The sequence below is a fragment of the Hevea brasiliensis genome, chromosome 11, assembly GCF_030052815.1.
Source record: "Hevea brasiliensis isolate MT/VB/25A 57/8 chromosome 11, ASM3005281v1, whole genome shotgun sequence".
NCBI lineage: Eukaryota > Viridiplantae > Streptophyta > Magnoliopsida > Malpighiales > Euphorbiaceae > Hevea > Hevea brasiliensis.
Genome location: NC_079503.1, coordinates 2,563,962 through 2,708,140, shown reverse-complemented (window position 1 = coordinate 2,708,140; position 144,179 = coordinate 2,563,962). Strand labels below are relative to the sequence as shown.

Genomic DNA, 144,179 nt, shown 5'->3' with positions numbered 1-144,179 from the left:
TTTGGAGTAGGCAATCTCACTCAGGTGAGTTACTTTCTCTATATGAGAGAGCTTATGTATGCTCACCGAGTCTCTAACCACGATGGATGGGCGAGCATTATAGTTGCAAAGATCCAAGCAGACCTCCATGCCTGAATTCCCACATCCAACCACCAAAACTCTCTTCCCACGAAACAACTCCCCGCTCTTGTATGAGCTCGTGTGAAGAATAGGGCCCTCAAATTGATTCATTCCTTCAATATCCGGCACGACCTCCTCAGCATTTTCGCCGGTGGCAACGATTAGCCATTGGCATACATACTCCGACTCCTCCTGTTTCAGCCCCAAGGTCTTGACACGCCAAAACCCACATCGAGGATCGAATTCCGCACTCACCACTGTGTTATTGAAGACTGGTGCTAGACCAAAATGCTTTGCGTAAGCCTCCAAGTAGGCCACAAACTGTTGTTTTGTTGGGTATGTTGGGAAGTCAGTTGGGAATGGCTTGAGAGGGAGCTCGCAGAACTGCTTTGGAAGATGGAGGCGGAGACGATCGTAGGTTTTGAGCTGCCACAAGGAAGCTATGCAATTAGCCCTCTCAAGAATCAAACTAGGAACACCTCTTTCTTTAAGGCAAGCAGCTGTGGCGAGACCTGAAGGGCCAGCACCAACTATGACAGGTCCATGCACCCCTGTACACCTGCTTGGTGACATAGCCATCTTATTGGTGAAATGGTCATGAACAATTTTGCCTTCCACTTCTTTCAAGTAGTCCATGAGCATCACAGGAGCTAAAATAACCATTTCGGAAGAGCTAAAGGGCAGGGAAGTTCATGCAAAAGAGGAAATTAAAGAAAACCCATGAGTAAGAGAATCCCTTTTCAACACAAAATACGACTCGCGAGTCATGAACTCTCTCTCTATGAAGATTATGATGAAATTTGAGACAGAGTTTTATCTTATCTAAAAGAGATATTTGAGAGAGAGATATAGAATTGAGGATTCCTGGATTTGTGGAAATAAGGATTTTGAGAAGGTCTTACCCCCTTTGCGAAACACGGCGAGAGCTAAGGAGCCAATAACAAACACTTCATGGTTGTGATTCACACCATGGAATTGAGTTCAAATAGGGCTCCGTCTCTCTCTAAATATACACACGCACTATAATTCTTTTTCTTTTTTCCTTTTTCTTTTTAATTTTCTTTTAGCATGACGAGACTTCTCTAGCTCTCTATTAGTATATGACCAACTACCATTAACCAACCTCCTCCCTTGGAGAAGAAAAAGAACAGAAGAGAAAACAAACAAAACCAGACATTCTACTCGCAAGGACAACTAACTACACTCTGGTCCTATTGATGACATTACTTAATCTTTATAATAATTAGAATATGATGTGTAAAAAAGTTGAAGTTTGATATTATTCGATAGTAATAAAAGATATATCAAACCATGAGATGATGCATATATTAACCAATTCATGTGTAAAATTTTCAAAGATAGCTTTAACCAACACATTGGTTATTATGTATCCCGTCCAGAACACCGAATCAAATAGGTCAGTCAAAAGGTTAAATAATTCGTTTAACTTAGTTAAAAAGTTAAGCAGCTTAGTCAAATGATCAAAACAAGAAATGACTCGACTAATTTAATGAAGCGGCTTACTCTACTCAATTTGCTACAACAATCTTACATTTATAATTCTCTTTCTCCCTCTCTCATTGCCAATCCTAGAACTCAATAACTTAATATTAGATATCTAAGCATCTTACAACAAGGCAATAAGAGGGAGGTGATGAGAGGGGGAGAAAGAGAGTTATGTGGGAAATTTTTTCTGGACCCGATATAAAAAAAATTTTAAATATAAATATTTGAGATTTATATATTTAATAAGTAAATTTTATTATATATCTTATATTTTGAATTATAATAAACTGAATTTAAAAAAAAAAGTGATTATACTCATGAAGAGGAGCTAAGGTGTAACACCCCTCATCCTTTTACAGTGTAACCGAGCAAGGTGTGCTACATTCGGTGTCGGAGCACCCTATTTTATCTTACTTTATTCCTTTAAAAATTTTATTCTCGTTATATTTTAATATCAATTATTTTTTCCTTAATTTTTCTTACACTTATTTAAATTATTTATGACTCTTCACTCTAGTCTAATTATAATTTTAAACATTCTGGCTCTCCGGACAGCCATTGGTTACCGGAACAGTAGAATATACGGAACTACCTAAAGTGAGGGCGTTACAATTCTTCCTCTCTAATAAAAATTTCGTCCTTGAAATTTACCCCGTGTAAATAGTCGATAAGCTGCTACCTCCTTATTTCTTCACCTTACTAGAGAAAATAAATCTGTATTAATGTCACCTCGACTCATATGAATGTAATGCATGTTATGCACATGATCTTATTCTATCTATCGATGCCTAGAAACGCCTAAACCGTGCTCTGATACCAATAAATGTAACACCCCTCACCCGTTTATGGTGTAGCCAAGCAAGGTGTGCTACATTCGGTGCTGGAGCACCCTATTTTATCTTACTTTATTCATTTAAAAATTTTGTTCTCGTTATATTTTAATATCAATTATTTTATTTTAATATCAATTATTTTTTTCTTAATTTTTCTTACACTTATTTGAATTATTTATGACTCCTCACTCTAGTCTAATTATCGTTCCAGACATTCTGACTCTCTGGATAACAATTGATAACTGGAACAGTAAAATGTACGGAACTACTTAAAATGAGGGCGTTACATAGGGAATTAGGGAGCTCTTACCCTATTGATAACCCAATTGCGGTTTCTCATCATCAGATTTGAATTGGCTTCCATAGATTAGTCATCGAGTTTCTTTTGACTGTTTGGGATGGATTGATCGGTTCATGGAAGTGGCACAGTAACAAGGCATTCCAAAAAAGCAAAGAGTTACTAATCAACTTTTATTTTATAGTGTTAAAAGTTATTTTTAAGATTATGACATCTTGCTTTGAGTCTCCAGCAAAATAAAATTTAAAAAAAATATATATAATAAATATAAATCATATACAAATATAAGTTACACAAGGCCCATGTAAAAAAAAAAAGAAAAATCTTTAAATCGTCGAGTACAAGTTAGCGTTAAAAGTTTTGTTTTAGAAGCTTTAAAAGAAATTAAAATTAGGAAAAATTATAATTTATTACCTTGTGATTTAGTGTATATATCAGATAGTGTCTTAAAATTTTGTGACAAAAATATACTTGAACTTTAACTCCGATAATAAAGAGAGAGAATTTCTTAGATTTCATTAAAAAATTAGAGTAAATTATAATTTAGTCCTTGAATTTTAGTAAAAATTGTATATTAGTCTTTGTATTTTTAAAATCCATCTATTTAACTCTTGATATTTAAATAAACATACAGATTTATCCCTCTGTTCAATTTATCATTACTTATACCAAAAATAACAAAATATTATTATAAATTTAAAATATAAAATTTATTATAAAATAGTCCCATATATTATAATATTTATTATTTTGATTATAATTTTATCATTTTATTTTATCAATATTCTATGTACATTATATATTTGAACTAAAGGAATTTAATTGGAAATTTTATCCTTATATCATATTATTTTATAATTAACAAAAAAATGAAAAAATAATCTAGAAACTTTTGCATCTATATACATTCAAGCAGAGACAAATATGAATGTTTATTAAAATATCAACAACTAAATAGGTAGATTTTAAAAGTACATGAATTAATATATAGATTTTACTAAACTTTTGGGATTAAATTAATTACCTTAACCGCATTTAGGCAATTTAAGCTCAAGGTATCTTTTTATCAAAAAGTTAATATTAAAACCTTATTTTAAAAATACACAAAATTATAACGTAATATTTTTTTTTATAATTTTTCTTAAAATTAAAGTGATTGAAAATTTTATTGGAAACGTGAGCTATATAAGTATTTTCTATTATTTATTTGTAATTAGACTTTTATACGATAATTTAATATAAATAGAAAAATCAAAACAATCAAGTATACTTTTAATTAATTAATATATATCTTATAGAATTTAATTTGATTTTTTTTAATGAAATTAATCACATAAATGCAAGGTTTTTGTCGAAATGGTAGTTTGTTCTTCTAATCAATTGAGGGCGCCAACTTCTTTATAAAAAAATAAAAAATAAAAAAATAAAAAAAAAAACACTAAGCTTAGTATATAAATGTGGAGAGGGGAGCATTAGCTTTGCAAATAATTTCTTTATTTTTAAAATTAATTATAATTATATTTTTATTATTTAAATTAATTAAATATTTATATAAAATTAAAATTCTTAATTTTAAAGTTTATATAAATTTAAAATTTTTAATTCTACTTATACTTGAATTCAATTAAATATAAAATTTTATAAGAAGTAATTAATTAAAATAATAAATTAATAAGTAAAAAATAAATTATAGATAATAAATCTAAATTTTTATTTCAAAATTCAATTTAAAATTTTTAATGAATTTTAGTTTAATAATTTTTAAAATTATAAAGCCTCAAATTTAAATTCTCATAAAAGCTAAACAAGCCTAAAAAAATCACCGAAGTATAAAAAATTTCATTAGTGCTTTAAAATAACATCTCTATATAGATGATAAAAAAAATTATATATATATATATATATATATATATATATATATATATATATATATATATATATATAAATAAAAAGTTGATGTACCATAGCCCTTTGTATATTTGTGGCCCGTAGGAATTTGGAGTACTAATTGTTGATATCTCCGATCCTAATACATTGACATATCATGAGTTTGGAGATTCAAAACATACAATATTTCTTCAACTCCCAAATCAATTTTTAAGTGTTCTCCAAAATACATCTTTGGCATTACATATAGTGGGAAGGCAAATGAGAATCAAGCACACTTTTTCAATCAAACCCATCAATCAGCACGTTGCTGCTAGGCTTGGTCTGTCGTGATGGTCATGTTTTCTGCTGTTGGCTATATATTTTCTGTCCATTTTTTTCACTTAGCATACTGTTTGAGAGTTGATTAATTTATAATTTTTTACTAAATTTTTTCCGAATTTATAAAATCATCTGCTGGCCACTATTAAACATCGATTTTTGGACAATTTCTTTACAATCCATTGTTTTGTATGTTGTGTATAAATATACATAAGATCAAAAGAATATTATAAATCCAGCTCAATATCGATCATATATATGTTGTTATTTCCAAAGATTCTTTTACTTAGGAGTGGCATGGTTCAAGAACTATCGGTTTAGATTCAATAAAATCATGAACTTGAATCAAATTGTGATGGGATGATTTGAAAGACGGTTCTTGAACCGCTAGTTTCGGTTCAAGCCCCAGTTTAAAACAGGTTGAAAGACGATTCGAAAAATGATGGTTCAAGATAGTTTGGAAGATGGTTTGAGGGCGGTTTAAGGGCAACTTAGATGAAAAATTTAAAGAAAAACTTTATTGATTTAGAATTTGAGTTATATTTATAAAAATATTTTAATTTTTTCTTAAAAATCTTTCAATCAAAATAAAATAAGAAAATAGAAAATGAAAATAATTTATTTTTAAAAAAATTAATAAACAAAGACTTAAACGTTAGAGATGAATTTTTTTTTTTAAAGAAATTAGAAAAATGTGTATGAACTTAATTTACCCTTGTATCCCTTTAAGATTTAGAGAAATTAAAATTTTTAGTTCTATTACTTGCCCATTTTTTAAAAAAATTATATGATAATTGATAATTAAAAAAGTATAAAAGAGAAAAAAAAATCAAAATAGAGGGTGTTGAAAATTTTATTGAGGATATAAAATAATAACAGAATAATTGAGATAGTATTGAAAATTTAATAAGCATATAAAATAATAAAGTAGGAAAAATGAGAGAGTACTGAAAATTAAAAAGAGTAAAAAATAATTGTTTAGAGAATTTGAGAGAAATTGAAAGAGTATTAAAAATTAAAGAGAGTGTAGAGAATAATTGTATAGAGAATTAATGATATATATAAATGAATTAGGAGTGGGATGAGATATTTATTGAATCCTTTTATATTTAAATCACCGGTTTGGTCCGGTTCAAAACTGTCGATTCCATCTAGTTCGGAATTGCTGGTTCACGGTTTCTGAAAAATATGAACCTGAACAAAATTACAGAAAGGCAATTTTGGTTCGGTTCGAAGCCGAATCCAATTTTAAACTAACCAATTTTGATTCAATTCTGGTTCGAAATTGGACCGTGGCCACCCCTACTTTTACTTCTGCATTGTGCTTTGACGCGTGCACTCTAACAACTTCCCTTTCGGTTTTCTATTCCATTAACATTTCCCATGCAAACATATGCCTTGTTATTCCTCTTCGCCTCCATTCAAGCACTCCTACTACTCCATTAATTCTTCTACGCATACCCAAAAGTTCCTTCTTTGTTTTATTAAAGTTATCTGTGTCAGAATAAGATTTTTCTTTTCTTTTTCTTCTTTTGTTGATCTCTAGTTTGCAGGATTTCGATTAGTTGGCACGGTCTGTTTTTTTATTATTTAATTTACACAATATATATATATATATATATATCAGAAGATTCAGTAACAGATACTTGTACTACCCTAGACAAAAATATATATAATTTGAAATTTAAGTGTATAAAAACCTCACACATTTTCACAATTTTATATGAATTTTATTATAATCAATCATCAAAGTACGTATTAAACGGATTCTGCAGCATTAAATTTCATGACTCACGTATAATAATGATTTTAATGGAAATGAGACAAAGTAAAACCCACACTCGAAATAAACAAGCCTTCCTCGGAAAACCAATTAATAATGCATGTTTTGGTCATACTATTAATAACTGTTATTTTTTGTGGCTTGAATTTTTGGATATGTTTTCTTGGATCCGAATTGTGACCCAACCCAAAATTTCGCGCTACGACCCGATTGGAATAAAAAGTGAGATCTGCGTTGGTAGTGCAGAGCACGGGCCGATAAATATTGTAATATTCTACCCTTTGTGGTAGAGTTGTGAGATATTCGGAAAGCACACTGGAGTTAGGGTTTGAGAGTTCTGATTGATTGTATCTTGCTTTTTTCATCATAGTGAAACTTTTTTTTCTTGTCTTGCCCATGGACGTAGACCTTACGGTTGAACCACGTTAAATTCTGTATTATTCTTCTTCTATTTTCAATACTGTGTGATTGTGAGATTTGTGTATGTGCCTTAGATTTGCATGCTTGTTATAACAAACTGGTATCAGAGCTTTGTGCGCAAAACCTATGGTTTACAGATGGCATCGTCTTCAATGAAGTAAGAGATAGAGAAGTTTGATATTGGATCGAGTTTTAGTCTGTGGAAGATTAAAATGAAATCTTCCTTGATCCTACAAAGTCTATGGAAGGTAATCGATGATAACTTTCCATAATGTATGAAAGAGGAGGAGAAGGTTGATCTAAATGAGAGAGCCTTGAGTGCGATTTTCATGAGCGTAACTGATAATATCTTACGCGAGATTGCTGGTGAAAGCTTAGCATCTGCAGCATGGAAGAAATTAGAGGAGTTGTACTTTGCCAAATCGTTGAACAACCGCCTGTATCTGAAGAAAAGGCTTCACAATCTGAGAATGAGAGAATGTACGCCCATTAAAGAACATCAGAATGAATTCAATTCAATCATTATGGATCTGAAGAATATTAATATTGAGATTAACAGTGAGAATCATGCCCTTATTGTGTTATGTTCTTTGCCACCCTCCTATGAAACTTTTGTTGATACTCTGTTGTATGGGAAAGACAGTATTTCACTAGACAATGTTAGTAATTCTCTAAAATCGAAGGAGTTGAAAAAGAAATTTCTAGATAATAGAGAAAGATTTGAGGGGGAAGGCTTGGTAAGCAGGGGAAGAACACATTCAAGGGAGCATTCTTCCAGCACGAAGAAATCTAAGGCCAGATCTAAGTCAAGAATGAAAAAGGCCAACTGTTTTGAGTGCGGGGAGCAAGATCACTATAGGAAAGACTGTCCCAAGTTGAAAAATAAAAAAGGAAAGCAACCAAAAAGTTATGCGAATGTGGTTAATAGTTTTATTGATTCTGATAGTGGTGACAGTGCTAGAGAAATTTTATCTATGAGTTCATATCATGGACAAAATTCCTGGATTTACTTATAATATGTGTCCACATAGAAACTGGTTTGTCACTTATAAACAGATGAGTGGTAAGGTGTTTCTAGGCAATAATCGTGCATTATCTATTGAAGGAATTGGTAACATCAGATTGAGGATGTTTGATGGCGTTGTCAGAACTATAGAGTGTTGGTATGTTCCAGGACTAAAGAGGAACCTGATTTCTCTTAAGACACTTGACTCTCATGGATTCAGATACCATGCAGAGAATAGAGTTCTCAAAGTGTGCAAGGGCTCTATGGTACTCATGAAGAGTAGTTTGATTCAAGATTATATTTTCTTCAGGGCAATACAGTTTTAGGGGAAGCTGTAGTAGCATCCGAAAGCAATAATCAGAATTAGACTCAATTATGGCATATGCGTTTTGGTCATATGAGTGAAAGAGGATTATCTGTGTTAAGTAAGCGGAATTTTTTGGACGGGCAGAAAATAGAATCTATGGACTTTTGTGAACACTGTGTATTTAGCAAACAGACCAGGGTGAAGTTCGACAAAATGGTAGTGCGCAATACCAGAGGAACGGTGGATTATATCCACTCTGATCTATGGGGTCCTAACAGAATCCCTTCTAAGAGCGGTGTCAGGTACTTCATGACTTTAATTGATGATTACTCCCGGATGGTGTGGGTGTATTTTCTGAAAATAAAAGATGAGGCATTTTCAACCTTTGTAAAGTGGAAGACGATGATTGAGAAGCAGACAAAAAAGACAGTCAAGCGTCTTAGAACTGATAACGGGTTAGAATTTTGCAATCATGAGTTTGATGCATTCTGCAGCAATGAAGGTATAGTGAGACATCACACTTGTACAAGGACACCACAATAGAATGGTATTGCAGAAAGCATGAACAGAACGCTTTGTGACAAAGCACGAAGCATGCTCTCACATTCAGGATTGGGAAAGGATTTCTGGGCTGAAGCAATTAATACAGCCTGTTTCTTAGTTAATAGATCTCCATCTACAGCTATTGAGTGCAAAACTCCTTTTGAGATCTAGTCCGATTCACCTGCTAATTACTCTCAGCTGAGAGTATTTGGTTGCCCTGCTTATGCTCATGTGAGAGATGGTAAGCTTGAGCAGAGGGCAAGAAAATGCATATTTCTAGGGTATGCATCTGGAGTGAAAGGCTACAGGTTGTAGTGCAATGATCTAAAGTCTCCAGGATTAATTATCAGTAGAGATGTGACATTTAATGAGTCTGCTTCATTGGATAGTCAGAGGGAGAAGTCAATAGCAGAATCATATCACAGTGTCAGAGAACAGGTGGAGCTTGATATTAATACTTCAGCAGTTCAGTCCAGTGATTAAGAGGATGAGGTGCAAGATCCTGATCAACAAAAGGATACACCTAAGTAACAGTAATAGGAACCATATAGCATTGTAACTGGTAGATAGAGAAGACAGATTAGCTCACCGCAGAGATATGCATATGTAGATCTAATTGTGTTTGCCTTGTCAGTTGCTAAAACAGTTGATGTGCATGAACCCAGCAATTATAGAGAAGCTATTTCTTATTCAGATGCAGATCAGTGGGTCGATGCTATGAGTGAAGAAATTGAATCTCTTCACAAGAATCAAACTTGGGAGCTTGTAACATTGTCTAAGGGACAAAAAGTGATAGGTTGCAAATGGGTGTTCAAGAAGAAGGAAGGCACTCCAGGGGTTGAAGCACCTCGATATAAGGCATGGTTGGTAGCAAAAGGCTTTACTCAGAAGGAGAGGATTGACTTTAATGAAGTGTTTTCTCTAGTTGTAAAGCACAGTTCTGTCATAGTCTTACTTGTTATGGTTGCTCTTCATGATCTAGGGCTTGAGCAACTAGATGTGAAGACAGCATTTTTGCATGGTAAGTTGGAGGAGCAAATTTATACAAGTCAGCCTGAGGAATTTATCATTCCAGGCATGGAAAATCATGTTTGCTTGCTTAAGAAATCTTTATATGGTCCGAAATAGTCTCCTAGGCAGTGGTACAAAAGATTTAATACATTTATAGTTCTTAATGGCTTTAATTATAGTTCATATGACAGTTGTGTATATTATAAGAAGCTTTCAGATGATTCCTTTGTTTATTTGCTATTGTATATGAATGACATGCTTATTGCTGCTAAAAGCATGTCACAAATTAACATTCTGAAAAAGCAATTGAGTGATGAGTTTGAGATGAAGGATTTGGGTGCTGCAAAGAAGATATTGGGAATGGAAATTACTAGGGATAGAAGTGTTGGAAAGCTTTTCTTGTCTCAACAGGCTTATGTTGAGAAAGTGCTTAAGCGTTTCAACATGAATAATGCTAAGCCTATGACTGTTCCATTTGCAGCCCATTTCAAGTTATCTACAGACATGTCACCAAAAACAGATAAGGAGATGGAGCACATGTCTAGTGTTCCCTATTCGAGTGCTGTTAGTAGCATCATGTATGCTATAGTATGCACCCGACCTGACATTTCATATGCAATTAGTGTTGTAAGAAGATACATGGTGTGTCCTGGGAAAAAGCATTGGCAGGCAGTGAAATGGATTTTAAGGTATTTGAAGGGTACTACAGATGTTGGTCTAACATTTGACAGGGCCAAGATGAGTGATTTAGTTATTGGTTATGTGGATTCAGATTTTGTAGGGGACTTAGACAAGAGGAGATCTTTGACAGTTTATTTATTTACTTTTTTTGAAAGTGCTATCAATTGGAAGGCAACATTGCAAGCTACAGTTGCTTTGTCTATCACAAAGGCTGAATAAATGGCCTTAACAGAGGCAGTAAAGGAAGTTTTATGGTTACAAGATTTGGTGGGTGATCTTGGATTGATACAAAATAAGGCAACAGTGTTTTGTAACAGCCAGAGTGTAATACATATCACAAAAAATTAGATGTACCATGAGCGAACTAAGCACATTGATGTCAGATATTACTTCATTAGGGACATTGTATCTCAGGGGAATGTAGTTGTACAGAAAGTCTTTACACATAATAATCTAGCAGATATGATGACCAAGGGAGTCCCAATTAGTAAGTTTAGTCATTACCTAGACTTGGTTGGTATTTGTAGTGTTCAGTAGTGCCCTCGCGAGGGCATATGGCAACACAGAGTATTTTGTGGTTATTTTATTGCTGATTAAGAGAATTCAAACCAAGGGGAATAATTGTTATTTTTTTGTGGCTTGAATTTTTGGATATGTTTTCATGGGCTCGAATTGTGATCCGACCTAAAGTTTCGCGCTGCGACCCGATTGGGATAAAAAGTGAGATCTGTGATGGTAGCGCAGGGCACGGGCCGATAAATATTGTAATATTCTACCCGTTGCGGTAGAGTTGTGTGATATTCAAGAAACACACTGGGGTTAGGATTTGAGAGTTATGATTAATTGTATCTTGCTCTTTTCATCATAGTGAAACTTTCTTACTTATCTTGCCCGTGAACGTAGATCTTATGGTTGAACTACGTTAAATACTGTGTTATTCTTCTTCTATTTTCAATACTGTGTGATTGTGCGATTTGTGTGTGTGCCTTAGATTTGCGTGCTTGTTATAACAATAACAATTAATACTACGTTTCACTGTGGAAAGCACATAAGCACCCAATAAGTTTTAATCAATTAGTGCCTATTAATTTAATTGTGATGATTATTAACTTGGAGTTTTAGTTAGTGATATGATTACTTGCTCACACTATTAAAATGCGATTAAAAGACTAATAAATTAATATAACACATCATTTAGATTTCCTACTGTTGAATTTTTTTTCCTTTTATATATATATATATATATATATATATATATATATATAAAGTGACTAAATGCTAAAATGAAAGCTTAATCAGCTGATTACAAAAAGAAGCAGCTAATGAAGGTTAACTTAGGCAACTCCAAAAGACTTCTATCTTGAACTGAATTTGAATATATATATAAGTAAAGAGAAAGCCATATATATATATATATATATATATATATATATATATATATATATATATATATATATATGGCTTTCTCTTTACTTATATGCACCTAGAAAGATATGTAAAACAAGCAGTTACATGTGGATTCCAACATATTAATAGCATGTATATATGGCATTGAGATGCCAAAGATATATATATGATAATCATGCACAAACACAGGTTTAAGCTGCCACAGAATTATATTATTTATGATATTTAATTAATCATATTAGCATCTCCGTAGCCTTTTACATGGTTATTACTTCTTCTAGGGCTATGTAGCTAGCTAGGTCACTTTTTAATCACATTTTTTTAATAAGATTGTACATGCAGATTTTTTATGCTTCGTTAGTTGGTTTGACATATGCATATTGGCGGGTCTAAACACTACCTTATTAGCTTACTTTTTTCATTCCCTTTTTCTTATTTTTATTCCTATAGCATTTATTACAAAAGTAGCACAAAGTAACCCATTTTTATATACATTAAATAATTTAATTATGCATCTTTTTGACATTTTTATTAGAACTACTGTAAAAAAAATAATATTTCAAAAATATTAATAAAATAGTATTAAAAAAATTAAATTTAGATTTAGTAAGTTTTAGTAATAAGAAATATGATAATTCTTGTTTAGACCTGATCCACCATAGACCTAAGATATAAATATGTAAGATTTATATATTTAATAAATAAGTCATACCATATACTTGTATCTTAAATTCATGACATTAAAATAATATAATAACTTTTTTCAAATTATTTTTTTTAATAGCATCTAAATGATGCTTTTTTTATTATAAAATGGAGTTTTTTTTTTCTTTCTGAAAAACAGTTTTAGCTCTCTAACTACAATGCTAAACAGGTGCTATATATATATATATGAACTCTCATGAAGGGTTTTTCTGTCATATCTAGTGATTTGTGTGCTTAATTTGGTCCGACTTAGCTTGATGTTCTTTCACCAGTTAATTCATTCACTTTGCCAAGTTGTAGTTGCAAGTTGGATTAGTATAAAGTTTCAATAGTTAAGACACTCATTAAGTTAGTTTAATATATAGTAGAATGTTTGTTTTGAAATGTAAAAGAATAGATTTTTAAATATTGATACCACAACTGCAGTTGTAGTAGACCTAATAAAGCAATTAACAGAAAATTTTGATTTGTGAAGATGAAGTAATTATTCTTGGGAGGATCGTATACCATTCTATTTTTGTTTCTTTATTATTTTTCTACTAGCTTGTTCAAGTGCTAGCTAGAATAAAAGTTTAAAAGTATACAGTTATATATCTAAAAGATATATGCCTTAGAGCTACTTGAGAGTATTCTCAGCCGTCAAAATTTTTCTTCATTAACTTATTCTAGCAAGAAGGAAACACACAGAAAGCTAACTCGGGACAATTATTGGGAATCTTGCCATAAAAAAAAAACCATTTATCATTAAAATTTACAAAACAATTTTTACCACTTCTAAAACAAATATTAAGGGTTTGAGATCCGTATACGAGTGAGGAAGGTGTTAGGAACTCCACATTATCCCTCAATGAGGGCAAGTGAATTTAAGGATGTACTCTTTATAAGTTAATAGTGATAATTTATTGGATTTTAAATTATGATGTTGATCCCTGTATTTGTCATAGGATCACTCAATGTTTCACTATTTAGAATTAACTTGAGAACAAAAGTAAATGAGATGACCCTAAAGTGAATTTGACTTCGAATATTTTAGTAAATTCCTCCCTCCATACAATTAGGACTGTAATTTCAAAGAGGCATTATTTGGTTCCTAGAGATTTATAACAAATAAGGAGGATTCTCAACTTACTCATTATTGATCTCATCATTGGTACTCAAACAATGGAGGGTGAAGTGTGTCAAGTGAACATGAAATTGAATCAACATGGGATTAGATCTTCATTCCTTTTAATTGGAACTCTAATTCAAAAGGAACGTGTTAATTAAAAACTAGAGAGTTTTATTCGTTAACAAGAACTCTCAGTTAATGAATCTAAGTCCCATTATTGATGTAATCATCTATCACCCTTTCCCCATACTGATTCAATTTAAATTATTAATGCATTTATAATTCAATGATTTATAGAAGTTTGTTCCTAAAATCTTGTTTAATCATGAGATGAATTGTAGTAACCCTAGATTAACAAAATTTAAGAAAGGACTCTCCCTTAATTAGAGTGTGAAAATAGAATATTAAGGACAAATCAAGGAAGGATTCTCCCTCGTGCATATTAAAAATGTAATGGCCCGGCGCATTAGTGATATTGTCCGCTCTGGGCCGAAGCCCTCACGGTTTTAAAACGCGTCACTAGGAGTTACGAACCACCAACTTATAAACCCAGCATCTCTCCCGTGTTTTGCCGATGTGGGATTTGCCTAGGGTGTTACAATCCACCCTGGTACGGTGTGTCCGCAAGTGCACGGGTCACAGTAGTATAGTTTTAAAAATTGATATCGATCCCACAGGGAATTGTGCTTAAATTGGAAATAAAAGTATAAGCTAATTAAAATGACAAAAATTAAAAGATATTAAAAATAAAATCTAAAAATTAAAATTAAGACAAAAATTAAAGATGTAAAATGAAATTTGGAATTAAAATTAGTATTTGAGGAATTAAAACTAGATCAATCAATTAACTAAAATTAATTAAACTAGATTACCAAAAATTAATTTGAAATTTCTATTTATGAAATTAAGAAGAATTAAATCTAAAAAAAAAAATAAAGTAATTCTAGATATTGGATTTAAATTGGAATTAAATTTAAATTACTATTTATGAGATTTGGAGGATTTAAATCTAAATTCAATGAAAATTAAATTGATTCTAGAGATTGAATTTTTTCAATATTGTTTGCATGTGATTTTTCCCTAATTTAGCCAAACACATGAGAATTACAATTTTGAGGGAAATCAATTCTTAAATTTTTGAAACCTTTTTCAAGCATCTCAAAATTGGTTTTCATTAAATCAAACCCTGTTTTCACGGTATTTCAAATCTAACAAAAACCCAATTAATGCATAAAATTGATTTTTGGAAAATTCCCCTTAATCTTCTTAGCTTATTTCTAACACCAAGAAAATAAAGTTTATTGCAAGATTATCCATCCCCAATATTCACTTTTCAGTCCATCTATTAAGGATTAAAACTTAACTTAATGAGGGCCCATTCATCAAGCAAGGAAATAAGCACACAAGCAATAAATCAAAATATAACAATATTCATTTAAATGGCTAAATCAGTTCAAAACCACAAAACAAATCAATATTTACAAACCCATCTCTAGAATCTCAATCAACTACTCACAAATCATTGTTTAAAGACAAACCCAAATGAAGAAATGAAGAAATAATGGAAATGTAAGCTAAAGGGGTAGAAAAACCCAGAAATTGCGAAGGATCTCTGCAGAAAAGTGCGTAAACGTGATCCTCAAGCTCGGAAGAAGATGCAGAAGATGCTCCTCCCTTTCCCTCTTTCTAACTTTACCGAAAATGACTCCCTTGCTCTCTATATGGAAAGAAAGTGATAAAGGGCACTTTATATAGGCGAGGGGACTGTTCTAGAATGGGTAAAAGGGGGAAGGATCCAGAGAAAGTGAGGTAAAAGGTCGAGTAACGGAAATGCCACGTCAACAATTTTCCAAGAAAAACGACATAAGCCGAGCCGGTTGTGTCGCGGTTGTGTCGCCTCGGCGTGAATATCCGACGATCGACACAACTGCGACATAAGCTAATCTTTGTCTTCTGGTTGTGTCGCTCTCGGCCATTTTTTTACTCAACTTCAAAATTTTTGCAATTCGATTTTAATCTCCTCCAAATGGTTACTCTGATCAAAATACATCAAATTTCTCCAAATTTATCCTACAAAACAAATGAATTCCAAAAATTAAACTAAGAAAAGTGAAAATTGCAAAATTGACTAAATATACACTAATATCTATAATAATGGCTATGAACAAGGGTAAATAATGTGCAAAAATTACACCTAAATGATGATCTAAAATGCATGCATCAAATTCCCCCATACTCAAACTCTTGCTTGTCCTCAAGCAAAATTTCATTAAAACTCATTTGGAAGGGAATAGAATCAGTCTTTGAAAACACAAAAATCACAAATCCAAACCACCAACTTACCTCTAGCCACCAACATTCCAAGTTCCCACCAGCAAAAGCACAAAGAATGAAGCAAGCACTCTCAACAATTACAGAATAGCTAAGAATTAACCAATTAACCCAAGCAACAAATACCAACTAGCTACAAGAGTCAATTGTGCCAAAACAAACCTAAATGAAATAGATAGCCAATGTGTCTCAAATAGATGGTGAGTAATGTATGGAAGATTATATTGCCAAACCCATATGCAAGCATAAAAGATCTAACTCTACTAATGTAACAAGCATTTTTCAAAGAATCATTAGGTCTTTTTAAGGGTTGTAATGGGGTCAAATAGGGTAAGATTGTGGTTATCAAAGAAAGGAAATAAGGTAAACAAAATATGAGAATAATATTAACCATGAAACTCAAAGTGCATCCTCTTTTTTTTTTTTTTATAGTAATTTTTTTATCAAGAGGAAAGAAATTCACAATGAATCTTAAGTGCTAACACAATAAAGGGACTACTTTTATAATATATTTTTTTTATTTTGTATGTGTCCCTATTTCACGTCACACCCAAAATTACCTTTGGGATATTTTTGTGACTTTTTTTTTTATCAACTTTTCACAATTACTCTAGCACTTTTCAAGATGTTTCAATCCTCCAAGTTTTTTTTTTTTTATATTATCATTTTTTTATGCACTTAATTGCTAAAATACTATTCTCATAGATAGGTGGTAGTGTTTAGGTTTAATGGCTAGGTAAATGATTTGGGTTCCAAAGAAATTAGGGAATTAAGGTTCAAGGGGGTTTGCAAGGGTTGAAATGAAATTAAGGTAGGTTAAGGCTAAATGTGAGGTTTAAAATATGAAGGAATGCCTAAATCATATTCTTATCAAATGCAAGTTAAAAATTTCGCTTTGAAAGATCTAAGATGCTTGTTCTAGGAATGGTGAGACGACAATGACCATTTTCTTTCTTAAAGGCTTATCCAGACACTCAAAACTCAAAATAACTAATCAGAATCTGCATACCTAGATGAATGTATTAATTTTCAGCTATTAAGTAAGAGAAAGAATAATGCTTAAGACTTTGTACCCAGCTGGAACTTTCATTCCACTAACCATCTAAAGGCAAGTTGGATTGCTTGAATAAGTGGCTTATGGAATCCAAAAACTGGTTTAAAAATCCAAAAATTTTAAATGAAATGCATGAGTGTAAATGTCAAGTCAACCTATATGCAACTAAATATGCGTAACTAAGTGTATGAAGCTATATGCAAGTGTATGTATGTGAATATGTACAAGTATGAGTGTGTCGCTAAATGAAAAAGGAAAAAGTAATTTTTGCAAAAAATTTACCCTCTCCCCCATACTTAGAATGAACATTGTCCTCAATGTTAAAATAGTGCAAGGAATGGGATAATTATGTGCATAAAGAAATGGGTAGCTCATATGTGCATAAAGAATTATTACCCTGTTGCATAAGCGATAGCACAACTTGTGTTGAAAGTGACACAAGCTGAGATGAGAATTGTTACCTCATTGAAGTGCAGCCAATTTAATTAAGTAAAATTTGGACAGCTGCTGCACTCATTGCAAAAGAAACAGTGCAATGGAAGCCATTAAATCAATTAAACTCAAAAAGTTGAAATAGGGAGTTAAGCTCAAAAATGTAACCATCAAGTGTAAATCCGAAGTAGCACATAAAAGCAAGTGAGCAATGTACTAGAGATATAAAAGCAAAATGTATTTTATGAGGAACTAAAAAAAAAAAACAACACAAGCAAAATATTAACTAAACAAGTTAAAAACACTAATGAATTAAGCAACTAAATTTTTTTTTTTTTTTATGGGTAGTGGGCTTTTTTTTTTTTTTATGCTCATTTGCTTGCAATGCATTGTATCCCATCTGCACAAGGAAATTAGAACAATGTTAGATTCTGAGTAAGGAGTATAGAAAAGCTTAAAACAAATATATAAAAGAAATAAAGAATTAATGGAAAATTATGAGTTATGTACAAAAATGCTAAGTTTAGGTCTTTAGCTTGACCATACTCACTCAAAATTTCATGGAGAATGAGAAAGATAGCAAGTTGCTATTTTCTCAATTGGCTCACCAGCTGAATAATGCCTCAACCTTTGCCCATTTACCTTGAAATTACCCGATTTTTCACCAAAAATTTCAACAGCACCATGGGGGAAAACTTTCACAATTTTAAATGGACCGGACCACCTCGATTTTAATTTTCCTGGAAAAAATTTTAACCTTAAATTGAATAAGAGAACCAAATCTCCTTCTTTAAAGTCCTTTTTCTTAATATGCTTATCATGCCATTTTTTTGTTCTTTCTTTATAGATCCTAGCATTTTCATAAGCATCAAGTCTCAATTCTTCTAACTCATCAAGTTGCAAAAGTCTTTTGTGTCCAGCAGCTTGTAAATCAAAATTGATTGCTCTTATGGCCCAATAAGCTTTATGTTCTAACTCTACGGGCAAATGGCATGATTTCCCAAAAACTAACCTATAAGGTGTAGTTCCTATGGGGGTTTTAAATGCTGTTCTATATGCCCAAAGAGTGTCATCTAATTTAAGGGACCAATCTTTTGGACTTATTGTGATTTCTCCAAGATTTGCTTGATTTCTCTATTTGTGATTTCTACTTGGCCATTTGTTTGAGGGTGATATGGTGTGGCAATCCTATGCTTTACCCCATATTTTCTCATCAATTTTTCAAATTGGTGGTTGCAAAAATGGCTACCACCATCACTGATTATGGCACGTGGGGCACCAAACCTGGTTAAAACAAATTTTTGAAATTTCACCACAACTTTTGCATCATTGGTAGGTGTAGCAATAGCTTCTACCCATTTAGATACATAGTCTACCCCTACCAAGATATATTTATTCCCATAAGAAGATAGAAATGGCCCCATGAAATCAATTCCCCACACATCAAATAATTCAACTTCTAATATGGATTGTTGGGGCATCTCATCTCTTTTGGAAATGTTGCCTACCCTTTGGCACCTATCACACTTGCTTACAAAATTTCTCACATGTTTAAACATATTAGGCCAATAGAAACCTGATGTCAAGACTTTTTCAACAGTTTTTGAGACACTAAAATGACCACCATATTCAGAGGAATGACAATGGTAAATAACATCATGAATTTCTTCCTCTGGTATACATCTCCTAATTATTCCATCATTACATCTTCTAAACAAAAGAGGTTCTTCCCAAGAATAAAATTTAACATCATGCAAGAATCTTTTCTTTTGCTGCCAAGATAAATCAGGTGGCAAGACACCACAAGACAATAAATTAACAAAATCGCCAAACCATGGAAGTGCGAATTCAACACATACAATTGCTCATTCATGAAAAATTCATCAATTGGCACAATTTCATCATCTTTATTTTCGCTTTTATCCTAGAAAGGTGATCAGCCACCACATTCTCAACACCCTTTTTATCTCTTATTTCCAAATCAAATTCTTGAAGTAATAAAATCCATCTAATCAACCTAGATTTAGCTTCTTTCTTGCTCATTAAATACTTTATTGCTGCATGATCAGTGAAAACAATTACCTTTGAGTTGACCAAATAAGAACGGAATTTATTGAGTGCAAATACTACCGCAAGGAACTCCTTTTCAGTTGTAGCGTAATTGACTTGGGCTTCATCAAGGGTTCGGCTTGCATAGTAAATGGCATAAGGTTTTCTATCTTTTCGCTGGCCAAGGACAGCTCCAACAGCAAACTCGCTTGCATCACACATAATTTCGAATGGCAAAGTCCAATCCGGGGGTTGCATGATAGGAGCTGTTGTTAATGCCGTCTTTAACCTGCAAAAAGCAACCATACAATCTTGATTAAAATCAAATTTAACATCATGATTCAAAAGATTTGTTAAGGGTTTAGCAAGTTTAGAAAAATCCTGAATAAATCGCCGGTAAAACCCGGCATGTCCAAGGAAACTTCGCACTCCTTTGACAGTGGTTGGAGGGGGCATTTTTTCAATAATTTCTATTTTGGCTCTATCCACTTCAATTCCCCTTTTTGAGATCAAATGCCCTAAAACGATTCCCTCTTGGACCATAAAGTGGCATTTCTCCCAATTCAACACCAAATCATTATCAGCACATCTCTGCAAGATTTTAGACAAATTAGTCAAGCATGAATCAAAATTAGTACCATAAACTGAAAAGTCATCCATGAAGACCTCCATAATTTCTTCAATAAAATCAGAAAAAATGGCCATCATGCACCTTTGAAATGTGCCAGGCGCATTACACAATCCGAATGGCATCCTTCGATAGGCAAAGGTGCCATAGGGACATGTAAAGGTAGTTTTTTCTTGGTCATCAGGATGTATTGGAATTTGAAAGAAACCAGAATACCCATCTAAGTAACAAAAGAATGAATGCTTGGCTAATCTCTCTAACATTTGATCCATAAAAGGAAGGGGAAAATGGTCTTTTCTTGTGGCATTGTTCAACTTCCTATAGTCTATGCACATTCTCCAACCTGTAACAGTTCTAGTGGGTATCAATTCATTATTCTCATTTTTAACAACTGTCACCCCACCTTTTTTTGGTACAACATGCACAGGACTAACCCACTCACTGTCAGAAATTGGGTAAATAATTCCAGCAGCTAGTAATTTTAGGATTTCCTTTTTCACAACATCCTTCATTGTAGGATTCAATCTTCTTTGGTGTTCAATGGAAGGTTTACTATTTGGCTCTAGGAAAATCCTATGCATACAGACTGTTGGACTAATTCCCTTTATATCATCAATTGCATAACCCAAAACTTTCCTATATTCTCTCAAAACTCTCAACAATTTTTCATTCTCAATATCAGTCAATGATGCATTAATTATAACAGGATATGTTTCATTTGGTCCAAGAAAAGCATACCTGAGGTTGGAAGGAAGAGGTTTAAGATCTACCTTTGGGGCATCCTCTACCTTTAATGATGGTGGTTTGATCTCCAAATTTTGCACTCCTTCAAGTTGAAAAATTGTGGCTTCAGGATGTGGTGGAGAGCTCTCCAAGTGTTGTGCAAAAATAGCCATGTTGTGATTATCATCATTAATGCTCCCACCATGGACTAAGCAATTTTCAAGTGGGTTTTGTGGATAGCTTTGTCTGAAATGCTCTTGAACAATCTCATCAATAATGTCTACCCGCAAACAAGACTCAACTTCTTCATGTTTCCTTTTCATGGCTGGATTGATGTTGAATATCATTTTATCATCTCCCACTCTAAGTGTCAATTGCTCACCCTTTACATCAATTAATGCACCAGCTGTTGCCAAAAAGGGTCTTCCCAATAAGATAGGAACTTTTGTGTCTTCTTCCATATCCAAAATGACAAAGTCCACCGGAATGTAAAATTTCCCAACCTTGATAGGCACATTTTCAAGAATGCCTTCCGGATACTTAATTGAACGGTCAGCTAATGAAAGATACATGTTTGTGGGCTTCAATTCTCCCATATTCAACTTCTCATATATTGAAAGTGGCATTAGGCTGACGCTAGCTCCAAGGTCACATAAGGCATTTGCCACACAATTATCACCAATATGACAAGGAATGGAAAACACACCCGGATCTTTGAGTTTGGGAGGTAACTTTTTCTGAATTATAGCACTGCATTGCTCTCCCAAGTTGATGGTGTCATAATCTTCTAGCCTTCTCTTGTTGGAAAGAATCTCCTTCAAAAATTTGGCATAACTCGACATTTGGGATAGTGCCTTAGTGAATGGCACATTGATATACAACTTCTTTAGCACTTCAAGGAATTTGCCAAATTGTTTGTCTAGTTTATGCTTGATGAATCTTTGAGGGTAGGGAAGGGTGGGCTTGTAAGGTTCAGGTGGGATGTATGGTTTCTCTCCCTCATCTTGCTCACTTTTGCTTTCTTCTTCTTTTTCATTTTTCTTGCTCTCAACTGAATTTTCTTCTTTTGTGCTCTCTTTTTCTTCTCTCTTGTTTTCACTCTCTTGACCAACTTTCTTACCACTTCTCAAGGTCACCAACTTACATTGTTCATGAGGGTTTTGTGGTTGGCTAGGTAGTTTCCCATAGGAATTGCTTCCTGATGAGCTTGCTTGTTGCGCCAATTGAGTCTCCAACATGCGGTTGTGGACTTGTAATTGATCCATGGTTTGTCTCATGTGTTGCATTTCTTCCTCCAATTTGTTATTCATCTTGCTTTGTTCAGCAAAAAATTTCTCCATCATGCTCTCCAAAGTTGGCTTCGGTTCATGAGGTGGAAGGGATTGTTGTGCTCTTGCTTGATATCCAGGTGGTGATTGTCTTGTGGGCTGAAATTGAGGCTGAAATTGAGGCTTGTTCTGCTGCATAAACTGCTGGTTATGAGCATGATTTGAGCTTTGGCCTTGTTGAGCAAAAGTTGCTTGTGGTCTCCATGTTGAGTTGTTCACATTAGAATAAGCATTTCCCATAGGTTTCTGTTGATAACTTCCTGCATAAGCAGCTTGTTCTTGCAAATAATCATCACCATAAGAAGAGTAATCAACTCCACAACTTTGAGTTCCATCTGTGAAGGCAACTTGTTGCATAGTTGTAGGAGTTGAGGTTGTTGCCTTTGTGCAAAAATCACTAAGAAGCTGAGTTAACTGGTCAAATCTTGCATTCATGTAGCTAACTGAGTCTAGTTCATAGATCCCAGCTTTCTTTGGCTCAAGTGCTCTAGGATTTCCCCATAAATGGGTATTATGAGCAATCTTCTCTAATAGATCATAGCATTCTTCACTTGTCATTCTCATGAAATCTCCTCCGCTTGTGAATCAATTGTGTTTCTTATGGTGGAGTAACTCGTGTAGAAATTCTGAACAATCATCCATTTGGGTATTTCATGATGAGGACATTGCCTTTCAAGCTCCTTAAATCTCATCCAGGATTCATACAAAGTTTCATCATCTCTTGGTTTAAAAGCTACCATCAAATTCCTCAAATGAGTAGTTTTCCCAGGTGGGAAAAATTGAGATAGAAAAGCTTGAGATAGCTGCTCCCAAGTAGCTATAATAGCTTGTGGAAGTGAATCATACCACTCCAATGCTGAATCCCGAAGAGAGAATGGAAATAAGGTGAGTCGAATAACTTCATCAGAAACTCCAGGTTGTCTTTGTGTACCACATATCATCAAAAATTTCTTCAAATGAGAATGAGGATTTTCAAGTGGGCTACCTCCAAATTGTGAATTCTGAACCATTTGAATAAGACCGATTTTAATTCAAATTGATTAGCTCCAATAATAGGTCTGTTATCTCTCACATCAGTACATCTAGGAAAAGCATAATCTAACATGGATCTTCTTTGAGGATCATTTTGATTAACAACAGCATTTTGCCCGTTTTGCTCGTTTCCTCCATTATCTCCTCCAATAGCTCTATTTTGATTCTCCATATTTTCTATTGTCTCCTCTTGCTCAAATATTTGTTGTTCTTCTTTTTCTGCTTCTTTTCTTCTTTTGTATTCCTTTTTGTTGGCTCGACAGAATTTTTCAATTTCAGGATTGAACAACAATTCAGTGTCACTTGTGCTTTTCGATCGTCTCATAAACAAGATAAGTACATGAAAAACACAAGGAACAATAGTGAAAATAAAAGAAAATAAAAATTCTAATTAGCTTAAAACAATTAAAATCCAATTTAAAAACAAACAATTCCCCGGCAACGGCGCCAAAAACTTGGTACGGTGTGTCCGCAAGTGCACGGGTCACAGTAGTATAGTTTTAAAAATTGATATCGATCCCACAGGGAATTGTGCTTAAATTGGAAATAAAGTATAAGCTAATTAAAATGACAAAAATTAAAAGATATTAAAAATAAAATCTAAAAATTAAAATTAAGACAAAAATTAAAGATGTAAAATGAAATTTGGAATTAAAATTGGTATTTGAGGAATTAAAACTAGATCAATCAATTAACTAAAATTAATTAAACTAGATTACCAAAAATTAATTTGAAATTTCTATTTATGAAATTAAGAAGAATTAAATCTAAAAAAAAAATAAAGTAATTCTAGATATTGGATTTAAATTGGAATTAAATTTAAATTGCTATTTATGAGATTTGGAGGATTTAAATCTAAATTCAATGAAAATTAAATTGATTCTAGAGATTGGATTTTTTCAATATTGTTTGCATGTGATTTTTCCCTAATTTAGCCAAACACATGAGAATTGCAATTTTGAGGGAAATCAATTCTTAAATTTTTGAAACCTTTTTCAAGCATCTCAAAATTGGTTTTCATTAAATCAAACCCTGTTTTCACGGTATTTCAAATCTAACAAAAACCCAATTAATGCATAAAATTGATTTTTGGAAAATTCCCCTTAATCTTCTTAGCTTATTTCTAACACCAAGAAAATAAAGTTTATTGCAAGATTATCCATCCCCAATATTCACTTTTCAGTCCATCTATTAAGGATTAAAACTTAACTTAATGAGGGCCCATTCATCAAGCAAGGAAATAAGCACACAAGCAATAAATCAAAATATAACAATATTCATTTAAATGGCTAAATCAGTTCAAAACCACAAAACAAATCAATATTTACAAACCCATCTCTAGAATCTCAATCAACTACTCACAAATCATTGTTTAAAGACAAACCCAAATGAAGAAATGAAGAAATAATGGAAATGTAAGCTAAAAGGGGTAGAAAAACCCAGCAAATTGCAGAAGGATCTCTGCAGAAAAGTGCAGAAACGTGATCCTTGCTGCTGCTGGAAGAAGATGCAGAAGATGCTCCTCCCTTTCCCTCTTTCTAACTTTACCGAAAATGACTCCCTTGCTCTCTATATGGAAAGAAAGTGATAAAGGGCACTTTATATAGGCAAGGGGACTGTTCTAGAATGGGTAAAAGGGGGAAGGATCCAGAGAAAGTGAGGTAAAAAGGCTGGAGTAACGGAAATGCCACGTCAACAATTTTCCAGTAAAAACGACATAAGCCGAGTCAGTTGTGTTGCGGGTTGTGTCGCTCTCAGCGTGAATATCTGACGATCGACACAACCTGCGACATAAGCTAATTCGGTTGTGCTGCTGGTTGTGTCGCTCTCGGCCATTTTTTTACTCAACTTCAAAATTTTTGCAATTCGATTTTAATCTCCTCCAAATGGCTACTCTGATCAAAATACATCAAATTTCTCCAAATTTATCCTACAAAACAAATGAATTCCAAAAATTAAACTAAGAAAAGTGAAAATTGCAAAATTGACTAAATATACACTAATATCTATAATAATGGCTATGAACAAGGGTAAATAATGTGCAAAAATTACACCTAAATGATGATCTAAAATGCATGCATCACACCCCCCTTATGGGACTCAGTGTCCTCGCTGAGGTTTGCCCCACCATCGTTCAAGGTTGCACAAGGAGTGACTCTGATACCACAAATGTAATGGCCCAGCCCACTAATGATATTGTCCGCTCTGGGCCGAAGCCCTCACGATTTTAAAACGTGTCACTAGGAGTTACGAACCACCAACTACCCAGCATCTCTCCCGTGTTTTGCCGATGTGGGATTTACCTAGGATGTTACAAAAAAGTTTAAGGATCTTAGAGATTCTAGGGAGGACTCTCCTTCGAATCCTACTGCATAAAAATTTTATGTAAAATTTTGGGGTCCATAGAAGGACTCTCCCCTGAATCCAAAGTTTGGAATAAATTGGAAGTAATATAGGTCAGAAGAAAAACTTTCCCTCGACTTATAAACATATTAAGATTATACTATTTAGAAAGACATTATTAAAAATTTTCTAGGAAGAATTCTCCCTTTGATGTAAGAAATTGCTTGTTTCATGAACAGGCATAAAGGGAGAGGGGTCCAAGGAAAGGAATCTCTCCCGAACTCCATGTTCTAACAGAAAGATTGTGTTTTAAAATATAGTTGTAAAGGTTATTAAGACTGCTTAAAATAGATTTGCCGACCTTCAAGGATGACTATCATTTAGGGGCCAAAATAAAAACTCTTAAAAAAAGTGTCAAACTAACCATTTCAAAAGGAAGCATTATTAAACTCCTATTATTATATCTGAACTCCCTTTATTCTAGACAAATGCAAATGCCATGAGGACCATTTTCAAACTCCTTTTAGACTTGCTAACAAAAATGCCACACGGTATTTCTGAATTCACCTCATCATACCAAAACTCTTTCTACCATTTTCAAACTCTTACTATTATATCTGAACTCTTTCCATACTCCTATTAATATATCCGAACTCTTTCCATACTCCTATTACTATATCTGAACTCTTTTCATACTCCTATTACTATATTCGAACTCTTTCATACTCCTATTATTATATTCGAACTCTTTCTATATTCTTATTATTATATCCGAACTCTTTCCATACTCTTATTATTATATCCGAACTCTAACCATTATTTCTGAACTACTTAAAGAAGAAAAACATAATACTTCCAACATGAAATAAAAACAATTAACAAAAGAAAATATAACATTAATGTAATATTCGTGGAACAAGAATTGGTCGGTTTTAATCTTATTTTCATAGGAGTTCGGTAGGTTATTACTATCAAAATGTATCATGATGGGCAAAAATGAAAGACAGAGAGTTCAAATTCAAGTTTATATATTGTGCCTTCATATGACCTAGCCATGTCCATTCTAGAAGAAACATGATGTAAACATTAAATTTTACCTGTAATAAGCTTTGGTAGTGACAAGAAAAATAGGTTTAGTGCCCATAAATGAAGCCACTGAACTATCGAATCACCCTTTTTGAAGTAACAGGCTAGAATACTTTCAGAGGAATGAGAAATGTGAGCTTTCTGACGATTTGAGAATGAAGATTCTTTAGAAAATTGACGTTTCTAAAGCCTCTTTCTTCCTTTTTGCTCTCTCCGTTCCTTTTCAAAAAAAAAAAGGACCACCCCCCCTCAACAATAAAGACTATAGGTATTTATAGGGAACTAGGGTCCTAAAATGGAGGGTTAGGATTAAAGATGGAGAAAGGAAAGGGTGGGATTTAAAAGGGTAAAATCTAAAGGCTAGAAATTAAAGAGATCGAAAATCAAAGGCAGAGATTAATTAAGGACTCCTTTATCTTTTTCCTTTTTTGATCCAAATGTTGGAAATTATGCCTTACAAACCAGATCAAGGGTTGGGATTAAAAGGTATCAATTTTATCTTTATTACTTTAATCCAAGAGTTCGAGATTTGTCCTTACAAATAGGATCAAGGGCAAAAATTGAAGCACACCAAAGTGCTTTAACTACCTCAAATCCAATGGTTTGGATCTATCCTTGCAAATAAGATCAATGGTGAAAATTTGAAGTGTACCTGAATGCTTTAATTAACTCAAATATGATGGTGAAAATTTGACCTTGCAAACCAAGGGCTATGATTCAAGGGTTAAGTGATGTCACTAAAATTCTGGCTAGCCCAATCCTTTTACTCGATCTTATTTTATTCTTTTCTGAACTTATGATTTCTTTTATCCGATCTCTTTATCAGATCCCTTCATTTGATCTTTTTTGATTTGATGTCTCCTCATTCTAAGCCTCTTTGCCCAATCTCTCATTTGATCTCTCTATACTTGTTGTCTAATCTCCTTTACCCGATTCTTTCTTGTCTCGTATGAAACCTTTTCATTCGATCTCCCATCTGATCCATGGTTTCTACACTTCATCCAACCTCTTTTATTTAGTTTATCATTATATGGTCTCTTCTGTTATTGATTCCCTCTCCAAAAAATCTATACAGCACGTTCGAGGGTACGCCTTGGATATCGAAAAAGCATTAAATGATCTTTTTGTCTGAGGCATTGTCTTGAGCCTCGCAAGCATTAAATGTGTGAGGCTTTATATATGAGGGAGGGGCTGTCATTTCATATTTCTGCACTCTCTCAAATTTCTTCGATGGGTTTCCTCTCAAGTTTCCTTTCTTCGGCGACGATATTTGGATTAAAGGTATAGTTTTTTATCTTTTTCCATTTATTATTTCCTTTTTTCACCTGAAAATGAGTGGTATCAATGGTCAGAGAGCAGTGAGCCCACCATCAGTCAATGTTTCGTGGACCTTTGATGAAGGTGAGGAGGCTGAGCCAAATGGGTGAACTGAGGTTGAAATAACGGGTGAGCCGATCTCCAACCAGCCCACCGGGCCGAGCCAAGAACAAGCTTTGAACCCTAAGAAGGAATCTCTCCCAGTGGATGAGGTGACATCGATTTTTAAGCATTCTGAACTAATGCAAATCAGTCAGGAGTTCAACCTCTCGACCGATATGTATGAGCTCATTAAATGCCACGGGCATTTTCTAGCAGATCACTTTTTTGAAGAGAGAGATCAAATTATCGTATATGAGAAACAGCTAAAAGCCGAGCTGTAGTTCCCTTGAAGCAGTTTTGCAGGGATGTATTGAAATATCACCGCGTTTGCATCGCCCAATTACATCCAAACTCATGGCAAACTCTTGTGGCCTTTCGAGGCTTGTGCCGAGCTAAAGGCCTAGAGCTCATGGTAAAGGTTTTTGCCGAATTATATTGGCTTACCCAACAGAAGAATGGATTCTGCCTAGAAATTCTGGAAAAATTACAATCCAGCCAGTTATGGTATTTAAGCCATAACTTGAGCTACAAAACTCCAAATGGAGTGATTCAAAAAAATAAATGTAACTAGACACAATAAGGAACAATTTTAGTGTAGAACATTTGGTCAAATTCTCACTGTAGAATGGTCTAATGGAACAGTGAACTCTAACACTCAAAACTAAAATTTCTGAATTATTCTCCATTGGTTTTAAGTATTGTTTAGCAATTAATGCCAACACTTTTGTAAACCAAAATGTAGTATCTTGGTGAACTTAGGTTCAACAAGTCTATTATAAATTAAAAAGTCAACCTTTGAGTGAAATTAGTCAAGTGAATAGTGACCTCTACATTATAAAAATAAATAATTGAATCATTAAATGTGTAAAATGCCCTAGTATGCCTAGAATGATTGGTTTGGATAGGTTGGCATGCCAATAGGGTTCAGTTAGTACTGCACATGGCATTATGTCATTCTGTGATTTTATGGCTTTTAGCCATTCTGATATCAGTGTGATATTTAGCCTTGTGCCCAATGTTTATTACAGCTTATTAGCTATTCTGTTGTACACCGGGAGACACAATGTGACCAAAGGTGTGATGGCCCGAGGTACTTGGTACCCAGTGTCAGTTTACCCCTTTATCTAGTCTAGTAGACTAGTATAGGTTACTCGGGCAATCAAAATAAATCTTACTAAATTTTAATCACATAATACTACAATAATTGCCAGGAACTTAGTCTACATAAAATATCAGCATACATTCTGCACATCCATTTTATATTAGCAATTTTATTTTATATTGGCACCACTAAGCAGAATTGCTTAGCGCGTCACTTTTGCCTTGCGCAGGTACTGGAGACATAGCTGGGGAGTCCAGCAGACCTCAGACCGGGTGATTAGTCAGACTGCACAGAGTTCAGAGTCATCTTATATCTGCAGTACACTTGGTAGGATATTAGGATTTTGAGTTGTATTTTGTACTTTGTATTTTGTACTAGTTCTTGATTGTAATTACAAAGTCATAAAATCATATGATAATGTAAATATATGAAATTTTATGTTACTGAAATTATCTGTATAGTGTGTTGAAAAATAAAATGTTGGGGAGTTATTCCTGAAATTGATTCAAATTGTGATGTGAACAAATATTTTGAAAAATTGTGCTGAGATTTGGAGATTGAGTTGATATGTATGTATATTGGAGTTCTGGATCTGAAAATCATATTGGAAGTGTTTTTAATAGGTTCAGAAGAATTTTTTTTTTTAATTTACAGCAAGCATTCTGCCGGATTTTCTATAAAAATTCACGGAAAATTTAGATTAATTAAATTTGTAAATAATGATATAATTTGTAAAATTTTGCACTTAGTGAATAAATAAATAAATAAATTAGGAAAGGTAAATTGTTATATGGTGCTCCAGCATACTGTGTGGCATATCTTGCTCGACTATACTGTAGACGGATAAGAGGTGTCACAATCAATTTTTTTAACTTTTTCACTTTTCAACAAACCTTAGGATCTATTGAGATCGGAAATCAACATACAGAAATTGAAATTGAACGAGTACGTAAAATTAAGCTTTGTGGAGATCGGATAATCAGCATACGAAAATTAAACTTGACCAAGAAATCAAAATTCAATTAAAACATAAACAAAATTGAAACATAAAATTGAGCTTTATTGAGATCAGAAATTAAACTTGACCGGGAAATCAAACTTCAATTAAAACATGAACAAAACTAAAAGTTATATAAAATTGAGCTTTATTGAGATCGAAAGTTAAACTTGAATAAAATTAAAACTTGAAATTAATTGTGATTTACTAAATCAACATGGAAAATTAAAAATTCTTCATTATTTAAATTATCATATATAAAAAAACCGATTACATGCTAATTAAGCTTCAATTGTTGTTTTGGCCGAATGAAGAATTTATTGACTGGCCAAAATATGGTGTCTACAACATTAGACCCTCTAAGGTTCCTGCTGCACAAGAGTTTGCATCATGATAATCATGTCGAACTGAAGCTTTCAATTTGTAGACAACAGGGGAAGAGTGTGCATCAGAAAAGAACAAATATAAATCTCAGTGAACTTTACAAGAATCCAGATTGCAAACAAAAACCTGTACCTAATGACCTTTGAAATCACGCAAAATGACAACTGAAACGGCTCAAAACTCAGTCTAAATAACACTAAAATCAGTATTCTCCTTGATCCAACCTGCAGAAGGAGGAGACCACCCACGATAAATTCATACCGAGGAGGAGGACCAAATAAAATAGAAAAAGTTGTATTTTTTTTCATTTCATGAATCTCCTAACCTTTACTATATGGATGGATCATAGTTTTTTTTTTTTTTTTTTAACAATTGATTTTGATTAGAATTCGAACTCAAAATCCCACCTTAACAGAGATACTTAAAAATAAATTCTTTTCATTAGTTTGTAATTAAAGTTCCCCTCTGGCAACTCTCGAATATCAAATAAGACAACAGAATCTATGCGGGTGCCAGAATTCTCTCTTTTCTTTAATTTATTTATTTTCTGGTAGGGGCTTGGAGCGGTGTGGGGTGCAAAACGACTTTGAAAATTCGAAACTTTGATTAGAAGATGGTGGGAATATCACTTTGCAAATTATGTTATTTAAAGCATATTAATCTAATATTTGATACTCTTGAAGATTAATTGTGTGATTTAGAAAGGTAAACTAAAAAGCATGGCATCGTTCGTCACCATTGACGTTTTTTTATAGAATGTTCTATTTGAATCAACAATTAGTATTAATCAATTATTTGATATAATTCTCGAAAGAGAATGTGGGTTGGTGATTAACCTAATTAATCTCATCATCTTCAAAATCCCACTTAGATTATGCCAAAATGCATTTAAAACTTGATTAGGAAAATAAAAAGCATTTGGCTAGATGCTGCATGCGAACATTAACTAGTTTGGACTTACCTACTTAATTAAACATTACAAGGAAAGAAAGTACTAGTATACCATGAAAAAGAAGAAAGAAACTGGTTATCTAGCTTATTTGTTGATTTTTTCTATTCATTAATGAAACTAAAAACAGTCGTTATGTGGTGGGAGACAATGTTAACCCCACAGAAGATTAGATTGTTGCTAATAAGGAAGATTAGAGGGTCCTAATAAAGATTAAAGGCATAGATGCACTTGAATGAAAATGAAATTTTGAAAGATGAATCATATAGAGTGGGGATTTGTTGAAATGATAGATAATTGTAAGGTGTAGGACTAAAGAAAAATGAAATAAAATTAATCTAACTCTTACCCAGAAGAAAATGAAGCTTACCAACCTTCCCATTGTAGGAAATGGACACCTTTTATTTATGATTCCAAGCAATGCGACAACATCCTTTTCCACACATTTTCTGCTCATTTCTTAAATCTAAGATTGGTATAAATTGAAAATATTATTGTAAAAATATATTTTACGCTTAATTTTTTTTAAAATATATATATATGTAAAAGGGTGTTTTTAAAAATAATAATAATAATAATAATTTCAATCTCAATTCTACAAAGGCTAGAAGGAATAGAGAGGAATAAGGTTTTGATGAAAGCATAATATGGTAAGCCTAACCATAGCTAACTTAGTTAGGCAAAGTGGAATTAGGAATAAGTAGAAGATCCTTTGCCAGCATTTTGAGTTTGGTCTCATATCAAAGAATTTAGGTCTTCTCAATCTCACCTCCAACATATTAGTTCTGTAAAGCATATCCTCCCAACATTTATCATTTCTTCAAAATATGAAAACTTCACTGAATCTCCACAACGTGCCATGGGCTTCATCTAAAGGTCAAAGAACAACCAGTCCATTCGGCTCAGTCATTTGGGGTTATGGACTGTATCTATCTAGGCCCATATCCCAGAGCATTACCCTTGGCCCAATTTTTCCTCATTTGGATGGCCATTTTCGTCCAACTAACAGTCAATGATACACAAGTCAAATGTACAAACTTTTCAAGCAGCGTGTTTGATTATTCCTTTTCCATGGGATGATATCAGAATTGTTGTGAATTCAGAGCCTCTTAATTTTCCTTTTTCTTTCTTTAATAAAAGATAAAACAAACTCGTTGCTGTCTCAATTTCAGCTTATTGTCACCCATGGCCTCAGCAGAGTATGTGACTCACCTTTTAAAATTAAAAACATATATTTAAAAAAAAAAAAAAAAAGGGTCAGGTACCTGCCCATACGTGGACAATGGATAACCACAGTTTAAACCACATAAAAACTTCCAGTAAAACGACAATCAACCTAAACACATGGTCCTGCTTTCTCCATCTAACTCATGATAACCTTCCTCGTATCGCCGATTGCCAGGTGTCACTCTGCCTATTTCCAACTTAATTTTATTCTTCCACTTCAAAAAATTTTAAATAATAAAAGAATTTTGGCCCTTTGAAATATCTCAGGGGTCGTCGACACGTGGTGGGACCTACTCCAGTGATGGCCTCAACGTCCATCTCCACCATGATTGTGTGTGCCAGAGGCGCACCACGTTATGGCCTGGGCAGCTGAACTCGATGCTGGGCCAGCCTCCTCGTCTCCATCTCCATGTGAACGCTCAAAAGCGATAGCATTGGATTGCTAACACGTGCCACTCCTACCTCTTACACTCCCCACGTGGACGCACTAGACGAGGACTGGCCCCCACCTAAATTTTTTATAAGCCAAGATGCCTTTATGTGGGCCCTTCCTCACTCTACATTATTGTCGGTAAAGTTGGACCCACATTCTCCTGTGGTTACACTCTCTTTTCTCGACACGAGTCCGTAACAAAACTATAACTTCCAAAAACGGGATTTTAGTCGCTTTTTTGGGTCCCACGTGATCAACTCCTCCCGTTGATCTCTCATCAATCGTCACCCTCAGGAATATGGACTCAATTAGACTACCGGTACGGGCACGGCTCTTGATTTGTCACTGTGAGATTGGTAATCTCATTTGACTTTGCTGCTTAATTGAGTAAAAATAAAACGTTGTGGCTTTTTTTTTTTTTTTTTTAACTTGGCGGCTTCACGTGATGTCTGTGACAACCCATACAGTCATGCAAGTGGCACGTGAGGTTACTGTAAGAGGAGAGTGGGAGGGACAATGAGTACTGGAAGTGCCATCTCTATGGTGGGCCTACCATAATAAAAGGGAGAGTATCTTTCTGAACCGTGCAAGACATTTTTGATGATCATCTCGACCCTATGAGATCCAAAAGTCAAGATCACATGCGTGCGTTATCTCTGAAAATTTTGACTTTCACCGCCAGTGGCTTAACTTTTGCCGATGGCGGCAGGGCTTTGTACAGTACCTTTTTAATCAGAGATGACAGTGAAAGACCACGTGGCGTGCGGTTATTGGTTTTGACGAAGCACAAAGCGAACTGTTTGCGGTGGTGTGTGCCATCTCAGTGGATTTTACCGCCGTCTATGTAACTGCCTGACTTTCTGAAATTGAGAAACTCCCAAATAAAAGGCTCAAAAGCTTTTTTTTTTTTTTCTCCCTTTCCCTTTCGTGAGTTTCAAAGGGGCAAATTATAAATACAATACAGCTAAAAAAAATAATTTCTTTTAAATTATAAATTAAAATTTATATTTTAATAAGATTATATATATATATATATATATATTTATTTGTTTAATGTGGTTGAAATTTTGAGTTTAGCATACAATAATTGAATATTAGGGATTTAATAATCTCAAAAAATCAAGTGATTGAAAATTTGTAATTGCCTAATAATTTATTTAACAACATAAACTGTATATTAACCGCATTATTAAATCACTTGTTTTTACAAGAATTATTAGGAAAAAAGAGGGATAAAAGCAATAATATATCAAAAAGTAAAAATAATATAGAAGATAGAATCCAAGATAAATCTTGTGTATAGAAGCAGCTAAAAGCCACCACCTAAAAGTGAAAATGGATAAGGCGGTGGTGGTCTAGCCTCCACATCTGCCGCCAGTTCTCCAAAATAGCTTATTTGGCCAACCCTATCATCACCACAACCTATCAAGTTATTCTCTGGTGGAGGCCTTGCAACAGTGACAGTGTTCCTAATCCCTCCACCCATCGAAATTGATGTGAATGTATTAGGCGCTGAGTCAGGAACATAGTTCCCTTCTCCTAACCACCTTATGATATTTTTCTCCGGCGATGGCGAAGATTGGCAAAACCCAGTTTCTGGCGACGATATTACCCCAACGCTTCCCGTTTCTTCCTCTTCAGACTTCACCAAACTAGAAACTGCCGCCCCACCAGAGGATGATGAAGAAGAAGAAATCATTAACCGGCACTTCTTGTCATTTAATTGTTTGGTTCGTTCTTTCTGGAGTATCATGCGAGGGAGAAGATCAGGGTCCTGCACAACTTTGTAAAGAAAAGACATCATTTGTTGAGGGCGTCTCTCTGTGGCCTCCAAGCGTTTGTTCATATCCTCAAGCTCTTTCTCCATGACTCTCTGTTCTTGCTTTAACCTTGCTATCTCCATAACTAGCTCTTCATTGTCAAAATCCTCTATTTTAGCTTGCATACATGAGCCCTTGCTATGCTTTCTACGAACTATATTCTTCAACAATTGCTTTTGGCTCCGAAGAAACCACTCGTTTGCGAATTCCCATCTATCGGGATCCACTTTTCTAAAACCCTGATGATTGAAACAACGGTTTTAAGGACAATAAAAACAAATGAAACTCCTTGCATATATAGAGAGAGAGAGGAAAAAGAATAAAGACTGGATTTTATCACAGGCATTAGAATGATGACTCACATAGGTGTTTAGTTGGCGAACGAAGCTAGAGAAGTTGTTGTGTTTGAAATAAGCAGGCAAGATCCTCTCGGAAAAATCTAAAGGATCGATGACGATGAAGCTGTTGTTGGCTTTGCCCCAGGTGATCAGCGTATCCGTGGCTGGATCGTTCACAATCTGATATGTCTTCATGACGAAAGGAGCAACGATGGTATTAGCCTCCATCCCACAAACACTCTTTACCCAGCTAGCTAGCTGGCTCTATTTCTTGCCTGATGTAACATCTATATAAACCATAATCCAAAAGTTCTTCCTAATTAATAATAATTTAATAATAAGATCAACCGTACTTTACTTTTCCTATTAAAAATTTAATAAAAATTTGACAGTATACCCTTTTAAAATTAAATTAAACTTCCGGCCACAAAAACAAATACACAATTTAAAATTTATATAAATCTATTACAAATCTATTCAAATTCTTAATTTATATCTCCATATAAATATTATTTACAACATTTTATAATTAAATCTTAATTAAAATATTCCACAATATTTCTATAACACCAAAAATTCAAAAAAATATATATATAATTATTTTTTAAAAATATTTTACAACCACATAATAATTTAATAACTTTATATTATATCTCAAAATAATTTTAGTTCTAATAAAATAACTTATTCAACTTAACACAATCCTTAATACTTAATTTAGCATTTTATATATTTATATTTATATTAAATATTCTAACCTTTCATCATTAGTCAAAATTTTAGTGTCAAATCACCCCTACCATCACGAGATATCAAAACAGTTATCCAATCCTTCAAATTTTAAATTTTTTCAGAAATAATTTTTACTCAAACAACTTATTAAAAATAATTTATATCTCACAAATCACAAGTCAAAAATTTGTCAAATTTTAACACAAAAGTCTCAACATCACAAAGATCATATCTACCAAATTTCACAATTTTTTGCGCATTATAACTATTTATTTTCCTAAATTTTCAGCAGCTAAGTTCAGAATTTCAAAATCCAGACAGTATAGGTTCAAAAATTAATTTCTCTAAATTCAATCATTCAAAAATTATCAAATTTTAACCATAACTTTTAAACATATAGATCTTAAATATATCCACAAATCAATGGTTAAATCTACCAAACTAACCTGAAAGGATGAAAAATTTTCTCCCTTGCTGAAATCCTGTTTGCTCCTAATCTCCTCCTTTCTCCATTTCTCTCTAATTGCTTATATTTCAGGTCATACTCTCTCTTTTTCCCTTGCCAGTTCTATCTTGCTAGAGAAACCCCCAAAATTCTGATCATCTTCCCCTTCTTCCTCCCTTCTTCTTCTTCTTCTTCCTCTTCTCCTTCTTTCTTTCTTCCTTTTCTTCCTTTCCTTTCCTTTCTTCTCTTTCCCTTCTTCCCAATTCTTCCTCACTTTTTGCTATTTTCTTTTTTTTTCTTTTCTTATTTATAATTCCTGCTGGAGAAACCAGCTCACGTGACCCATTTCAAGACAAAAATGGCTGCTAGGTGTCCATTAAATCAAAATATCCTTTTTAATCCTTGAATTCTCCTTTTTTTACCCTAAAACTTGTAAAGCTTTTATTTTAAGTTCAATTTTAAATTAAATTTTTCTCTTTAAAATTTTATAAATTTTATTTCTATTTCTAATAATAACCATATTTATATTTCTTCAAAAATTAAGGTGTTACACCAAAGTTGTATACCATCTTTTCTCCCTGCTTGTGTTTACAGGAAGAAGCAAGGCTTCTTCTCTCTTGATGAGAATTTTGAGAGGAAGAGGCCGTCGTGATGCCTCAGGCCTATCACTATTTTGATGAGAAACTATCCACTTGAGTTCAACCCATAAATCCTTATACGCAATAAGAATAGGGTGCTCAGAAGCTTTCCTGTAGTCCATAAAAAATGCAACCACATCGATGTCAGTGACCAATTTTATTAGGTAAGGGTGTTACTTGCGAGTGAATGGTTGATGAAATGCACAAGGAACCGCCACAGAAGTGGAACTGGAGAGAAAGAAACTATTTATAGAGAGGGGAAGGGGAAAAGAGACAGAGAAAGTGATTAGGGATAATTCTACCCTATTAAAAAGTAAAGTGTATTTTGATATTTTCATATCATCATATTGAAAACTAAAATAAATAGAGGGATGAATTAATTGATGTAATTAAATGTGAGGGATTAGATATAATAATTTTCGATAATATGATTATATGAGAAGTAAATTATTAATTTTTTTTCCTAATAAATGCATCATTAATATAGTAAGAGTATTTTCTTAAAAAAAAAAAAAAAGATCATTTGACTTCGAGTAGTTAGAAATAGTGGCCATACAAGTTTACTTTAATTAATTAGAAAAAATATTTATTTTAAAAATTAAAAAAAAAAGCAAAAAAGAGGACAGGCTAAAAAAAATAATAACAGTGTCCATATATTATAATAAGAATGTGTGTGTATATACATATATATATATATATATATATATATATATATATTAATATATTTATTTATTTGAATTTGAGTTTTTCCAGGCATGTTCGGATATCACACAATAATTGGTTATTAAGGATTTAATAATCTCAAAAAATCAAGTGATTCTAAATTTGTAATTGCCTAATAATTTATGTAACGATTTAAATCACTTGTTTATACAAGAATTATAAGGAAAAGAGGGATAAAAGCAATAATATGCTAAAAAACAAAAATAATATACAAGATAGAATCCATGATAAATTTTGTGAATAGAAGCAGCTAAAAGCCACCACCTAAAAGCGAGAATGGATAAGGTGGTGGTGGTCTAGCCTCCACCCTTGCCGCCAGTTCTCCGAAATAGCTTATTTGGCCAACCCTGTTACCACCACAACCTGTCAAGCTATTCTCTGGTGGAGACACTGCCATAGTGATAGTGTTCCCAATCCCTCCACCCATCGTAATCGATGTGAATGGATTAGGCGCTGAGTCGCAACCATAGTTCTCTTCTCCCAACCACCTTATGATATTTTTCTCCGGTAACTGTGAAGAATGACAAAACCCAGTTTCTGGCAACGATATTACCCCAACGCTTTCCCTTTCTTCATCTTCAGACTTCACTGAATAAGAAATCGCGGCCCCACCAGAGGACGACGAAGAAGAAGAAATCATTAACCGGCGCTTTTTGTCATTTAATTGTTTGGTTGGTTCTTTCTGGAGTATCATGCGAGGGAAAAAATCAGGATCCTGCACAACTTTGTAAAGAAAAGACATCATTTGTTGAGGTCGTCTCTCAGTGGCCTCTAAGCGTTTGTTCATACCCTCAAGCTCTTTCTCTAGGACTCTTTGTTCTTGCTTTAACCTTGCTATCTCCATAACTAGCTCTTCATTGTCAAAATCCTCTATTTTAGCTTGCGTACATGAGCCCTTGCTTTGCTTTCTACGAACTATATTCTTCAACAATTGCTTTTGGCCCCGAAGAAACCACTCGTTTGCGAATTCCCATCTATCTGGATCCACTTTTCGAAAACCCTAATGATTGAAACAACAGTTTTGAGGACAATAAAATCAAATGAAACTCCATGTATATATATAGAGAGAAAAGAATAAACACTGAATAGCATTACAAGCATTAGAATAATGACTCACATAGGTGTTTAGTTGGCGAACGAAACTAGAGAAGTTGTTGTGTTTAAAATATGCAGGCAAGATCCTCTGGGAGAAATCTAAATGGTCGATGACGATGAAACTGTTGTTGGCTTTGCCCCAAGTGATAAGTGTATCCGTAGCTGGATCGTCCACAATCTGATATGTCTTCATGACGAAAGGAGCAACGATGGTATTAGCCTCCATCCTATAAACACTTCTCTACCTTGCTAGATAGCTCTTCTTGCCAGAGTTGTACACTTTATTTTTTCTCTGCTTGCGTTTACAGGAAGAAGCAAGGCTTCTTCTCTCTCTCTCTCTCTCTCTCTCGCAAATATGGAGGAGGAGCTGCGACTGGTCGCATTCGCTTCTTTCACATCGTTGAGGGAGCACCGTAATATATAGGTGGTAAGTAGACGTGGCCACTGCAACGTGGAGCTATCGTGGCAGAAACGCTTATGGTTTGTGATATTTCTTGAATCACGAGATGGGACCCAGTTGCCTCCGCTTTTATCCTCCTTTGCTGCAAGTCATGGTCCCCCTGTAATTAGATATTTTTCAACGGAGAGGGCTTTCCCACTCGCTTATTATGCGCGTGATGTGCGTTTACCGGCAGCGTCGTGATGTGGTCCCTCTTTTAGCAACAAGTTACGGCAACATGACAAAGGTCAGTATTTGGGTTGGGTTAAGCACCCTTGTCGTTTCGGAGTATAAGATTAAAATCATACAAATTCAATGCTCAATGTCTATACATAAGCCCAAATATAAAATCATAATAAATCACAAGTAATAAGAGCCAATTGGAATAAAATCCATAATTACACGTAATTAAATGTGAGGGATTAAATATAATATTGTTTATAATCTAATTATATGAAAAGAAAATCACTAATTTTTTTTTATATTTCCTTTTTAATGAATAAATACATTATTAATATAGTAAGAGTATTTTTCTTTTAAAAAATGATCATTTGACTTTAATTAGTTATTAACTAATTAGAAAAAAGAAATTTGTTTTAAAAATGAAAAAGAAAAGCAAAAAAGGAGACACGCTCAAGGAATGCGCGTGGGAGAGAGTTCGAAATAAAAATAAAAATAATAGAGAGAAAGGAAAGTGTAAAATAGGAGAGGCCAAACAGTGGCTTAGATTCGGTAGCTAAGAATCCGATTTGGTTTTGGCTTTACTTTTTGGCCAAGCCAGTTGCGATGGCGCATAAAATAATTAGCCCAACGTGTCCAACTGAATTTTTTGCCACGTGTAGCTGGGTCTCCAATTTTTTAATTCATGTTTGGACGGGTGTTCGGGTGCTTGGGGGGCCAAACTTATACACCCTTCATTGTTAATTAACATTTTCTGTCTAAACTAATTAATTAACAATTTCTCACAGCAGAATGAACAGGAGCTTTTGGCTTCTTATGCAACCGACAATTACCCATTTAAACAAATTTCCACATTTAAATTCAACTACATCAAGCCTTTTTCTTTATATCTTTTTCCCTCTTTTAGCATATCAAGATCCATTGCTTTCACAATTGAGCATTATCAAGTTTAGGCAGAGGAAGCATCTGAACTTTTAATTCAATCAGACCGGGCTAACAGTTTTCAGCACCAGTGTGCAGTGTCCCAATGAGTGAGAGTCAAATAAAATTAGCTTAAACTATTTTAACGGAGGCAACCCTAAACTTAAAAATCTGATCGTATTGATAATTTTTAGTGATCTTTGAATAAAGAATTTAATTATTCTTTTTAATAATTTAATTTGGAAATATTAAAAAAAGTTCAGAAAGTGGTTACTTAGATAGGAAAATGAATAAATGGCCCCCATGTATTTGGATGTTCTTGAGGATAGAAATAAAGGGTGTAGGCATGTGAGGGCATGTGAGAGCAACATCTTTGCAAGTTATGTATCCCACTTTGAAATTGATAGATATTATTTGAAGAGTTGAGTTGGGCCATATTATTTTTTGCCTAGTATTCAAAACTATATATGTTTTTCACCTAGCTAGCAGCATTATTGTCCCACACCCACACCAAGGCAATTTCATTTTCCCTTTGTAATATTTAGCCAACTTGGATAGGGATTTGCATGTTGTGCCACACACCCTTTGTCCTTATTCTTTAGTGCCAATATCATGCACCCTGTAAACATGACAATACAAATTGACCCTAGTGAAAAGAAAATCCTCATGTTAAAGCTCATTCATTGGTGTAGAGTTCAAAATCTAATCAAACCTACTAATTGCTTATTTTAATTTCTTGATTTTAACCTCTATATATAATAATTAATTAAGCATGATTAATTGTGCCAGCTTAGTTAAGTATGACCCAGATCTTTCTTTCTTTCTTTTATTATTTATTTCATATTCATTCACCAACCAAAATCTCTCATTGGTCGGTTCTTGTAATTTGAAAATCCAGAAGTGTTAATTCCTCAACGTCTAAGTTGATAAACAACTCTATAAAATAGACAATTTTTTATTATTTAAATAAATATTTTTATTAAAATTCTGTAATTAATAAATAAGAATAATACAACTTATTGTCTTACCATGGTTTGGGATAAAGATTTTGTGTTATATATAATATTTAGTTAAATTTTCTTCCCCTTGAGTTATAGTTTTTGGAGTTTAGTTAAACTTGGTCTATTTTCTTAATATGGTATCAAAATTTAGACACATTGTTGATTTCAACTGCCCATAATTAATTATGCCAAAATAACTTAATCACTTGCATAAATTTAAATTAAAAATAAATTAATACGTAAATATAAGATTTATTTTTTTCATTCTTATGAAGAAAACATATTCTTGATTGACTAAACTATATTTGAGAGGTAACCCACTAACCGACTTTGAAATGGTTGCAAGTGAAAGAGGTCACAATCCCACCCAATCCAATCCATATAAAATCATGATTTTACAAAGATTTGTTATTAGATAGAGGTGGAGTTTGATTTAATACAAAATAAAGAATTAATTAAGGATGGAGAAAGGACAAGATAAGAAGTATCCACAAAATCTAATTAAAAATGAAAATCAAGAAAAGGTCAATATAGTTGATGAAATACATGTGAAAGGAAACAATTCTTGATAAGGGAAATAGAAATGAAAAGGATTCATAGATAAAAATAAACAAATTTTAATAAAAGACTAGATTTGTAATCTCAATCACAAAGATCACATTATATATAGGCAATGCATGTGTCTTATCAGAAGGATGTGGTAATAAGCCAACTACTAGTTAAGACTTTAGAGCCTTAAGAGCTAAGGCTCAGTAATTGCTATGTTCCATTACAAGATTATTAGATGTAATTGCAATTCTTCTTGCATCACACTTTCATTTGAATGAAAAGATGTTGCTTTGGATGTATTTAATAATTTTTTTCACAATTTGATTTAATGGTTTAATAAAATGGTGAATATTAAATGTCTACATGACAAATCTTTTTTTATATTCAATTAATTTGAAATTTTGGTCATCATTATTTGATATTAAAATTATATATAATAAAATTAATTCAGTGAAATTTTCTAGCATGCACTCAGAACATTAAAATACAGTGCTTCCCATAAACACATACTCCCTTCACCCTACTATGATAGATGATTTAGAAAAAAAAATCTCATTTTATTTATTATTTTAGAAAATCAAGAAAGCATTAAATTTTTATTTTTTAATTTACCCTTATTTATTACTATTTCTAATGCATTTCTCTTTTTAACATCTTTTCGCATTCAAATGATACTATAACGGCACTTTAGTTAATTATTAGTATTTTTCTTATAAAAATAATACTATACAATCATTTCCTTAATCTTTATACAAAAACCTCAAAAAAGCTATTGAAATGGAATGGAGGGAGTAATTATAGTTATTTCTTGAATTAAGGAGCAGTGGGTCTCATGTGTTGTAAGAGGGGGAGAATGTGCTCTTCGACCACCCAATAATCTCTGTAATTTAGTTGATAAAAATAAAAATATATTATTCTTTATTAATTAAAATTGCATTCTTAAAAACAATATGAAATTATTTATTTCGAATACACTGAGTTTAAATCTCTATTAAAATTAAATTAATAAAAAAAATGATATTATGCTATATTAAAAATAAAAATAGCATGTTTTTTAAAATTTCATTTGAAATCTTGATTATGAAAACCACTATAATATTATTAATTATGATCTCATTAATCTAGAAAATCACTCTTTAATAAGCAAAGTCAATGACAATTCTATTTATTCAGGTGGAAAGAAAGATTTTTTTTCTTTTAATTTAATGAAGGTAATAATTGATGAGTTACATAATGAGAAATAATCTGAATAATCTTATAATATATAGATGGGAGAGACTCGAACTCAATATCTTTTCACTCTGTTTAACTTAAAAATAGAAAGAAACCAATTATACTACTCTTTCATTTATAAGAAATATTCTATTTTACTTGTCTATAAAAGTCACAAATACATTACACAAAAAAGAATTACACTAATTATATATTTTGCATTATAATAATTAAAGTGTTAACTTATTTAATTAGAAGAGTAAGTTATAAGTTATGTAGGTCTCATAATAAACAAATCGGATTCAACCTAAAGTTAGAATCTATAGTAAATGTAAGGGCAGGCCATCTTAAAGAAAAATTTGAAGAATTAATAGTGTTACGTGAAGTTGAAGCCTGTCCAGTGGATAACAAAAGCTCAAAGTGAAGTGAGAGAGTTGCCCACCGCACAAGGGAAGGATAGCATTATAGCAACATAGATAAGTTTAACTGCCCATAATTAATTATGCCAAAATAACTTAATCACTTGCATAAATTTAAATTAAAAATGAATTAATACGTAAATACAAGATTTTTTTTTTCATTCTTATGAAGAAAAACTAAAGAAAACATATTCTTTGTCACGACCCAACCTATGGGCTAGACTGACACTAGGACCTGAGCCAGCCTAAAGCCCCCGAGGCCCGTAGTAAGCCTAACTATTCCTCAACCCAACTCTAAGGCCCATTTGGGTCCAATTTCAAGAATTCAACCGGACAGAGTCTGACCATAAAATGGACTATTCAACGGAAAGTTTTTTACTCGCCCAACCTGTAAACACAATATATAATAAATTGGAGAGCTCAGCTCACCCTCCACATAATCAAAATGTCATAACTCAAATAGGAGCTCAGCTCCCTCATCCAATCCCATCATGCATACAGTTAATAATTTTACAGGTCCAACATAACTTTTATAATACATGCCCAAAATAAAATAAGTGCTTCTAACACATGCGGAGTCTAAAATTTAACTCAATTGTACAAAATACATTAAATACTATCAATGGGAAAGAAGAAGAGCAAATTAGCCACAACATATATATCCTTTCTAGAAAAAAAAAAAATATGAAGAGTGAGAGCGTTCAACTCAGAGAGTAAAATACTAATTTTAATCATAATCTTTATAACTATCTAAATCTAATGCACCATAAGGAGTAAAATGCAACATCATCATAATTTTTATATCATAACAACAAAAAAGCAATTTGAAGCACTCACACACCCAACACTGTCAAGCAATACATATATGGGAGCTGATCCCCTATATAGCCCTCTTAATCCAACCTCTGCCAGCGAGTGTCTCTCAAGCCGGACTTTCGCTTAATAAACCAAATGCTGGGTTCCAGCGAGTGTCTCTCAAGCCACGTCAACCCTGAAGGATCGGGTCCCAGCTAGTGTCTCTCAAGCCATGTCTACCCGTCCTGTTTATATCCAATACCATACCATACCATACGCATGCCACGCACACACACTGCTCTAAATTATCACAAACAACATCAATGGCACTTCAATAATTATGAATGCACTATAAAATATGCCTAGTGTTTAACTACATAGATATATATTTATAAATGATGCATGGGCATGCTTGAATATATAATAATATCGAAATTACAATTAAAATTAATATTTTACTCATAAACTTAAACCGAGGTCACTGCGGCTGTTGGGCGGAGGAGGAAGGCTGTCCCAGCTCACTTGACAATTTAATTATAATTATTTAATATATTTGACTCAATACAAGTTTAGAAAAGACGAAAGATACCCTAAGTTGTGCTAAAAATTCAGCAGAGTCTCTCCTATACCTATGACCTACCCAACCTGCAAAATGGTTTAAATAATACTTCTAAACTCAACCCATATCTCATCATCATTATATGGCCCCTCCTGGGCCCTCCAAACCAAGCAATAATTACAACATCAGACAACTCAAATATAGGACTTCAAAACTAATATTTTTTGAAAACTATCCAAACTAACTTTAAAAATTCTATAAATTTGCCCCGTAGTCCTTAATAATATTATAAGGCTATTGTAATAGGATTCGTAATTTTCTTATCATCCACGAATATTTTATTAATTTTATTCTAACCCAGTACAAGGTAAAAAATGAGTAATGTAGAGTTCGAGTTTACCTATGCCAAATCTAACAATTGGAACGCGTCCTGAACATCTGAAAATGGTGGGGTAGCCTATAATCTTGACCTCGGTTCTAAAATGGTTCCAGTAGCTTATCTACTCGGCCCAAAACTGCAGATCTGGGCGACGATCGAATTTCCATGAAATGAAAGTACGTATGCGAAATCTACAATATCAGGGTTAGAATAATATATATATATATAATAATAATAATAATAATAATAATAATAATAATTTGAAAATTAGGGATGTTACATTCTTGATTGACTAAACTATATTTGAGAGGTAACCCACTGACCGACTTTGAAATGGTTGCAAGTGAAAGAGGTCACAATCCCACCCAATCCAATCCATATAAAATCATGATTTTACAAAGATTTGTTATTAGATAGAGGTGGAGTTTGATTTAATACAAAATAAAGAATTAATTAAGGATGGAGAAAGGACAAGAGAAGAAGCATCCACAAAATCTAATTAAAAAGGAAAATCAAGAAAAGGTCAATATAGTTGATGAAATACATGTGAAAGGAAACAATTCTTGATTAGGGAAAGAGAAATGAAAAGGATTCATAGATAAAAATAAACAAATTTTAATAAAAGACTAGATTTGTAATCTCAATCACAAAGATCACATTATATATAGGCAATGCATGTGTCTTATCAGAAGGATGTGGTAATAAGCCAACTACTAGTTAAGACTTTAGAGCCTTAAGAGCTAAGGCTCAGTAATTGCTATGTTCCAAATTACAAGATTATTAGATGTAACTGCAATTCTTCTTACATCACACTTTCATTTGAATGAAAAGACGTTGCTTTGGATGTATTTGATGTTAGTTTGAATGTATTTAATAATTTTTTTCACAATTTGATTTAATGGTTTAATAAAATGGTGAATATTAAATGTCTACATGACAAATCTTTTGTTATATTTAATTAATTTGAAATTTTGGTCACATAAATAATTAATTGTAAAAAAATACGAAACTCTTTCCATCATTATTTGATATTGAAATTATTTATAATAAATTTAATAAAATTAATTCAGTGAAAATTTCTAGCATGCACTCAGGACATTAAAATACAGTGCTTCCCATAAACACATACTCCCTTCACCCTATTATGATAGATGATTTAGAAAAGAAAAAAAAAAAAAAAGCCTCATTTTATTTATTATTTTGAAAAATCAAGAAAGCATTAAATTTTTGTTTTTTAATTTACCCTTATTTATTACTATTTCTAATGCATTTCTCTTTTTAACATCTTTTCACATTCAAATGATACTATAAGGGCACTTTAGTTAATTATTAGTATTTTTCTTATAAAAATAATACTATACAATCATTTCCTTAATCCTTATACAAAAACCTCAAAAAGCTATTAAAATGGAATGGAGAGTAATTATAGTTATTTGCTGAATTAAGGAGCAGTGGGTCTCATTTATTGTAAGAGGGGGAGAATATGCTCTACGAGCACACAATAATTTCTCTAATTTAATTGATAAAAATAAAAATATATTATTCTTTATTAATTAGAATTGAATTCTTAAAAACAATATGAAATTATTTATTTCGAATACACTGAGTTTAAATCTCCATTCAAATTAAATTAATAAAAAAAATGATATTATGCTATATTAAAAATAAAAATAGCATGTTTTTTAAAATTTTATTTGAAATCTTGATTATGAAAACCACTATAATATTATTAATTATGATCTCATTAATCTTGAAAATCACTCTTTAATAAGCAAGACTCAATCACAATTCTATTTATTGAGATGGAAGGAAAGATTTTCTTTTTTTCTTTTAATTTTATGAAGGTAATAATTGATGAGTTATACAGCAAGAAGTAATCTGAATAATTTTATAATAGACAGATGAGAGAAACTCAAACTCGATATCTTTTCACTCTATTTAACTTAAAAATAGAAAGAAACCAATCATACTACTATTTCATTTATAAGAAATATTCAATTTTACTTGTACATAAAAGTCACAAATACATTACACAAAAGAGAATTACACTAATTATATATTTTGCATTATAATAATTGAAGTATTAACTTATTTAATTAGAAGAGTAAGTTATAAGTTATGTAGGTCTCATAATTAACCAATCGGATTCAACCTAAAGTTAGAATGTATAGTAAATGTAAGGGCAGGCCATCTTAAAGAAAAATTTGAAGAATTAATAGTGTTACGTGAAGTTGAAGCCTGTCCAGTGGATAACAAAAGCTGAAAGTGAAGTGAGAGAGTTGCCCACCGCACAAGGGAAGGATAGCATTATAGCAACATAGATAAGTCCAAATGCCACACCCCCATAAAGCATTGAGTCGTTGAAAATTAAGGTCACTTTACAATCTTTCACTCACTCATTTTTCCATTGAAAGTTTCAGTTGGGTGTGGATAAGTGCCTTTTGTCTAATTGGTACGTGTCAAAGTGGTCCAAATTAAGCAGTCTGTGCCTGTCGTTTCATGTGGGTTTCTCACTTGAACAACAACACCACATTTCTTTTCAACGAAAACAAGGACAAGCCAAGTGGACGATCCTTGAGAATTTGAACCATCGTGTGGCTATTATGTGCGACATATACAGGGAGGGCTTGTCAATTACAACATAACATAACCATATATGGGGTCCCCCATTGTCCAATTCAAGAGAAAAGAAATTGAATCAGAGTCAGAATTTGATTAAACGAAATTAAATCAATTAATTTTAATTTAATTATTCTAATTACGATGCGGATGATATCTGTGTTTTCTGCTGCTTGAAGATGCTAAATATGGGGTGTTGGAATATCCTCATTCCTCATGATTTTATTGGACACGCGTTAGACCACAGGTGGCACAATTAGGGCTGACAATTCAAGATCAGCCAAACACAGTAAGTTGGTGTCGACGTTGAGAAATTATGTTTTTCCGTAGTTGTAATCAGAGAATGACATGTCATCACGTTGTTTTCTGCAATAGAAACTTTCCACATTGATTTGTCACCTTTGTAATAATATTCGTGCTGCTTGACAAATTATAAGCCTCCAGTAATTCGTTAATATGTTTTTTTTTTTTTTATAGAAATCACAGGCACTACAGAATAATTTTATAATTAAGTGGGCATTAAAGGTGGAAATTAAAATTTCCCATCTCTTAATGTGAAAAAGGGATCATGAATAAATCAAGATTGCTTTGAAGAAAGTTGGGCTGGTATGGGCAGATTCAGCTAATGGATTTCTTAGCCCACTTGAATCAAAATCTATAGCAAACAAGACCATGGATCATATGGTCCTCACACAAGTAATTTCTGATCTTATCAAAAGCTCATAAGTAACGTCCATAACCATCAGTGTCAATTCAGCAGTGTTCATCACAAAGTCCATTCTGTTTGCCATCACCCAAAGCCTCTATACAGACATGTTGCATTTTGAATTCTTTCAGCCTCGTATCATTCTTTTGATGTAAATCTAGAATAGCTAATTGAACATCCAGTTGAGATGGCCGAGTTGGTCTAAGGCGCCAGATTAAGGTTCTGGTCCGAAAGGGCGTGGGTTCAAATCCCACTCTCAACAGATTTATGTTTTTCTTTTTTCCCACAAATTACAATTACTTTGTCAAGTTTATCAAAAATTATAAATTAATCTCTTTATTTGTAATTTAAAATAATGGTTTCTTTTATTTTTTATTATAAATATGTTAAAAATTACAGGTTAGTCACTTTTTTAATGAATAATAATTTAGTGCATGATATTTGATTTCATTAATATATTAGTCTCTAGTTTTTACTAATCGTTTTATTTTACTAACAAAATAATTTTTATAACCAAATTTTATATTTAATTAATTATATATTTTATTAAAAATATTAAATATTTTTTATGATTACAATTATTTAAATATAAAATACTAAAAATAATTAATTTAATAAATGTTTATATTATCATCTATAATTTTAAAAGAAATAATCCATTGCGTTATTGTGGATTTGTTGATAGAATTTAACTTTTAGATAATTACTATAAAAATTTTGTTTGATTTATTACAAAATTTAAAAATAATTAAATTAAATCCGTAAAAATAAATAAATTTAATTAATAAAAAAATTCTGATCACAAAGCTTGAGAGTTGAGTTTAGAGATGGCAACATATAGAGTATCAATGAAAATCACCATATCTAAACTTTATTAATATTTTCAAAATTCAAACCTATTTTAAATTTTATTAAAATTTATTCTCAATTAACTCAAATAAATTTGAATCTATTTAATTTTATATATTTAAGTTAATAATCTACATAAAAAATTATTTTGATTAATAATTTATATTTAAGAATTTAATAATTTTATAAAGTATTTAAATTCCATTTTATGTAAGATAAAATATATAAAAAATTATAGATATTATTTTAAAAAATATATTTTTTATATTTAATTAAATATTTATATAAATAAATTTAAATATAAATATTTAATATATTAAATTTAAATTTAATCTAAATTTATTATTTAAATCTAAATCCATTTCAAATTCAATCAAAGCTATTAAAATTCAATCAGACGATCCATCCGCAAAAATTTGGCCCACTGTTATCCCTGTTTGAGCTTCGTGATTCAGGGCTTCGGGCTTTTCCAAATTCCCCTAACATTCCGCGCCCATGCTCAGCCCGCTTTCGGAACTAACAACAAAAACCCATTTTCCCTCCCATGTTCAAAATCAACCTTCCATAGCATATGCGAACTCCAAAAGTTGCAGAGTTAGCAAAAGCAAGAAATGGCACAAGCGGCAAGGCTCAATCTTCGAATGCAAAAGGAGCTCAAGCTTCTACTCACTGACCCATCTCCTGGTGCGTCGTTTCCCTTTCTTTCTGCCGACTCTGACATATCCTCCCTGTCGACCATTGACGCTCGTAAGTTCCTATGCTCTAGGTCAAAAAGTGAGAGTGTGAGGAACTAAAATTTGATTAAAGCGTTACCTGATTTTAACTTTTTCCGTTGAAAATTTGTCTCGCAGAGATTGAAGGACCGCAGGGAACTGTATACGCTAAAGGGATCTTTAACATTAAGATTCAAATACCGGAAAGGTAATTCTGAATTTGGTTTGTGTCTTGTGTATGGTTGTCGATATTCAGTTGGGCATTTTCTAGCTGCTTGATTGGAGTGGTGGATTTGTTTAATTAAATTATTGTTGTTATTATTATTATTATCATTATTGTCGTGGGGTGGTTTTAGGTACCCATTTCAGCCTCCTAGTGTGACATTTGCTACGCCGATCTACCACCCGAACATCGACAACGGAGGCCGAATTTGCCTTGACATTCTCAATCTTCCCCCAAAGGTCAGTCTCTTGTTAAACATCATATTTCTTTCGAGTTTAAATTTTTTATGAATTGATGATCTTAATTGGAATATTCATACCATGGAAATTTGTGATTGCTTAATTTGAAGGAAGTTTTGGAAACTAAAACTAAATAATTCTACTTTCTACTTTAGTAAGAGGGAAAACCTTTGAAATGGTGTATACAAATTTGATGGTTTTAGCTGGGATTTGGTTCCAATAGAGCACACCTACTTTTAGGCAATTGAATTTGAACTTGAACATAGCCCAATTTCTTAAATTTCTCATGGTTCTTATGTACATATTTCAATTTTGTTCATATAATTTTTCAATCATTCGTCTTTCAACAAAGTTAATTGTGCCATTGGTGGTTAAAACTGCTAGCATTTATGTTCATTTAGGTATTGCTGTGGCCTTACATTGTTTGTGCAAATCACAAAGTAGTTAATTTCTGAAGTCAGGTTATATTCCAGTGGTTTATCTATTATTTTTTTTTGGATTTGGCATTTGTTTGCCATACTTTGTTTCCCTTCTTGCAACAACGGTGTGTGCTAATTTCTTTTTAACTTGTCAAACTCATTGTGAAAGAATAAGCTTTTCCTGTTGATAAATCTGTAATCTTGAAGATGGTGTCCGGAAGGCTGAACTTACATGTTTCCTAAACAGTAAGTACTGCTCAATGGTTGAACCATTGGAGACTTTACTGCTTTTCTCTTGCTATTGCAGAATGAATTACACAGAATCCAAATCTTTGTGCCATTTCAAAATTTAAACTTCTGTTTCTTTCATAGATGTTATTTATAACAAGGTTCAGGCTCTTATTAAAGCAGGGTGCATGGCAACCATCATTGAATATTTCAACCGTGCTAACAAGTATAGGACTGTTATTGAGTGAACCCAATCCTGATGACGGTCTAATGCCTGAAGCGGTGAGTGGATGTGTTTGCAGATTGATGAGCTGTTATTACTGAATAAAGAAGTCACTATTTTCTGATATGCTTGGCTGAATGCACAGAGCAAGGAGTTCAAATACAATAGAAAGGCTTTTGACCAAAAAGCACGAGCTATGACTGAAAAATATGCCGGGACTGGAGCTAGCGGGCACAATTGCAGGACCTGGTGCATTCAAACTAATGCAGATCTAAGCACAATGGTAACTTTAGTTGGTTTTTCCTCTAAAATTTTTCCCAAATTTATACTTCTTAATTTGTAATCTTTGTACAGGTCGAAGTTCAACAATCAGAGAAAGAGTCAAAATATGAAGTCAATGATTTTATTCCTAATCATAATAAACCAAGTGGGATCAATCAGAAGCTGTTGCTCAAACCTTCAAGCTCAACTCATAAAAGGGTAAGTGATGGAGAGGCAAGTGACGTGCCAAATCCCCTAAAATTTGGCTTGGGAAATTTGGAAACAAAAAGAGACAGAAAAGAGTTAAGAGATCTACCTGACAAGTACAGTCAGAAAGATGAGAAGCAATGTAAGATTGGGAGGAAGTTATCTCTTGAATCCTCAGTTCAATGTTGTGAAAGAGATGGTCCTGATGTGAAGGATGGAGACCCAAAGCAACCACATTTACCCTGTAATGCACAGACTCTTTCTATGGCTTCTTCAGAGTCAACATTACTGCAGGGTGAAAGCCTTCATGAACTGCAAATACATCAGCACCGTGACTGCATATCAACATATGACAGCAAAATCATGAGTTCAGGTAATCTTTATAAGGTTAGCCAGAAAATACCATGCAGATCTTTGGATGCATGCCAAACAAATGATGGTACTAATGAGAAAATGCTTGTGACTCCTGCAATATCACCTTCTCACTCCCATTCTAATTCATCACCTGGGGCCTTGACCATTAGCTCTTCTGTTAATAATGATGCACTACAGACTTGTCAGGTTTCTATGGAAAAATCGGGAAATGGCTCCATTGATACTAAATGTAAGAAAGTATGTTCAGTACGCAAGAAGCTTTCCTTGGGCTTTAAGGGTTCGTCAGGGGGACAGGAAAAGGATGACAAGGAGAATGTTTTGCTGATGCACAAATTATCATCAAGTCCCAAAACACAAAGGAAGGCTGGAAATGATCGGAAACTGCATCCGAGTCCTCTGACTCAATTGCAGGGTAGCAATGAGGATAATAGCCGATTGTTCTTGCGCTCAGGGGAACTTCCTGCAAATAAATATCGGAAGCAGCAGTCTGATCAACCTCAGAATGGAAAACTTGATGGCGAGATTAAACAATGGGGAGAAGAAACACAAGTAGCTGAATCAATAATAGTGCTGGATAGTGAAGACAGTGAGGAGGAAAGCAATGGATCAATAAGGTCTAAACTGTCACTAGTGCGGAAGTGCATGGGAAAGAGAAAAGCTCAAGCTTGATTGCCAAAAAGTTGCCTAGTCAGGCCTTTGGTGTGAACTTAACCAATATTTTGTACTTAATTTTATGCAATTATGTTACCTAACCAGAGACGACCTGGGAAGTTTTGCCCTCAAGTTAGCAGGATGGTGCAAGGATGTGGAACTAGAAACATTGGTAGGACATTAGAAAATATTAACAGGGCTGCATAAATTCTTATGTTGTTGGTTGTACTTGTGTTGGCCTTACTAGTGCTACATTTTATTGTTGGATTAATAAACAACTGCACATGTTTATGGCTGCTAATACAATGTTTATGCCCTCGTGTTAGGTATACACTCTACAAAGGCCCAATATTTTGTTTAAGAAATTGACCACGTGCTGGCGGCCTTCTTTGACCCCATTGGCAGCTCCGGCGTTTATAATTAACATTCTTTTAATTATTTAATAAACACGATTAATTAACATTCTTTTAAATAAAATAATATATATCACACTTTTGTTGGTCTGAAAAACTAGCAGTGGTCAACAAATGGGCTCAGCCAGCCCAGTTAAAAGTCCATACGCATGCCAACCACTAGAAAAACCGGATGCGGATAGAAATGCGGTTGTGGTGTCCGTAGAGAGAGGCGTTGGTGTTTATTTTGGTCCCACTTTCGATTCTGCGGGGAACGAAGCGAGACGACGAGGAGGACTAAGGAAGAGCAACTAGGAGGAGGTAGATTTTGTAAAACTAGAGGCTATGGCGTCTATTTGCCTGTCAATTTGCTCGACCTCGAAACCCTTAGTGGTGCCTCCTACCTCTGCTGCAGCCGTTGCATCTTCTTCTTCACCGAGCTGCCTTGGTTGCCGGTGCTCTCTCCTTTTCTCCACGGCAATGTTTGGCTCTGGACGCTTGCTTTCTTCTACTACTAGTAGTAATACCAATCGGAGCCGGCGACAAAAGAAAGTGGTTTGTATGGCTCCTGATGAAGAAAAATTGACTCGTCGAAATCCTCTCGATTTCCCTATCGTACGTTTCTCCCTTCTTCTTTTCAATTTTATATTTGAATTTCATGTTTTCGAAATTATTTCTTGTTTCAAATTGTGCTTCACTGATTATCTTCTGATTATGTGTTGTTGCTATATTGATTATCTTCTTATTATGATGGTCCATATTGAGAGCTGTTTGATGCTATGGCTACTTTATTTAGTTTTTAAATATACAATCAGATTAGATACCGGAAAAGGGAGATTTAAGAAATAAATCTTTTGGTTGGGAATTTAGCTCTTAATCAATCAGAAATGAGATATGGGTATGTGTTGCATGGTACTCAATATCTATGGAATCAATCAGCTAAAAAGATTGGTATAACCAATGCTAAGACTAGTAATTTTTCTTTTTTTTTGAACCCTTTATCTGATTGAGAAGCTTATAGTTAATTCTCTTTTTTTTTTTCTTAGTTTGGTCATATTTTTAGAAACTGCTTAACAATTACTGTAAAAAATTGACTTGGAACAAAACTCAGCCTGATGGTCCACTAAAATTTAGCCTCACCTTCTGCTTCTGAGCACGAGTTAATGAGTGAAGAAAATTGAAGTCTTGGAATTTTTTTCCTTTCTTAGCCATTATGAAACTAAAATGTAAAATAACAGTGGAACCAACTTGAATGAGTAGATTGATGTTTGAAGATACAAATTGAAGTTAATTGACTCTACCAAAATTTAGTGACCATGATTGAAATAATGCCTATACTATTAATAAGTTTGGAACTGTTACATATTTTATTTTCTACAACAAAACCAGGATATTCTACATGAATATGACGTATTTAGTTTGACTTGTTCATCTGTCCTATTATATTTTTAATATTCATATCACATCACTGGTATAATGCAATAATGACTCCTAAAAGTTTAGTGTTTACTACTTGATGGCCATCTGGTGCAAGCCAGGGAAACAGCCTCTTTGCTAAGTAAGGGTAAGGCTGCGTGCATCTACCATCTCCAGAGCCCATAAGTCTTCTTGCACTCAGATCTTTACGGCTGTCTACAATCTCTATATTGGAGATTGATGCCTTCTCTAATCATGCATGGGGCTGTGTTAGTTCCACTACAATGATGCTGTTATGTTGTGAGAAGAAAAAATTGAAATTAATCATGCAGAGTTGCAATGTAAATGCATTTTGATGCTGCCCTTTTAGGGAGCATTAGGTAGTAATTAAGTCAAGTTTGTACTGATATTCTATGTAAAACAGTTGACATAGCTTCAACCTTTAGCCTTGAAGGCTTACTTGAACTTTTCTGAAAGGATATAAGTGCACTGGTTGAATGTTTCTCATTTTGAAATAGGGCTGTTTCTCCCTTCTTAGATTTGTTAGCATTCTTATCTACCCATTCCTACCAGAAAAATTTATACCTTCTTGTTCCTATGGTCCTTCAAATGCTTGGGCTCTCTGTGAAGAAAGCATATGGTTGCTTGTGGCGTTTTTGGTAGGTTTGGTACTTAGGTTTGCTTGTCATGGGAACAACAAAATAACAATTCAATATAATGTAAAACTTCCTGGAGATATCATGTTTTTGAGAATTGTCTGTAGCGGGTCTATTGTTTAATGCTTACTGTTTGACGTTGGTATGGTGAATTATATTTTGTGATTTACATGACAGGAGTGGGAAAGGCCCAAGCCTGGACGCAGACCTGATATTTTCCCCCAGTTTAGCCCTATGAAAACACCAATACCACCCCCATTGCCATATGATCCTCCTGAAGAAGATGAAGAAGAAGAAGAAGAGAAAAAGAAAGAGGAAGAGGAGGAAGATCCTGAAAAGGAAGAAGAACCAAATCAGCCAGATAAGCAGTAGTGTTTTGTCGCAGCATGGAGCCTTGAATTTCTTTAGTGTTCCTTATGTAACCACCAAGCTTTTCATAGTTACATCTAGCTTTTAGTACTGCTGATAGAAACTGGATGAGAATGCAATAATCATCATCCAGTAAGAGTTTTGTCATGACTGGTGTTTCCCAGTTTGAGCTGAAAGGATCTTGCAAACCCCCTTTTGGGACATTTTCAATGCTGAAGAGTTATAAGTAGGATTTTTTTTCTTGTTGCTGTAATTTGAATATTGTTTGACATGTTTGATTAGTAAATTCCATTTTTGATATCTTTTTTATGTTGTCTTAAATGAAAAATGGTACAGCATCAGTAGCCTGGTCAAAACCAAAACCAGTTGATACTTGCCATAAGGTTCATAAGATTGCCACAACTTGTCCATTTTCTTGTTGATTGTCACTTCTAGCGGTAAAAGTGCTGTTGTTATGGCACCCTTACTAGCCTTAAACTGCTGCCATTTGCCAATCTGGTAAACGACCGTGGTATATCCACCACTCCAAAGTTGTTCCGAATGCATATTTGTGCCTTCTTCAGTAACTTGTTCCCTCTACAATCTGATTAAAAATCATCCGCCATCTTGTTTAACTTGCTACTATTAATATTTATTACTGATTTTCCAATCAAATGAGTATTATGCAAAAATGGGTATCTGTAAAAGAGTTTGGGAATAAAATTACAAACAATGGCCTGATCATCTGTCGTTAATCAGGTTATGTCCTCAAAATTATAGCATTGGTGCTTGTGTCACTATAGTTGTTTAAAAAGTAGTGAGAGCTTCACAGAACATTTGAATGGCTGAAGTGAGAAATGGAGAATCAAAGGTTGAAATAGTATCAATCAGGATCGGTTTAGAATGGTCTCCTACAATCAATTGTATGTGGGAATTATTGGTTCCATCCGCGGGTGAGGCTGAAACCCCACAATGGGAGTGTGTGACCATGAATTGAAATGTCCAATCTTCAAGTTATGTCCAGTATTAGTCATGGCAAACTCTGCCACATGATTCATCCTGCTGTAGTACTATTCCTTCAGAAATTACCCCTCTTAATACAAAATTTCCAGTATCCAACAGAGTGGCAGTCGCATTCCTTGAGACTGCTCCATTGGAGTGTATTGGCAGCCCTCCACTATGCGTGATCTTCAACTTTCCATCACTGTCTAAGGTGAGAATTCCAGAAGAAAATAATCAAGGATCATATTCTCGAATTGACCACCCAAACTCTTAACATCTACTTAAAGATGGTAGTTTAATTGGTGTACCCAAGACTTAAAGTAATGGTAAATACAAAGAGCTAACCGGGACTGATGAAGCCTAATTTGAAGACAATCCCTGAGTTGTTGGCCTGGAATGACCTAAGATACTATGTATATGTCACGATCCAAAATTCTGAATCGTGACCGGCGCATAATTTAAATATTCTTAAATCATGCAAGCCTTATCAGAGTATCTTGAATGAATATATTGTCACTTACTAATCCAAAAAAATAGACAAAATTCAAATAAACAAAATACTGAATAAACATCATAAATATCTCATAAGTAAACTACGGAGTCTCTACATATTTCAATAAAAACTTAAACTGTTCAATAAACTAAACTAATTATTAGCCCGAGAAAACATGAATTCGGGCATACCATGAAAACAAATCAAAGATTGTCCCTCTCCAGAAAATGGACTGAATATTTGGATCAGCTGCAGAATTCTACTGATCTGAAATAGATAACAGACAGAGAAAATGTAGTTTGAGCTAAATGCTCAGTGAATGATAATTATAGCACACAGCGGAATAGGAACAAGCAGACGCTTGATTAATTTTACAATAAATTTTCTATTCAATAAAATTATGCTCATGCTGTCAAAATCATTAATAAAATAATTTTATAAAACATATATATAAAAGAAATTTATTCAATAAAAATTTTATGGTACAGTGCACCAGGGCGATGATACCCCACATTACCAAAGGCCAGATGTTAAGCGCACTACCAGATATTAGATACCTTCCTCCTCCTTCACAGATATCAATGCATATGATACTAATGCAAATCATAAACTGCAATGATGCATGAGTCGATAATGCAACCTAATACCGTGATAGTCCACACAGTGGGGCTAGATAACAGAAGCAGATACTAGGCACAGGTACTAATTCAAAATAGAAAATTAATTTGTACAAATCAATCAAAATCAACAAAAAATTTTAGATAGCAAATAATAACTGATAGTGCAATTCCAATAGTTTATTTCAATAATTTCAGAGAGTCAATAAGATCAAATTAATCTCAAATAAATTCAGTGTAACACATAAGTAAATTTTATGTTCAGACATCATTCAATATAAAGACACTAAATGCTTGTTCTCGGAATCCTAATGGCTTTAATGCAGAGATAATTGACAAAATTAATTATTTAGTCAAAATCGAAATAAAATTTAATAATAAAATAAAACTCTAGAAAATCACTTGTAAAATAATTATTGAAATACTGATTTAAAATTTCATTTAATAATAAATTTAATGCTAAGAAATTTTAAAATGGACTAAAACTTTGTCATGTACTATAGTTACCACTCAACTAAGACAATAGTTATTTTTAATGGAAGAGAGACAATTTCAACCCACAGATTGAATATTTGAATCTCCTATACATCCAAAATATAAAAGAAAATATTAAATAATAATAAAATAAAATATCTTTTATATATATATATATATATATATATATATATATATATATAGGATGAACGGATGGACGACGATTGGACGTATGGACGAGGCTCCCCTCTCTATTGTGTGTGTGTGTGTATATATATATATATATAATCTGAATTCAAGGTTTTTGTTTCATAATAATTATTATCAACTCAATTCAATACCAATGATCAAGGAAAAAAAATAAATAAATAAAAATAAGTTTCTAAAGTAGTTGTAACAAATCAATGAGAGAAAATAAAATCAAATTCACCCATTATTAAACAAAGAATGAGAATTTTTACCTTAAAAACAGAATCAAATATGATGAATTGAGAAATAAAAATTTTAAGAATTCTCTGCGCACATCACATTATAAATCGTAAATTTATATATATATAATAAAAGATGATGAAAATACCTGTTGAGAGTATTTGGTAAAAAAAGGAGGTGACAATAAGTTTTCAGAGCAAAGTTTAGCAGAAGTGATGATCAGGGTATATATATTTTAAGAGTTTTATTAAGTATAGAATGGGATAAGAGTTATTATTGCATTGAGTTATTCATATTCCAATTATATATTTAATTCTAAAAATAATATATATATATATCTAAAAATAAATAAGCAAGTCATCCAATAAAATATATTTTTATAAATATATTAAATTATTATTAATTAATTAAAATAAAATAATAATAAATAATAAATATATATGAGTTTTCAAGGCATACAACCCAACAAATATTCCCAGCTGAGATTTTTGGGTATGTTTTCTCTCTGTTGTGCACGTGATGAATTAAGTTGGTCTACTTACCAATGGCAGAGTGGCACAGGCCATGGCAAATACTTCAGTAGTCTCATTATTTGAAGAAAAGGGTTTGAATGTTGAATCCATGTTGCAAGTGACCAACTAATTAATTAAAGTGCTAAAATTCCATCTTTAATTAAAAAATAAAGAAAGAATTGGAGAGGCTTTACGTGTACGTTCTTTTGCCCATGTCCTAAGCCAAAGAAATCCTCCAAATTAACCATGGAATATGGACAGTTAGGTCTGAATAGCTGCTGAAGACTGGCAGCTAGATAATCCACAGGCCAAAGCCCAATATGCTCATTTACCTTTCCTTCTCTCTCTCAATCTATTCAAGACTCCATTCACAGTTTCCCATTATGTTTGTTGGTCGTCTCTCTACCAAAAGCCATGGTACGTATCTATTAATCATTCTTCAGCTCCCAAAGTAGGGCCAAAGCAATTGCTGTTTCATTCTTTTTCTTTTTCATTGTTTCTTCAAGATAATGAAAAACCTTTCTTGCTTCTAATATTTCTTCTGCTTTTTTTTTTTTTTTTTTTTCATTTCAAGCAGTCTCATACTCCGGTGATGTTCCGGTCACTGGTGAGGCTATTGACATCCCTAATAAGTGAGCCTGCGGCTTCTGTCTCCACCGTACTATTTTACAGTGAACTTCTGCCTCAGAATATAATCTTGGAGAGACTAGTTCGACATGAATTGCTCGACAATGAAAATTATTTGTTTCATTTCCTCATTAACTTCTTGAGATGCTTCTGGTAGATAACAGATGCCATCTTCATCAGCATGCTTCTGGTGCATCTGATCTCTCTCTATTTATTGTTATTATTTTTTCATTTTTCTTTTTGTAACATTTTCCATGATTTCAGTGATACAATAACACCTTAATTTTAGTTTTAATTTAATCTAATGATTTTTTTAAGAAAAAACTTAAGATAAAATTCAGTTTTGGTATGGAACTAAGCTAATAGGTTCCACTCCGATTCAAATACAATTTCGATCAATTCAAATCCATAGGATTTTAAGTAACGTTTAGTAGAGTATAATGTAATGCAATCAAAATTGTAATATAATATAATATAATTGTTATTACATTTCTCCATTATTTGTAAAATAAAAAATATAGGTAGTGTAATATAATGATAATTTTTATTTTTTATTTATAATATTAATAATAAGTGATAATGGTGGCTAAGTAGTGGTGGTGGTGGTAATAACAATAGTAATTAGATGGTAGTGGTGGTGGCATTGTTAGTAGTATACCCTAGAGCATATCATTTAATATGTATCTTGTACATATTTTATTAATAAAAGATAATTTCACTTTTTCATTTACATAATGTATTTATGTGTAATAGAAAAGATCCATTGATATTTTATTAGAAATTCTATTCTTAAGTTGTTAAGAATATGAGTACCAGTATTTCTAGCACAAAATATCATAAATTGATTCGCAATCGAGGATACTTCACAATAAAGACATAATTTATCTAAAAAGATTGTAATCATATTTATTCCTAAAGTATTTATATGAGATATATCTTGTATGTTTATATCTTGTTATTTAGATGCTGATGATGCTCATAATTCATCTACAGCTTGGGTTTTAGATACTGGTGCCAGTTCTCACATTTCTTATGATATGCAGGAACTAGCAAACAGTAGCAGCTTACATGTTCGAGATGTTAGACTCCGGATTGGCGATGGCTCAACTGTTGAAACTTTAGCCATAGGATCTAAATCTTTTTACATGTGTGGACATGTTTTGTGTTTGAATAATATTTTGTATGTGCCTGATGCTTTTAAGAACATAATTTCTATATCTAGTTTGATTAGAAATGGTTGTGAATTTCAGTTCACAGATGATGTTTGCAATATTTATTTTGGAAATAAATATGTTGGCTCAGGTTATATGCATGATGGTATTTGTTATTTGGATAATAATGATAAACATAAAATAAATGTAAGCAATCTAATAGAATGCAATGCCATGGTGAAAATCAACTCAAGTTCAAAATATATTTGGCATTTAAGATTAGGTCATGTTGCAGAAGATATGATTGCAAAACTGGAGAAAATGATGATTTTATCCTCATTGGGTTCTGAACCTACTCCAACTTGTGATGGATATAATAGCGAAGTTATATCATATACAAAATATTATATACATTTTTATATGTAATGACAATTACGTTAATTTAAGTATAATTAATTACGTTAGATAATTATCATTTTATTATGTTAAATTTTTTTCTGTTACCAAAGAACATAATCAAATATATAATATAATCGTGAATATATTATAATTTTAATTACGTCATACTAAATATGGTCTTAATTTTAAGTTAAATTAATCTGATTTTAGTAACCATTTGGCATGGAAGTGCTTGCTTAAAAATTCCACAACCTAAAGAAAAGAAAAAGCATTATCTGAACTTTGACTGCCTTTCTCTCTACCTTCTTTTGGGGATAAGCTTTAGAGGATTAATGGACCAAAATATACAAGAGGGGAGTCAAATGTGATGCTGATGGGGAAGTGCGCATGGTATCCTCTCTCTATGATTTGCAAATGGACATATTTAACTCTATATAAAATGATATATATATATATATATATATATATATATATATATATATATATATATATATATATATATATATATATATATTTTATAAAGAGTAGTGCTAAATAGCTCAAATTAATGAGAGTAATGAGAAGAAATATTTTTATGACTAATGTATCCTTATAGAAAAGCTTAATGGCTTGAAGGTAGTTTTTGGTGTCATACATCATACTTGCATTGATTACTAAATCTATCTGATTGGTCAAATCAATTTACTTAGAAATTAGATCAATAACTCATTCGATTTGAGTGTTAAATTTAAATTTCACAAAATCAGATTAAATCAATATGAACCAATCAAAAAAATTTAAATTTCACATAATCAGGTTAAACCAATGTAAATCAATCAAATAACTAACGAACCAAAAATTTAGCTGATTTAAAACAAGTATTGCAATCGAACCAATACACTTTAACAAGAAAAAAACGCAGAGAGGAGGCACCAGGATTCGATCCTGTTGCCTCAAAAGATATTTTGCAACTAATTATAGATTCAATGCAATCAATATATATATATATATATATATATATATATATATATATATATATATATATATATATATATATATATATATATATATATATATATTGGTTACTTATTTTATAAATTATTTCTTTTATTAAATTATATTATATTAATATATAATAATTATTAATTATTAACCTTAAAAAAATTTAGCTTCTCCCACTTATAATTTAAATAATTAATAATATCAATAGTTTATTTTACTAATATGTTAAATTAAATTATTAAATTATTGTTCTATTTTATTATCTTTTAAATAGTAAAAAGTATATAAAATTTTTCTAATTATTGTGTTATATAATTTTAATATATTAATATTTATATTTCATTAATACGAATAAATTTTATTATTATAAATTTTTTTACAAATAATTAAATAATATTATTTTAAATTTTATTTATTTTCTAAAAAATATTTAAAACTTAACTAAATTTATTTTAATAATTATTTATAAAATGTATAAAATTATTAATTATAATATAAATATTATTATTAATCATATAATATTTATTTATTAATATAACTTGGTTGAATTTTAAACCTTTAACTCTCTATCTTTATCAGTTTAATGACCGGATCGAGTTTAAAAACCTTTTTTAACACATGCTACTAATTGATTTATAGACCACATCACCTTTACAATATATACTATTTAAATATATATAATATTAATATATAAGGGTATAATAATATTTATTATTTAAATATAATTTTAATATAAAACTTTGAAATTGTAAATCATATTCACAAACATAATTAGATTATGCTTAAAGCTACACCATATGTAATTGTCTTGCTATTGTTCTTAATTCATTTCTTCATTCATAATTTTTATATATCAATTAAGGTATCTTATCTCCCTCCTCTTAGACTTTATGGTATAGATTTCAAATTAAATTCTATTTATTTAAAATATAATATATAGAAATTTATAAATATTATTATAAAAAAATATATTTTATATTTAATTAGTTATTTATATAAACTGATTTAAGTAACGTATATCTAACATACAAAACTCAAACTTAATTCGAACACTCAATATGCTTAGCATTATTGATAGAGGAAGAGGAAGAGAAATAGGGCTCTGTAAATAAAGAAATGAACGTTGTGGTCAAATAAGTTCAATACGAGTTAACATTAAGATTTTCAAACTCAATTCAGTTATTGAGTCGGTAAAAAAGAGAGTTAAGGGTCTACAATTCAACTACGGTCAAATAGGGATTTAATAAGTGTACTATTAAATAAATATTAATATATAAATTAATAATATTTTAAAAATAATAATAATATATTATTATAATTAATAGATTGGTATATTTTACAAATAATTATTATCTTATAATAAAAGAAATATTTAGAGTAAAAATTAAAATAATCACTTTAATATCAATGAATATAAATTTTAATATATTAATTTTTTATACATAAAAAAAATTTTGAATAAAAAACTAATTAAATAATTTAAAATAGCATTAAAATAAATTATCTATACCGTAAATGTCAAAAGGTACATATTGACTAAGTGAAAATGTTCTTTTATTTTCCCCCATAAGTCGAGGGTTTGACACCTGCTTAAAAAAAAAAATGCTCTTTTTTTTCAAAATGAAAAAGACTCGCAATTTTTAACCAGACCAAATCAACTAGTGGTCTGAATTTTGGTTAATCTAGCTCAACTGGTCTGTTTGGTAGATATTGAAATTAATTAAGATTTTCAAACCCAACCTAATAATATGAAAGTAAAGGGTTAAAGATTTAAGAATAAACCGGAATTGAATCAGAGTTTAACTTGTATACTATTAAATAAATATTATAAAAGTAATAATAATATAAAAAATTAATAATTAATTATTTAAATAATAAATGGATAAAATTAAGAATTTTTAATTTTCTTTGTAATAGTTATAGGTTAATAATTTTTAATTATTTTAAATTAATATAAATAATTTAAATAATGGAAAAATTTTTATCTTATAAATAAAATTATAGTAAAATATTAAAGATGAGCATAAAATGCATTCACTATATATTAGTAATTGGTCGGTAATGCAAACATTTTTAGAAAACAACATTGATATTAATATTAGAGAAGAAATAAAATAAAATAAAGAAAAAGGTAAAAAGTTCAAATCATAAAAAATTAAATATAATTAAAAAATAATTTATTAATTTTGAAAGTCAGCACGATATATGCATATATGTATATGTAAAAGATTAACTAAATGTTGTGGTAGTTTAGGTGGTTCTTTCCCCACGTTAGAGGTGGCAGGATCAAACCCACCAAATTCTTCTCATTTTGCGAAGGGTTTTCACTTATTAATTAAATTGAACTGGATTAAATTTAATTTTTAATTAAACCGGTCTGATTGGCTGGTTCAATTTTATTTTAAAACAATAAAATTAATTACTTGTTAAAATTAAATGAAAAAATATGAAATTTAAATTTTAAAAAGTAAATAGTTAAATGATTTATAAAACTCAAAAGATGGCTTAAATGTCTCATAAGTCATTTAAATGATTAATAAAGTTAAAAGTATAAAAAGAACATAGAGCATTTAATATACTTTTGACTAAAATTACTTTTTTAACCCATTTGAGTTAGCTCAATTTGTGCTTAATATCATTATTGTTTTATAAAATAGCAACTACCTAATAAATATTGTGCATGGGGGAGGGGGGGAGGGGGGGAAAGGGGCGGGCGTTTGGACCCTTTGATCAACCAACCTTGCCCATATATTTAGGGAATGCATGAAATAAATGAGTGAATTTAATAAAATTATATCATTAATTAATAAGAAAGTGTTAGGACTATAATGATTTATATATTCTTTTAAATTTTATTGATATTAAATACTTTTGGCATGTTAGTATTTTTTTAATGGCTTGGTGACACCAAACACAAGCTTTATTGTAAGTACCAATAATTGTGATTGTGATACATTAACTAATAATGTAAAATCCTAACTACCATAAATTTTAAAATTCATTATTGCAAATAATATGAAACTATTTATTTAATATAAACTTAAATTCATATAAAAAAGAGTTTAATAATAATTAAATTAAATATTTATATTAAAATATGTGTAAAATTAATTAAAATATATTTATAGAGTACACGAATTTATATACAAATGCTTAATTTAACGATTAATATGTTTATTTTTATATGAGTTCGAACCCTCTGTAATCACATATATAAAATAAAATAATTATGAAAGTTTATTAAAATCTAATATATAATTTCACTGAAATTTTCACATTTATAAGAAAATGGTGATATAAATTAATTTTACCAAAAGAATTAAATTATGTTTTTATTTTTATATTATATCATGAATAATATTTAGGGAATGCATGAAATATGTAACACTTCCAATTTTCAAATTTATTATTTTATGGGTAAATATTGATATTTTATTTTAATTAAATTTTAGAAAATTATTTGAGATTTTCGATTTTAGAAATCGGGTTTGATTTTTCAAAAATATAAAACTTTAATGATTTTTAAAAATTAATTTAAAGACCACGTGACAAAACTAAAAATATATTTGGATTCTACGAATTTTTCTAAGTTTCTAGAATTTTTTTCGGAATTTTTAGTCCTCGTTTTCGGTCCCAAGGCAAAGTAAAAAATTAAAATTTTGTATCCTGAATCGAATTGACAAAATCGAATCAGACCGGATCGGACCGGTCAAATCGGACCGGCCTCCCTCCTTCTTTTCTTCTCTTCCCCGCACGTCCCAACCCTCCTTCTTCTCTCTCCCGTTTTCTCTCTCCTTCCTCCTCCCCAAGCCGCGCCACCCCAGCCTTCCCCCTCCGCCGGCCAGCCTTCCAGGCTGCCGAAAATGACGCGCGAAGAGGCGCGACGCGCAGCGCGCCGTTTCGGCTTCTCGGTCGATCCGGCTACCGATTGGGCTGGGTCTTATGTCAAACACCATCTACACCAAGAGAGCTTTCCATAGACACCAGGAATACCAAAATCCATCTAGCGGTTTGCCTAATTTTTGTCCGGGAAGTTTTAGCCTATTTCGACTTTTGGGCTAGATTTCTCGCAAACTGTGAACCCCACGAGAAAACCGAGAGTACTACAGCGCTCCACTCATCGAGAGCTTCACGGCAATATAAATTTCAAAATTTTTCGATACCATTTTTCGATGGGTCCCACGAAACTTCGTAGTATTTTTTCGAGCATTAAATGAGTTTCAAAATTTTCGTAAAAATTATATACTAACCCCCATATTGTGGGCTTCGTGTAGGTACCTTCAATTCACGGAAATTCGACAGTTGTCGGGTCTGTGAATTTCCAGCCAGACAAACCAGTTACCGAAAAAGTTTTGGAATTGGATCGAGATTTTGGCTACCCCACAATTGTCAGACACCCCGAGCGCGTTTCTGAGATCGGAATCGGCATAGGTAAACCCGAACCTCACTTTTTCTTAATTTTTTAGTGCTTGAATGGGATTAAAAATCCATAAAATATTTGTGGTAGCTCAGAAAATTATGATTCCTTTTGCACTAGCTTAGTAATGATGCTAAGGACCGCTAGGCAAAGTTTTAAAATTTTTAGAGCTTATTTGGGTAGTTTTTGCAAAAAGGGTCAATTATAAGGACTAAACTGTAATTTTACATATTGTGATTGATGACTGCTTGGATGGGCCCAGGAGGGGCTGTGTGATGTGATTGAGTTGTGGATATATGGTTTGTGGATATAGAAGTATGTTTTAAGCCCTTTTACAAGTTAGGTAGGTCATAGGTATAGGGGAGACTCTGCCGGATTTTCGGCACTACTTAGGACATCTTTGGTTTTTTTTTTTTGTTTGTATTGAGTCAATTATATTAAATAATTGTAATAAAATTATCAGGTGAACAGAGACAGCCTTCCTTCTTCGCCCAGTCGCTACAGTGACTTTGGTTGAGTCTGTGAGTAAAATATTAATTTTAATTGTAATTTCGATATTATTATAGGTTCAAAAATGCCCATGCATCACTTATATGTACATATCTATGTAGTTAAACTCTATGCACGTTTTATGTTGCATTCATAACTGTTAAAGTGTCATGGATGTTGTTGTGGTAATTTGGAGCAGTGTGCGTGCGTTGGCGTGCGTGTGATGTGGTGTTGGCTATGGACAGGATGGGTAGACACGGCTTGAGATCTTCGTTGGGACCCGGTCCTTTGGGGTAGACACGGCTTGAGTTCTTCGCTGGGACCCCAATTTGGTTTATTAAGCGAAAGTCCGAGCTTGAGTTCTTCGCTGGCATAGTTTGGATTAAGAGAGCTGTATAGGGGATCAGCTTCCATATATGTATTGTTTGACATTATCGGGTGTGTGAGTGCTCCAAATTACCTTTTTGCTGTTATAATGTGAAAATATTACCGATGTTGCATTTCATTCTATAGGGTGCATTAGCTTTAGATTGTCACGACCCAACCTATGGGCCGGACCGGCACTAGGACCTGGGCCAGCTTAAAGCCCCCGAGGCCCGTAGTAAGCCTAACTATTCACTTAACCCAACTCTAAGGCCCATTTGGGCCCAATTTCAAGAAATCAACCGGACAGAGTCCGGCCATAAAATGGACCTACCAACGGGGAGTTTATGACTCACCCGACCTGTAAACACAGTAAATACTCAATTGGGGAGCTTAGCTCACCCTCCACATACTCATCAACATAAAAATAAATGGAAGCTCAGCTCCCTCATCCAATCCATCAAACATGCATAGAATATTAAGTTTACAGATCCAAAATAATAATTTAGTTTACAGACCCAAATCAAATAAATATTTCTAACACATGCAAAAATTCTAAGATTTAACAAGTTTATACAAACATTAATAATCGACCTGCGAGGGAGAAAGCAGGTTAACCTCAAAAATATCCTCCTGTGGCCTGGAAAAATATTGAACAGGAGTGAGCGTTCGACTCAGAGAGTAAAATATCAATTTTAACCATAATCTCTATAACTATCTAAAACTAATGCACCTTGTGGAGTGAAATGCAAGATCGAATAAATTCACATCATAACAAAGAAAAAGGTAATTTGGAGCACTCACACACCCAAAGAATATCAATCATATATATGGGAGCTAATCCCTATACACTCTCTTAATTCCAACTGCAAAGAAGAACTCACTCGGACTTCCACTTAATAACCAAATCGGGTCCCATGAAGAACTCAAGCCGTGTCAACCCAAGGACCGGTCCCAAATGAAGATCTCAAGCCGTGTCTATCCGTCCTATCCATAGTCCACACCACATCACACGCACGCCAACGCACGCACACTGCTCCAAATTACCACAACAACATACATGGCACTTTCACAGTTATGAATGCAACATAAATCGTGCCTAAAGTTTATCTATATAGATATATGCATATAAGTGATGCATGGGCATACCTGAACATATAATAATAGTGAAATTACAATTAAAATTAATATTTTACTCACAGACTTGACAACTGTCACTGTGGCGGCTGGGCGGAGAAAGAAGGCTGTCCCGGCTCACCTGACAATTATATTACAATTATTTAATACAAATGACTCAATACAAATCAAGAAAAGACCAAGTACGTCCTAAGTCGTGCCGAAAATCCGGCAGGGTCTCCCCTATACCTAGGACCTACCCAACCTGCAAAATGGCTCAAAACACACTTCTATATTCACAATCCATATCCACAACTCAATCACATCACACAGTCCCTCCTGGGCCCATCAAATCAATCATTCACCACAGTATGTAAAATTTCAATTTAGTCCTTATAATTGATCATTTTTGCAAAAACTGCCCAAATAAGCTCTAAAAATTCTAAAACCTTGCCCCGCGGTCCTTAACAATATTACTAGGCTATTGCAAAAAGAATCATAATTTTTCAAGCTACCACGAATATTTTATTGATTTTTAATCCTATTTAAGCACTAGAAAATTAGAAAAAAGCAAGGTTCGGGTTTACCTTTGCCAATTCCGACTTCGGGAACGCGCTCGGGATGTCTGACAATGGGGGGGTAGCCAAAACCTCGATCCAATTCGGAAACTTTTCCGGTAACGGGTCTGTCTGGCCGGAAATTCGCAGACCCAGTCAACTGTCGAATTTCCGCGAATTGAGGATACCTACACGAAGCCCACAACACCGGGGGTTAGTACATAAATTTTTCAGAATTTTCTAAGCTCATTTAATGCTCGGAAAAAACATTGCGAAGTTTCGTGGGACCCACCGAAAAACGGTGTCGAAAAATTTTGAAATTTATATCCCCGCGAAGCTCTCGACGAGTGGAGCACTCTGGTACTCTCGGTTTTCTCGTGGGGTTCACGGTTTGCGAGAAATCTAGCCCGAAATTCAAAATGGGCTAAAACTTCCCGGGCAAAAATTGGACAAACCGCTAGATGGATTTTCGGTGTTCTTGGTGTCTATGGAAAGCTCTCGACGAGTAGATGATTTTAGACACAAGACCCGGTCCAATTGGTGGCCGGATCGGCCGGATTTTGGTCGGGAAGGTGAACTGTCGCGCGCGCGAGGGAGGGACGTCGCATGGTTTTCCACCATTTGGGGCGTATGAAATGGGCACTGGGGCCACGCGTGGGAGGTGGCTGCCGACGGTCAGCGGGAGGAGAGAGAAAACGGGAGAAAGAGAGAAGGAGGAGGAGACGCTCGCGGGAGGAAGAAAAAGGGAAGGGAGCCAGTCCGATTCGACCTGTCCGATCCGGTCCGGTTCGATTCGGCCGGTTCGATTCGGAATACAAAATTTTGAATTTTTTTACTCTGCCTCGGGACCAAAAACGAGGTCCAAAAATTCCGAAAAAATTTCAGAAAACTCAGAAAAATTCGTAGATTCCAAATATATTTTTAGTTTTGCCACGTGGTCTTTAAATTAATTTTTAAAAATCATCAAAGTTTATATTTTCGGAAAAATCAAACCCGATTTTTAAAATCCGAAAAATTTCAAAAAAAAATTCCTAAAATTTAAATAAAATTAAAATACAAAAAATGCTCATAAAATAATAAAATTTAAAATTTTGGGGTGTTACATAGATAGTTATAGAGATTATGGTTAAAATTGATATTTTATTCTCTGAGTTGAACGCTCACTCCTGTTCATTATTTTTCCATGCTACAGGAGGATATTTGTTGTGGTTAACCTGCTTTTCTTCTTCGCAGGTCATTTATTTGTATAATTCTATTAACTCCTAGAATTTTCGCATATGTTAGAAATATTTATTTGATTTGGGTCTGTAATATAATTACCATGTTGGACCTGTAAACTTATTATATGCATGCATGTTGTATTGGATGAAGGAGCTGAGCTTCCATTTATTTTTGTGACATTTGAGTATGTGGAGGGTGAGCTGAGCTCCCCAATTGATTATATATTGTGTTTACAGGTCGGGTGAGTAAAAAACTCACCGTTGAAAGGTCCATTTTATGGCCGGACTCTATCCAGTTAAATTCTTGAAATTGGGCCCAAATGGGCCTTAGAGTTGGGTTGAGGAATTGTTAGGCTTACTACAGGTCTCGGAGGCTTTAGGCTGGCCCAGGTCCTAGTGCTGGTCCTGCTCATAGGTTGAGTCGTGATAAAATAAATATGAGTGAATTTAATAAAATTATATCATTAATTAATAAGAAAGTGTTAGGACTATAATGATTTATATATTCTTTTAAATTTTATTGATATTAAATACTTTTGGCATGTTAGTATTTTTTAATGGCTTGGTGACACCAAACACAAGCTTTACTGTAAGTAGCGATAATTGTGATTGTGATACATTAACTAATAATGTAAAATCCTAACTACCATAAATTTTAAAATTCATTATTGTAAATAACATGAAACTATTTATTTAACATAAACTTAAATTCATATAAAAAAGAGTTTAATAATAATTAAATTAAATATTTATATTAAAATATGTATAAAATTAATTAAAATATATTTATAGAGTACACAAATTTATATATAAATATTTAATTTAATGATTAATATGTTTATTTTTATATGAGTTCGAATCCTCTATAATCATATCGTATATAAAATAAAATAATTATGAAAGTTTATTAAAATTTAATATATAATTTAACAAAAATTTTCACGTTTATAAGAAAATGATGATATAAATTAATTTTACCAAAAGAATTAAATTATGTTTTTAGTTTTATATTATATCATGAATAATATTTAAATTCTTATATATTAGAAAATAAATAAAAACATTTTTAAATTTTTATTTTATCATACATTTGCACCTATTTTTATCAATTAAACGGTTCATTAAAAAGTTAAAAAATTGTTAATCAAAATTTAAATTATTAATATTAAAAAAATTAAAGATAAAAGTGTTTTTAATGACAAAATTTATATAAGAAATAATAATTTATTTAGAAAATTATTAAAGTATTGTTTACTCATAATTAAGGCTAAAAATTGAGAAAAAAAATGAAGAAAGGAATGAAAATGTATAATTGAGGTAAAATTTATGAATATTTTAATTTATTTTTAGAATATAAAAATTCAAATATTAATTATGATAAAAAAAGAAAAGGTGATTTACCTAAAAATAAAATTCGCTGAAAAAAAAATCTTAATTAATTACCGTTGCACACGCCGCGACATCATCTTCCACTGCCTGAGATAATGCGGGCCAGCTCACCAAAACCCTTCAACCACGATCATTCTCACCGTCCACAGGGTGACCCCACCCCAAAAATTTCTCAAGCAAACAAACGGCCAGGATCACCATGCGCATCCAATCCCGCAGCGTACCGTGCACGCGATTCAAATCTCTCGGGTTCCGAAATGACCCTTGGAACGTAACGTTAAAATACAAGCTCCGTTGTTTACTGGAAAAATGGGTCATTATCGTAATTAAAACAGAAAAATAATAACCTCAGTCGCAGTCAGTCAAGCACTTACTCAAAAGCGCATAGGATAGTCCTACAGCTAGCTGTTTTTTCCCCGCTTGCAAGCTCTGACTGTCTGTTTCTACTCCCTCTCTCTGAGAGTTCGTTAATGGCGGATTTGGCATTTTAGTAGCTTCTGTTGAAGTTTACATTTCGCATTCTGTTCCTTTTTCTTTGTGAACAGAATCGTTCTTCGATTCGAAGAAAGAAGAAATTTGAAGATGCTGGACGGTCTTCTAGGTCGAGGTTTTGCCTCCAAATGGTATGGATACTTATCTGTGTTTTATATTATGTGGCTTTGTCGTGTTTTTCTGGAATTTGATTGGGAGATGTGTTTGTTTTGATTGGATTCTGGTGTAGTAAATCGTCGATTAAAATGACGAAGAGTCGGATCGAGATTATACGGAGAAAGAGAAACGCCACTTTGAAGTTTTTGAAGAAAGATATGGCTGATCTACTTGCTAATGGCCTTGACATTAATGCTTATGGAAGGGTAATTTTTTTTCCTTTTTTTTTAGCTGTAATCACATTGAGCTTATTTTCATCATTTGATCTGATCTACTATCGGATTCACGTTAGTTTTCTTTGACCAATCTGTTTGGTAGATGAGAAAGTGTAGGAAAATAGAAGAAAACAAAAAAAGAATTTCAAATTTTTGTTTTCTTGCAAAAAGGGTCTATCTTCCTGTTTCTTAGCTTTTGTTTGTCGTTTTTACTCTCTATATGTTGTTAAGTTTATACAGCTGGTCCCTACTGTGTGCGCGCCTGTGTGTCTGTATCTGTGTGACCATTAACGTTTTAAGTTTTAACATTAATTTAAGATCTTGAATAAGTTTTCCTATTTTGCATGGTGTGATGGAACAGGCCGAAGGGCTCCTGGCTGAATTGACCCTATCATCTTGCTATGATTTTGTTGAGAAATCTTGTGATTTTGTATTGAAGCATCTTTCAGTCATGCAAAGGATGAGGTATGGGCAGCTCTTATCTATTCAATTTAATATAATATTACATTGTTCACGTAGAACCAGTTTAGTTTTATGCTGTTCTCCATCGACAAGTATCTATTTGTTTATAATTGTTTGCAAGGCACAATCAGCTGGCTTGTTTTAGCACGTTATATGGAAAATTACAAGAAAAAGGAGATAATTGCTTCATATGGGTATAATTTCCAAAATGATGATCATATTTGAAAACAAAGCACATGCATAACTGTTGATTGTAGTGGAAGGTAGCTTTATAAGATTTGGCTCTCATCCTTCTGGATGATTTTGCTTCGTATTCTTCTCTTCTTGTTTGATACCAGAAGGTTACTGCATTCATTTATCCCAAGTTTTATAGTAATAGGATTGGTGATTATTGAAAGGAAATCTCGAATGAAATTCTGTAAAAATTATGAGTCACAGTCTTGCCAATCAGCTATCATGAAGATGTCATTCAACACAACAGAATGTGCTGTTTTTTACGGCTTGCTTAAGGAAAAGGATCTGAAACCAGTAGGTGAAATTTATATTTTGTAAAAACTGAGATCGGAACTTTGTCTATTCGTTGATGAACTTTGTTATCTTATTATTGGCAAAAATATTGGATAGATACAACAAAATGCCATTCAATAAAAAAGGTTTCAGACATCTTGTATCATGGTAGTGCTGCTTGTTTCAATTAAATGGTAGATCTGTGTGGCTGTTCTGCTAACACGAGAATTTTTATGCATTTAATTAAATTATTTGGCAGCACCTTTTCTTTCAGGCAGGTGAATCTTGTACATGTCTTTTGGCTATGGTATTACCATAGTTGTTATGAGGTTTCTAACAAATTATGCTTGTGATTGCTAGGGGTAGCCTATGATAGGCTATTACTTAGTTGTATGGTTTTGACTGTTGAACTAGGATATGCATGTTGCATATCTCCTGCATGATCATTTGTTCAAATTGTCTTATGGTTTGAATAAAATGATTTTGACTTGCAACTTTAAATTGATATTTTTCTTGATTCATTATCATCTCCACAGGCACTGCCCTGAGGACTGTAGGGAGGCTGTGTCATCTCTAATGTTTGCAGCTGCAAGATTTTCTGATTTGCCAGAGTTACGTGAGCTTAGGGATATATTTTATGAGAGATACGGGAACTCTGTGGAACTGTTTGCAAACCAGGAGGTAATTCTTCATAAATTCACACTCTTATGGAGATATATATATATATCTGTATTTATTTTTCTACAACTAACTGCCAAATTTTCAATGAATAGTTTGTTGAGAATCTATCTTCAAAGCCATCTGCAACAGAGAAGAAAGTGCAGTTAATGCATGATATAGCATCAGAATTCTGCATAAAGTGGGACTCTAGGTCCTGTGAACAGAGGCTGTCTAAACCTTCTTTATCTGCACAGGTTTGTCTTTGACCCTCTTTTTCTTTCTGTTTTTCCTGGGGCTACAGCCTGGATGGTGGGAAGGTTTGGGTTGCAAGCTGATCTTGGAAATTGTTTAGGTTAGACAAGGTATTATTTTATGAAAGAGGAGTTTTCATTTTCTTCCCTTTATAGTCTTTTTGGTTGGGTTGGGAGAGGGATTTTTGGGTGATGGACTTTTTTTTTTTTTTTTTCCAAATGGGTGATGGTCGTTGGTCTCTTCTTTATGTGATTATTTTGCAGGACCAACCTAAAATTTATGGGTCTCCACACGTCCATGATGATAAATACAAGTTAATTAATGGCAAGGACACTGTCCCAAAAGGTAAGCAGGATTTTTTGCTCAAAGAAAGGCTTAAGCATGACAATGACAAGCACAGATTGCTTAATGAAAAGGAGAGCAATGTTTCAAAAAGAAATGAGCTTAATCCTCAGTTCAGGCATCAAATCCCCAGCAATGGTTCCAAGCAGACTAATGTCAGAGAAGAACCTATGCTGAAAAGGGACACCCATGGTAGTTTGTTCCAAGGAAGGCAAGAAGTTGCTTTGGAGAAGTGTGAACCCTGGAAGGAGGATACTCTTGTGAAAACAGTTAGATTAGGCAGTTCATCTCAGAGGAAAAGAATAGAAAGTTTGGATGGTGGATCCAAGCTGCATGATGGTTGGGAGAATACTGTGCCTCAAAGAGATGACCAGGACAATTCATCTCATGGAAAGCCAGATGTTCTACCTAGTTATGCAGGATCATCGTCAAAGGGTGATTTTAGAGATTCAGTGGCTGGTAATCATCACACTGTCCAATACAATGCTGCAAAATCAGCAAGGGATGTTCAGGAGGGAGCACATAAGTTGAATCCATATTATAATAATGCCATCCCTCCTCCTTACATTAAACATAATGCTAAACTAAAGGATGGCAAATGTGAAAGCAGTATAGGATCTTCCATTTCTTGCTCTAATGGTACTGCATTCCCCAATGATTCTTCAAGGGACAACAGATCCTATGCTTGCTCTAATGGTACTGCATTCCCCAAAGATTCTTCAAGGGACAACAGATCCTATGCTGGTATTAGGTCTCAGAAAATCCTACAAGAAGCAAGTCATCCTGACCATGAGAGGCGAAGTGTTGGACATACAAGAGAAAGTGATAACGGGCATGACAATGATAATGAGCTCCAGGATGAAGGTATTAGTAGTAACCCTATTCCAAAACCGAGATCCTCAAGGAGGAGGCACTCAAAATCTCACACTAGCCATGATGATGTTGGCAATTTGGAAGACGTAGGTGTTGTCAAGAAGAGATCAAAAAGCAGAAGGGATGACTCTAGACGGGGCCTGCAAATCTTGTTTGATGATGAGCACTATCGGAATGATAAAGAGGAAAGAATGATAGATAAACTGTTGATTCATTACAGTAAGAAGCCATCAGCCTATGAACCTGGAAAGGTCAGAAGGAAGTCCAAGAGTCGTCACGCAAATCACCAAGACAATGAAGAGGATAAATCTCCACAGCATGGTAGCAAAGACAGGCCTGATGAAACCTCAGAGATGTTTCCACCACCCCGATCAATTTCCTTCCCTCATGAACAAACAACTCCTTCAGAAGCAACAAAAGTGTTTAATCGCGCTGCTTCCTTCCAGCCAGACAGGTCAAGCCCAGCTAAGCATGTGCATCCCAGATTACCTGATTACGATGACTTGGCTGCTCAGTTTGCAGCTTTGAAGGGAAGGTAACCATTTAGCAGTCAGAATCAGCACCTTAAACATGGGCATGAGCGCATTCATAATATCTTTTTACATTATCCCTAATGGAGTCTGGTACGGTTTTTGTCGGATGAAAGACAGTTTATGCTCTGGCCGTCAATGGAAAGTAGTTGCAGCATAAAGGCTTGCACCATTGCAATTCCACAATGATCAAAGCATAGTAGAAGTGTAGGCTTGTTGTTGGCGTACACCCGTAAGCAATCAATGGAGCATAGCACTTATAGTTTGTACTTTTAATATCAATTCAAGTTCCAAACCTCAGGCTGTAAAATTTGTAATGTGCACGTTACTTGAAATAACAAAGTTCCTATGTGTAGATTGATTATTATGATAGACGTTGAGACAAGTTTGCTCATACCAGACTATGCTTCGACTTTATGATTCTAGTTACCAGCAATTTTCCCATTTCTTTATTGGTTTTGGAAACCTTCCTTCAGTTTCTGCTCTGTACTGTACGAATTTTATAAACTTGTTTATGGGGTGGACTAGTGATTTGGGCACTCTTCATTTGATAAAAATGATTTGCCCACACAACAAGGCATTACCATATTAGAGTCTTGTTGATTTGCTTAGGTAGATGGGCCAGGGACACGGCTCTTTAGACTCTGGGGACCATGGACTTCATATGATAGCTAAGGCATCCAAGTTCCAACCATTAATCATATGGTACGTTTTGACTTCTTTCCTTATGAGGCATAACTGAGAGTAAGCAATTCATAATTTCAGCATTTAAGAGAGGAGGAATTATTGCTGATGGAGATCACATGCCTTATATTTGTTTTCAAGTTGTTTTACTTTTACTACTAGAATAAAGCACCTTTGTCTGGTTATTAATTACCATTGCTCATTTTATGCTGTTGCACAAAATTTTTCTAAGATTCTGCCTCCAAAAATCCAAATAAGCTTGAAGAATGCTTGCCATACAATTTAGTATACAATCTCAATAGTTTTTATCCCAACCATCTTTTTATAATCAGTTTTGTTTATTCATTTCAAGCTCAGTACTTTCTTGCATATAGTTGAGCATTTAAATGTTTGGTAACTGTCACAAAGGCATTTGTATTTGAGAAGTAACAATATACACACAACAGCCTTTCAGGAGAATTGCATTCTGCAAAGAGTAGCGCAGTTTTATCATCAATGCTGATGAACCACAATGCATTCCAATCTCATCGAACAATTTCCTGACAATTAGTTGAGGAAATCTTGTCAAAAAGTAGCAGTGAAAAAAAAACTTCGTGATTTGTAAATTTTAAAAACAGATTACGTTTTCTTCACCTACAGGAAAGTTCCAATCCTTGACGTTATCTGATCAAGGGCTCCTCATAGGTAATGGAATCATATTCTTCATTTATTTGAACATGAATGGACAGATCAAAGACAGAGCATAGGGAAATTTACATACGAGTTGATGACAAATATGGATATCAACATTCATTAAGAGCAACAGAGCATTCTTCTTCCACTTTCTTGCTGTCTGGTCCGCAAGTTCATTCCAATTGGACATGAAGGTGCAGCTTTTACCAATTTCTTAGCTGGAAGATGTTTCAACAGCTCTAAAATTTGTAATGTGCATTCCTACATGTTGATTGATTAATTATGATAGAAGTTGAGGCAAGTTTGCCATATCAGACTATGCTTCGACTTTATGATTCTAATTATCAGCAATTTCCCATTTCTTTATCGGTTTTGGTACACTTGCTTTCATTGGTTTAGAAATTAGTTGGAGAGGAAAAGTGGAGTGGTGTTCGGGCATTTTGCCTTGACCTAGCGTTGCAGTTTTTTCACATTTAGACGGTGATAACGGTAAGTATCTTGCTTACTGTGCTAAAATGACAGAACTAACCTTGAATGTCTGATGTACTCATTAAGTCAGAACAAAAAAGCCTTTACATTCCCACGCCCAGTACCTGTCAAAGATTCTATTTTCATCTCTTATCCTTGTTAGAGGACTATTTCCCGCCAAAAAAAAGCTTCTTACCCTGTTTTTCATTACAGTCCCTCCTTTTACTGCCTCTAATTCCACCTCTGGAACAGCACTTGAAGGAGAGAGAGAGAGAGAGAGAGAGAGAGAGAGATGAAGGGTGCATCCAAGGTGATAATGGGAGCTACTTTGGTGATGGTTGTAACCCTTGCCATAGTGCTGACTCTTGTTCTGGTGCTGCTAGCTGAGCTCTATTGTACTCTCTTACTTCGGCGGCGCAGACTAGGCATCACCTCCTCCAATGCTACCACCACTGTCGCCAGTACCACCACCATCACCACTTCACCAACTGCCAATACTTCCTCTCCACAGCCCCCAAACCGAACAGATTCTCCTAACACTACATACTATGCCCCAGGGGTTCTTCAGGCTCCAAGAAGCCTCTTCTTTCCTGCTGTTTCTTGCAAAGAAAACAAGGCAACTGAAATAAAGAACCAACTCTCCCAATTTCATCACATTCTCGAAGTCAATGCCCAAGAATCTAACACAAGCCCCCAACAAATTGGTCTTATAAACACTTCACCTTCATCAACTAACGTAGTAACTTCACCCCATCAAATTCCAGAAATCCCAATTCAAATTAGCAGCAGCAATGCTAATGAAAAAGCTTGTGGTGGTAATGGAGAGCCTTTTGTTTATATATCCAATCCCATATACGACAACGATGCAAGTAGGGCAAGCAGGGTAGAGACTCCATTTGAGACTCCTGATTCATCACCATCTCGATTGGAAACAGGTGCTTCTTCTTCAGGTGATGAGGAGATAGCACGGAGATCCCCATCTAGTCCACACTCGTTACCAGGTACCCCTCCATTGACTCCAATGAAGAAGCTCCCAGCAGAGGCATGTTCAGTTTCCTTGAGAGATGCAAGGTCTTTAGGCACTTCAGGGAGTGATTCTGTGAGTAACAACGGCCTCTCATCATCATCCTCGGTGTCTCCATGCACATCTCCTTCGTGGTAATTGCTTATGTGTAATGCAACAAATAGAGTGCGAAGCAAATTTGTCGTTTTTAGTGGGGTCTTTTCATTCATGAACCCTATCAAGGCGGGTGGCTTGTGAGTATAGAGAAAGATAAGAGTGGAGTTACAATCCCAGGGCCACGCCCATGCCAAGTAAACTTAGTTCTCTGTTTCTAATGTATTTGCTTTGCAGAGCTGCTCTTTTGTTTTCATTTACTTGTATGGTTGTTTTTGGAAGGTAGTTTGCACTTATTTTCTCTGGCGTTGTTAGGTAGCAAACAAGCTTTTGTTTTTTGTTTTGTATTGTTTAGGGATTGTGGGGATGCATGTGAACTGTAGCGAAGAGGATGACCAGACCAGAGGGAAAAAGATAGAAAAATTGAAATTCAAAAAAAAAAAGGGAAAATCTCTCTGTTTTTGAGGGACCTCGATTGCTGATTTCAATGCATTAAAGGTAAAAAACAAACTGTCAATTGCGAGGCATTTGTCCATTTTAGATTATGACCATTCTTGTTATTTTCCATGAGCTCCATGAGGCAAGAACCTTCAGTTTCTGCTCTGCAATGTACGAATTTTAATAACCTGTTTATGGAGTGGACTAGTGATTTGGGCACTCTTCATTTGATAAAATTGATTTGCGGACACAACAGGGCATTACCATATTCGAGCCTTGTCGATTTGCTTAGGCAGATGGGCCACGGCTCGTTTAACTCTGGGGACCAAGAACTGCATATGATAGCTAGATGTGGGCCTTCAACTTCATTAATCATTTCGTACTTCTGACTTCTTTCTTTATGAGGCATAACAGAAACTGAGCCATTCATAATTTCAGCATTCAAGAGAGGAGGAATTATTGCTGATGAGATCACATGCCTCATATTTGTTTTTATGTTGTTTTACTTTTAGTACTAGCATAAAGCACCATTGCTTATCTAATGCTGTTGCACAAAATTTTTCCAAGATTGTGCCTACAAAAATCCAAAAAAGCTTTAAGAATGCTTGGCAAACCCCAATTTAGTGTACAATCTCAATGGTTTTTATCCCCACCATCTTTTGGTAATCAGTTTTGCTTATTCATTTCAAGTTCAATACTTTTCTTGCATATAGTTGAGCATTTAAATGCTTGGCAAGTGTCAAAAAAGCATTTGTATTTGAGAAGTAACAATTTACACACAACAGGCTTTCAGGTGAATTGCATTCTGCAGAGAGCAGAGCAGCTTTATCTTCAACGCTGATGAACCACAATGCATTCCAATCTCACAAAGCAATGTCCTGACAATTAGTTGAGGAAATCCTGTTGAAGGTAGCAGTGAAAAAAAAAATGAATTTGTGTTTAAACGGAATTGTATTGATTAGTAAATTTTAAAAACAAATTACATCACCCATAGGAAATCACCAATCCTTGACGTTATCTGATCAAGGGCTCCCTTGCAGGTGATGGAATCACATTCTTCATTTATTTGACATGAAAGGACAGATCAAAGACAAAGAGCCTAGAGAAATATACATACCAGTAGATGACAAATATGGATATCAACATTCATTAAGAGCAACAGAGCGTTCTTCTTCCATTTTCTTGCTGTCTAGTATGCAATTTCATTCCAGTTGGACGTGAAGGCGCAGCAATTACCAATTTCTTAGCTGCAAGATGTTTCGACAGCATTAGAAATAAGTTCCAAGTGAATATTGTAATGTAGCTCAACAGCTAGTACATAAGATATTGGCATGGTCACCACAAGAAGTTGCTTCTTGGTAATGAAGCAACTAGTGGAAATCAACCATGCAATTTTGGATTTCTTATGAACCCAACCAACTGCTTGATTTGTAATTCCAATTGTCTTTTTCTAGCAAGGAAGGTCCCTTACTTTCTACTCCTTTCTATTTGTCAAAACTAGCAAGTAAATTTTAAGGGAATAATCAACATTGGATCCTGTATGGAATTCTAACCAAGTGACCCCCAATTTGCTGCAGCTATGAAAACAACATATTGTCCTTTAAAATTGCAATATATTCCAATGGTTTTTTAACCTTTCATCCGAATAAGTAAATAAGTGACGTAATTACCTATTTCATAAAAGAGCTCATTCACATTCTGTGCAGTTTTTGCAGAAGTTTCAAGAAAAACCAATCCACTTTCTTTAGCATATTGCTCACCTTCCTGCAACAATTTGTAGAATCACTTACAAATTTGCATCAACTAATAGTGCACAAAAAGATGCCTCTTTGTGCAGGCTGTATATGGTGGATGTTAAAATCAACTATTGTCTTCAGCCTAACCCAAAAAAGAAAAAAGAAAAAGAGGATGGAAGAAAATAAGATATTGACTATCAAATACCTCACTTGCAACTTTTCTCTTCTCTTCCAGGTCAGCTTTGTTGGCCGCCAAGAACATTATCAGATTTGGATTACCTGAATAAGATGTAATTATCAATTTTACTTGGATTGTTCAATTATTTGTTCTCCGGTCAATAATTTTCTAAATTTGAAATTCGTATAAACTCATTTCTGATCGAAATCCAAGCATTTAAAATTGAATAATTTACTTAAATTTGACACAAATACTTACTTGAAATGTCTACTAACATTGTATGACTTTTGTGAAACTATAAAAATGTGTCAAACTTCAGAAACAGAGAACTCAGACAAACTAAAAGGCTGAAATGTTAGTCTTTTGGACAATGTCACAGAAAAGACTAATGGAACCCAATTGTAGGAAAACTGGAACTAAGGATCTAGCAACTAGCAAAGGACTTGAGTAAAATATGCGAAAGCCTACAACACATAGCATATGATAATCTTAAATCTTAAAACAGAAACATAAGAGGAGAAAAAGAAATCAAAACTAGAGAGATAGATAACAAAATTATTAAATCACCAGCCAGCATAATGCCAAACCATAATGCTTAGTTAATTCTCAAGTCAAGGAGAAATCTAGTCCAGAATGCTTTGTAAATTTCAGTCAGTTACCTTGTCTTTGCAATTCTAGAACCCATTTTTTGGCCCGTTCAAATGATTCCTAAAACAGAAGAACATATTTTTAAACTAGTCAGCTGAGCTGTCCATTAAAAATAAGTCTAATAGAGGAAATTCCAGAAGAAATAATCTCCAGTAACTAAATCTAACAGTCCAGTTAACATGCACCAACTTCACTGATTTTTGCATTGTTTGATACATTAATAAACTCTGTTGCATTTGACAGACAGTTTGTATTTCAATAAATGATAGACAAGACCAACCATATGCATCACTTTATCAAGGTCCGACCTCAGAATGTCCCAACCATACAGCCATTATGTCTGACAACACACAAGTATTCTTAAAAAGATATATCATTTTTTCCTTTCCCCAAGGAAAAAGCTTAAAAGCTTCATGAAAGTTGGCATGCAAGTAATTGAAGGACTTGCATAAAGAGGCATTCAAGTTAATTAAGCTTATGTCCATTGAAATAAACTCATTGCAGTCATGATTGCATTTTACAAGGTCTAATTCCATTAGTTTAAGCAACTAGTTGCAATAAATAAGACAAGGAAATACACCCCAAAAGCAAAAGAGTAAAGACAGATGAAAATAATTAAGCTTGGTGAAAAAACTGAAAAGCTACCATGCTGGTGATATCATAGACCACAACAGCTGCAGCAGCACCACGGTAGTACATGGGAGCTAAGCTATGGTATCTTTCCTGCCCTGCTGTATCCCATATATCAAACTTTATGGTGGCCTCATTCAGTGATAAAACCTGAGTGAAAAAGGCTGCTCCAATTGTTGATTCCTAAAAAATTATAATCATGTTAGAGGTTATACACTGTAATGATGCCGCAGTAGGGAAAAACAATAATAAATTAAATTGCATGGAAAGTGAACCTGGAATTCAAAAAATTGGCCTTTGACAAATCTCAACACTAAACTTGTCTTTCCAGTCCCCATGTCTCCAAGAAGTACCTGAGAATAGCTTGACAATGTCTAAAGCTCAGATACTCTTTCGATCATTAACTACTAACCATACATGCAAAAAACTGAAAACAACATAACACAACTACATCAAAAAGTTTCTCTTAGACTAATAGACTAACTTCCAAATGAGAAAAAAAAAATTTGAACATTCATTCACGGATGCAAATGCAAGCAATTAAAAGATCATCTATATTTTAATTGCAAGCACAAAGAAGGAAAAGCTTAGTTTTTAGTGGAATAAGATCGGATCAAAACCCATGTAGAATTATTTTTGCATGAACTCGATCAGCAGAAACCCAACAAAAAACAAACAAACAAAACAAACCCAAAATTTCTTATTGTTGGATCACATATATAATTAGAGAAGGGAAAGACATACCCACCAGCTTGGCTTGTATGTTCTTGTTGCTGGTTCTCGCCATTGCCAATCGATGAAAAATTCACAGAGACGGAGATAATGATCTTTGGATTATGAGTCGAAAACGAAAACCCAAACCAAGGCTGGAAGACTGTATCTGCACGTCGTATATAAAGGTTGGTGCTAGTGGGAACAAAAAGAAATGCTATTAACAAAGCCGTAATTGTTATCTCCACTGAGACTTTCGGATGGATGTAGGCAAATATTCAGGTTGTGTGTGCTGGAAAAAGCAAAATTTTAGTGGTAAATAGTAATTTGCAGACAGACTGGTAGTTTGTCGGTTGACTAGTAAGTTCTGATTATTTTATTGTTAAGCTGTCTACCCTTTTAATTTTTTGATATTATTATTAAAATTATATTTAAAAAATATTATTATATATTAAATATAATTATATAATTATTTTCTAATAATGTTCAAAATAATATTATTTGGATGCATTTTTTTTTTAATCTTGAAATTCAATATTAAATAGAATCTTAATCATCTGAGGGAGAGGGAAAGTGATGAAGAAAACCCCACTTTTATAATGAGGTGTTAAATTAATTTTTGCAATTGTGATTTTAGGTGAAAGGGTGTAAATTCGACTTTAAATTAAAATTTATAAGAGTAAAATTAAAAAAAAAATTATTGAAGAACAATTAATCAAATTAAACTGAATTAAATTTTTAACTAATTAATTTTTAAGTGACTTTAAAATATTAATCGATTTAAAATTAAAATAAAAAAATTAATCAAAATTAAAAATATTCAAGAAATTATTGCTACAATCCAACTAATTGCATAACATAATGTACATTTTTATATCAATGATTAATTAATTATGTCACGACCCAACCTATGGGTCGGACCGGCACTAGGACCTGGGCCAGCTTAAAGCCCCCGAGACCCGTAGTAAGCCTAACTATTCCTCAAATCCATAACCAGGCCCACAATTTAGGCCCAATATGCACATAAAATAATTTAAATTAAACTGTTATAATTATATTTCGGGCCAACTTAGCCCAGAAATTATCAGAAACAAAAATTAGGGGAGCCCAGCTCAACCCTGTTACCTCATTTATAACCATTTAAAACTCGTAAAATTTTTTCTTTTCATTTATTAATACGCAAACTTGAATTCATACAGTCCCTGACAGGCTTAATGCTACTACTAGCACATGCGGATTCCTAAATTACAAATTTAGAGAATAATAATACAATTAAGTAATCTTTTCATAACCTGAGAGGAAAGGGACAGGTTATTCTGAAAAATGTCTCCTCCTGTAGACTGGTAAAAATGTGGTGAACTTGAGTGAGCGTTCGACTCAGAGAGTAAAATATCAATTTTAACCATAATCTCTATAACTATCTAAAACTAATGCACTCAGAGAGTGAAATGCAACATCAACATCATTTTCACATCATAACATCAAAAGGTAATTTGGAGCACTCACACACTCGTAGTATCAATCATAACATATGGGAGCCGATCCCTATACGACTCTCTTAAATCCAACCCGGTGCCAAATAATTACTCAAGCTCTGACTTCCACTTAATAACCAAATCGAGGGTCCCAAATAATTACTCAAGCCGTGACTACCCTCGAAGGATCGGGTCCCTGAATTACTCAAGCCGTGACTACCCCGCCCTATCCATAGTCCACACCACATCACACGCACGCCAACGCACGCACACCGCCTCCAAATTACCACAACAACATCCATGGCACATCAACAGTTATGAATGCAACATAAATCGTGCCTAGAGTTTAACTACATAAATATATGCATATAAGTGATGCATGGGCATGCTTGAACATATAATAATATCGAAATTACAATTAAAATTAATATTTTACTCACAGACTTGACGATGGTCACCGGCGGTGGGCGGAGGAAGAAGGTCGTCCCGCTCACCTGACAATTATATTACAATTATTTAATACAATCTGACTCAATACAAACAAAGAAAAAGACCAATACGTCCTAAGTCGTGCCGAAAATCCGGCAGAGTCTCCCCTATACCTAGGACCTACCCAACCTGCAAAAAGGCTCAAATAACACTTCTAGATTCTCAATTTTCACAATCACATCTCATCAATGTCACATGGCCCCTCCTGGGCCCTCCAAATCAGATAATACTCAAAATCTTAAAAATTACGTTTTAGTCCCTATAATTGACATTTTTCAAAAATCCACTCAAACAAGCTCTAAAAATTCTAAAATTTTGCCCCGCGGTCCTTAATAATATTATAAGGCTATTGCAAAATGAATTGTAATTTTCTAGTCACCCATGAATATTTTATTCGAGAATTTTACTCAATTCCATAAGTTTCCAACAGCTAACATATTATTAATTCAACCCAATCTAATATTCACATATTTAAACGTCCATCCTCAAGCTTCAACCAATCATATAAAATTTAAACATCTTAATTTCAAACAATCTTATATGCCTATATGCTAAAAATCTAACTAAAATCCATCCATATTTCTCAAAAATATTCTACGATCACCCAAAAATTCAACTAACACCATAGAATATCTCCAAATAATTTTACTTTCATCATATATTTTTCTTAGAATTTTTCTCCAATTTTTCTGCTTTAAGAAACACCGTATTTATGCTCCATGCATGAGAAATAATAAAAATTGTCTTACCCAAGTTTATCTGTGTCTCAAAATTCCAAAAATTTATGAGGAAGCCTCTGGAAGTTGAACCATCTCCATAGCTCACTGCCATCACGCACCACCGCAAGACGGTGGCGCCGCCGGTCGGCGACATTTTCCGAATCTGATCATACCACCATGTTCCTCTCCTCTTCCTCAGTCCATATGTGGTCTCGGATCGTCGATCCAACGGTCGGATCGTCGTAGATCTGACGAAAAAGCTTGAAAAACCCGAAACTTCTCTCCTCCATATCTCACTCATCCGACCTCCATTTGCTTCAAAATTAGTATCAAAAGAAAGCTATCGGAACAAGCTTTCCAACGCCACCGGAATCGCCTCGATCGGACGTCGGACGAAGCCGGAATCGCGTCGGAAAGCCGCTGCCCACTGTGCGCGCGTTTTCTCTCTCCTCTTCCTCTCTTGCCGCCGTTTCTGGTGGTCCTGGACGTCGCTGGAGGATCGCCGGCCGGTGGGGAGCTGCTTGGGACGTCGCCGGCTGGTCACCGGAGAAAGGAAGAAGAAGAAGGAAGGGAAGGAGAGGGAAAGAAGAGAAATGGGGGGGGGGGGGTTTCCTCCTCCCGTTTTTGAAATTTTTTTTTTTTTTTTTTTTTTTTTTTTTTTTATAAAAGGCTGCCACGCCAATCCCATTTTTCAAAAATATATATATATTTTTTTTATTTTTCTGGGTTGTTACATTCTTCCCCCCTTAAGAAAAATTCGTCCTCGAATTTTCAATTAAACAAGAGATATGGAAAAGAATATTATCGAAATAAGTGCAATAATTACTCCTCCAGCTATGCAGATATTGGTAAAACATTTATTCTTCGAACTCTTCGTATATTATATATGACATTCTACTGTTCTCTGATTCTACTATAATGTCCTATTTGTCATCATCTCTTTCTAGAGATACTCTTATCTCTTGGCTATTCATTGACCATTCTTCTGACACTTCAGGTATTCATTATAACTCTATTACTCTCGACTTGATAGCTGATAACTTTAATTAACCTTGGCGCTTAACTCTCTTTTATTACTCCTTAACGTGTCTCTTGGTGACTTCAGTCATCATTCCTTTGTTTTAATAATCTCTGTTTTCCCCAATGACATAACTTATGTTCCTTATTCCATGGTATCCTATGAGTAGCTTTCCTGTAGCACCTAATCTAGGCATCTTGTTCGAGATCTTTACTCTTCCTATGACTTCAGTGGTCAATACCTATAAATCTTCTCCTCCCATGATACTTCAAATTTTTTAATCTCTTTTGTGTCATTACTAAGGTACTTAGACCAACCTCTATCGATCTTATGTAACTAGTCAGGTAGAGTCTCCTCCAAGGGCCAAGTGTATCATTTATCAATATTGGAAAGTAAACTGGGTCTCTCCTTCTAGGTAACAAAAGTGTTTATATTCTCTGACAACTCAATCCATGCGACTTATCAATTCTCACTCCTTCTCTGGAATATAAATATCTAGACTTCTTCCTATAGCTTCTTAGTATGTGGCCTACTTCTGACACATTAGCACTCAGATCGAGGCTCTACTACTCCTTTAATCTATCATCTCATAATAACTTGTTTTAAACGTCTCTTAGTGTGTTCCTAGCATACCTATTCCTCCTTATCCTCATCATTATAACTGGCTCTATCGAGCTCTTTTTCTGTCCTTTGCATCTTATCCACTTCCCTTTTCCTATTTTTTGGTATTGTTGATATCTTTTCAACCTGCTGTACTTATTCCTTAATTTTAGTCCTATTTCACCCTTACAACTTTTTCCTTCAAGGAGGTCCATCCCATCATCAACTTTAACTTTCATTTTATTTCTTAGTCTTATCTTGATTACTAGTTCTATTACTTCGAGAATTCTAACCTTACAATTTACTCCTACCGGCACATTCTTCACCCTTTGTAACACTTATAATTAACCATAGAAAATTCTTTTTGTATCCCCTTTCCCAACTTAACTATCAGAACATTATCATTCTCCACCAGCCTCAACTTCTCCTATTAGCAACAATCTCATTCGCTGTAACTCATTCACTATTAGTATTCTCTCCAGCTCATAGTTTAAAACAGTTGCAAGCCTTAGTAGCTAACTCAATTTAACTCCTGTCATTACTCTGATCATCCTTTCATACTTAACACTAGGTATGTACTTACTGTCATTCTCATATCAAGAAATTGTGTATGAATTGGTGCCTACCAAACTCTCAAATAACTCGGTCTCCTTGACTCAGTCTCCGTTCCTTATATAACCCTCTTATATTCAACTACGCTCGATTGTCCATATAATAATGTTTAACCTATGTTTCTTGGTTTTTCTCTCCAAATTTCATTATCTCCTAGCACAATTGTGCTCTACCTATAAGATATCATCTGCATGAACACTTTACTGTACCATTGTCCTTCCTGACATAAATTTTTTTTTTTTTTTTGGAATTTATTAACTTTACTTATACTCGGCCTATGATTCATATCTATCATCGTTTATATTGTGCCCTTAACTTTTGTTGAATCCTGAAAGATTTCTCTTACTAATAGATTCTTCCAACACTAATTCCACCCTTATCTTTGGTCATTAATTTGATCCTTGAACTTTCTAGTGATTTATTACCATCCATACTTGTCACTTTTCATTCTACCCCTACTGTTGTTCTGTCGTTATTGCTTCACTGCAAAGTGATTCTGTTGATCACACTAAAAATGTTTGCCTGACATTCATAACGAACCTCTAACTACCTTCTCACTATCTCAAAAGTCTAACCTAAAACTTATGTGTCATTATCTATAATTCTTTCCACTCATCATACCTATTTGATCCCTTATATTGACCTTTATTCAACTTACTACTTACTAACTTCGTTTTCTCTACCTAATTAGGTAGTCCGCAATACCATCGCACACCTTCTAGTATTTACTCATTATTATGTTATCCCATACCTCCATCACTATTCTTGCTAATATGGTCCCATTTTGGGTTCTCCATCCTTGTCATTCACCTTGCCAAAAATAACACTTAGCCTACCCTATATCTTAACTTTGTTCCTTTTATTATGCGCCCTTCGAATTGTCCTTTCATTTATTTCCTTTGTCTTACCCAAAATAGAACTTGACTATTCTATCCCTGGTTCCATTCTTCTTCCTAACATGACTATTGTACCTGCTAACTATATCTTCCAGAGTCTCTACCACGTTATCACATATCTGTGTTACTCAGATTTGGTCCTTTGACCACTCTAGCTAGTACTTCCACTAGCATTTAGATTATATTGCATCGGCAATCAATTTTTCAAACTTTCATTCTGCACTTCCTTTATCCATTGGCCTTCTATGATTTATCTTTGCTAATTTATTACTCTTAATACTGTTATAATTAGATTATACTATTATTTTGAACAATATGAAGTTAGAAAGGAACTCATGAAATTGCAGTCATACCTTTATCGTATGATTTCTATTCTTATCCTTTAGCTTACATAATACCCTTACTACCTCGAGAACTGATTCTGCAGTAATTTTATTTATTTGTTATTATTATTATTATTATTATTTTCCATGTTTACTCAATTAGCCAAAACTTAAGATTCCGGGCACCCAAACCCATCATCCAATTCAAAGGATTTACATCCATCATGATCTGATTATATATAGTTCCTATAATGGAACTTGTACCCTCTGCAGGATACCCGAGCCAACTACTCTCTACCACACTTTACAGTCCCATCTGGGACACTATTTTTGTTGGTCACCATTATTAGTAATAACTTTCGATCCCTTCTGAAAAGATAGGACTATACCCTAACTTGTTGCAACAAAGGTACTACATTTACTACCTTGCCAAAACCACGTCAAATTAATGACTCTCTTATCATATCATAGCTTGTAAATCATCAATTCATAGTTCCAAACTTCCCTAGGTAGTAGGGTTGTACTTTATTCCTTACTAATACACACAAGGTATACTATTCTCACTAAACTCTAAGCAAAACGTCTGTCGTACTACAAAAACGATCCAAAATTCCATACTGAAGACTAGATGATCTCCCCCTATAAGTGTCACCTTTACTTTGCATCTAGTGCGAAACCTCTGGTCTGATGGCAACTCTTAATGCAACTCTAGCTTATGCTAGGGTAACTGAGTCACTGACTCTAGTTATCACCCAACTGTGACCTTCGATATTCTAGCTCTGGACTCTTAACCAGGAGTTCCCAACTCCTCTGCAGATATAGAACTCAGTTCTGGTATTACTGTACCAAAACAGAGGCCATCCGTAAACACCCTCATTATGGACCACCACGGGGATGCACGCAGCTCTACACAATAATCTCATGTCAGTACTGTAATCTGCAGCTTACAGAGCAGACATCGAGAACATTGTATAGTTACTACGATACGTCCTGACCGACTAGGTCTCCTAATTTCTTATATCTCTTGAATATTCTATTATCATAAACTTATTCTGACTGGGTCATTCACTGATGACTGCCAGCAGTGGTATTCTTATCCTTATCTAGGGCAACTGTACTTTCAAGACTCACCTTTATGTACTCGTGCCTTGCACGAAATGGGCACACCATTTAAACCCATACAGACAGAAACATAGCATTTCTTGGAGTACGTATCCTCATGATGGACCCCACATGTCTACTAACTCTATTTCACATTTCTATGTACTCCACGAAAATCAAGACACTAATTGAGAAACTTTTATATTTCCCGAGGTATAACGCAGAATCTAGAAACAAAGAATTACAGAAAAAGACGAAACAGAATCCTATACTCCGCATGTAACATCCTAACAAGACTCATTTTACACTCCCAAGTATATTATTTCCCATGAATCTAGAGCCTAAGCTCTGATACCAACTTTGTTACGACCCAACCTATGGGTCGGACCGGCACTAGGACCTGGGCCAGCTTAAAGCCCCCGAGGCCCGTAGTAAGCCTAACTATTCCTCAAATCCATAACCAGGCCCACAATTTAGGCCCAATATGCACATAAAATAATTTAAATTAAACTGTTATAATTATATTTCGGGCCAACTTAGCCCAGAAATTATCAGAAACAAAAATTAGAGCCAGCTCAACCTCATACCTCATTTATAACCATTTAAAACTCAGAAAATTTTTCTTTTCATTTATTAATACGCAAACTTGAATTCATACAGTCCCTGACAGGCTTAATGCTACTACTAGCACATGCGGATTCCTAAATTACAAATTTAGAGAATAATAATACAATTAAGTAATCTTTTCATAACCTGAGAGGAAAGGGACAGGTTATTCTGAAAAATGTCTCCTCCTGTAGCCTGGAAAAAATGTGGTGAACAGGAGTGAGCGTTCGACTCAGAGAGTAAAATATCAATTTTAACCATAATCTCTATAACTATCTAAAACTAATGCACCCTGTAGAGTGAAATGCAACATCAACATCATTTTCACATCATAACATCAAAAAGGTAATTTGGAGGACTCACACACTCGTAGTATCAATCATAACATATGGGAGCCGATCCCCATACGCCTCTCTTAAATCCAACCCGGTGCCGAATTACTCAAGCTCGGACTTCCACTTAATAACCAAATCGAGGGTCCCACGAATTACTCAAGCCGTGACTACCCCTCGAAGGATCAGTCCCACGAATTACTCTGCCGTGACTACCCCGTCCTATCCATAGTCCACACCACATCACACGCACGCCAACGCACGCACACTGCTCCAAATTACCACAACAACATCCATGGCACATCAACAGTTATGAATGCAACATAAATCGTGCCTAGAGTTTAACTACATAAATATATGCATATAAGTGATGCATGGGCATGCTTGAACATATAATAATATCGAAATTACAATTAAAATTAATATTTTACTCACAGACTTGACGATGGTCACTGAGGCGGTCAAGTGAGGAAGAAGGTCATCGGCTCACCTGACAATTATATTACAATTATTTAATACAATCTGACTCAATACAAACAAAGAAAAAGACCAATACGTCCTAAGTCGTGCCGAAAATCCGGCAGAGTCTCCCCTATACCTAGGACCTACCCAACCTGCAAAAAGGCTCAAATAACACTTCTAGATTCTCAATTTTCACAATCACATCTCATCAATGTCACATGGCCCCTCCTGGGCCCTCCAAATCAGATAATACTCAAAATCTTAAAAATTACGTTTTAGTCCCTATAATTGACATTTTTCAAAAATCCACTCAAACAAGCTCTAAAAATTCTAAAATTTTACCCAGCGGTCCTTAATAATATTATAAGGCTATTGCAAAATGAATTGTAATTTTCTAGTCACCCTTGAATATTTTATTCGAGAATTTTACTCAATTCCATAAGTTTCCAACAACTAACATATTATTAATTCAACCCAATCTAATATTCACATATTTAAACGTCCATCCTCAAGCTTCAACCAATCATATAAAATTTAAACATCTTAATTTCAAACAATCTTATATGCCTATATGCTAAAAATCTAACTAAAATCCATCCATATTTCTCAAAAATATTCTACGATCACCCAAAAATTCAACTAACACCATAGAATATCTCCAAATAATTTTACTTTCATCATATATTTTTCTTAGAATTTTTCTCCAATTTTTCCTGTTTAAGAAACACTGTATTTATGCTCCATGCATGCAGAAATAATAAAATTGTCTTACCCAAGTTTATCTGTCTCAAAAATTCCAAAAATTTATGAGGAAGCCTCTGAAGTTGAACCATCTCCATAGCTCACCGCCATCACGCACCACCGCAAGACGGTGGCCGGCCGCCGGTCGCCGGCGACATTTGCCGAATCTGATCATACCACCATGTTCCTCTCCTCTTCCTCAGTCCATATGTGGTCTCGGATCGTCGATCCAACGGTCGGATCGTCGTAGATCTGACGAAAAAGCTTGAAAAACCCGAAACTTCTCTCCTCCATATCTCACTCATCCGACCTCCATTTGCTTCAAAATTGGTATCAAAAGAAAGCTCTCGGAACAAGCTTTCCAACGCCACCGGAATCGCCTCGATCGGACGTCGGACGAAGCCGGAATCGCGCCGGAAAGCCGCTGCCCACTGTGCGCGCGTTTTCTCTCTCCTCTTCCTCTCTTGCCGCCGTTTCTGGTGGTCCTGGACGTCGCCGGAGGATCGCCGGCCGGTGGGGAGCTGCTTGGGACGTCGCCGGCCGGTCACCGGAGAAAGGAAGAAGAAGAAGGAAGGGAAGGAGAGGGAAAGAAGAGAAATGGGGGGGGGGGGGGTTTTCCTCCTCCCGTTTTTGAAATTTTTTTTATTTTTTTTTTATTTTTTATAAAAGGCTGCCACGCCAATCCCATTTTTCAAAAATATATATATATATATATATATTTTTTTTTCTGGGTTGTTACAAATTATAAATTAAAATGTATTAATAATTATTTTTATTTATAAAAATAAAAATAATATTTATTATTAATAAAAGGATACTTATAAATTAAATATTGTTAATAAAAAAAGAGTCAACTTTAAGGTATTACACCAAATAATCTTGCGTGAAATTCATAATAAACATTAAATAGTTAGACTATATGACATAATTGTATAAGATTTAAAAAATAATAATCATTAAAATTAATAAAAGATATGAAAAATTAGAGATTAGTACAATAATAAAATAAACATATAAAATAAAAATAAAGATTTATTTAAGTTAATTAATTCAAAATTTATTTGAGAGTTGAGATTCTCATTTTATCTATTCGTATATGTATAAATAAAATAATTTTAAAATTTAAATGATATTAAAAATAAAAAAAAAATTAAATAAGAGAAAAGACAATGAGAAAATTTATATTATACCATAAAAAGGAGGAAAAATAAAAATAAAAATTGAAAAAATCTATATAATTTGTAATTATACGGTAGGAAATTATGGGTTGACTTATATTTAATTTTTAAATAATAATTATTAATCAAATTCTATTGTTAATATAAAACTTTAAATAATTAAATTTTAATTGAATTTTTGTACTCATCTAATAATAACTAAGTAAATTTGATACTTTAATTTAAAATATAATACATAAATTATAAATTATTACGTAATAATAAAAATTTAAGGAAGTCAATTTACAAAAATTAAATTTTACTATATATATTTTAAATTTTTTTTATAAATATTTATAGGGACCAATAAAAGTTTAAAAGACTAAATAATAAAAAAAATTATATTTTAACATGTATAAATAAAATAATTTTAAAATTTGAATGACATAAAAAATAAAAAAAAATTAAATAAGAAAAAAGACAACGAGAAAATTTATATTATAAATAAAATATAAATTGAAAAAATCTATATAATTTGTAATTATATGGTAGGAAATTATGGGTTGACTTATCTTTAATTTTTAAATAATAATTATTAATCAAAATCTATTGTAAATATAAAACTTTAAATAATTAAATTTTAATTAAATTTTGGTACTCATCTAATAATAACTAAGTAAATTTGATACTTTAATTTAAAATATAATACATAAATTATAAATTATTACGTAATAAGAAAAATTTAAGGAAGTCAATTTACAAAAATTAAATTTTACTATATATATTTTAAATTTTTTTTTATAAATATTTATAGGGACCAATAAAAGTTTAAAAGACTAAATAATAAAAAAAATTATATTTTAATATACCCAATAAAAAAATTATAAAAAGTTTGGGGAGCCTTTTGTGCCTCTAAAAATTTGTGTAACCATTATTTTAATTATATGAATACATATCTTAATTGATTTTCCATAAATATTAATATAAATATTTTATCTAAAATCTATTAAATTTATTTTATATAAGGTCCAAACTTAAATTAGATGCACACAAACACTAATTTTGAATGTGTGAAAAGTTGAGGGAAATTAAATACCTCAAAAAAAAATGAGAGAAATGGAAATAACTTGAGAAAAGTAAAAGCTAAAATAAAAAGATAATGAAAAATAAGAAATTATAAAATATTTAATATACTTAAAAATAATTCATCTCATTTTTACAAGTAAAATAATTACAAGTAAAAAAATTATAAATAAAAATTTATAGATAAATTATAATTAAATCGAAAAATTAAATTAAAATCAATTTTATTCAATTCTTTAGTTAAAACTAGAAATCTGCTCAGTAAATGCATAATTTACCCAGCAATATCGCAGAGAGAGTACCTAATCAATGTAGACAATTTGTTTGGTTGGTTAATAACATAGACAAAAAAGGTACACTCACAGCGCACCACTTGATTGGATTTGCCCATGCTAACCTTATACTCTTTCTCAGGACTCAGGACAGTATATATATGCACTTCACACAGACTTTATCTTTGCTTATTTTCAGTTTCCTCGTTTGTGCGTAGATATGGCCTCCCATGGCAGCGTCGCGGTTTCCAACTCTCCGAAAGGCGGTGCCAAAGAAGGAGTCACCGCAGCCTCAAGCTCACCAAGAGGCCAATGCGTGTGTTCACCAACGACGCATGAAGGATCGTTTAGGTGCAGATTCCATCGGGCAAAATCATCGGTCGCTTCGATAATGAAACGATCAAAGTCTATGCCCACAAATCATGCTGTAAATTCTCTCTCTCCAAAGTCAGTTGAGTCTGCTTGATTATGTAGTGTATGTTATAAATAAAAATCCTTCATTATGTGGAAAATCGCTAATAATTAAGGATTGTGTGTGATTAATTTGTAATCCTGTGTGATTGTGGGTGGAATTTGTGTTGATCTCCATGCCAAAATGTTGAACCAAACAGAGCTTCATCGTCATCATTACAGCTTTCTTATGGTTGATAGTGATGTAACAACGGTTATTAAGTGCTTTAAATGTTACAATTCACTCCTTCCTGTTTCTCTCTTTATTTGGCACAATTTCTTATCGAGGCTAATTCAATCCATTCCTTTTTGTGTCGTCGCATTGTCCAATGTCCACAAACAAGGTATGATTAGTTATTTTGGATTTGGGATTAATCCGTGCCACTCATTGCTTACCAAATGAAATGAAACCACTTCCTTCTCTATCTTTTGTCTCTAATAATAATAATTTTCTTTTTTTTTGGACCATAAGGAAAATCTTGAGATATGCTTTGAATGGAATAGAATAAACTTGTTACGATTTAATAATCTTATTTTGAAACTGATGAAAAAATCACGATATTTTTCTTTTTTAAAGCAGCCAAAAGATGATGGGCCTTGTATTATCTATTATTAAATTCTCGACGCAACAGTTGGATGTCGTTTTGTTTGGGTGTCCATTCTTTTGGAAAAATGAGACTTGACTTTGATTTCTAGGGGGTGTACGTGTCATCAGCATTTGCGCTTTGTTTTATGAGGGCAACACAGGAATACTGTTACACATCTGGAGCTACACTCTGCAGCAGGATCTCCAGCAGATCGTTCGGTCTGGTCCGATTTAGAATCTAATTTAATTTAAAATCAAAATCAATATGATATTTAAAATTAATAAAAAATATTTTTTTATTAAATTCATGAATATATATTGGATTTATAAATATGAAGAGTATGTTTTTTTAAATAAATGTGAAGTATATGTTATTTGAGTGTGAATTTAAAATATTTATAAAATAATTTTATTTTAAATTAATTTTAAAAAATTTTTAATAAATAAATTGGTGTGATTTAAAATACATAAATCAATAACTTATATTAAAATTAAATCTAATCCCTTTATTTTAATGTCAATATCCCAACAGAGCATAAATTTAATTATAAATTATACTTATATTGAATTAAAATTGATTGATTTAATTTTAAATTAAAATTGAATTTTTCTTTTTAATTTTTTAAAATTTATTATTATATTTAATCAAAATGAAATTGGATAAGTTAAAACAAAATTGATTTCTTTTTTTTTTAAATAATAAAAAGAAAATGGATCTTGAAATTGAAATTAAAATTAAAAAAAATTTGAGAGGACCTTGTCAGCTAGTCCTCTTAAATGTTGAACCTAAATTGAAATCAAACAAATGACCACCCCTAATCTCAAGGGTGATTGAATTTAGAGGTATGTATTATTTAGTTATAAAACAAATAAAATTTAGTTATCTTAACAAAAAAATATATTCTTCCATTAAAAATATATCATGTTATTATTTTAATAGTTATATATAATCTTTAATATATTTTTGTTAATATTTTATTGATTAATATTATGACAAAACAAGGCATTAGTAATAGATTAAATTTTGTTGCCAGTGGCATTGAATTAGAGATGAGTCAGATATAGATATACGATATTTTTTAAATTATAATGGTTAAGCAATGGAATAGAGACATATATATTAGGGATGATAAATTTTTATTTCGAATAAGTCGCTAATTACATTAAAAGAAAGACACTAAGATATTGCCTCATCATAGAGAATACACAACGAACCTTACCGTGTACACAAACAAACGAGTGTTTGGTTTATTAAGCTGAGGGGCAGCGGAAGCGGAGCATGACCGTGTCGGCATAACACCGAACCGGCGAACCATGACCTCAAACTCAAAACCCTTCTCCGTTCCGTATACTTCTCTACCTTCCCACCCCGACCCGGTTCCCCAAAACGTCATCGTTCTGTCTTGGTACCACCCACCTCCCAACCCATCACTCGTCTTCCTCCGCCGCTGCATCTTCTTCACTTTTGCCATCTTCCTCCTTTCTGCTGCTGCTTTCTTTCTCTACCCCTCCGACCCTACTCTCCAAGTCGCCCGAATTCGACTCAATCACGTACGTGTTAACTCGCCCCCTAAACTCACTCTCGACCTCTCCTTCTCTCTTGTCATCAGGATTCGAAACAGAGACTTCTTTTCCTTAGACTATAGTTCCCTCGATGTTTCGGTTGGGTACAGAGGAAGAGAGCTGGGGCTTGTGCGTTCTCAGGGAGGGAAAATTAGGGCGAGAGGATACTCGTACGTGAATGCCTTTCTTGATTTGAATGGTCTTGAGATTATACACGATGTGTTTTACTTGATTGAGGATTTGGCTAGGGGTGTTATTCCCTTTGATACCAGTACCAAGGTCCATGGAGAGCTTGGGCTCTTGTTTTTCAAAATTCCCATCAAGGTTAGTTCTTTCTTCGTGTTCCTTCCTTTTCTTTTAATTGTTTGCTTCTTTGCCTTAAATGTGATTTGGTTTATTTAATCGCACGCTAGAACTGTAGTTTAATGGTGAATGTATGAATTTTTGGAAATTTCATTTGTCTCTGTTATAATATAAGCTGTGCAATACCGAACTGGATTAACGAAAAAATGAAAATCTAAAATTAAGAAAACTGAATTGAATTACGGAGGAAATCGGAAGAATAGAAAATTTTCTATTCGATTTGGTTCATCGGTTTTGCTATTTCCTCTCCCTCAATAAACACAACAATCCAGGCAGAAAAAATTCATGCTCAAAGTTCAATTGCTTATCTCCTCAAAATTTGCAGTAACACAAAGTACTCAAAAATCACAAACCAAATATTTCAATAAATTACAAATAAACAATCGAAGTTTACCAAAAAAGGAAAAATGCAACCCAGTAAATTTCCAGCAAAATTAACATTCAAAATTTGCGTAAAAATCACAGCCCATCAAAGTAACCATCAACAGCCAAAAAAAAAAAAAAGAGAAAAAATAAAAAGAAAACTGCGTTTCTTCTCTGAACAACTTGATTTCAAGCATAATTGGAAAAGAGAAATGGGGGAACAGATTGGATGGTGCATGGTGCCTACTTGGTACACCTTGCACCTCGTCCGAGGTGTGCCTTTAACAATTCATTGCTTATTTAGTCTTTAGTGGTCTTCCAATTCCTTACAATTTAGGGAAACAGACAGCCATGCTTTGCTTTAGCTCTTTACACATACTTGTTTAGTTGCATGCATATATGTATCAAGCTTCTTACAAAGAGCAAAAAGGAAGAGAAGTAGAAAAGAAAAAGGCCCCAGATCAGTAGGCTGAGTTACCTGGAACGTGATATGCAGTGGGTCACGGTACAGGAATAGGAACACCATGCGCGACTTAGTTAATTTTTGAATACTTTAGCCTTTGTTTGGATTGATAGAAATTGAGAGAAGAGAAAAGAATTCATTTCTTTAAATTTTTTTGTTTGGACATCAAATTGAAGAGAGAGTTGAAGAGAAAGAAAGAGAAAGGAGGAGAAATGAAGAGAAATTTTAATAAAAAAATATTTCTCTCCAAATTGGTGGGAAATGGAGAGAAATGATGGGTAAAATACCTAAATATCCTTTTACAACATAAGCATAAGAAAGAAAATGAGGGTATAATAGTTATTTCTCCTACAGGAGAAATTATGTTTCTCCTCTATTCTAATAACGTATCCAAATAACGTAGAGTAAATTAAATTTACTTTCTTTTCTTTTCTCTTCAATTCCTTTCTTTGATTCTCTTCATTTTCCCTACCACACAAACAAAGGCTTAGGGGTAGGCTTACTCAGGGTTCGCTTTTTCGGGTTGCTGTACATTTAAATAATATTTTCGGTTCGTTGAGTGTAAAATGAAGAGTATTAATTTTAATATTTAATAAATTTATTGTAAAAAAAATTATTTTTATTTATAAATCATTAAAATTTTAGTGATATTAAAATTTAATATCGTAAATATTATAAAAAAAATTTAATAATATATTAATTAGTTCAAAGTTTACCAATCATAGATGTAATAATTTGTTTATTTTTAAATAAATTAATTATACTTTTATTCTTTATAATATTTTTAAATAATAATAATAATTTATTATATGAATTTACGTAGGTATCTTAGAAATGAGAGTAAGATTACCTTTATTATTTTTGAAAAAATAAATTATAATATTTTAATTAACATTTAATAATACTGGGCCATTAGCAAGATTAAACAAAAGGTTTTTTTTTTTTTTTTTTAAAATCAATTGCTAGGGCCTAGAAGTTTCTTGCTCAGAGATGTGTTGATGTTATAGAGAGAGTTTGTCTCCCATTCGGCTTTATCTTCATCAACATCGATATTTTCTTTTTATCTCATCCTCTGCATTTCAGTTATCAACAAATCAAGAGTTCAAAATTGTTTCCTTCCTGTATATTCTTGGTTGAAACTCCTTTATGCCCTTTCTCCCTTTTAAATAGTGATTTGTTGAGATTTTCACAATCACAGCTAAATGATAATTCTGTTGGTTAAGATTCTATCATTCGTTGCAAGCTCTCAAGTCCCAACGATGGCAAAGGCAGATTCTTCAAAAATGTTGATTCTGTTGGTTATGATTTGGGGCAAAAGCATTGTACCCATAAAAATTGAAGCTCCAAGGCTCTGTTTGGATGGGGTGAGGAAAGGGTAATTAATGGGAGGGTAAGAGAGGATAAGGAAGGCGGAGGGTAAGGAGGGTTATAATAAAAAAAATTTTATGTTTGGAAAGGGGTGAATTAATAAAAAGGTAAGAAGAGGTAATGTATATTCTTTATGTTTGGAAAGAGGTGAAAGAATGGTAAATAATTATTAGAATTACAAAAATACATTTTCCTATTACATAAAATTTATTTTTTATTTTTTTAATATGCAAATTAAAGCCTTTTAGCTTGGGGACCAATAATTTGCATTTTCGATTGTCTCTTTATGTTAAAACCTTTTGTTTGTATTAGCAAATTAGGTTTATTTTTAATGGGTATAATTGGATTTTTAATAAAAAAATTAATGACACAATAGGAAAATAAAAAATAAAGTAATTTTCAATTCTCACCTCCCCCTGCTTACACCCTAATAGTGTAAAAAAAATTGAAATTTGAGGGGTAAGGGAGGGTAAGGCTTACCCTTACTTACCCTTACCCTTCATTAACTCATCTCTTCCTAAACAAGGGTAAAATAATTACTTACCCCTATTTACCTTTATTTATCCCTCCTTCACCCTCATCCAAACAGACCCTAAGAAGAAAAACAAAGAAAATCAATATTTGAATTATAATTCTTTAAATTCAAAGGAGTAAAGCAAGTGAAGTTAAAAAATGAGCTTCTTGAGTCCGAAGTATGGAAGCTGGATATGGAGGCCAATGATATGTGGATACAGATGGCATCAAAGATTAGAGAAGTAGCTAGAAAAGTACTTGGAGAGTCCAAAGGACATGGACCACCCTCAAAAGAGAGATGGTGGTGGAATGAGGAAGTACAAAAGGCAGTGAAGAGAAAAAGGGAATAGTATAAGAAATTACCTAAATGTGATAATGATGAGGCATATGAACAGTACAAGATAGCAAAGAAAGAGGCAAAAAAGGCAGTTAGTCAAGCAAAAGCTCAGGCTTTTGAAAAGTTATATGAGAAACTTGGAACTAAAGAAGGGGAGAAAGATATTTATAGATTAGCAATGAGGAGAGAAATGAAATGTCAAGATCTGAATCAAGTTAGGTGCATTAAGGATAAAGAAGGGAAAGTGTTGGTGAAAGATGAGGACATTAAAGAAAGATGGAGAAATTATTTTAATGATCTCTTTAATAATAGTCAAAATGGTAATAGCGTGAATATAGACTATAAAACAATAGAAAAGAATGTGAATTATACTAGAAGGATTAGATCTTTAGAAGTGAAGGAAGCACTTAAGAGAATAAAAGTGGGTAAAGCCTGTGGACCTTATGAAATACCAATTGAAGTGTGGAAGTGTTTGGGAGATATGGGAGTGGCATGGTTAACTAAATTATTTAATAAGATTCTAAACTCAAAGAAAATGCCTGATGAATGGAGGAGGAGTATTTTAGTACCTATTTTTAAAAATAAAGGAGACATACAGAGTTGCTCAAACTATAGGGGAATTAAACTCATGAGCCATACTATGAAGTTGTGGAAGAGAGTTGTGGAGCATCGACTACATCATGATACTTCTATCTCTCTCAATCAATTTGGTTTCATGCCCGGTCGTTCAACTATGGAAGCGATCTTTCTTATTAGAAGTTTGATGGAGAAATATAGAGATGTGAAGAAAGATCTACACATAGTTTTTATTGATTTGGAGAAGGCTTATGATAGTGTTCCAAGAAATGTCTTATGGAATGTGTTAGAACAAAAGAGGGTATCTATTAGGTACATACAAGTATTGAAAGATATGTATGAAAGAGCAACTACTATTATTCGCATAGTGGGAGGGGACACGAGATCTTTCGATCTCAATTGGATTACACCAAGGATCAGCCATAAATCCTTACCTTTTAACATTAGTTTTAGATGAATTGACGAAACATATACAAGAGATTATTCCTTGGGGCATGTTGTTTGCGTATGATATTGTTCTGATAGATGAGACACGAGAAGGAGTCGATAGAAAGCTAAAGTTTTGGAGAAGTACTTTAGAGTCAAAGGGTTTTAAGTTAAGTAGAACGTAGATAGAACACATGCATTGCAAGTTCAGTGAAGGCCAAACTGGTGATAGGGAAGGAGTTAGTTTGAATGGAGTGGTACTGTCTTAAAGTAATCACTTTAAATATCTAGGCTCAGTCCTTCAAGTTGATGGGGGATGTGAGGAGGATATTAGTCATAGGATTAAAGCCGAATTGTTGAAGTGGAGACGTGCCACGGGAGTTTTATGTGATCGTAAGATTCCCAATAAGTTGAAAGGAAAATTTTACCGTACAGCCATACGACCGGCTATATTATATGGTAGTGAGTGTTGGGCACTGAAAGAGTCGTATGCGTCTAAGATAAGAGTTGCAGAGATGAGAATGTTAAGGTGGATGAGTGGCCATACTAGACTAGATAAAGTCCGTAATGAGAGTATTAGAGAAAAGGTAGGAGTGGTGTCAATTGAAAATAAGTTGAGAGAAGGGAGATTGATATGGTTTGGTCATGTGAAGTATAGACATACGGAGGCTCCAGTTAGACAAGTAGAGCACATTAGGTTAGAGGATAGAAAGAAAAAAAGGAGTAGACCTAAATTGACTTGGACGAGAGTAGTACAACATGACCTAGAAGTATTACACATTTCTGAGGATTTAACCCAAAATCGTTTAGAGTGGAGAAAGCAAATCCATATAGCCGATCCCAAATCTTTGGGATAAAGGCTTAGTTGAGTTGAGTTGAGTTTTAAATTCTTTGTATTTCTTCTCCTTACTTCAATCTTCCCCTTGATTTTGTGTTCACAGTGATACTTAATGTTGAGTGAATGGGTTCGCTAGATTTAGCTTTTCAGAATGCGTCCTGCAGCGTTTTGGGACACAAATGTCCCATGGCATGGGACTCATGATCTGGAATGCGGAACTCAGGTGAAGGTGACGAATCTGATAACTATGGGCTGATAAATGAGGTTAATTTGATGCGAATGATGGAAGATTAGTAGACATGGAAACTAGAGTAGTATTTTTATGTTTGGAGGGTGCCTGGCATGTATCTGCCTGCCATTGGCTAATATTTGCATCATTCTGTGTAGTTTTCCTATAATAGGACAATCCTGGCTGCAGCAAGTGAGCACTTTTGCATTTGAACTTTGTGTCAATTACCTGGATTAACTTTTTTAGTATCGCATTTAGTTGCAAGAAGTAAACATGTGCCATCACCACCTTTGATTATTTCCTTTGCTGTCTCACATCTTTTTTACTTATTCTGCATGCCTGATGCAATGTCATCTGTCTCAGCAAGTCTAATTTATGTTCTCTAAAATATTTCAGGCAAGAGTATCATGTGAAGTGTACGTGAATACTGACAACCAGACTATTGTCCGTCAAGACTGTTATCCTGAGGTCAGGAGTTCTTTTTCTTTATGAAAAATAATCTGGAATCACTAATTTGGAGGATTCTTGCAATTGCTCCATAAGTTGCATGCATATTGATGGTCCCCTCATTACTAGAAGTATCCCTGTTTAGTATTAATTTATGTGATTTTGACTTTATTCATGGTCTTTGATTTTTTTTTTTTTCAATGGGCTACGACTAATTTCAGGCTCAAGACCTCATTATTCTGGGGAAGACTTCTTTGCTATTGAACTAATGCTAATGATTTTGCAAGTCTAATAGTTGAATGCCTGTAGAATAGGAAGTTATTCATAAATCAAAATGAAAACTAGTTGGATTTCCTGCTCTTTTTTTCCCATTGCAATAGAACACTAGCCACTTTACTGCAGATGAACTTTAGATTTTCAGAATGAAGGGTAGCGAGCTGTATGATTTACTAAGTCTTAATATGTTACTCAAACATATCATGTTCTGGTTTCTGGCTCACCTTTAAGTGGTTTTCAACAATTATTTCAATGGACCAGGGAATATCATTATAATATGGCTAGACTCTAGAGTTGGCTTTGCTGATATGTTAGTCTTGCTAGATATACTACTACCGTCTAGGCTATTTTTGCTAATCCACAAATTGTCATCTGATTCTTTGCAGTGATATGGGGGCCATCATCATTAACCTAGGACACTGGCAGATTGTCTTGAAGTGGAAGGAGATATAGCTGGGTGCTGGAGGTAAAAATTTTGAGGTTTCCGGTAGCCTTTTTAGTAACCATACTAGTTTTTTTTTTTCCTCAATAACTATACTAGTTGGTCTATCCTTTGATTGGCTGTCCTATCAGTGAAAAGGATTCATTTACCAGGGAATTACAGTATATATGAATTTAAACCCATCTTGTATGAAACTTGTTGAATTATATTCATTTGGAGTTTGTTGCTTCTGTATATGCTGGTTGGACCCATATGAGTACATCACTGATAAACTAATTAATCCTGCAAATACATTATAAATTTATAAGTAAACTGGAGGCAATTAAGGAACTAACATTACAGTAATTCATACAAGAATTTCTGTAATTTGCATTGACTGCGGCAGCAGTGATTCCACTTTATTCATAATTACAAACGGACTTACTTCTTTGTTAGTTTACGATCCCACACATAATCAGCATGGTGGTGCCTGCACCTGAAGGATCCTGGGTGCCTCGTTGGTGAGCATACACACCTCTTTATCGAGCCACCACTAGCAGCACCACCAGCGGCTGTTTCTGTTCTTGCATGTTCAGTCCCAGTCTCAGCCGCCTGAAAAACCAGCCATCTTCTCTCCTTCAGCAAGGCCCTATGGCTGATCAAAGGCACAACTGGATTACACATATTTCTGCAAGTTCTTCCTGGAAGTTGTTAATATTTTGCTGTGAGACCGGACATGAGAAGAAAAAGGAAAGAATCCGTGGACAATGGGGTTATATAAGCAAAGAAAGGAAGGACTAAAGAAAGATGGCGAAGCAAAGTTTAAGGGTATAAAATGCTTTTAGAAATTGAGATTGATTCCTTTCCTACGCAAAGTTCGCCTTTTGCATTACGGGGTTACGAAAGCTGCCCAGGCCAGAAAGGGCAGCCACTTGCACTATTACATTGCTCCTCCACACAGCCAAAGAATACAAAGAAGCCACTTGAACCGTTACCACTTCACTCATCCAAACCAAGCCATAAGCCTAACAGGATAGCAAAGCCAAAGCCGCAGAAAGTAGGCGCGTCACTATTTCCCATAGCATGGATCACAAAATGAACTCCCCACCCGATACTCATTTTAATGTTTATTATTTGAATGTTTTTATGTTAGAAAAAATTAATAAATAATTAATCATCAAATGGTTAAATATTAATTTCTTTTACTTGTATAAAATGAGCATTTGATTTTCCTGGTCAACTAATCAAATTCAAAGCTGTGTAACTAGAGATTTTGGAAAATAATTTTCAAGTATAAAGAGATGGACTTTTCAATTTTTATTTTGTCTTTGCTTCCTTAGCAAGGCTTTAGTCATAGAAAATCTTTTCTAAACTATTACGACTTTGACATGACACAGAGAAAAAATTATTATTTAGTTCTTATATATTTTAATAAAATTAATTATTTAATTTTTATATTTTAAAAAATTTATTATTTAATTTTTATATTTTATTTTCGTTAAATTATTTAATTTCTTATCAAATTTTTCATTTTTTATATTAGTTAAATTAATATTTATTAGTATCTTTATTTTAAGAAAATTAATTAATTAATTTCTTCTTATATTTTGAAAAATATAATTATTTAGTCTTTTTATTTTAGTGAAATTAATTAGTTAGTTCATATATTTTAAAAAATATAGTATTTTAAAAAATATATTCTTGAATAAAAATAAAAATTTTGCTATGTGAATATTAAATTTGAATTTATATATTTTTTTACTTTCAATTTTTTTGACATTAGTTTTATGTTTTCTCTATTAGAAAATAATTTTCATTAATTACTTATAAATTTAAGAAGATTGACTTTTTTTAGATAATTTATACCATTTTTACCAGCAAATGAAAATAAAGAAAAATAAGGGGAAAATGATGAGGATGTAGAAGAAAAAAAATATGAAAAGAGAAAAATAAGAGAGACATAGGTGAGAGATAATTAGGATAGTTTAAGTATTAAAAATAATTATGAGACTAAATAATTAATAAAATTAAATTATAAAAATTAATTAATATATTTTTCTTAATTATTTTTATTAAAATAGAAAAATTAAATAATAGTTTAATTTATATTACTAATAAAAAAATTAATGACAGATTAAATAATTTAATAAAAATAAGACATAAAAATTAAATAATAAATTTTTTAAAATGTAAGTACTAAAATATAATTTACCCTTAAATCAACAAACTCTAGCACACCACTTCTGGTTTGTCTCGCTGGGTATATTAAATGGAACTCAGTATTTCAATTTCTTAATGACAAATCCGAATAAAACAATAAAAATTCAAAACAAAGGGAACATATCCACCAGCTAGAACTGCAATCCTTTCTATAGTTTCTAGAATATTTTATTCAAACGATTTACCAAACGAAAAAAAGAAGGATTCTTGTCTCGACCGAAACTTAAAATGCCACGAGGCAGCATTTTAGAGGCCGTCTTGAGCCGCCAACCGAGTCAAAAATCTCGTGTCCATGACGCGTTCCCTTCACATCCAATCTCTAATTTTCCTAGAAAATTCAATGAGCTGCTGCTGTGCAAATTCCAAACGTGCTCCTAAATACCCATATATAAATACCATCAACTCTTTCCTTGCCTACCGTCTCCTTCATTCACCCACTCTTTAAATCTCTCTCTCTCTCTCTCTCTCTCTCTCTCTCTGATTCTTGGTTTCGCTCAATCTTCTTGGACTCGATCTGTTGGTGTTGGTTTTTGAAGATGAGTCCCATGAAGCTGTATGCTGAATTTGCTGGCTTTATGTTCTTGGCACTTTTGCAGCTTGGCTATGGACAAGGCATGGCTCCTTCTCCGGCAGCACGGGGCCCATCCAGCGATGGTGCGTTTCTTTCTTATACTTTCTTTTCTATTTAATTTGATTGGGATGAAATTTATTGGTCTTTCTCCTAATATAGATTTCTGGGTTGACTGTTGTTCTTGTTGCAGGCAAGGCTATTGATCAAGGAATTGCTTACGTCCTTTTGCTAGTGGCTCTTGCAGTCACCTACCTCTTCCACTGATTTCTTTTATACATTTATTCATTTTTCCTTTAAAATTCTTCATGTATTTTCTCCCCCCACATTTACTTGGAGAAATTGCAGCCATTTTGTATCTATTATAAATTCTTGTAATTTATAGAAAAAAAAATAAAGATTATTATTTTTTTCTCTAGCCCAAATGGAGAACAATGTTTCAATTGTTTGATTCCTAAAAATAATTTAATAATCTAAAAATAAATAGCTAAAGAGAAAGGAAAGAATAATATGCAAAATGAGAGTTCCAAGTATAACAGCTAAAACACTTGCAGTTGTATCGTGTACTTCTTTACCTTCAAGAGTGACAATGAATTGGACTCGAATAACTTAACAAAATCTCAGGTGGAGCTGGACTAAGCTTGATGTCAAGCCCAAATGTTTATGCTCCAAACTTAAAAAATCATTTTGTCCCGTATACTCAACTCAACTAAGTTTTTATCCCAAAAATTTATGATCGACTATATAGATTCACTTTTTTCACTCTGAACGATTTTGGGTTAAATCCTCAGAAATGTGTAATACTCTAAGTCATGTTGTACTACTCTTCTCTAAGTCAATTTAGGTCTACCCTTTTTTTCTTTCTATCCTCTAACCTAACGTGCTCTACTTGTCTAACTAGAGTTTCCGTATGTCTACGCTTCACATGACCAAATCACCTTAATCTTCCTTCTCTCAACTTATCTTCAATTGGCACCACTCCTACCTTTTCTCTAATACTTTCATTACGGACTTTATCTAGCCTAGTATGGCCACTCATCCACCTTAACATTCTCATCTCTGCAACTCTTAACTTAGATGATGCATATTATTCTTTCAGTGCCCAACACTCACTACCATATAACATAGCCGGTCGTATGGCTATATGACCCACATGTTTTATGGAAAATAATCATATAAAAAATTAGAAAATTTATAATTTTTACCTTATATTATACTTTAATTTTAAATTTTAAAAAATTAAATAATTAATCTTTAAATTTTATATTATATTACACTTTAGTCTTTAAATTTTAAAAAATTAATTATTTAATCTCTAAATTTTACATTATATCATAATTTAATTTCTATAATTTTAATATATATAACAATTAATTATTTTGTTGATTGATAAAATTGTTATTAATACTAAAATAATAAAGATTGAATTATTCTATATATTAAAATAAAAATTATTAAATAATTAATTTTTTAAAATTTAAAGATTAAAGTGTAATATAGTATAAAATTTATAGACTAAATAATTAATTTTCTAAGATATAGAAACTAAAATATAATATAAAATAAATTTAGAGATCAAATTATAAATTTTCTAAAAAATTTTAAATTATTTATACACAAAATATAAATAATATATCATAATACATTTTATATATATATATATATATATATATATTTCACTCCTATCAACTCGACGCCATATTTTCTGTTTAATGTATAAAAACAAAATTACAATTAACACCCTAAATCCATATTTAATTCTAAATTTTTGATATACATGTTAGGCCTTATTTTTTTTTTCTTTCAATTATATGAATCATGATGTATTTATTTTATTCTTGAAACTAAAATAATATTACGCTGTTTTTTGGCCAATTTATCAATTTGATATATTTTTAAATTAATTACATATTAATTAAATATTTTATTAGTAAAAATATTTAAATAAATTAATTTAATAAACTTTTCATAAATATCTTGAATAAAACTTAATTATTCTCTCAAGTTTTTTTTACAAATATTAAGAAAATAATTAGATAATATTAATTTTATAAAAAAAATTAATAATTAACTAAATTATTCTCATAATATCATTAAAAGTACTGGTGTTAAGAAAAGGTATATGTATTGAAAATAATAAAAGATAAAAGTAAAGTTAAAAAAAAATAATGATGTTTTATTGATTTTTTAAAATAGCAAATAAAATGAAATAAATTTTTTCTAAATTATTTATTATGATGAGACAAAAAAATAATATAATAAATAATATTATGTAAATTAAACCTACATAAATTGCAAATTCATAATTTTTAATAAAAAATTTTTTCATCTAAACTTGATTTGTTATAAATTTAAAATACTATATATATATATTTTAAATAAAAAATATTTTTAAATTTTAATTTTATCAAACTTTTTTCAAATGTTACCATTAATAAGGGTTAAAAGACCTTTAATTATAACATTGTGAATATTGTTTCTTATAAATTATTATTATTAACCCTTTAATTTCTTATTAACCATCCTTATAAAAAAGTATATAATGAAAATAAAATTTAAAATTATTCTTATTTATTTTTCAAAATAATTATTAAATATAACGTAATATGCTTTTAAGCCTTATCTGTCACCACAAAAAAGCGACAGCCAACATCAACAACAACTATTTTTTATCTATCACTGTGGCTATGCTATTCGTGGGTGACCAAACGAACGTCACAGCCAAGCACACTTTCAAGCTTAATCTTTAAATTGGGGTCTAGATACCCTAGTAGTGATGTCCACCATAAGAAGCAACTCCCTCACGCAAGGAAACCCACGTACTCAGTGTTCTAACGTGCGCACTTAGATACCCGTGCACCGTCTCTCCCCCACACACATTACATATACCAAGAAGTCACCCACCACCATCGATTCTTTCTTTATTTTCCCTTCCATAAAAAAGGATCAAAATTCGTTTGAGCTCATTACCTTCATCAAATCCTTTAGCTTAGATGATTCTGGTTTCAAATTTCCAATTCATTCCATAAAGGTATGTGCTTTAACGGTTGTCTTCTTATCATGGTGTAATGGGTTCTATTAAGACTACTAAATCATGTTTAAACAAATTATCATGTGCTCCTGATATCGTGTCTTTTGTTGGTTTTTGTGCTGATGGTGCATTCATAAGGATGGATCTGTATGTGGATATTGATCCTTTTGAATGTTTTCTTGTACGATCATGTTTGATGAGTTTGCGTGGCGTTTTCGATAATCATCTAGTGCGATAGGTTCGATTTTCATCAGTTTCAAGTCTTTGCTAGAGGTTGTTTTGTGTTTACAAATTTTTATTTCTGGGCATTGATTCTGATTTTTCGAATTAGATTGTTTATAATCAACTGTTGATGGAAGGTGTGCGTTTTTCTCTTTTTGTTTCATTTTGTCAATTGTGATATTTGGGCAACTAAGGATAGTTGTTGTTAAAGCTTATAATCATGATAATGTTGACATTTGCTTATTTTGGATGATTCTTAGATTTTGATATCTGATTCTGACGTATGTAAGTTGTAACGCAGTACTTGTGAATCAAATTTGCTTTCTATAGTGTATAAGGCACCGAATTAGAGAGTTTAAGTTGCATTCAATTTAAAAACTTGAATTAGTGATGCTATGAATGCCTGTTATGTTGGCGTGTTTATTTATTTATTGGGTTTTTATTTTCCTTTAGCTAATTTAGCATTGCTGAATGTATGAAGGTCATATACTTTTTACAAGTCTTATGTGAAGGGTTTTCATTGGCTGTTTGCAACTGTATACCAATGAAGTTTTACGCAGTGAAATTTTGAAATGTATGCTTCGTGTAGAATGTTGATTATAACAATTATGGTTTAGTTTGAGAGGCTTTTATCATGTATGTTATAATAATAAAGTGGGGTCTTTCATGAAAATGTCTCTTTTTGTTTCCTCATTAATTGTTTCCTTTGTTGTTATTTCTGATTTTAAGTGCTATGTAAGGCTTCCTTTTTCACTGTTTTTCAAATTTGGTTTCAGTTTATAAGTTTCGTGCACATTCATTTTATATTTAGATCAAGCTACCAAAAGCTCTTTTGGCTAATTGACTTTTTATCTGAAATTGTGTTGGTAAAAAGGGAGAAAAAGAGACTTAAAGAATTGGAGACTTTTTATCTGAATTAATCAGTTCTCTTCTTCTTTTTCAAGTTTATTTAAAAATACTTCTCATTTGTTTGTTCTATTATTTTTCTTTTAGGGATGATTACCCATATTTCCCTGGTCCGCTAGATAGAAATAAGTAACTTTTGCATGGGAAAAGAATGCCAGATTTGCAAGCTGGAGTTCGGCGATCACAGAGGGTCAAACAAAACCAGAATCCTTCTGGTTTAGTTCCAACTGCTCGGCGTGGTGCTGGAAGAGGTAATGGCTCCCAAGCTTTACTCTTGAAATGGCTATCCTGTTGACTTGGTGTTTCTTTGTCATCCCTTTGCCAGCAGGTCGAGGTAGAGGCTCTAGAGCAATGAACCAAGATGAGAATGCAAAGCTTTTAGTTGGTGGAGTGCGTGGCAGGGGACGTGCAGGTCTGGACTTGCCAGCAAGACAGGCAGTTGAGAAAAGTGCAGAAAAATTGGCTGCTGGAGAAGAGGAAGGAAGCACAAGTCCGCTTCCTGAGAGGGTACATATCTTCATATGGCATTCTTGTGAATTTTAGGTTTCAGTTTATGTTGTGTCACTTAGGCTCTTAAGTTTGTTATTGTTGTTTTGGGGGAATTTTTACCTTTTAATGTACTACTGCAAGCGAGATACATGGTAAAAGGTGTAGGTAAATGAGCTGGAATGAAAGTGACACAATTTACCTATTTTTATTTGGAAGGCATACTTCTGGTAAGTGGTAACTCAAAAAGTTAATTTTCTAACTTTAAAATGATGATTTATATGGTTGCCCTTTTCTTCTAAGCTTACTGGCTTTGTTTTGAAATCTCTTGAAACTAGCCTAACCCAGCGGTTCTCATTTTAAAAGAAATTAGACGTCATAATGTGCATAGGTTGTATGGCATGACATATTGTAAAACGTAATGATCTTCCTGAAAATGTATGTAGCATATATTACATTGCAAATTGCATAACACTAACAACTCTTAACTGCTTAAAATTCATTTATTGTAGACAATATTTTATGAAAATTATTATTTTTCTCTCCTTATTAGGTACAATTTGGCAACTCCCCTGTGTACAAGTTAGAGAGAAAGCTAGGGAAAGGGGGTTTTGGTCAAGTTTATGTTGGAAGAAGGGTGTCTGGTGGTACAGGTCGTACTGGGCCTGATGCTGTTGAGGTTTGTGCTCTTGTATACTTTGGTAAACCTGTATAGAAATTCCTAGGATTTTTTTTTAAAATAAAAATTCCTAGGAGAGAGGTTGATGGCCTTTTTTAATAGCAGTTTTCTGTCTGATTCTATAGGTTGCTTTGAAATTTGAGCACTGTAATAGCAAAGGATGCAGTTACGGCCCTCCTTATGAGTGGCAAGTATATAGGTAGGTCATGATTTCATTGTTGCCGTTTTATTTGTTCCAATTTCTGTGACCTAACTAGTCTTTCTAATTGAATGTTTTGTTTTGTTTATTTTTGTTTTTTTTTTTTTTTTTAAAGCACTCTCAATGGTTGTTATGGGCTACCATTGGTTCATTATAAAGGTCAACAAAGCGACTACTATATCCTAGTGAGTTTCTTCTCTATAATTTCCTATGACGTCTTCATAAATGTCTTTTTGTTTGATTTGCTTGTATTTCATCAGCATTTATTCGTGATCTCATCTCACCTTTTATTTTGAGTTTGAATTCAGGTCATGGACATGCTTGGACCTAGCCTTTGGGATGTTTGGAACTCTAATAATCAAACGTATGTGACTAAATAATTCCAATAACATTCTCCACCACCCCCCCACCAAAACAACACACACACACACACCCCCCACTACTACCACCACCACAAAACTGCCATCACAAAAGAAAGGTCTTCAAATTATTCTAAAAATTCAATTCTTTCTTTTAATACTTCTTTGTTTAAATTTTGTTTTTGGTGCAGGCTGTCTGAACAGATGGTTGCTTGTATAGCAGTGGAGGCAATATCAATTCTAGAACAGCTCCACTTAAGAGGGTGTGTCATATGCATTTATATTGTGTGTGTGTGTGTGTGTGTGTGTGTGTGTCTCCTTCCTCCTTTTACTTTAGTTATGCCTAATCGTTTTTCCATTTCTTCTCCAGTTTTGTTCATGGGGATGTTAAGCCAGAGAACTTTTTGCTTGGCCTGCCTGGGACACCCAATGAAAAGAAGTTGTATCTAATTGATCTTGGTTTGGGTACGGCTTCTTATGTGGACTAACTTTATCAACTTCTAGTTCTTGACATTTGGGGATGCTTATATGATGTTATGTCATAATTAATGATAGAAAGAATTGTGACTCTGCTATTGTCTGCTTCAGCTTCAAGATGGCGGGATGCAACTTCTGGTCGTCATGTTGATTATGACCAAAAGCCTGATGTTTTCAGGTAAATGTTTCTATTACTAACTGTAATTTTGGACCAGTGGATCATTGGCTCATTGAAATCATTGGCTCATTGAAATCATTGGCTTATTGAAATTATTAACTCTAAATGTATTTTAGAGAATGAAATTCATAAATATCTCATGTTAGAGTTTACTTTCCTGTTTATATGTTCTGTATCTTGCCACAAGCAACCAGTTTGATTTGGTTGCATATCTTATTGTTGTTATGCTCTACTGAATAATTTTCATCTTTTATCCTTATTTACGTTCCTTTGGATCTGTCGCGCACACAATATTTATCTTGAAATCCTCATATTGTTTTATATTTTTTGCAGGGGAACTGTTCGGTACGCTAGTGTACATGCTCATTTGGGTAGGACGGGTAGCCGAAGGGATGATCTTGAGTCCCTAGCTTATACCCTCATATTCCTCCTTAAGGGAAAGCTTCCTTGGCAAGGTTATGTTGTAAGTTTTTACACCATGATTAACTTAATTTTGCAACTTTTGCTTGTTGATTTTCCTTTTGTTTCGCTATATATTATGATTTGATTTGTCTTTGAGCTTCAGGGAGAAAACAAAGGATTTCTTGTTTGTAAAAAGAAGATGGCAACTTCTCCTGAAATGCTTTGTTTCTTGTGTCCTCCTCCTTTTCAACAATTTCATGACATGGTGACCAACATGAGATTTGATGAAGAACCCAATTATTCAAAGCTCATTTCCCTTTTTGACAACAGCATAGGCTCCAATATTATGTTACGACCTATTCTAACTGATGGAGCTATTAAGGTTGTTGCGTGGTGGTTACATTGACTTGTTAATCTTTAATGTTTATTTATTTTTTTAATAAAAATTATTTTTGGCAATCCTTTAATTATTATAGGTGGGTCAGAAGAGGGGAAGGTCATTTGTTGAATTGGAGGATGGTGGGCAGCTCAAGAAGAAAGTACGGCTTGGTACTCCAGCTACACAGTGGATCTCAGTCTATAATTTTAGATTGTCAATGAAGCAGAGGTTAGTAATATGATTAAGCATATATGATGCAGAATTGAATTCCAGCTCCTCTTTCAGTGAAGATGAGGATGCCCTCTAGAACAATTGTGTGCAGCTTCAGGACTTTGTTGACATGTTTTCGCATGATCTTGTTTTGCAATGTATATACATGTATATAAACTAACAATATAATTAGGATTGTTATGCGGTCCAAGAAGACTCAATTTAGCAATTACGTTAATTTAATTTTTCATTGTAAAATCAGGAATTTTATATTTCTATTATTTAGGAAATTTAACGAGTAAGTAATATTTTATTTTATTTGGGAAGTTTACGTTCGTTTAGATTCCTGATTTGTTTTGGTTTACTATACCTCGTTTGTTACTAATAGGACTAGTTGATAAACTATAAATCCTTATTTCTAAGTATTTTATAAGAGAGAATATTATTATGATTATATTATTGTTGACAATTAATAAAATTTGAGGATTTGCTTTTCTTCCTTTGCATCTTGACTCTTTTAAGAATTTGTTTCTCATCCCTGGTTCCACATCGATTTGTTATAAGAACTTGTTCTACATCAAACTGCATTGATTCTCAGTCATTTTTGTTATTGTTACTTCTCTCTCCTTCTATTATTTATTTTTTAATGTTGGGTTCTTTTTAATTTTTAATGTTTGTGGTATATAATAGTGTTATTGTAGAGAACTTAACATGCTTGGATGATATTGATTATTTGTTGGATTGGATGGCAATCTAGTTATAGCTTTTTTTCTATAAATAGCTGGTTTCACTTGTTTTAGTATTAGAATCTTCTTCTCTTGTCATCAAGTAATTGACTGTCTTTACTGCAGGTATCACTACAATGTAATGGATTCAAGAATTGACCAGCATGTGGTGAAAGGGAAGGAAGATGGTTTGTACATTAGCTGTGTGGCCTCATCTGCAAATTTGTGGGCCATTATTATGGACGCGGGAACAGGGTTTACATCACAGGTTTATGAATTATCTCCCTTTTTCTTACACAAGGTAGGCATTATTTAGCTTTTTAACTTTCAACTTTGCTATTCATCAATTTAGTCATCCATTCACTCAGCAAGCTTGTCCTTTCTGATTATTTCATCAGGAGTGGATAATGGAACAATGGGACAAGAATTATTATATCACTTCTGTTGCTGGCACAGCTAATGGCAGTGCCTTGGTTGTTATGTCAAAGGGTAAAGAAAACTTAATAAATACCTTTTTCATTTTGTCTCCTTTGTCCTGTCATGGTCTTGAAAATTATATTTTGTTTTTGATAAGCTTTGTCCAGTAAGTACCGTTGAGCAATTCAATGATTTGTCTAATGTTGGTCCTTTTGTTCTTGTTATTGAAGGTACTCCTTACACTCAACAATCCTACAAAGTTAGTGATGTATTTCCTTTCAAATGGATCAATAAAAAGTGGAAAGAAGGCTTCTCTGTTACCTCAATGACCACTGCAGGTAGCAAGTGGGGCATTGTAATGTCCAGGAATGCAGGTTATCCTAGTCAGGTTGTCCATTTGCCAACTATCATATTCTACCTCAGATAGAAAACTGCAGACAGCACTGAACATTTTTCAAATTCTACTTCTAGGTTGTTGAGCTTGATTTCCTCTATCCCAGTGAGGGGATCCATAGAAGGTGGGAGAATGGATATCGAATAACCTCAACTGCTGCTACAGCAGATCAAGCTGCATTCATACTTAGTGCTCCCAAGAGGAAATCACAAGATGTGGCACAGGAAACCTTGCGGACTTCTGCATTTCCTAGTACTCATGTCAAGGTACATGTAAATTTTGTTACAACTCCCCCTCCCCCGCCCTCTTTGATGCTTAAATGTGTGCCACCAATTTACTAGGGTCTCTGATACTTGCTTACTGATTTTCTGCTACGTTCTCCGTCCATTTTTCTTTTCCCACAAATTTACTTCTTTTTTCTAATTGAGGAGATTTCATTATAGCTGTTTATGGGAATACTATTCACATTATGTGATGAGTTTGGGTGAAGTATGGCATGTCCATGCACTGGGTTTGAGGTGAGGATTTTCTATGAACTAATAAGATTCTAGTGCATTGGAGCTATGAATACAGGGAGCGAGCTTCCCAATCTACAAACCTGGTGGTGAAAATTTTATTTTTCCACTGCAAGAATTGCTTTAATTCAGTCTTTGCTGTCTACCATGTATATTAAGTTCATAATGAATTTTCTCTGGGAAAAGAAAAAGATGTCAGTGTATGAGGTTTGGAAAGATCACTTATCTTTTGTTAGAGCTTAGCCTTGGAAAGAAGCTGCATTGCAAATTTGTAAGCATATCATTTTGTGCATTAATTGAACGCAGAGTATGTTTAAGGGCTAAAAACTGATAAAAATAGTTTTAGCTCTAATTCTGTGGTTAAAGATTTTTCAGAATTATCTTAATGAATCAGTTTTATCTAAGAATTGACTGACATAGAGAGCTTTCATGCATTATAATGGTTGTTCTACACCAAATTCTTATATATGCAAATGTTTATTTTGAGAGTCCTTAAAATGTCTTGGTAAGTTAATTTTACATGTGAAAGTTTGGGATAGTAAATAAGCAGATAAGGAATTTTTCTTTCATCTAAATGGTAGGATAAATGGTCAAAGAATCTGTACATTGCATCCATCTGCTATGGGAGAACAGTATCATGAAGTTGGGACTTTGGAAGAAAAACCACACATGCAAATAAGCAGGAGGTGAGAATCGATGTCTTGCCCACACTTTGTCAATTATTTCTTGCCTATTACAAGCATTTGTGTATGGATTAGCTAAGGAGTGACTTTTTGGTCAATTCCATCAAGTTGTGCTGAAAAATAACTGTTTTTGAATTCTTGATTGGTGCCTCGCTTGCTAATGATTATATTTTGGATTGCCACAATTGGAACAATGTTTGATAATTTTTGGTAAATGAAAGTACAGTAACCATGTTTGTTTGGCCAAATTTCTAGTAAAAAGTGCTTACACCATGCTACGGGAATTTATGTTGACAAAGTTCTAGATTGATAGAATTGAATTATTTAGCTTAGTATGCCCTTAAAGAAGCTTTCAACAATAAAAGTGTAGGAAGGAGACGTGCTTGGAGAATGCATATGGAAGATTTATTTGTTTCTTGAGGTTTCCTGCAGGACTTACTGAGTGCGTTTCCTTTATATTTTTGCCGCATCTGTGGGTAATAATAATTTCAAATTGGGCGGTTTGATTGCCAAGCTCTATATGATTGTGATATAAAACTAAATATGATCTTGTGTAGCATATTGAGTTCATTAGTGAACAAGTTTCGGTGTTATCATGCATCACAATAAGACTTCAACTAATATTATTATCTTTCTGGTAAATGTAGGTTGGTGGTTTGCGTGGCATCACCATTGTGGACTTTTTAGAGGATTCAAAAGTCTTGGAGTGTGCCTAGATAAGTTGCTTTGCAACATTCTAGGATAAAAACTCCAATATTGGCAGCCTTATAATGGGCCAGCATGACCTTTTTTTTTATATCGTGGTTCACTATGGCTGTTGACAACCAGAGAATTTGTACAGTTACCAAATATATGAGGAATCTCTATAACCTTTTGTAATTGGTATTGGCCTGAGAGGACTGTTTACCAGTTTAAAGAAAACAAAGCCTCTCACATAGTTAAAGTTTGAAAAAGCTGTTGGATGACAATATTTAAGGGGTTGCAAGAAGGATCATCACCCCAATTTAATGTTATGTCACTGTAATAGCCAGTGAAATGGATAGCATCACTATCATTTGTTGTTAAATTTTTTTTTTTTGTTTGTATGAAATATAACAGATTGATTGAGCATGGCTTGGATTTTAATTGTGTTGATGATGTGACTCCTAGGTTCTGAGAAAATGACGAGGGTGTTGCTGTGAAAGGTGAAAACCATTGGATGAGAGCATTTGTATGCATAAAGAAAGATTGTATGGAAGAGGCTCTAACTGTAAGGTTTGCTTGATTCTTTCCAACTTCAGGAAACTCATCAACCTGGAAAGTAGGGCCGCCAAATAACTTTGTTTGCTCTGGAGGAAATATGAAATCAAACGGATTTTGGAACCTAATTCTCTTCGGCTAAATTTTCTTCATTGCGCAAGGGGAATCCTAGTGATGTTACTCTTCCTTTTTTTTTATTTTTATTTTTTTTAAGATAGATAGATGGAGATAAGATTCACAAGATAAAGAATATTAATTCACTCATACATCGAAAAACAAATAGAGATATTCTTTAAAAAACTTAAAAATGAATTTTTTTTTTCTACCTTCACATGTATAGATGTCTGCGAATATAAATGTAGTCGGTTTACCTTTAGTCTAAAAGTTCTCTATGTTATGTAAATTGGTAGCATCACATAAATTCATACAATTGCTTGAAAATCATTTTGTAAAGGTAATTTTTCTTCCAAGCGGATAAATCTTTTCTTTAGTATTTATAAACTATTGGTGATTAAATATTAACTTTAGGAGAATTAGATTAATAATTAGACTTCTTAAAAGTTAAAATTTACAAGAATAATATTTAATTATTAATTTTTTTAATTTTCTATAAAAACATTATAAGAAGATAGAGATAAAAATCATATCAATCCAAAATCTCCATTAAAGGGAGCAAAAGATAACAAAATCCATGAAAAAAAATAATGAATTTAAAAGAACTAAAGAACAAACTAAAAAAATGGGAAAAAGAAAGGAGAAATAGCTGCTGTCGGCCAACGAAGGCTAAGGCAACTCTTCAAAGCCAAGATGAAAAGAGTATGTTTTGAGAGAGAGAGAGAGAGAGAGAGAGAGAGAGAGAGAGCCCAAGCGGGCTTTTTTGCATTGTACCAAGAGACAGACAAATAATACTAAGTTAATCTCAAGGTATTTGGGGTTGATTACATGAATTTCTTAACATTTAATTAAATGTTTAAAAAATTATAAATCTTTAAAATCATATGATTTATAAAAAGAAAATGCAACTATTATATATGCCTTGTCATCTGCATCATTAAGATTTGAGATAAGGATATATTCTATGGGGAAAAATCAAAAGTGAGCAGTCCTTGTCACGTTTTTAAGTCTTGCAGTTTTCAACGAAGTTGGAGGCTTGGACTTGAAGCATATTTTGCTTTGCTAAAGCCGACTTCATATAATGCTTGGCATTTCAGACCTCAGCAAATCTTCAGTCTTGAATAGCCAGCCAACTACCTTCTCTAGACTGATAAATTCAGCTCTTGATATTCACTTTTACATTATTTAGTTTCTCTAGCAAGCTAGGGAGCTTCAGCAACCAAAAGAATTTAACTTTTCTAGCTGTTTCACTGCAATAGGCATCGGTGACTGGTGCAATTCTCGCAGCAGAACTATGCGGTTGGGCCAGTGTTATGAAGAAATTAATTCCGCGAGCTCACAATCACCGGCCGGATTGAACAAGCTCAGGTGGAAAGTTCTGTGGATGAAGTTAAAGAAAGAAAAGAAGAAGTTGTTCGAGTCTTCATCAGGTCCCTTGCAGGTACCACCATATTATGATGAATACAGTTACTTGCAGAATTTTGATCAAGGGTCTGGAAAGGATGAGCCTGAAAACCTCTCTCGATCTTTCTCTGTTCGGTTTGCTGATCCTTCCAGAGATTCACGAAGGAAAGGTGAGGTTTGATGGTGGAACATTTTTTTTCAATGTTTTGATCATCATAGCGAGCCAAACAATCAATATAGTGAAGATTCAGCTTTTTTGTACCTTAAACGACATGCAGTATGGGCATGCTATTGTGATGAAATCAGGCACTATCATCTTCTACCTCGATCTAATTATTATTATTTTTAAATAATTTTCTTGCTGTTTTGAGTTTTTAGAAGAGAAAATAGAGAAACTTGATAAAGATGTTATTGTTATACATTAAATATAAAAAATAGAATTTATTTATTAAATATATGAATTCTATATATTTATATTTTAAATTCATAATAAATTCAATTTAAGTAAGAATTTACGGAGAAAAAGAGTTTACCATTAAATTGTGCCAAGAATTTTGCAGATTTTTATAAGTGGAGTTGATGGGAGATAAATAGAGATTGATACGCCAATAAAGCTTTCTTTTTTGAAAAAATTGAAAATTCATTAATAAACTTCTTATTTTTATAAGAAAAAAATATAAATATAAATATAAATATAAATAATTAAAAACTCCTCTGTTTAAAGATGATTTAAATAAAATAAAATAAAATATTTAAATATTATTTATTTTTTTTTAATTTTATCTTCTGCAGTGCTGTAACGAGGTATTTTTATTGAATTGAATGTTGTTATCAGTAAGGAACTAGAATCTACAAGCAGCAAGGATATTCCTATAATTTTATTCTTCTCCTTCTTGACATAATTGCCCTTCCCAAATTTTTTTTTCCCGAAATTGCCCTTTCCATTTGCCAAGTTTACAACGAGCCCAAGGAGCACCAAAGTTGAAGATTTCCAAGGCTACACGGTAGGCTGGTCCTCCATCCATCCCAAAGGTTATCGTCATAAGTGGTCTTGGTTCGATGGGGACCAAAAGGCTCATTAATATTAGCGTGGTTACTATAAATTTTATGTTATATAAGAATAAATTTAATAATTTTTAAATTAAATATTTTTATTAAAATTTATATAATTATTATTTTAATTACATACATACATTAATTGAATTTATATGAATTTTAATATAAAATTACATTAAATTATTTTATATAAAATCAAATTTATATTAAATATATTAATAATATACTTTTATTATTAATTTTAATTTAAAACAAATATATTTATTACAAACTTGACTTTATATAAAAATAAATTTAATAATTTAAAAATAAATAATATATTTATATTAATTAATTTTATATAAATATAAATATAAATATAAATATAAATATTTAATTTAACAGTATTAAAATCGTTTTGAATACATTCATTTTAAATTATATTAATAATTTTTTGAACTGCTGCATTTAATAATTACGAACGGCTAATATAAATATTAATTTATATATAATTTTATTTCCACTCAATTAAAGCTTAATAACAGTAATACTTAGATTAAATAATAATATTTTTTAAAATATATAAATTATTTAATTTGATTAAAATAAAAATATTAAATAATAATTTAATTAATATAAAAATTTTTTGTTAATAAAAAATTTAACAGAAAAACTTGTGAGTTTAATAAAAAGTAAAATACAAAAATTAATTAGTATCATCGGAAAGCCTCTAAATGGACAATTGAGAAGTTACCATTGAGCCTGGCCCGTAGGATTAGTAGTCATATAAATCCTTGGAAGCTACAACACGGGGGTTCTCGTTTCCTTCATTCCTCACGTAGGAGAATCCGGTTTCCATGAACAGGTGAGCTAAAACAAGCACATCACTGACCACCCCCTGGATATCAAGCAACATTGCTGATCCTTGGAGCCCCAGGGAATCCCCTTGATGCACTACTCGATGGAACCCTTTTGCTTCCGCCAGAAAGATAGCACCCCTCCTTGCAAGTGCAAGGCTTTCGAGAAGGGTCAGTGATGTTTTTGTTTCTCCTGCAGGACCACCCCAAAGGAACACCACAATGGTTCCTCGCGATTGCTGCAACTGCGCCAATGTTTCATGGAACTTTGACTCTGCACGTTTTGTTCTATCTAATTGGAGTTGGCATCAATTAATGATAATGATAATATGAATTAGAAAGATGCCCCCTTTATGAAGCTGAACTAAATATTCATATTTGTACAATTGGATCGGTGAATATTTCAATTGTCTGTCATGGCACTGCTTTGCCACTTTTAAAATATATATATATATATATATATATATATGCAGAAAATGGTTGTCACTTGTTGGAACCCATGGAATGAGGGTTTCAGACATATGGTTTTCTTGAAATGATACTTGTGCAATGTCTTCCTTGTTTTTTTTCTAGGCAGATATCAGTTGTTGCAATTATTGTCATTGCATTTTCTTTTGATTTTTCTTAAACTGGGGTAGTAATAGTATACTGTCTTATATATGAGATGACAACTCCAGATGATTAAATTTACTTGAAGTTTTAGTTATGCAATTTCTTCTATTTCTTAGTTGCAACTAATCATTCTGGTATGCTGAGAATTGAAATAGTGTTATAGAATGGCATTGTCAATGGTGGTGGCTATGATGCAACACATTACGTTTATGTAAGGCAACTATGGTTTTTTTGGTATTAGTGATGGGGGGAGATGGAAGCAGTTTTGGTCCTGTTATGGTTGGATTTAAAGAAGTTGTAAACAGATTTGATTTTGTAAAAAGTGAACTGCTAAATTTTATATTGCTGCAAGCCTTTTATACAATTACATGATCTGTACAGTTGAGAAAAGACAATTACAAATAAATGAAAAAGAGATTATACAATGATAAGATGATTATATGCAAGTAGTTGCAGATAATGAGAAGATGATTATCTGCAGATAAAAATATATTATCCATTTCGTTCCTTAATATGCCCCCGCAAGATAGGTGAGGTGTTCACAACGCCTATATTGTTTCGATGATCTTTCAAAACAAAGGAGGAGACAACCTTTGTTAGAAAGTCCACGAGCTGGTCTGCAAAGTGTACATGTTGCAAAACCAGTGAATGATTTTTGACTTGATCCCTTATGAAATGAAAGTCAATTGCAACATGCTTCATCCGACTAAGGGAAATGGGATTGTGAGATAAATATGTGGCACTAAGATTATCACAACATACTTTTGGTGGATTTGGTAAATTATAACATAGCTCCTTTAAAATATTGGATAGCCAATTCAGTTCAGCATTTCCATTAGCAATGGCACGATATTCAACCTCAGTGGAGGAGCGAGTAACTATTCATTGCTTTTTAAAAGACTAGCTTATTGGAGCACTGCCATGGAACACTACATCGGCAGCTATAGATGTTCAATCATCTGGATTACTAGCCCAATTGGAATCAGAATATGCCACAAGATTCAGAGAAGATTTTTGGATTGCCAGCCCAACTGGAATCAGAATATGCCACAAGTTCAGAGAAGATTGCGAACAAAGTAGAAGATCATATGTATATGTGGACTTAAGATACCTCATCACTCGCTTGGCAGATTGCCAGTGTAGTGCAGTTGGACAATGCATAAATTGAGACAAGCAATTGACAGCATCGAAACGAGTTGCTAGGGCCATGTAAACCTGATGAAAATGATGATCCGAGGGCCCTATAAGAATAATGTCATTAACATATACTAGTAGATAAATCACATGATTGTTGGTATGTAATATGAATAGTGATGAATTAGACTTGGAGTTGATGAAGCCATATGAGAGCAAGAAATTACTGAACTCCAAATACCATGCCCTTGGTGCTTGCTGAAGGCCATAGATAGCCTTTTTTAGCTTGCACACATAGTGTGGATATCTACGAATCAACAAAACCAAGAGGTTGCTCTATGAATACCTCATTCGAGAGTGTGCCGTGGAGAAAAGCATTGTTGACATCTAATTGGTAAAGAGGCCAATTATGATAACTTTCAAGAGATAGAACAAGCCGAATGATACTTGGTTTAACCACTGGACTAAATATAGCTTTGAAATCAATCCCTAGACGCTGACGAAATCCTTTTGTAACCAAACGTGCCTTGTAGCGATCCAGGGTGCCATTAGATTTTTGCTTAATATGAAAAACCCATTTGCACCCCACCATATTTCTGAAATAATCTAGAGGTACTAAGGCCCAAGTAGCATTGCAAACAAGTGCATCAACTTCCTCTTGCATAGCACGACACCATGGTTCATGCTTGGTTGCCTGTTTATATGTTCTGGGTACAATAGAATTAGCGGGGACAACAATTCAAGCAGAATAGTCAGTAGTGCTTTTTGGTTTAAAAATATTATCTTGAGAGTGAGTAAGGGGTCTATGGGTTGAAGGGAGAGAAGTACCTACCTCATTGTAAGGTGGAATAGTGGCAGACTCGCCCAAGGCCATAGAGGTCGAGTCTGATGAAGTCTCTGGAAAGCGCGCAGCTGCCTGAGTTGTTGAAGGTGACTTGGTTGTTGTAGATGTAGGCTGGGGTATATGTGAAATTGGTACAGTGATTAGAGGCAAAATGTTAGCGAAAGTTGTAATGGTGAATGGCTGTGGTGGGGGGAGATTTAATTCTTGTGGTATGGTCCTGTCTTGAAGATTATTTGGAGAGGGATAAGGCAATTGTAGTTGATGACATTCATATGGAAAAACTATTTCAACAAAGAGCACATGCCTTGATGGATAGATCTTATTTGTTTAGGTATCCAAGCACTTATAACAATATTGAGTGATAGAATAACCTAAAAAAACACAAGGATGTGATTTTTGGTCAAGTTTATGTGAGGTGTAAGGTTTCATCCATGAATAGCACAAGCATCCAAACACGCGGAGGGATTGATAGTTAGGTGTAAGCAGAAAAAGAGTTTCAAAAGGAGATTTGTTATGCAGCATAAGGGTGGGCATATGGTTTATAAGGTATATAGCTATTTGACAAGCATGTGACCAGAACTGCAGGGAAAGGGATGCTTAATGCAAAAGAGTTAAAGTTGTTTCCATAATATGACAATGACGCCTTTCAGTTGTGCTTACTCTTTGTGGTGTATAGGGAGGAGAACAGAGATGCTGAATACCACATTTTAAGAGAATAGTGTGTAGTCCCTCATACTCATTTATATTTTAAGAGAACAGTGTGTAGTCCCAAATGTAGTTTTATATTGTTGGTCATTGACTGTTGTCAAGAATATAGGTAAGTGTTAGTTTCCTACGTGCCTTCCATTGATGAAGCACTTTGGATGGCTTTATCATCTTATTTTATATGTAATGCTTAAGGCTTACAAAAATTTTATGACTGTAGTTGAGTATTATGAGAATGGAAATGAAAGCAAAACTTTGAGCTTCAAATTGAAAATAGAAAACTGCTAGAGTTGGCAACTGCAATCATCAGATTATATAATTATATAGTTCCCTTGGTTTGGGGTAGAAATGGATAAAGCTCTTTGTCTATTTGTCTAACTTTCTATTATATGATTATACATCTTGAAGAATGGCATTTCTTTTTTAAAATAAGAGAAAATCACTAGAGACAACAGTTAAAATAGAGTTTGGCACTTCCTCGATCCAAACTTGCTCACCCTCCCCATCTCTGCTAAGCTTTGCAAATGCATGAGCCACATAATTGATAAGGAATAGAATTCTACTTAAAGAATAGAATTGTAACATCTTCATATTAAGTAGTCTATATATTCTACTATCCCAGTGACTAGTGCCTGTCTGGACAGTCAGGATGTGTAGAACCATATTTATGTCACCTAGAAAAGTCATAAATAAAAATTAATAGAAATTATATGAAGGTGAAATGAAAATAAGAAAAACAAAGTATAATAGGTTAAATGAGCCGAGGTCCCGGCGATGGGTGATCGAACCGGAAAGTGACTGCGAGCTCAGTTGCTATCCTAATTTCGCGTGACACCTATAACACCTTAGCCCTAAGGATAATTGCGAAGCTAATGGTAATATAAAAACCACAAAAAAGAATAGAGAACAAGTTCAAATAATTGAAACAGAATTCAAGAAGTAACCTAGTACTATTAGAAAAATTGATCAGACCGATAAGGGGCAATATGGTCAATTCACCCTTAGAGGTGACTTTTGGCCTAGATGTCCATTAAAATGTGTGAAATTAAAATATTGAAAAAGATTTTTAAATCGAAGATGTATGAGGAAAGAGAAGAGAAAGAAATGAAAAAGTCACATGTAAATGAGATTTATGACATCATGGTGACCTCATGATGATCTAATTAAAATTTTAATTTTTAATTATTAAATTATTGAGATAATTACTAAGTTAAAAGACCAAAATTTCATATAAAAAAAAATTTCTTTCTTCCTCAAAGTGAGCCGTCCCACTCTCTCTCATTTTCTCTCTAAAAAATTCCACCATAGCCAAGCCAATTCAAGCTTTCAAAGCTTGATTTCTTCCCATAAACCCTAACAATAAACCATAGAAAACTCTTAATTGGCCCTTGAAGGAAAGAATTGAATCAAGAAATTTGGGTGAAAAGTGAAAGAAGAGAAGATTTAGAAGAACATCATTGAGGTGAGTTGTCTCTCTACCTAACTAAGTGTACATGCATGAATATAAGTTGAGATTGATGAATTTATGTGAAGAAAGATGAAAATCATGCATGATTGAGAAGCCATGAATTTTGGTCAGCCATGGGTTACTAGGGTTTTAAGGTGTTTTAGTTTAATTGGATGTGAATTGGGATTTAGATGAAGTGGTATATGTGCTTAGTGCAGTGAAATTTCATGAAATTGCATGGATTAGTAAGATGGCAAATTAGGGTTTATGGAAATTGGGAAAATTGGGGATTTTGAGAATTATTGATCAATTGATGTTTTGATACTTAATTTTGGTCAATTAGTGTGTGTATAATTGTGATTTGATGAATGGAATCGAAAGAATTGGCAATGGTTGAAGTATTGAATTCTGGACTAATGAGTCTAGCTAGGTTAAAATGCCATAAGTTGAATTGTGTTGCTCCAATTGGTGTAAGGCTAATTGAAGATGAAATTAGGGTCATAATGCTACATTTTTTATGAAGAAATCATACCCAAAAAACTAACCATAAGTTGATCTAAAATTTAGTTAAATCAAGAATTTGTGCCCTGATTCTGGGCAGAATTGACCAAATGAACAGTACATGTTTAAATAGTGATAACTTTGTGTAGAGAGGTTCAAATGACCTAATTTTTAAACCATTGGAAAGTTTAGACATAGTAGAACAACTTTCATGAGAATAGAAACCCAAACTCTAGCCATAATCTATTCAAATTTCTAACCAAATTTAAGTTACTAAATCTGTCAGAACCAAAATTTGCCTAGAAAATCTGAAAATGACTAATCCGGCTAGTTATGGTAAAAATGCCATAACTTGAGCTAAAAAACTTCAAATAGAGTAATTCAAAAAGGAAATTAAACTAGACACCTTAAGGAACAACTTTGATAAAGAAAGTTTAGCCAAATTTCCATTGTAGATTAGTTCAATGGAATAGTAAATATTGGTGACCAAATCTGAAATTTTGGTATTAATTCTAATAGGCCTTGAATTTCAATTGGCAATCAATGCCAATAAATTTGTGACCCAAAATGTAGTATGACCATGTGTTTAGAAATGGTATACCTATTAATTATGAAAAAGTCAACATTTTGAATGAATAGTAATGTAAATAGTAACTACAATATTATCAATACAAAGAACTCAACCCTTAGGAGAAATTATAAGAGAAAATTAAGTATGCAAAATTTAATTGTTGGATTAATTATTAGAAATGAATTGGATGAGTATTGAAACACTTTAAATTATGTGTTTCAGTTGGAAGGAGCCCTCCAAGAAAGGAGGAAGGGTGGACTAAGTCAAAGCAACATAAGAGGTTTGTGCACAACAAACTTAAAATTCTTTGTTTCTACTTGACAATTATTGAAATAAATGTTGTGAATAATTTTGATTATTATGGCTTTAAAAATCTTATTTGAAAAATAATGTGTTGCCTACTTTGTAAATGAACAATTTGAAATGAAATATATTTTGTGAATTTTTATGAAATATTTGAATGATTTAGTTTTGAATTAGACTTTGAAATTATACTTGGCATGACAATATTATTGTGTTCCTCCTCCATCTATGGAGTTGATATTGATTATATTCTTCCATCTCTGGCTTGCCAGTTTGAGGTTGAGATCGGATGAGTACTCATATAGCTAGCTAGCCACCTCCCTTATTGATTTTGATTAGTGAGGTTGTAGATTTCTTTGTCATGGTGTACAACACGACATTGATCGTGAAATTTTGTGTGATGACCTAAGTTGTGTATTAATTGACAATACCATTGTTTACCATTTATTTTGATAAATTTTTATTAGAAATCTTGACATCAACTTTGTGAACTGTAATTGTGAAAATTTTTAAATTCCTATTATCAATGAATGATTATATTTTTGATGATTTTAGAGATTATTGTTGTGCACCACTGAGTAAATTACTCAGCGATGACTTTTCTTGCTGTCGCAGATAAGAAGAAGGATAAAACAGCAGAATGAACTGCTATAGTTATAGTTGTAACACCATTTTGGGATCTGTTATGGGTATAATATTTTATACCCTTGTAAATTTCTTTTAATGTAAATTATTGTTCATATATATCTATAGAACTAGTTGAGCAGTTGTACAATTAAAAATTGTAATATTAATATTTTGTTCTCTTTCTGGAATTTCAAAGTTTTATATTTGAGTTGAATTGAATGTAATACTATTAAAATTGCTTGAAATTGTGTTGATTGACTTGGATCGTGTTGACCATAAATGGAGTTGTGGGTATTATATGCATATTGGAAGTGTTTTAACAGATTTTGAAGAACCGTTTTCTTAATTTATAGTCGGCATTCTGCCAAAATTTCTATAAAATTTTCGAAATCTCAAATTAATTAAAATTTGAGTTCATAACATAAACTTCAATTAAATGTTTTTAATAATTATTCAAAATTACCTACTATTTTAAAATAGATAGAAATTGGTTTAAAATCCCTTGTAGTATATTTAATAGATTATCAGTAGGCGAAGTTCGATAATTCATTAGGTATATTACGAGATCATGTTATGTCTTACAGAGGGGTAAGGTGTGATAAGAATTCTAATTATAGTAGTTGTTGTATTTTAGGATGTTGATAGCTGTACATATAGCGGTACATTCCTATTTTGATTAGGAATCTCATGTATAAATACTCTTTACTGTTAATAGAAGATCATCAAGCCTTCACATTTTACATGGTATCAGAGTTATACTTGAAACACTAGCTGTTGCCATCTACACTCAAAACTTAACCGTCGCTCATCATGTTAACAGATTCATCCCTCTCAACAACCGTTGTAGCTGCATCAGTGCCGGTTGTCTCTTCCTTGTCAAATATCTCCCATCAATTGACTGTCAAGCTTGATTCCACCAATTTTCTATTATGGAAGACACAATTTCTTCCTATGGTGATTGGCTGTGGATTAGAGCATCATCTTGATCAAAGTGAGCTTGTTCCCCCACCTTCTTTATAAGATAACACACCCAATCCTGTGTTTAAGCTTTGGAGACTTCAGGATTAAATTGTACTTAGTTGGATTGTTGCTTCAGTTTCTGAAGGAGTCCTACCTCAACTCGTTGGCGCAACCACTGCCAAAGCTGCATGGAACAAATTGGTTTCCACCTATGCTTCTGGCTCGAAGGCTCAGATTAGGGATTTAAGTGCACAATTGCACAATTTAAAGAGAGCAAAATTCTAGTATTGAAACCTATGCAGTGTGTGCCAAAGGAATTGCAGATCGGCTTGCAGCGCTACAACATCCTGTTTCAGATGAGGAATTAATTAAATTTGTTGTTGCTGGTCTTGGACCTACATATCGTTTATTTGGAAGGATGCTTGAGTGTAGAACAAATGATTGTAGTTTTGATGATCTGTATGGAATGCTCTTGACTGAAGAACGACGTTTAAAGCGTGAAGAAGAGGCCACTGTTATATCTCCGTCAGTTCAATACTCAAAGTTCTCTTCCTTTTCATTAAGTTCATCAAGCTGTGGGCACGGAAGAGGCCGCGACAATAGAGGCAGGGGACAATTATCAATCCTTTGCTTCAAATCAAAGTCATGGTTCTCAATCACAATCACAATCTACTCCCTTGGATACTTCCACAATTGTCTGTCATAATTGTAACGGTAATGGACATGTTGCACGTATGTGCCCAACACCCAAGATGGTGAATTCAACTCGTCTCTCCAACAAGCCTTCCTCGAATGTGGAAAGTACTTCTTCTCAACAAACTCAGGCATGGTTGATGGACAGTGGTGCTACACATCATTTGACTAATGATCTTGAAAATTTGGCAATTCATTCGAAATACACTGGTCCTGAAGAAGTCACCTTAGGTAATGGTTCTAAATTATATATCTCTCATGTTGGTGCTTCTCATTTTTCTTTAAATAACCGTAAGTTTTCTTTGCGTGATATTCTTTATGTTCCAAATGCTAAGCGAAATCTGTTATCTGTCAATTCTTTTGCTAAATCTAACAAGGTTTCCTTAGATAAAAATTTTATCCTAACTATTTTTTGATTAAGGATTTGGGAACGAAGGAAACTCTATACAAAGGCAAGAGTGATGGTGGGTTGTATTCTCTATCTACCATGCCCATGCCCTCCGCTGTGCAATCTTATTCAGTCTGTAATGGTCAGGCTCTAACCACTAGAGGAATTGTCCGCTCTAGCCATAAGCCTCACATTTTGTCTCATAGATGAAATGGAGAACTTTCCAGGAGGTCACCCATCCTAGAATTTCTCTCAAGCGAGCACGCTTAACCCTGGAGTTCTTTCAACTCTCCAGGCCATTCCACCAAAAGGCACCTCTAGTGATTAGTTTTCCCATTTTATATATTATTACTTTTTGAACCCAAGACCATCTTCGTGCTTTGCCGATATGGGATTTGCCTAAAGGACCTTTCTCCCCTCCTTTTGGGACTCAGTGTCCTCGCTGACCCACCATCGCCCAAGAGGACACGCTAGCAGCTCAGATACCAATTGTAATGGTTGGGCTCCAACCATTAGAAGAATTGTTCGTTTTGGCCATAAGCTTCACGGTTTTGTCCCATAGGTGGAATAGAGAACTTCCAAGGAGGTTACTCATCCTAGGATTTCTCTCAAGCGAGCACGCTTAACCTTGGAGTTCTTCCAACTCTCCAGGCCATTCCACCAAAAAGTGCATCTAGTTATTAGTTTTCCCATTTTATATATCATTACTTTTTGAACCCAAAACCATCTCCGTGCTTTGTCGATATGGGATTTGCCTAAGGGACCTTTCTCCCCCCCTTTCGGGACTCAGCGTCCTCGCTGAGGTTTGCCCCACCATCGCCCAAGAGGACACGTAAGCGGCTCTGATACCAATTGTAATAGTCGGGCTCCAACCACTAGAGGAATTGTCCGCTTTGGCTATAAGCCTCACGATTTTATCCCATAGGTGGAATGGAAAACTTTCCAGGAGGTCACCCATCCTAGGATTTCTCTCAAGCGAGCAAGCTTAACCCTGGAGTTCTTCAAACTCTCCAAGCCGTTCCACCAAAAGGTGCCTCTAGTGATTAGTTTTCCCATTTTATATATCATTACTTTTTGAACCCAAAACCTTCTCTGTGCTTTGCCGATGTGGGATTTTCCTAAGGGACCTTTCTCCCCCCCCCTCCCCCCCTTTCGGGACTCAGCGTCCTCACTGATGTTTGCCCCACCATCGTCCAAGAGGACATGTGAGCGGCTCTGATACCAATTGTAAAGGTCGGGCTCCAACCACTAGAGGAATTGTCCGCTTTATCGATAAGCCTCACGATTTTGTCCCATAGGTGGAATGGAGAACTTCTCAGGAGGTCACCCATCCTAGGATTTCTCTCAAGCGAGTACGCTTAACCCTGGAGTTCTTCCAACTCTCCAGGCCATTCCACCAAAAGGTGCCTCTAGTGATTAATTTTTCCATTTTATATATCATTACTTTTTGAACCCAAGACCATCTCCGTACTTTACCGATGTGGGATTTGCCTAAGGGACCTTTCTCTCCCCCTTTCGGGACTCAGCGTCCTCACTGAGGTTTACCCCACCATCACCCAAGAGGACACGCGAGCAGCTCTGATACCAATTATAACGGTCGGGCTCCAACCACTAGAAGAATTGTCTACTTTGGCCATAAGCCTCATGGTTTTGTCCCATAGGTGGAATGGAGAACTTCCCAGGAGGTCACCTATCCTAGGATTTCTCTCAAGCGAGCACGCTTAATCCTGGAGTTTTTCCAATTCTCCAGGCCATTCCACCAAAAGGTGCCTCTATTGAGTAGTTTTTCCATTTTATATATCATTAGTTTTTTAACCCAAGACCATCTCTGTGCTTTACCGATATGGGATTTGCCTAAGGGACCTTTCTCCCCCCCTTTCGGGACTCAGCGGCCTCGCTGAGGTTTGCCCCACCATCGCCCAAGAGGACACGCAAGCGGCCCTAACACCAATTGTAACGGTCGGGCTCCAACCACTAGAGGAATTGTCCGCTTTGGCCATAAGCCTCATAGCTTTGTCTCATAGGTGAAATGGAGAACTTTTCAGGAGGTCACCTATCCTAGGATTTCTTTCAAGCGAGCACGTTTAACCCTGGAGTTCTTCTAACTCTCTAAGCCATTCCACCAAAAGGTGCCTCTAGTGATTAGTTTTATATATCATTACTTTTTGAACCCAAGACCATCTCCGTGCTTTGCCGATGTGAGATATGCCTAAGGGACCTTTCTCCCCCCCTTTCGGGACTCAGCGTCCTTGCTGAGGTTTGCCCCACCATCGCCCAAGAGGACACGCGAGCAGCTCTGATACCAAATGTAATGGTCGGGCTCCAACCACTAGAGGAATTGTTTGCTTTGGCCATAAGTCTCACGGTTTTGTCCCATAGGTGGAATGGAGAACTTCATAGGAGGTCACCCATCCTAGGATTTCTCTCAAGCGAGCACGCTTAACCCTGGAGTTCTTCCAACTCTCCAGGCTATTCCACTAAAAGGCGCCTCTAGTGATTAGTTTTCCCATTTTATATATCATTACTTTTTGAATCCAAGACCATCTCCATACTTTGCCAATGTGGGATTTGCCTAAGGGACCTTTCTCCCCCCCTTTCTGGACTCAGCGTCCTCACTGAGGTTTGCCCCACCATCGCTCAAGAGGACACGCAAGTGGCTCTGATACCAATTGTAACGGTCGGGCTCTAAACACTAGAAGAATTTTCCGCTTTGGCCATAAGCCTCACGGTTTTGTCCCATAGGTGGAATGGAGAACTTCCCAGGAGGTCACCCATCCTAGGATTAACCCTGGAGTTCTTCCACCTCTCCAGGCCATTCCACCAAAATGCACCTCTAGTAATTAGTTTCTTCATTTTATATATCATTACTTTTTGAATCCAAAACCATCTCCGTGCTTCACATTTTACAAGAATTACCCGAATGCATAACATGAGACCCCGAACAACTAAAAACAAGACCGGCCAGCTGTAGACAATCTTACAATATGAAACCCAGACCATTGTGAAGTATTTCCCCTCCTTGCAGTAGCTCCACAACTCTCTTACAATCAGTTTCAACAAGCAACTTAGAAAAACTCAAGTCTGAAGCTAACTGCAAGCCATATAACAGGGCCATAGCTTCAGCAACATCGGCAGACCAACTCCCAAAGACCAACTTAGAAGAATGACAATTAAGACCAACTTAGAAGAATGACAATTTTAGTGCAGCTGCAACTATGTGTATAATGTCAATTTATATTGCATAATTTTTGTTAACCCAAAATGATGTAGTTTGCCATGCTTCATACTTAATAAATTGAATTTTCAGGAGTCAAATGCAGTAGATCTAGCTTAATTCTATAATTAGTTGTTTTTATTAATTTTAATAAGTTTTTACATAATTATAATAAATTTTATTTACTTTTGTTTTTTTGTTATTTACCTTATTTTATCTTACATGGTCTTATTTTAACTTTTTTTTTTATGGCAGGCCATGAATTTTATTTTGACTCTTCCAAGTTCTTGAGTTTGATGCCATGTGTTGGTTTTTGTCTTCTCATGAAACATCATCCTATATTTTCTTAATTGCTGGCCATACTTTGTCTCCATTCAAGATGTGTTTTTGCGCGTGGTCTTCTTCTTTTGCTCGAAGGAGCTCCTTTTGTTGGCCTTTTTGCATTGTTAATGCAAAAATTTTCCTTTTAAAGAAACTTCTACATCTGGTATTTTGGCATTGGATGCGAGAAAGGGCATCGAGGCGGTGGCTAATATTATAGGCCAAGTCGAGTAGTTTTCTCTCACACAAGTCAACTCATCCTTTTTCATCTTTGCAAAGAATACAACACATCTTAAACAATTTTCTTTTCATCTCCTCAGCAGCCAAGAAAATATCGTATGCTCGAGTCCGTTGAAAAATAATAATAATAATAATAATAAAAGAAACTCTACGAATATCATGCCATCCACTTGTTATTTTCTTAATTAAAGAATTATATGTTGCCTAAAATATTGATGGGTTAAACCCCCTATTATAGGGAGGTGGTGAGAGCTCTCTCGCTAATAAGTCGTATTTAATAAATTAATGAAGGTTCAAATCACTCCAGCCTCCACCATTATATCATATGCAAATGTTGAATGTGTGAAGATAATTAATTTAATTCTTGATGATAAGTTTTTTTTTTCTTTTTTTGATATCTCGAGTTTAAATGTAAACTTCTTATTCTACATTTTAAGGAACTTCTTATTCTACATTTTAAGGGGTGTTTGGTATGAAATTAACAAAAAATAATTATTATTTTGTAACTTTTATCTTTTATTAATATTATTTAAATACTTAAAAGTGAATAAGTTAATTTTTTACCTCATTAATATTTATATCTTATTGAGAAGTATGTTAAATGTTAATCTTGAGGTTATGTTAATAGCCCTCCTTAAAAGTTATAACTTATGAAAGTAACATTTACCTCTTGAATTTTTAACCTTTTACCAAAACGCATCCTAAAGTTAATTAGGTTTATATTGAAAAAGAGAAAGTATTATAATTCACTAATGATTACTCCCCTAAGTAAATGCAAAAATATTATTTGTCCGGTATGCAGCCTGTCTATAAATGTTGAAGAATGCTTGTTGCAGTCTACAGAGCTATTCATAGACCACTCTAAGAGCAAAAGAGAATAAGAAAGAGAGAGAGAGAGAGAGAGAGATGGGAAGTCAAAGCAATGGGAGCTCCGACTCTTTCATCAAGATACCAACAATAAAGTTTACGAAACTCACTCCTATTTATAATTCTCCTTGGCTCTGAACATGTTTACGGTGAATTAGTGTTGATTTGGAGAATGGGTTGAATCGTCTTTTAATGAGCTTCTAAAATAAATTTTCAATTTAAATATTGATGTATTATTGGATTGTCTCATCTCTCTCATCTTACATGAAGATATTAAATAATTTACCCATCTTAGATTTCATTTTCATTTTTTTCAGAAAACTGAAAGAAAAATTTTTAAAATTATTAGCTTTTTTATAACGTGTGTTGAATGTTGTACTCAGTATAAATACTAACAATTTAATTTTTTTTTATATAATTTTATAGATATTTTCATACTAATTAACTAATAAATATTAAAATATTTTGTAAATTTATTTTTGTATTTTCTTAAGAATATATTGTTGAAAATTTCCTATATTCAGAATTCATTTAACTTATTAAAATAATGATTTTGATTAACTTAATTAAGGATTATTTATTTACTTTTTTTGTATTTTTTGTGTTTTTAAAATTCTATTAGAATTCCTATTCTTTATTAAGATTTTATTAATTAATTAATGTATTGATTACTTTAATTTTTATTATCCAATTAAAATAAATTAAATTAAATTGTTTATTATAATAATTCTAAATTATTATGAGTAATTTTGACAATCTTTAACTAAATATTTTAATTGATTTTCTTGCAGTGTATTGTGATACATATTCATAATTAAACTTAATTATGCAATTTCATTCCATTTAAATCTTCGTTTTTATAATTTTATCAATTTTATTATGATTTTATAATTCAATCACAATTTTATCTAACAAAATTTATTTAATTATAATTAAAATATATAATAGAATTGTTTAAAAATATATATATAAGTAAATTAATTTATGGCCATAAACTAATTCTAGTGTAATTCAAAAGTAATATAAAAAAGTATAAAAAAACAAAAAAGAAAACTAAATAGTACTTAATTAAGTTAATCATTAATCCATTAATTCAAGAGTAAAATGAATTTTGAATATAGAAAAATTTCAAAAACATATCGAATTTCAAAATAAAAACTTATATAAAATAAACAATATTATATAAAATTATAAATAGAATTCTATTTAAAATTAAATTAGAAAAATTAGTTAATATATGATTGAAATGTTAATAGTGTACTAAAATGATAAATTAATTAAACATATATATAAAAAGTTATGTGGAAATTGGTTTAAAATTCTATTAAAATTCTTATTCTTTATTAAGATTTTAAAAATTAATGTATAATTAATTTAGTTTTTATTAAAATAAAATTAATCCTTTGTTATCATAATGCTAAATTGTTATTGGTAATTTTTGACAATCTTTAATTATATGATCATATTGCCATGTAGTTGTTTTTGTCTTTACATGAAACGTCATCCGATATTTTCTTAATTGCTGGCCATACTTTGCCTCCATTCAAGATGTGCTTTTGCGCGTTTTCTCTTCTCTGTTGTGGTCTTCTTCTTTTGCTCAAGGGAGCTCGTCCTTTTTGGCTCTCCATTGCCCCTTTTGGGCAGGGGAAAGCTTTCATTCCCGTCCAATCGTGGGTTCCATCCTGACCACCTTTGGCTGGGTGTATATAATTTTTGAGTTTTCTTTTATGTGGTTCTTGCAGTTCTAGCAGTCTATGGAGGAGGTTTGTGCTAAATCTGTACTTTAGTTTTTCTTTCTGTCTTAAGACTTTGATGTTAGTTCTCAATTTTGGAGATTTTGACGTAGCTTGAAATTAATTTAATTTAATTTATTTTGTGTGATTTTGGTTATCAATGTAATAGTTTATTATGGAGTTTAATGCTTTTTAATATTTATTATTCAATTGATTTTATTCATTCATCCACATTGGTGAGAAGATTACTAAACTAGAATTAGGCAATAAATTACATGGGAATAATAATTTGAGCGGAATTGAGGAAGCATAAGACTTGGTTTATAGGAATTTTTATTGAATGATCATAGGATCCAATGAATTAATTGTTATTTGAAAAATAAAAATTATTTGCTATTGCTATTGAGAAATAGGTAGTGAATTTTAATTAATATATTTAGTATGACTTTAGATAAAATATCATATAATTTAATATTACCTTTCTTTGCATCAAATAATTAAAAGTGAATTGTCAATAAATAAATCAAATTGAGTTTATTCAGTAAAATTAGGATTACTCTAGTATTTATTATTACTAGATTTCAATTGTGTAATTGTAGATGTCTAAAATAAGATTTTATAATTTTATATATTTATATTTTTAATTCATGATAACTCGGTTTTAGATAAAAGTTATTCACTTAAAAAAACTTTTATACCTTATATTTTTTACATTAGATGAAAATAAAAGCAACGAGACGATAATTAATAAGATTTTTCAAGCCTATATTTAATTTATTATAAATTTAATATACAAAATATATGATAAAATTTACATATTAAATATATAAATCTCATATATTTATATATATTTTAAGCTTATGGTAAACTAAATCTAGAAAAAAAATTTCCCATTGCTGGACCAAGTCGAGTAGTGTTCTCTCACAAATGTCAACTCATCCTTTTTCATCTGTGCAAAGAATACAACACATCTTAAACAATTTTCTTTTCATCTCCTCAGCAGCCAAGCAAAATATCTTATGCATGAATCCGTTGAAAATAATAATAATAATAATAATAATAATAATAATAATAATAATAATAATAAAAGAAACTCTACGAATATTATGCCATCCACTTGTTATTTTCTCCATTAAAGAATTATATGTTCCCTAAAATATTTATATGTTAAACCCCATATTATAGGGAGGTAGAGAGAAGCTCTCTCGCTAATAAGTCGTATTTTAATAAATTATTGAAGGTTCAAATCACTCCAGCCTCCACGATTGCATCATGTGCAAGTATATTATAGAAAGTATTATAGTCCATTAGTTATTACTCGGGTCAGTGAATACAAAAATATTATTTTTCCGTATGCAGCCTGTCTATAAATGTTGAAGGATGCTTGTTGCAGTCTGCAGAGCTAGTCATAGGCCACTCTAAAAGCAAAAGAGAAGAAGAGAGAGGGAGAGAGAGAGATGGGAAGTCAAAGCAATGGGAACTCTAACTCTTTCATCAAGATGCCAGCAATAAAGTTTACGAAACTTTTCATCAATGGAGAATTTGTTGATTCATTTTCAGGTTTCTTTTTGGCTCCCTCTTTGATGATCTCTCTTGTCTGTTTCATATATATATATATATATAGCTCTGAAGCTCTCTGTCTCTCTCAGGCACAGGACGAAAAGGTTTCTTGTTTGCTAGCTAGTCGGCCTAAATTTTCAACCATTTTAATTTCTTTTCCATTTTCAGAAGACTAAATTAAATTTAGTGTTCATCTTGTGGCTGCATGATCATCCTATTCCTACCTAATGGCTATACTCTTACAATGATCTTTCTTTTTCCAATAATGGTTGTGATTTTTATGTGTATGTGCAGGGAAAACATTTGAGACAGTAGACCCGAGAAGCGGAGAGGTGATAGCAAGAGTTGCAGAAGGAGATAAAGAGGACGTTGATTTGGCTGTGAAGGCTGCACGCCACGCTTTTGACAATGGTCCATGGCCTCGCCTGTCTGGTTTTGTATGTTTCTTTCGTACCTTCTCTTTCCTATTTATTTTCTACACGATTCTATATATTGGTGTAATTTTACTAGTCATTACTAACTTTGGGAGGTGTTTTATTTCCGTCTCTCATCTCATCTTTTATTTTATTACTATAAAATTCTTAAACTTCAAAAACATTATACCAAAATCTCTTCTCATTTTTATTTTATTATTATAAAATTCTTAAACTTAAAAAATGTTATACCAAGATCTCTTTATACAGTAGTGTCACGTATAAAATGAATAAAAGAAAAAAAGAAAAACTTTACATAGAAAATTGTCAATGAGAGGTGTTGTAGGTGAACCGATATAATAAGGATAAGGGAAAAAAGGTTTGATATGTAAAAAGAAATTGTGGTAAAAAAGTTGTAATGATAATTTCTTTTTTTTTTTTAATTTTATTTTCTGATAATGTGACACTGTCACATAAGCATTTTGTCAGAAAATTGATCGAATGTTAGCATAAGAAATTTAGTACAATATTTTTAAAATTTAGAAATTTTATAATAACAAATAAAGATAGGTAACGAAAGCGAAACACAACAAAAATTAAGGAACAACCAATAAAAATTACTCTGTATATTGTTTTCCTACCACAAACAGTAATAAGGGATTAAGTCTTAATACTATTTTAATACAATTTTAATATCTCTAAATTTTAGGATTAGATGATTTGACTTTCTTAATTATCATAGTAGCCCACTTTATATTTCTTATTATGCATATGTTAACAATGCATCTCTGCCACGTATTATCTGTTTTACATAAAATTTCAATTTTTGTGTTTTTGTCATGTGTGTAGGTTTTCATTGTTAGATAATTAATAATATACATCTAACTTAATTACTTGAGCTTTAAGGTTAGGGTTGAGTCCATCATGTACATTGGCATCATTCTTATATTATCCTTATTTTATCTAATCTTAAACACTTAAATTTTAAAAAATCGATTAGATTTTTTAATATCTAGATTTTATTTTTGCCAGAATGTTATAGGATTTAAGATATAAACATATAAAATTTATATATTTAATAGATAAATTTTAATATATTTTATATTTTAAATTTATAATAAATTAAATTTAAATTAAAAAAAAATCTTGTGACATTTACTTTTTTTTTTTTTTTCTCATGAGGGAGGGAGAGATTTAAACTTGGACGTTTTTTTTTATTTTTTTACATCAAAAGATAAGACTTTTCTTTTTTTTTTTTAAAGAAAAGATAAGACTTTGAATTATTGGAGTTTGGTTGTCGGCTTATTACATGACCTTACGTCACAGGAAAATATTTGAATGTTAAAGAAATCAGAGGGATCACATGGCCAGATGTTATTCACTGGATTGTTGATTTGTTATGAAAATATTTCATTTTCACCATTTTATTCAGGGGAAAGGGCTAATTAATTTATTCAATTTTTATAATTATACCTTAATTTTTTTTAACAATTACGTTATTGATAACAGTATAATTATATTCTACTATTAATCACACTATTACAAATTAACAAAATTGTCACCTCAATTATTAACATCGTTTAACAATTGTATTTAATTCTATTAATTTGGGGTATTGTTATAGCTGAGGTTATAATTCTCTTAATTTTTAAAAGTTTAATTAGTGAAAAAATTTTTTACCTAAATTCTGTCTATCATGAATTCAAGACGCAAAATATATGATGCGATCTACCTATTTAATATATAGATCCTATATATTTATATTTTTAGTCCATGATGAATCGAATTTATATCAGAAAAATCTTAGTTAGTGGTGAAATCTATCTATTAAATATATGAATTTACCCGATTAGTAAAAGAAAATTAAAATAAAAATATTATATAGAGATATTTATTTATTTGATTATCCTAAAATTATTAAAAAAAAAAATAGAGCCTATTCTATACGTTGACTTAAAATATAATTAAATGAATTAAATTTAGAAAATTGGTAGCTTACTAATTCATTAGCTAATTAATTTATTAAAAATGATCCTACTTAAAATAATTTTAACTTTGCCAATGAGGCTATGAGTAAATGGAACTCGAATATTGATATTCTCAGATTAGTTGAGTATTTTGACTGGGTTGATTCTAGTCTGAATTTTAAAAGACTTGTTTTCTAATAGCTACGTCGTTTTGTTCTTGCCAGAAAGTTACAGGTCTGTGGTACGTTTTTTCTCCTTTAACAAGGGAGGGAGAGAGAGATTTCAACTTGGATTAAAATAAACTTTGTTTGTTTTACATCGAAGGATAAGACTTTGAATTATTAGGGTTTGGTTGTCAGCCTATACATTATCTCATAGGAAAATAATCAGAGGGATCACATGGCCTGATCTGATGCATTGGATTGTTGATTTGTGATCAAAATATTTCATTTTGACCATTTTACTAATCGTTTATTGGCATTGTGAAAGGTACTTGCAATGACTTCACATGGCTGACTCTAAATAATTTATTTTCTTTTTTGAAGAATTTTAAATAGGAGAATAATGAAAAAATTATTTTAACTTTAGATATGGAAAATGGCTTTGTCCATGGAGGAGATTGTCACCCATTATAGAAAAGGGTTTTGACAACGGTTAAGGATTTGGTTTTGCTTATTGATGAGAGACATATAAGACGAAGAAAAGACATAATCCAAGGGGAATGATTATTGTTCATTGTAGTTGAAAATACTCTTTGTAGTGTAGTAGTTGTAATAATAAATATATTGGGTTATGACTAAATGAGACTAAGAGAACTAATTAATATATTTATTATGAGCGGTTATGTAACGCGGTTTATAGGTAGTATAGTTTTGAACTTGTAATGATTCATTATTTATTGATAATAGTAGAAGATGACATACTCGTGGATGTAACCCTATGTGAAGATGGTAAATAAATAATAACATAAATATTAGTTTTTTACGTGTTTGTTTTATTTTTTTATAGTTTATAGGCTTTTGCGGTACACAATAATTATTTATTTTGAATTTATTTTCATTGATTCAATTTTCATGAGGCATTTAGTAGATAATTATACAAGGATGAACAAAAATTAAAATTATCTAAAAATCTTATATAATCGATCTAATTAGAGGAGGAGAGCTTTGCGTTATGGATGTTTATGTTAGTAATTCATTAGTGTGACAGTAATTATATAAATAATGGTTGAAATTATTGTGTTAAGCAGGCAAGGGGAAGGATCATGATGAAATATGCAGATTTAATCGAAGAACGTAAGGAAGAATTAGCTGCACTGGACACAGTTGATGCTGGGAAGTTGTTCAGCTTGGGGAAAACCATGGACATTCCTAACGTAGCAAACGTTTTACGATACTATGCAGGTGCAGCAGATAAAATTCATGGACAAGTATTGAAAATGTCAAGCGAGCTTCAAGGGTATACTCTGCAAGAGCCAGTTGGTGTTGTAGGCCATATCATCCCTTGGAATTTCCCTAGCACCTTGTTCTTCGCCAAGGTTGCCCCAGCATTAGCCGCTGGGTGCACCATGGTTGTTAAACCAGCTGAGCAAACACCCCTTTCTGCTCTCTATTATGCTTATTTAGCTAAGCAGGTAATTAATTAATTAATTAATTAATAAGCTTGGATTTTTTTTTGAATAATTAATAAGCTTGGATTGGATGAGCCATTTTCTTTTTTCTTAATTTTTGTTTTAACCACATAAATTGATAAATTTATTAGGCTGGTATTCCTGATGGAGTGATCAATGTGATAAACGGATATGGACCGACGGCCGGTGCTGCCATTTCTTCCCATATGGACATTGATAAGGTGAAGTTAAAGACTTAAGAATTCAAATCCTGCCACCTTAATTTTCCTCCCCTTCAGTTTACATGTTTAGTGGTCTTTTCAGGTAAGTTTTACAGGATCGACTGAAGTGGGTCGAAAAGTAATGCAAGCTGCAGCAACGAGCAATCTGAAACATGTTTCACTTGAATTGGGAGGCAAATCACCTCTCTTAATAT

At 33.1% G+C, this 144,179-nt stretch overlaps 12 protein-coding genes, 2 long non-coding RNA genes and 2 other non-coding genes across 27 annotated transcripts in view; 12 read left to right on the top strand and 4 right to left on the bottom strand.

Annotated features, from left to right (window-relative positions):
- The window catches only part of LOC110671797 (indole-3-pyruvate monooxygenase YUCCA2), a 3,245-nt gene extending 1,974 nt beyond the window's left edge, over window positions 1-1,271 (bottom strand). The window contains exon 1 of one of the 2 annotated variants that reach the window (XM_058129662.1): window positions 67-1,271. In XM_058129662.1, coding sequence (XP_057985645.1) covers window positions 67-783 — 717 coding nt within the window. In that variant the 5' untranslated portion in view covers window positions 784-1,271. The remainder of the gene's footprint in view (window positions 1-66) is intronic. The other variant, XM_021834365.2, reaches the window with a different exon arrangement.
- A 21,858-nt stretch (window positions 1,272-23,129) lies between these two features.
- On the top strand, window positions 23,130-23,236 carry LOC131170873 (small nucleolar RNA R71). Its single transcript, XR_009141638.1, has one exon. It is a non-coding gene; the product is annotated as a small nucleolar RNA R71 (small nucleolar RNA).
- Window positions 23,237-34,700: 11,464 nt separating this feature from the next.
- LOC110637338 (heat stress transcription factor C-1) lies at window positions 34,701-37,079 on the bottom strand. The gene is made up of 3 exons (XM_021787386.2): window positions 36,790-37,079; window positions 35,636-35,898; window positions 34,701-35,512 (listed from the first exon to the last, which is right to left on the bottom strand). Exons 2-3 carry the CDS (start codon window positions 35,837-35,839, stop codon window positions 34,763-34,765), a joined length of 954 nt encoding a protein of 317 aa, XP_021643078.2. The 5' UTR covers window positions 35,840-35,898; window positions 36,790-37,079; the 3' UTR covers window positions 34,701-34,762.
- A 1,171-nt stretch (window positions 37,080-38,250) lies between these two features.
- LOC110637337 (heat stress transcription factor C-1) lies at window positions 38,251-39,602 on the bottom strand. Its single transcript, XM_021787385.2, has 2 exons — window positions 39,267-39,602; window positions 38,251-39,149 (listed from the first exon to the last, which is right to left on the bottom strand). The coding sequence occupies exons 1-2, from the start codon at window positions 39,468-39,470 to the stop codon at window positions 38,400-38,402; spliced, it is 954 nt and encodes a 317-aa protein (XP_021643077.2). The 5' UTR covers window positions 39,471-39,602; the 3' UTR covers window positions 38,251-38,399.
- Window positions 39,603-49,204: 9,602 nt separating this feature from the next.
- On the top strand, window positions 49,205-49,285 carry TRNAL-AAG (transfer RNA leucine (anticodon AAG)). The gene has a single exon. It is a non-coding gene; the product is annotated as a tRNA-Leu (tRNA).
- Window positions 49,286-50,400: 1,115 nt separating this feature from the next.
- On the top strand, window positions 50,401-53,717 carry LOC110637344 (probable ubiquitin-conjugating enzyme E2 37). Of its 2 annotated transcripts, none has more exons than XM_058129661.1 (6): window positions 50,401-50,619; window positions 50,724-50,793; window positions 50,942-51,047; window positions 51,875-51,976; window positions 52,063-52,200; window positions 52,272-53,717. In XM_058129661.1, exons 1-6 carry the CDS (start codon window positions 50,484-50,486, stop codon window positions 53,427-53,429), a joined length of 1,710 nt encoding a protein of 569 aa, XP_057985644.1. In that variant the 5' UTR covers window positions 50,401-50,483; the 3' UTR covers window positions 53,430-53,717. The 2 variants fall into 2 exon arrangements, with proteins under 2 accessions (XP_057985644.1, XP_021643089.2); XM_021787397.2 differs by having other exon boundaries at window positions 50,404-50,619; window positions 51,878-51,976.
- Window positions 53,718-53,987: 270 nt separating this feature from the next.
- Window positions 53,988-56,544, top strand: LOC110637331 (uncharacterized). The gene is made up of 2 exons (XM_021787377.2): window positions 53,988-54,418; window positions 56,053-56,544. Exons 1-2 carry the CDS (start codon window positions 54,149-54,151, stop codon window positions 56,245-56,247), a joined length of 465 nt encoding a protein of 154 aa, XP_021643069.2. The 5' UTR covers window positions 53,988-54,148; the 3' UTR covers window positions 56,248-56,544.
- Window positions 56,545-60,024: 3,480 nt separating this feature from the next.
- LOC110637310 (uncharacterized) lies at window positions 60,025-61,689 on the top strand. Its single transcript, XR_002491494.2, has 3 exons — window positions 60,025-60,167; window positions 60,328-60,567; window positions 61,421-61,689. It is a non-coding gene; the product is annotated as an uncharacterized LOC110637310 (long non-coding RNA).
- An 11,098-nt stretch (window positions 61,690-72,787) lies between these two features.
- Window positions 72,788-77,347, top strand: LOC110637336 (uncharacterized). The gene is made up of 6 exons (XM_021787384.2): window positions 72,788-73,082; window positions 73,181-73,313; window positions 73,684-73,787; window positions 74,828-74,972; window positions 75,065-75,205; window positions 75,467-77,347. The coding sequence occupies exons 1-6, from the start codon at window positions 73,042-73,044 to the stop codon at window positions 76,955-76,957; spliced, it is 2,055 nt and encodes a 684-aa protein (XP_021643076.2). The 5' UTR covers window positions 72,788-73,041; the 3' UTR covers window positions 76,958-77,347.
- An 853-nt stretch (window positions 77,348-78,200) lies between these two features.
- Window positions 78,201-80,185, top strand: LOC110637340 (uncharacterized). The gene has a single exon (XM_021787387.2). It carries the CDS (start codon window positions 79,065-79,067, stop codon window positions 79,932-79,934), a length of 870 nt encoding a protein of 289 aa, XP_021643079.2. The 5' UTR covers window positions 78,201-79,064; the 3' UTR covers window positions 79,935-80,185.
- A 799-nt stretch (window positions 80,186-80,984) lies between these two features.
- On the bottom strand, window positions 80,985-84,577 carry LOC110637341 (ras-related protein RHN1). 2 transcript variants are annotated; one of them, XM_021787389.2, is made up of 8 exons: window positions 84,268-84,577; window positions 83,795-83,872; window positions 83,535-83,702; window positions 82,901-82,949; window positions 82,269-82,342; window positions 81,998-82,091; window positions 81,445-81,574; window positions 80,985-81,205 (listed from the first exon to the last, which is right to left on the bottom strand). In XM_021787389.2, the coding sequence occupies exons 1-7, from the start codon at window positions 84,304-84,306 to the stop codon at window positions 81,477-81,479; spliced, it is 600 nt and encodes a 199-aa protein (XP_021643081.1). In that variant the 5' UTR covers window positions 84,307-84,577; the 3' UTR covers window positions 80,985-81,205; window positions 81,445-81,476. The 2 variants fall into 2 exon arrangements, with proteins under 2 accessions (XP_021643081.1, XP_021643080.1); XM_021787388.2 differs by having other exon boundaries at window positions 80,985-81,227; window positions 84,268-84,576.
- A 13,748-nt stretch (window positions 84,578-98,325) lies between these two features.
- LOC110637332 (uncharacterized) lies at window positions 98,326-105,590 on the top strand. Its single transcript, XM_021787379.2, has 3 exons — window positions 98,326-99,039; window positions 104,588-104,659; window positions 105,301-105,590. The coding sequence occupies exons 1-3, from the start codon at window positions 98,467-98,469 to the stop codon at window positions 105,301-105,303; spliced, it is 648 nt and encodes a 215-aa protein (XP_021643071.2). The 5' UTR covers window positions 98,326-98,466; the 3' UTR covers window positions 105,304-105,590.
- A 2,020-nt stretch (window positions 105,591-107,610) lies between these two features.
- On the top strand, window positions 107,611-108,541 carry LOC110637326 (uncharacterized). The gene is made up of 2 exons (XR_002491495.2): window positions 107,611-108,209; window positions 108,317-108,541. It is a non-coding gene; the product is annotated as an uncharacterized LOC110637326 (long non-coding RNA).
- A 2,386-nt stretch (window positions 108,542-110,927) lies between these two features.
- Window positions 110,928-119,495, top strand: LOC110637315 (casein kinase 1-like protein HD16). Of its 6 annotated transcripts, none has more exons than XM_058129660.1 (19): window positions 110,928-111,154; window positions 112,370-112,533; window positions 112,611-112,789; window positions 113,322-113,447; window positions 113,573-113,646; window positions 113,762-113,831; window positions 113,955-114,010; window positions 114,197-114,268; window positions 114,376-114,470; window positions 114,594-114,660; window positions 114,994-115,123; window positions 115,226-115,444; window positions 115,539-115,669; window positions 116,503-116,677; window positions 116,775-116,865; window positions 117,024-117,181; window positions 117,265-117,453; window positions 118,284-118,388; window positions 119,033-119,495. In XM_058129660.1, the coding sequence occupies exons 2-18, from the start codon at window positions 112,434-112,436 to the stop codon at window positions 118,341-118,343; spliced, it is 1,992 nt and encodes a 663-aa protein (XP_057985643.1). In that variant the 5' UTR covers window positions 110,928-111,154; window positions 112,370-112,433; the 3' UTR covers window positions 118,344-118,388; window positions 119,033-119,495. The 6 variants fall into 6 exon arrangements, with proteins under 6 accessions (XP_057985643.1, XP_021643050.2, XP_021643051.2 ...); XM_021787358.2 differs by having other exon boundaries at window positions 115,220-115,444; XM_021787359.2 differs by having other exon boundaries at window positions 111,010-111,154; window positions 112,608-112,789.
- Window positions 119,496-130,588: 11,093 nt separating this feature from the next.
- LOC131170614 (uncharacterized) lies at window positions 130,589-131,444 on the top strand. Its single transcript, XM_058130085.1, has 3 exons — window positions 130,589-130,769; window positions 130,875-130,985; window positions 131,041-131,444. The coding sequence occupies exons 1-3, from the start codon at window positions 130,589-130,591 to the stop codon at window positions 131,442-131,444; spliced, it is 696 nt and encodes a 231-aa protein (XP_057986068.1).
- Window positions 131,445-137,995: 6,551 nt separating this feature from the next.
- Window positions 137,996-144,179, top strand: part of LOC110637342 (aldehyde dehydrogenase family 2 member C4) — a 7,453-nt gene continuing 1,269 nt past the window's right edge. The window contains exons 1-6 of one of the 4 annotated variants that reach the window (XM_058129657.1): window positions 137,996-138,224; window positions 139,588-139,754; window positions 140,049-140,191; window positions 143,384-143,767; window positions 143,896-143,985; window positions 144,068-144,179. The exon at window positions 144,068-144,179 is cut by the window's right edge and continues 62 nt beyond it. In XM_058129657.1, the coding sequence (XP_057985640.1) occupies window positions 139,652-139,754; window positions 140,049-140,191; window positions 143,384-143,767; window positions 143,896-143,985; window positions 144,068-144,179 (832 nt within the window). In that variant the 5' untranslated portion in view covers window positions 137,996-138,224; window positions 139,588-139,651. Of the gene's footprint in view, window positions 138,225-139,546; window positions 139,755-140,048; window positions 140,192-143,383; window positions 143,768-143,895; window positions 143,986-144,067 lie in introns of all 4 variants that reach the window. The other 3 variants (XM_058129656.1, XM_058129658.1, XM_058129659.1) reach the window with 3 other exon arrangements.

Excerpts from the sequence above, each read along its gene's own strand:
- LOC110637337 (XM_021787385.2), bottom strand. The coding sequence starts at position 39,470 with ATGGAGGCTAATACCATCGTTGCTCCTTTCGTCATGAAGACATATCAG. Across the intron at positions 39,150-39,266 it reads TTCGCCAACTAAACACCTAT|GGTTTTCGAAAAGTGGATCC; the intron begins GTGAGTCATTAT and ends TTCAATCATTAG.
- LOC110637341 (XM_021787389.2), bottom strand. The coding sequence starts at position 84,306 with ATGGCGAGAACCAGCAACAAGAACATACAAGCCAAGCTG. Across the intron at positions 83,703-83,794 it reads GCCAATTTTTTGAATTCCAG|GAATCAACAATTGGAGCAGC; the intron begins GTTCACTTTCCA and ends ATAATTTTTTAG. Across the intron at positions 81,575-81,997 it reads TGAGCTCTTTTATGAAATAG|CTAAGAAATTGGTAATTGCT; the intron begins GTAATTACGTCA and ends AACATCTTGCAG.
- LOC131170614 (XM_058130085.1), top strand. The coding sequence starts at position 130,589 with ATGTTAACAGATTCATCCCTCTCAACAACCGTTGTAGCTGCATCAGTG. Across the intron at positions 130,770-130,874 it reads AGAGCATCATCTTGATCAAA|TTTCTGAAGGAGTCCTACCT; the intron begins GTGAGCTTGTTC and ends TTGTTGCTTCAG. Across the intron at positions 130,986-131,040 it reads GGCTCAGATTAGGGATTTAA|TGTGTGCCAAAGGAATTGCA; the intron begins GTGCACAATTGC and ends AAACCTATGCAG.
- LOC110637340 (XM_021787387.2), top strand. The coding sequence starts at position 79,065 with ATGAAGGGTGCATCCAAGGTGATAATGGGAGCTACTTTGGTGATGGTT.
- LOC110637332 (XM_021787379.2), top strand. The coding sequence starts at position 98,467 with ATGACCTCAAACTCAAAACCCTTCTCCGTTCCGTATACTTCTCTACCT. Across the intron at positions 99,040-104,587 it reads TTTTCAAAATTCCCATCAAG|GCAAGAGTATCATGTGAAGT; the intron begins GTTAGTTCTTTC and ends AAAATATTTCAG.
- LOC110637336 (XM_021787384.2), top strand. The coding sequence starts at position 73,042 with ATGCTGGACGGTCTTCTAGGTCGAGGTTTTGCCTCCAAATG. Across the intron at positions 73,788-74,827 it reads TCAGTCATGCAAAGGATGAG|GCACTGCCCTGAGGACTGTA; the intron begins GTATGGGCAGCT and ends TCATCTCCACAG. Across the intron at positions 75,206-75,466 it reads AACCTTCTTTATCTGCACAG|GACCAACCTAAAATTTATGG; the intron begins GTTTGTCTTTGA and ends ATTATTTTGCAG.
- LOC110637344 (XM_058129661.1), top strand. The coding sequence starts at position 50,484 with ATGGCACAAGCGGCAAGGCTCAATCTTCGAATGCAAAAGGAGCTCAAG. Across the intron at positions 51,048-51,874 it reads TTCTCAATCTTCCCCCAAAG|CAGGGTGCATGGCAACCATC; the intron begins GTCAGTCTCTTG and ends CTCTTATTAAAG. Across the intron at positions 52,201-52,271 it reads ATGCAGATCTAAGCACAATG|GTCGAAGTTCAACAATCAGA; the intron begins GTAACTTTAGTT and ends ATCTTTGTACAG.
- LOC110637315 (XM_021787354.2), top strand. The coding sequence starts at position 112,434 with ATGCCAGATTTGCAAGCTGGAGTTCGGCGATCACAGAGGGTCAAACAA. Across the intron at positions 115,124-115,219 it reads TTCCTTGGCAAGGTTATGTT|CTTCAGGGAGAAAACAAAGG; the intron begins GTAAGTTTTTAC and ends TTTGTCTTTGAG. Across the intron at positions 117,182-117,264 it reads ATGCAGGTTATCCTAGTCAG|GTTGTTGAGCTTGATTTCCT; the intron begins GTTGTCCATTTG and ends TTCTACTTCTAG.
- LOC110637331 (XM_021787377.2), top strand. The coding sequence starts at position 54,149 with ATGGCGTCTATTTGCCTGTCAATTTGCTCGACCTCGAAACCCTTAGTG. Across the intron at positions 54,419-56,052 it reads ATCCTCTCGATTTCCCTATC|GAGTGGGAAAGGCCCAAGCC; the intron begins GTACGTTTCTCC and ends TTTACATGACAG.
- LOC110637338 (XM_021787386.2), bottom strand. The coding sequence starts at position 35,839 with ATGGAGGCTAATACCATCGTTGCTCCTTTCGTCATGAAGACATATCAG. Across the intron at positions 35,513-35,635 it reads TTCGCCAACTAAACACCTAT|GGTTTTAGAAAAGTGGATCC; the intron begins GTGAGTCATCAT and ends TTCAATCATCAG.